At 42.5% G+C, this 144,179-nt stretch overlaps 3 protein-coding genes and 1 long non-coding RNA gene across 5 annotated transcripts; 2 read left to right on the top strand and 2 right to left on the bottom strand.

Moving 5' to 3' along the window:
• The first annotated feature begins 60,116 nt into the window (after positions 1–60,116).
• marcksa (myristoylated alanine-rich protein kinase C substrate a) lies at positions 60,117–62,737 on the top strand. The gene is made up of 2 exons (XM_035424290.1): positions 60,117–60,512; positions 61,765–62,737. Exons 1-2 carry the CDS (start codon positions 60,417–60,419, stop codon positions 62,473–62,475), a joined length of 807 nt encoding a protein of 268 aa, XP_035280181.1. The 5' UTR covers positions 60,117–60,416; the 3' UTR covers positions 62,476–62,737.
• Positions 62,738–67,406: 4,669 nt separating this feature from the next.
• LOC118230782 (histone deacetylase 2) lies at positions 67,407–80,331 on the bottom strand. Its single transcript, XM_035424095.1, has 14 exons — positions 80,123–80,331; positions 78,136–78,248; positions 77,586–77,703; positions 77,204–77,278; positions 76,738–76,876; positions 76,344–76,485; positions 74,713–74,805; positions 74,005–74,113; positions 73,483–73,623; positions 71,939–72,047; positions 71,337–71,467; positions 70,729–70,884; positions 69,800–69,857; positions 67,407–67,855 (listed from the first exon to the last, which is right to left on the bottom strand). Exons 1-14 carry the CDS (start codon positions 80,175–80,177, stop codon positions 67,825–67,827), a joined length of 1,470 nt encoding a protein of 489 aa, XP_035279986.1. The 5' UTR covers positions 80,178–80,331; the 3' UTR covers positions 67,407–67,824.
• A 2,961-nt stretch (positions 80,332–83,292) lies between these two features.
• On the bottom strand, positions 83,293–135,199 carry LOC118230873 (heparan sulfate glucosamine 3-O-sulfotransferase 5). Its single transcript, XM_035424293.1, has 3 exons — positions 134,608–135,199; positions 85,913–86,054; positions 83,293–85,369 (listed from the first exon to the last, which is right to left on the bottom strand). The coding sequence occupies exons 2-3, from the start codon at positions 86,017–86,019 to the stop codon at positions 84,439–84,441; spliced, it is 1,038 nt and encodes a 345-aa protein (XP_035280184.1). The 5' UTR covers positions 86,020–86,054; positions 134,608–135,199; the 3' UTR covers positions 83,293–84,438.
• LOC118230874 lies at positions 123,815–131,685 on the top strand. 2 transcript variants are annotated; one of them, XR_004765935.1, is made up of 3 exons: positions 123,815–123,979; positions 126,587–126,732; positions 131,236–131,685. It is a non-coding gene; the product is annotated as an uncharacterized LOC118230874 (long non-coding RNA). The 2 variants fall into 2 exon arrangements; XR_004765936.1 differs by lacking the exon at positions 131,236–131,685 and adding an exon at positions 130,711–131,130.
• Positions 135,200–144,179: the final 8,980 nt, after the last annotated feature.

Genomic DNA, 144,179 nt, shown 5'->3' with positions numbered 1-144,179 from the left:
CTACTGAACCGATGTTCAGCTCTATAGCAGAGATAGATGAAGCAAAAATGTATAAATTGTAAGAACCATTGCTTTCCGAAAGGTTCACCATTTTGATTTCTTTGAGATTTCATGCATCCCCAATTCAACCAGGAGATGGTTTCTCACATACAAAAAACTATATTACACTAGTGATGACCATTGAACTGGAAGAGGAGAGGGTGAAAAACTGACCTTTAAACAATCAAGCAATTAATTTACAGAATAATAAGCAACGCAAGTCGGAATAGCTATTTCCAATTTTATTTTGTGAAATAGATAATTTAGCCTAGCATATTGATCCAAAAGTTGAAATACTCTGCCGATATTAGAAAATACTTTGCAGTTTTGTAATGAACAGAAAAAATGATGGTAACACAAAATAAAATTGGAAATTACCATTTAATTCATTGTTAATTAATTGCTTTATTGTCAATCCAGACAACTATATGGAAACAAGTTACAAGTTTCTTTTCAGAATTTAAAGATACCTTTTTTAGCCTCTACTGTCCCAGCTCTCCAGTCACTGGACTGCAGTACAGTCCTGGCACCATATATAACAAATTAAGGACTAATGATACATGACAAACCCCCAGGGCGGGATGGACAGAGAAAAACAAGGGAAGGGGTTCAATACTAATCCGCTTTCTCGTTCTCAACATCAACAGGTGTGCTGGGAGCGGTTCGATTTTTTGGAACCCTCCCCCTGAAGGCGGGTCAATGGAAACGGCTCACGGGGCGACCCGGGGCCGCTCTCTGCCCCGCCGTACCCGGAAAAAAAAAAACAGGCGGGCGGCAGCACATGTGAAGACGCCGCGCCGTTTGATGGCGGCGGCGACACCCCAGAGATCAATAGACCACCTGCTCCCAAGGGGGACCCCGGAGTGCGGCTACTCCGGACAACCAGGGAGAAAAGCGGAGCGGATGTCCAGCCCGCTCCTGACCCCTCTCTCTCTCTGCGGCGCGTCTCTGTTGGGCCCCGCTCCCCTCCCTGCGACCTGTTTTAACCTTGAGCCCGTCTGGCACGTAGGACACCACTGCGCGCACAACACACAACAGGGCCACTGAGATGATGTGGAGGTTGGACAGCCCTATTCTATCTACGGACACTAATTAGTTAGTTACTAAATACCTACACGTTTAGACTTCACCTCATTTGCTAGGTCTTTTAACCATCCTATGACTAACACACTGAGTCTGTTCACACAATTAAAATGTTTAATGCATTCTATAATTGAATTAATTAGTGCATTCATGTGTCAGTAATTTTTCTTTTCGAAATGTCTTGACATTAGGTGATATATCTATTTCTATACTACTGTAGAAAGAAAGCATTCTATATATTCCCAAGTTCATCAATTGATAAATTGCCAATTTAATTTCATGTAACTTTATTTTACCACATTAGGTTTTCCAGCACAGCTGATTTTTTGTTATTTTTATTTATTCCTCTTTCTATCATGCCCTCCTCCTTTCACCATACCCTCATACCGCAAGAAATTAAACATACATTTAATTATACAATTTTGCTTTTCCAAATAAGAGAATCATTTGTGTTAATCAGAATTAAATCATCCAAGAGTCGGTGAAACTGTCAAAACCATGACAGTAGCAACCCAATTCTGTTCCTTTAAATGCATGAATTACAGTGTGGTTCAACATCACACCAAGGAGTGAATGGATGTTGCCAGTCACATCCTCAAAACCAAATAATAGGTGGTTCATTATTTCCACATTATGTCTGTCACCCTCTTGCACACCCTCATCTATTGAGCGAGAGAGTTCAATTCGATACCACATATTTTCTGCACTGCTAATAACCTTCCTTTAGCAAAGGAAAAATACAGACTGTACATATCTTGAAAAATCTAATTGGATGTGGATTAGACTCTCGTGAAATAAGTAAATGGTCACAAACCCAAAGGACATTAACTCAGTTCTTCTTTTTTTTACAGAACTAGAACACAGTTCAATAACAGCACAAAGAAGCGGTAGTTACAAACAGAATAATCTTTAAAAACAAATAAACAAAATGACGATCTGTTCACTTAGAAATTAAGCGAACATTGTGAAAGAAGTGCCGATGAAAGAAAAAAATCATTTTAAATCTGCAACTCCATTGCTGCAAAGTATCACTCTGTCAATAGAGGCTCTCATAGAATTGCTGGGCCATTGCTGTGAATACTGTTGTTCCCTGCACAGAGCTGAATTGCCTTCATTGTCAGCTGGCTGGGCTGCTGAATGTGTCCATGAATGAGGGAGAAAGTGTACGAGCTATTAGCCATTGAATTACAGTGTGATGACTAAGGTCCTTTCATGGAGAAAAACACGCGGGCCTGTTACTGTACTTCTGTTAACAGGGGACCGTGATGGTGTTGGATGAATTGAAGAAGAATCTGACCATTGGCCAAGATTCAGTCATCTTGACCAAAGTCGAAATGACTCCAGACAGGATAGGGTGCTGATAAATCTTCCTCTTTCTGGTCTTGTCTAAATGTGTTTCGGTGTGGGGATAGAACATTGTATATGTGTACGTGTTTGTGTGTGCGTGTTTGTGTGTGTGTGTGCATGCATGCATTTGTGTGTATGTGCATGTATATGTGAGTGTGTATGTGTGTGTGTGTGTGTGTGTGTGTAAGTGTGTGTGTGTGTGACTGTGTGCCTGCGTGTGTGCGCCTGCATGTATGTGTGAGTGTGTATGTGTGTGTGTGTGTGTGTGTGTGTGTGTGTAAGTGTGTGTGTGTGTGTGCCTGTGTGCCTGCGTGTGTGCGCCTGCATGTGTGTGTGTGTGTGTGTGTGTTGGAGGGGTGGGGTTGCATGCTTTTGTATGCCTGTGGAGATTTATTCATTCTGAAACAGGACTACAGTGCAAAAGTTCACAAAGAACAGCAAGGCGCAACTTCGTAAATGGTTTGAGGGCTTTGGTTCAATCAAAGTGGTGGAGTATCCATTATCCTCTCCTGAGCCTTTCTCCATATGTTATCCACTTAATCCTGCATTCCCCCCTTCCCTCTGCGGAGATTTCGTGAAGGGTGTCAACCTGTTTTTCCTCCTAGCTTCACAATGTAGAGGTATCACTGTTTTAACACTAGACCGGAGCTCTAATGTAAAATGCATATGTTTTTAACGTAAAATAACACAGAAATGATTTTTTTTTTCATTCTGTGGCCAAAACAGGAAGCGTTAAATGAGAATCGAAAATATCAATAAGCAAACACTGGGACTGCAAACACAATGAACTGTTTTCAGAAAGGAACTATATAAGTAACGTCGCCTATATTCATCATTGTGGGCTGTGTTAATCATAGCAGTAGTGCAGATGGTCAAATTACATTGAAGTGCAATTTCAAAGCCCCTGATGCCTAAACCTGCAGTAGCGGGAGAGTGGTAGGTCATGGTCTTGCATGGATGTTACGGAGGCAATAATTTATGTTTATTGCACCTGTAAGATCAATACAATACAATATCAAAATCCTTGGGGGTCATAAGGGGGGGTCCATGGTGGGGGACCATGACGAAGGTAGTTATTGACATGTCACTTAAATATCACAGTATTCAATTTCACAGAAAGTTACCATAGCATATCACTTCGTACAAGAATAGACTATTGTCTAAAAATGCAATGATAAAAAGAATGCCCGCAACAGAAATAGGAGAAATCTTTTGTGTCTTTCTACATTAAAGAATAACAGCCTTAAGAAACTGAAACGAGGAGATGCAAAAGTATCTCAACTTTAAAAAGGCAGTATCTTTGATATCCAGTATCAACACAGTGGAGATGATCTGGACATCATGCAAACACAGCCAATATCATCAGTAAACATTCAAATGAAATAATTGGACGGACTTATAACATTCAGATATTCCACGGTGAGAGACAGCAACTTTCCATTTTGAAAGGCCAAAAGTATTGCCATTTTCTCAGCTGAATTTGAAATATATTTATGTCTCAGCAAACTGGCAATTAATATGGACTAACTCAACCTAAGAGGTCAGAATAAGAAAATCAATAAAAAAACTGGGGAAATTTAGGAGTTCAAAACATCAAAATACATATCAGCAGATGCAGAAGTTTGGAGGCAATCCACATCATTATTTTTAATGGATACTCTGTCTCCATTTGCGAATGCCACTACTTGTCTGTCGAACGAATGCATTAGTTCCTGTTATATTGAGAAGCTTCAAGTATGTACAAACATAACATTGACAGTAATGGTTTTCTGTTTTCATATGTTTTTATGGTTTGAAAGGAAAATAGTTTCACTGTCGGAAACTTTTCTGAGATAATGTCTCATATCCTCGGTATCCGCCATACAAATGATCATATAATCCATGTCAAAAATAAAGAGTAACATACTTATCTGCATATGGGGAGTCATATAGTTTTTGTTCTTCACTGGTTGGCATCCAGCCAAATCCACAACAATTAACTCTGCAATGTTTTACAATAGCTTTGGCCTATTACTCAATGCGATTGTAAATGGTCTACCAGAAATGACATTCAATAGGCCTTTAACGATGGGCAAGTAATCATCGCAATGGCTTGGCGGCTTGAGACCGGGGCGTGACGTGTGTGGGACGGCGAGGTGGCGGCGGTTGACAATGGAACCCAAAAGGGCGCCAGTTGCCCGGCAGCCCTGCGAGTGTGACTCATCAGCGGAGGTGCCTCCTCTCCGAAAAGTTCATTAGCTTAATGTCCACAGACATCTGTTTAACAGTCGCGCCCCTGCCACATCTTACCTAATCACAGCGGTCCCCGGGGAAATTATCCGGGAGAGGTAGATGGCATCTAACAGTAGTGTCCCATGAACCCACGGGGCACGGCTACCATCCATCCAATTAGAGACCTCGTGAAAAGGAGGCAGCTGTTTCCGCCGTTCACAGCTAATATCTTTTTTTTGCAGGAGCGGCCTAGGAACCGATGCGGTTCGTGACACCGGACCGCGGGCCGACGGTGCGATGCTGGAAGAAACACGACGGCAAATCAATGGCGTGGCGGAGAATACGAGCGCAGTAGACCGCAGGTAACGTGTTGAAACATTCAGTGCCTGACTAACCGGCGACGGTCTTAGGAGGACTACAAACTCATCAGGATAAACACAAGCCTTTCCAAAGTTTCTGCTTTATGCGCCTGCCGGGAAAGCCATTAAAAAACGATGCACAAAACAAAGCCATGTGTAAAATTAAAAATACAAAGCTGCGCTTGCTCTAATCAATATTTAAGTAGTGTGTAAAGCTAGAAATGAGAAGAGGAAGCAGAGACATTCTGAAAGTCTGTGAACTGTAAAATTATCATTTAAAAAACATTACATTGCAATACCAGGTGGTCTTAAATCACTGCAGACAACTTAAGAGTGCTAAATATATTATAATATCATATCGTGCCAACAATGGCAATTCAGGGAATATATATATATATATATATATATATATATATATATATATATTAATAAAACGGGTAGCTCAAGTCAAGCAATCTGATTGGTTCATAGCCGTGGTATATTAACCATATACCATGTCTATGAGGTTTAATTCCTTTGCACAATTCAGTATCGGTCTGCGTCTGAGAAAAAAAAAAAAAACGTTAGCCTAAACTATTTAAATTGGAGTGTGTCTATTACTTTCATATTGCCATACTTGGTGACCGTTTTATAAAAGCAATAGCTCACTTCAGGCCATGGTATATGGTTATTATATCACAGCTAAGGAGCTGTCGATATAATAACTGATATAATATACATCGGTATATAATATCGATATAATATCCGCTTTGTGTCGGGCCGAACAACGCCCCTTAGCTGTGATATAATAACCATATACCACAGCCTGTCGTGAGCTATTGCATATATATATATATATATATATATATATATATACACACGCACATATATGAGTCTCGTGATTCCTTAACCTCCCATTGTCAGTAAGATGTACAACATAATGACAAAACCAAGTGCATGTTTTGAGCTGCGCACCTCTTAAATTTGCGTTTTGGAACTGGAAAATGAGACGTGCATCAATGCAATGGACATGCTGTTGAGGTATGCTAACATTTATATCCCTCCTCCCTGCGTGGAATGGGCACAGAGATAATCCCTCGAGCACAACTTGCGGTGAGGGTTCTAGTTCAATTCTTCTCATGCAGGGGAGCAACCGTTCCAGCCGTTCTCTGGAGGAGGTTTAACTGGCTCGGCTCAGATCGTAAATCCTGGGGACCTTTTCGGCTTTTGTCCAATGGAAAATGCTTGTAGCACGCGCGCAGGGGACACTGTTCATTAAGTTACTTCACTGCCATCAAATACTTCAGACGTAAGGTAATGGGGGCTATAGCAGAGAAATGCCAGCTCTTTTCCTGAAGACTATGTGAGCATGTTGAGCAGAAAGAATACAAGAATACATATAATGTATAGACATATTGTTCTCAAGTTGCATCAGCTTTGCCTTACTGCAGATTGCCGATGTTTGCGGATGAAAATAGTCATAAATGTTCATGGTTTTCCTCTGCTACAGTCTAAGTTGTTCTGTGCGAGAGCATCTGCGTAATGAATGTCATGTCATATTGCATCGTAATTGTCTTTTCCCATGTCCACAATTTGGTCTGTCAAGAATAAAAAGGTTTTCCATAATGGAAAATGAAAATAAAAGAACTGCAGGAGAGTCATTCTGAAGGAATGACATATTTAATCATTTCACGGTTACCGTGAAGTGGCCTTTTTCATTACTTCTTGCCAAATTTCTCCTCTCTATTCTGGAAAGCAAGTACCTAAATTATGGACTGTAGAATTGTTGTTTCTCTTTGCAAAAATAACAAGTACTACTCACACTGACAACTTAAGTTGGCAGCCATTTTTAATGTACTGCTGTGTACAGTATTTGATAACCACCTGACGCCCTAGGCTGGTGGGATAGTTATAATCAACACAGATGTGGGATTCAGTTCTCCCTGTACTATGCTCTACCAAAGTCAATCTAAATAATCCAAAACAAGACAGACCCCTGTAGCAACTGCCAATGGAATTCACTCACTTCTTTGTCTGTACTGTTGGGAAACATGAATTAATTATTGCAGCTCCCAAAAGAGATTCAATGCTTAGATGTGTCCTGTATGAGATTACAAGTGACTGCACATCTCTCATAGACAATGCATACTGGCAGGATTGTGCTGTCCTGTTTTCAGTAACAGAGGAAGACATGGCGAGGATCAAAATGTATGGAACCGGTTAGAGAGCACACATGGAAAAAGACCGGTGAAAATGGCTGAGGTATGCATAATTCTTATTCAGTGCAGTCCTCAGAGAGCTGTAATGGCAAAAGCATTATTGACCTGTGGTCACACATGCTACAATGTCATTGTAAAACAATGCATAATTGATTCAGGATTATTTTTAAAAGGTAATTTACTTCCTGCCACAGCAATCATTTAATAACGTTCAAATATTTAATGACATTCACGTCCGCCACATTTCTTCTTTTCAATTGGGAAATGGGCTATAAATGCACCATACGGTTCAAATGAAAACACTGATGCAAACAAATGTCATTTTCAAAACTCCATGTATGCACAAGCCCTTGTCATTCTTCAAAATGTTGTTAAAGAAAGATTTAGCTCTCAGAGGGAAAGTGTGCCTATGAAACTTCAATCAAAGGATTTCAGTCCCCAGGGGAAATAAACACACTGTTTTTTTTCATTTAATGTTTTGATTAGAATTTAGGCAGAGGCAGAGGAGCTAATGGTGATGGAACAGAAATGGGCTTTAAAAAAAAAATGTCCCACAGAATCTCTGAAAAGCTTGCTCTGCTTTTTCAGGCCTGAAAAACTGGATTGACAAAAAACAGAGAGAAGTAAGGGCTTTAGATGCCCAACTCATAAGACTGTTGTTTTTTTTTTTTTTTTAATTTTCCCTGCGACCACCACAACAGAGAATCCCAAACTTTCCTCCCACAGTCTGCACATCCACCATATTACAGGAAGTGACTGTTTTCTATAGGGATTGTTGGAATGCAACAGAAAAATAAAACCCCAACTTAAAAGGCAAATACCAGGACAACTGGGGAAAAATGTGGCTGGCCCTGCCAAAAATATATTTTTCTAGGCTGAATGCATAAAAGAGGGTTAATCTGTCGGGCAATAGCACCCCTCTCTCTGCTGGAAAGGAATGAGTCTTTTCAAAAAGCTGAAAAGACGGATAGATTGGCACTGGCATAAAGGAGGAAGAGGTACTTCGCTTTCTCATACATTTCGAGTTAAAACTTAGTAAGCACACTTTTATGAGCATCTGATTGAAACTCAAGCTCCGCCTGTCTTCTCCCATTTCCCGGGGAAATAGCAAACTTTGCCACCCCTGCGGATAATTATCCAAGTTTTAGACTTCATCTTGCACGGCACTCGCATGACTCTTCTGCACAGCTCGCTGCTTTTATTTACAAAATGCATTTATCCCGAAAATACAAGGCGGTTTCTGTAAACTGCGGACAGTTTCTGAACTCACAATTTAAAAGACAGCTGTCTCATGTGCGCTTGCAGCGGCGGCACATATACTCATCTGTTGCGCTCACCTGGAATTCAGAAACTATTTTCTTCACCACGGGCTAAATTGTACTACAGGAGGGCTAGCACCAACAGGAAGACAGACTCATCTCTGCTGATGACAAAACTGGTAGACTGGGAGCCAGACACAATATTAATGACCTTAATACTGTAAGTGAATGACAAACACTGGCTCACAACTCAGCCCCGCAGTCTAGCTTGCAATGATGGCCTGTTGACTCAGAAACATTTCGACATATTTGTGCAATGAGTCTGCGTGTGTCTCAGCTGATTTTTGCTGGTATCATGAAAGTGACAACAGTCATCGAGTCAGTGGCTAGAAATATATATTCCTGCCATTACATATCTACATTCATGCCGCTTTCTCGATTGCCATAGAATAGATGAATGTTGATGTAAATATACAGCAGAATTAATTGGGGAAAGGACTGCTGGACAATGTGTCCGCTTTGCTGAAGAAGACAAAGCGGTCCCTCGACGTGTAACTGTTTTGTGTAGCCGTTAATCCTCTTATAGCTCAATTATTCCGTATGAAATTCTTCTGGGCACCTTAATGGTGTAAGACAAAAAAAGCTTTTTTTCATATAGTGGGAAATGTTTCAATCTGCATTCATCAAACAGTGTTTCATGGCTTCGCGAGCCCTTTCAGCTGCGGACGGCGCAGAACATGCCTGCCTGTTGCACGGCGGAACCTGGCAACACCAGAGCCCTGCGTTGGCAGAGGGGGTGACGGGAGGAAGAAAAAAAAAGAGGAAAGCAACGCGGAGCGCTCTTCCACATGCTCTAATTGGGCACCATAATTACAGCCTCCCGTCCTGATGGGAAGCAGACGTGCAGCGGGAGCTTTTAATAGCTCCCCGAAAAAAAAACCCCGGGCGCGAGGAGCGTTCGGCTCCCGGCTTGCCGAATGTGCGGTTCCCCCCGCGCTCGCCCCGACGTTCAGCGTGCGGCGGGCCCTTTCGTGGCCGAACCCCTGTCCCTCCGGAGCCCGGGGACGGTGAGGCCCCCGCGTGGCAGGGGAGGGGGGGAGGCGGGTGGAATTTCGGACGGGTTCCCACACTGGCAGAGGCCCCTGAGAAGGTATGAGCTCCGGAGAGCTGGGCTTGTCAGTTCTGGGAGTGACTTTGTGATTTGCGGGGTCTAAGGAAAGGAAATGAAAAAGGACAGAGTGCTACCGTTGCGTTCAGGCTGTTGTAAACACATCCATAGCGCTCACAGCATTCAAATGTTTTCATACATTTACCTCCAATCACATAACTGAAATTAATGCATAAATAAAGGGGTAATTTATAACACTCTACAGATTTTCCCCCAAAAAAAACATTTGAATAATTGTCATATGTGTGCCAAAGCTGACCATTCATGTTGTGAGAGCTGACATGATTAGCATCAAAGTCTCTCTGATGATCTTTACCACCATCATACCAAACTGACCTTCAGACACCTTTTTGTAACTTTTAAATATATTGCGAGAGAAAGGCTGGCTTCCGAAGTCAAGTGCAGGGCATTTACATATGAGTCCTGTCACATGAAGGAAACTTGCGTTGTTCTTGTTTTTATTTTAGGAACATCACGGGTGCCAGGGCATCACAGCCATAGCTGCAAGACCATCTCTGCCATTAGCAGGGAAACGAAAAGAGGAGCAAGAGAAAACAGCAACGCAAAGTTCTGTTTTCCTTGCACAAACCGTAATAACAGTCGCTGGAGTCATAAGCATGAATATAATTATTTTTTTGTTCATCCTGTAGGGAAAGTTCCTTCGTAATTACAGAGGTAGCAACACAATTTTCCTTTGCTGTTTGTCCGAATGAATTATTCCAGTCGTTCTATGAATAGAGAACATGGAAACTACTTGAGGAATCTCTTTATGTGGTATCTTTTAGCGATTTGTTTTTCCAGGGCAAGACTCGCTGACCAGTTTTGACAGTGCATCATTATGCTGATATTAGAGTCTGTTTCCTGAGAGCACTATTTAGAGTCACTTTGGAGTGAAGTAGAGACCAAAGGTCTTTGCCATAACTGTTTTACATTAAGCTGACATTTTGTGAACCATACTTATGTGAACAAGCGCGCAAAGGTGTAATCATCTGAAAGCCGATGCATGAGTCAATGCCACGTGATACACGGAAGCATCCTTTGTTTGCAAATTGGTAAATTTAGCAACCTTTTTATGTTGTGCTGCTATCATACAGAATTACATAGCTCTCAACAAAGAAGACACAGAACAGAGTAGGTAGCTCAAATGTGTGTGTGTGTGTGTGTGCGAGCGTGAGCATGTGTGCGTGCTTGTGTGTGTGTGTGTGTGTGTGTGTGTGCGCGCGTATGTGTGGTGTGCACATGTATGCACATAAAATCTGTGTGTGTATGTGCCTGAGTGTTCATGTATGCACGCATGTGAGTGTGTTTATACCTTATTTACAGCATCCAGACAATATCTACAGTGGAACGAAGTATGTGCGTGGAAGGGCTAGTAGATGCATTGTTGATTCTTATTTCATGGGCAGCTGTGGGCAGAGCCAGTGTCTAGAACATAGCACGCCAGTCTAATAGATAACATACAGCACTCATCACATGACATCTGTATGCCAGGGAAAGTTGCAGCAGTCCAGGTAAAGGAGACATTAACTTCGATGGAAGGAATCTGCACACCTGGCAGAACTGATTGCAGACGTGTGCAAAAGGTCGACTGACATCTCCCACGCACATGCATCTCGCTGGATGTGCTCTTCATTTAGGCAATCGGTTGACCTCTCCCTGCCCTTTTGTCTTCTTTAGCAAAGCATGCAGGAGCGATGCTTCTAAGGAGCCATCACTTTAGTTCCATGATCACTCGCGTTGCAATCAGAAGAAAATATATTTCAGCAGCGGTTTAATAAACACGAGAGCATTTATATTCAAATGTGAAATGTTTATTATGCACTTGGAAACCAATATGTGATGGTAATGTAGACATACAGCTTCATTGTTATTCTTCCCATTATGCATTTCAACAAGCTGTCCAGACACATGTTGCATTCATTAAAATAACGGACACATAATACTGCATCAAATATAGCGCCACAGATCACCTAACTGCTGTGAGGCTTTCTTTTCTGTTTTCACAGCTGGTTGTTCATGTTTGAGGATTAAGGATGTTTTGAGTAACTCTGGACTTCAGTGTCGCGGTTCTGAAGCCAAAACAAAGTACCTGCTGTTTTTTCTTCTTTCTTCCTTACTTCCGTTTACTTCCATTGATCTCCCTCTGTTCTTCCTGCCATTGGCCTGGATGATGCTTGCCACATATGGGTTCATATCCACAGAGTGAGTAAAATCCCAAGTGTTGAAATTTGCATGGATTCTTAAAAAGGAACGCGGCATTTCTAGGGTTAATAAAGTGCCGTTAAGGTGGATCGTGACGCGTCCGTTTATTGGGGCCATTACATTACATTCCATTACAGGCATTTGGCAGACGCTCTTATCCAGAGCGACGTACAACAAAGTGTATAACCATAACCTGGAACATGTATGACGAAACCCCTAGAGAGAAGTACCGGGCCAAACCGGAAGTAATCTTGCCATGTAAACAGAGGGAGCCACACTGTTCCGTGCTGGCAGTATTAGTCCTGACACAGCACAGCCTGACTTTACTCAGTTCTATTAGCCATTGGGCCTTTTTGCCATGGGAGAAACACGAGGAGACAAAGGGAATTTATCATAAAAAATGATATGTTGTTTCTTGCCACAAGAACAGTGGTTGGAGTTCTGTTAAGTGACAAATCAAATGCTGCAACTATAGTTTTCCCACTGATTTCTTGCTGTGGTCATAGTGAAGTTTGGTACTTTCCTGGATCAGTCAATAAAAAGTATGTCGGTTACACACATCCAGTTCTGCTGTTGTCCAAAGTGCACCTGATACCTGCATGGCTCCATACTGGATAACAGTCCAACTGATTGTGAGAGAAATTGTTGGTGTGGGCTTTCACAATCCTAGGGCAGCGAGAAGGATGTGACTACAGTATGTCAGGCCAAGGCACAGGATGTGACCTCACCATCCCAGCCAGGAAAAAGGCTATGGCCTGTCTGTCTAAGGTCGGTGAACAAGAAGCATTGCATGTGCAGGTCGAGACTGTTTCCTCCCACCCTACTAGCTCCTAATGCCTCTAGCAGAATTAAAGTCATTTTGCTTTAAACAGCAATGGTGTGGTCAGACCCTCTTGTGTATCGGAGCATCACATCATATAAAGACAGAAAACACAGGGGAGAGCACGACAGGATTCAGGGTTTATGCAAATCCAACTTCCTGTGACTGATTACAAGAATGCCATAGAGGGAAACACAGCAAATGTAAAAAAAAAATATTCTTTTTAGAGATCTTGCAAAGTGGGACCTATGAACTAGTAAACAATTCAAAATTAAACAGGAATTGTGCAATGGTGGCTTTTCTTCTTCTGCAGGGAAATCACCTCAGAAGTTGTGCAGAACTGAAAGTTTGGCCTCAGCTGATTTCAAGCACTTCCTGTTGGCATAACCACAACAATGCTACAAATCAGAGACCATTCTTTTGCTCCAGTGCTCAGTTTATCAGTCTTTAAAATCTTTGAGCATGAGTACTTACCCCTGGTACTGATGTCTTTATTGTCTTCTACTGTTCTGTTAATATTCTGGGCAGATACCAATGTCGTAAATCACTATGAGTGACAGTTTCTACCCTTGACATTATGAAAGGGAAAGAGTAACCTGCCAACAAGACTATCATGACATTTTGCTTTTATAAAGGACTATTATTTGAGTTAAAAATAGATTTCCACCAGGAGTTGTAGATGACAGAGTGTAATTAAGTTTTGTTGTAATTCAGATGCTGATTCGCAGACATTCCAACAAACAGGGATTGATTGAAGTTGCAAGTTTATTCAGAGCTAATGGAAACTTAGAAAATAGAGACCAAAGATAATGCAAATTTGTTGCATTACCTTCAATTCTCCTTTAGCTGTTTGTACAGAAAGAATGGCAAACGTTTGCTTTTCTGATGTCCTCAGCAAGAATTTATAGAGTGAGAAAGATCCTGTAATTTCCGAACTTCAAGTGTATACACAAGGACACAAGTATACACACGCACCATATCAGTTATCTCTTTCTCTGAAGTTTACATATATCTTTGAAATCAGCTGACCCAGAGCCCAACTGGTTCTACTAGTTATTGGTATGCATTTCTCTGTGCCTGCATTGGTGAATCACCATGCTAACATTTTGTTATGGTAAATTGCACTTCAATCGACTTCACTGGAAATTACCTAACTTTTCTCTGGACATCTTTAAAAAACTCCATGACATTCCACAATCAATTTCAACTACCATATTATAGGATTTAACCTGTACATTAATATGAGACTATGAACTATCAAGGATTAAACCCGGTTCAACCTTATTGTGCCAGAACACTACGTTTTGAGTTTTAAAAGTGAAGATAATCAAATTTGGAGAATATGCCCAATGCAGCTGTTTCCATGCCACAAACTCTCTTGATATTTATTTTGATTTCCCCTCCTGCTGGTTTTAAATATCTTGCCAGCAATTCCTCTTTGCATGGATAGACCAAATGTAACCCTGAAACTGCTAAGATGGCACTTTAAAGCATTTATCTTTTCCCAACTTCTCATTTCCTCACTCTCTCATTTCTCCTTAGATAGTTTTTGTGGTTGGAAATAAGTTAGAAATAACTTGGAAATAACTCTTGGGCAAGAGATTCAGATATATAGCCAGACTGATTTGCAGGTCAGCGTACCCCATGACAAAAAACGTGGGAGGTGTTCATGTTTTGGTTAAAGAAATTTAAGTATTCATTGGTAGCTGACCCTGCCTACATATCTCAGCCATTCTTGGTGGGTTGATCCAGTCCCTCAGCATAAGGTCAGCAGTATGGTTTGTCACCGTGGAAGGAGGTTGCTGGGATCAGATCACGGAAGCCAGTGGAAGTCACAGATGTGCAGATAAGTGCCCTGACACACATGGGGTTTTGGGGAAAACAAGCTCACACAGCTGACCTCTGTGCTTCTGGGAGCAGGGATGTCTGTAGATTGACCATTCCACAGAGATGACCAAGGGTAGCCAGGGACCAGTGTCAATGAGGTTTTTGCAGGCATAATTTTTTCTCCACATAATTTTTTACCAATCAGTCTCTATACTTTAACCGCTAAACAAAGTTTGATTATATATTTAGGCAGGACCAGTTCTAAGCACAGGCGATGTAGGTGGTTGACTAGGGTGCCATCCGTATCACGGTGGGTTTGCTAACAATTCTGAGGGGAGGGGGAGCACCAAAGGAATGAAAAATATTGTAAAAATAGGGAAATGGAACGTTGCATTGCATTCTTGATCCCCCCGCCCCCCGCGGTCTGTGATCGCTACTGACCCCACCGCGTAAAAACAACCAAAAGATCTGACCGCAAAATGCCGAACATAAAAGTCCACAATGTAAGCTTCCCAAATCAAACTATTCAAAGGTCATTGCAGACTCCCATAGGTTTCTGAAAGAAGCAGTAAAGGCACATAAAGTGAAAGTATGCAGCAGGACGCTGGGAAGTACCGTGCTTACCTGGGACGACCGATCCACGTCAGTCACCAATCAGCATAACAAATCATTTGGCACTCATGTCATTAACTGTCAGAGTTCACTGCCTGCCTGTATTCATACCAATGCTTTCGCTGTCTGTTTTTAAATTGGTTCATTTTCTAGCACTCAATACTGTACACTTTCACACTGTACGCTTAGTTTATTTTACTAAATACATGTTTTAGATAACCCTGACCAGGAATATGCGGATATAGATAAGGTATGTTTTTTGTACCCATTGATCAAAGGGACCAAAGATTTTGGATGGTTTAATCTATAAACACTAATAAACCAAATAAAAATACAAGTACAAGTCAGTATTGCACAACAATTTTCTATTAAAAATTTCTATTAAAATATTGCTGTGCTGCCAGTGGAGCAGCTGGTTGTTGCTTTAAGCTATGATTCTACGTTGTACTCTCAATTATCGGGCTAAGTTGTGACTTCTCCCTCTGAAACTATTGGAACTAAAAATCCTATTATATGAGTAGAGACTTAAACACTTGTCGTGATTGAAGTGCTAATATGTGGTAAAAAGGCTTTAAAGAAACACCTTAATTAGATTTTACAGGATGGATTGGCTGTAACAAAAATCCGACTGAATTGTTCCTTAACAGCTGCAACAGAAAACAAATTCATTTGTAAAACAAATAAAACATTTATTTGAAACAAAAACACAATTGATTGTTTTGTTTGAATTTATATTTGCTTAATTACAGCACAGTTATGTATATTCGTTTATACATAAAAGGCAGAAAACAAAAGCACCACTTCAGTGCTTTCTTACATTATTTGTATCAAGCTTTTTCAACAGCTAATTGCTTTGCTATTACTCGGATGCCTTGTGTACTTATGTTCAGCATGGATTAAAAATTCTTTATTGTGAGCTGGTAATAGATAAACAAAATCATATCTGTGAACAAATGAAACAATATCCCAGAGGGCTATTGTTCTGTAATTAGCAATCCATTAAAGAATTTCTGCAACTATTACAAGAGTTTTGTCATTGCAGATGATCCATGTGAAATCTAAAGATCCATAGCTCTGTGACATGTGAGGACTACTGTTATGAGTCAAATCAATACTCCTGTGAACCTGTGACTAAAGCACCTATATTTAGATTTCAACACTGCAAGTGCTTATGGATGTGACCCTGGGGTTTGCTCCATGAAATATGTCACATTAATGGGTAAGCACCAAGGCCCTTCTTTTCTCCTCACCTGCCCATCACTGCCCAACATTTAATTAGCCGATCAATGAATTAGTTATGTCCAGGGCCTCTCACGGAGCCCAAGGTGTGAATTCGAAAGAGCAGACTTTGGGAAGGGTCAGGCTGAGAAAAAAAAGGAGGGCTGAAGGAAAGCAGGTAACTGGTATAACCAGGCACTTCCATTATTCCCATCATTTCCTTCAGTGTCTAACCATTAAGGACTTTTCATTTCATTTACACAGTTTAATGTCCACTGTTAATTCAACTCGAACAGAGTATGTATGTCTACAATTAAAATTAAACATTTTACTGTGTACCTTTGTTTCAAGAACTTAGTGTCATAACACGTCATGTTTTCTACAAAATATAAAACTGATACATTTGGTCTAATTTATTATCTAAATGGCTGTGGCCAAACAATGATTAACACTGTTGGAGTAAAACCTGCATTTGAAAAGATACATTTTTTCTGATGATGAGACAACCAGAATGCTAAGCTCAGTATCTCTCAGTTTTGAGGACCTTGAATTTAACATGCATCCCGCCCACCCCAAGCCCCCCCCCCCCCCCCCCAACATTTATTTTTTAGTGTTATTCTCAATATGTATCTTAAACCAATAAAACCCTAGTTTGGTTACATTGCTGAAACAGAGGGATCACCAGACCTCCTCCAGTCAAGGTGTGCGTGTTCCCAGCTCTGCCCTGTTTTTGCATGTCGGCGAAAAAAAGCAGCGGCACTAATTAGAGAGCGAAATGAATGACATCATTATCCCAGCATCCCAATTCTGACGCACTTGCATGCTGGTAGATCAAAGTGCTGCCCGGGACGCCGCCCACTCCATCAAAGGCAACTGGGTCTCTCATTGTACGAACCCAGCTCTGGATAAAGGGCCTGCAAAATTACAGCTATTTTTACTAAACGCAGCCCATAAATCTGCGTGATGTATTAAGCTCAGGCCCACGGTTCCATAACCAACTGACCCACTTTGTGGAAAAATTGGTCCGTAAAGGTAAAAGAAGCCACCGCAGAAATGATTACACGTTTTCATGCGTTTAGAGGTGTATGGCGGTTGATATGTCACAGGAGTACCAATATAGCTACCCTGTAAAAAGTCATTTTTACGTCCTCCTACTTTCGCGTAGAGCAGCACACTTGTACTTTTCCATGGCTAGATCATGGCCATCATAGAGCCAGCAGTACCAGGACAAGACCCTCCCTAATATACAATCAATTTATTCTGGGAAACAGTCTGTGAGCTGTTGTAGTGAAAACAATGTGTTATTGGAATCATAATCTCCTGTTGCATTTGTGATGACTCCCAGCTTATAATATTTGACATATACATCATGCATCTGCAAATGATTGTCTTCATTCTCAGCCCCACACTTTAGCGTATTAATTAAAAAAAAAAAAAAAGGAAAGTGGGGAGCGCTTGGATGTCATCGTACATAGCTGCTGGGTTCACCATCTACAGGCGGACCGTACGCCAGCTTCGTCTGTTGCCACCGCTGCTTTTGGGGTCCTCGGGAGGAGAGTGGCAGGGGCAACGAGCACCCTTATCTGCAACCTTTCAAGAGGACAACAGAGCCAGCTGTCTGACGCATGCCTGCACGCAGACTCTGTCCCATTGAAAGCATGGATAATGCAGGGGAAAGCGACACAATGCGAGAGTCAGATCTACATCCCGTCTCAATGTCAAGTGTTGGCATCGTTTTATTCACCTAATCCCTTTCTGAATATTTGTCCTTTTTGGTGGGGTTGGGGTGGTGTGGGTGAGGGTGGATGGGGGTGGGTGGATGATCCCAGCCAGGGTGGAGGGCTGTTGAGGGATTAAAGGGCTAAATACTTCTTTTTAAATCATTGAGGCAAAATGAAAGAGAGAATAAAAAGAATTGGAAGAGTGAAGAATTAAATGGTTTTGGGGGAAGTACTTTATAGTTCAACTGGATATACAGATTATCCTGGTGTGCACTTGCATGTCATTTGGAAACTTGTGCTTCACATTTCTGTGGTACAATCACAGCACAGTGGCTTATGTGCCTTCCTGTATGCAGAGATGCTTGATGATGACAAAAGCATGAACATGTTCTTTGAAATGCAGACAGGTGCACAAATAATTCATGAGCCAAGCTCAAAATAACCCTCTATTCAATGTTTTAATACAGCCTTCTGCGCAGTCAGGCTGTGGTCCAGCCTGACAATGTCCTATTTAGTTAAAATCAAGAAAAAAAAGAAAAAAAGAAAAAAAAACTCATGCGCAGCCAAAAAAACAAACAGCGAGCTCATCTATTTGCACCCAATGTCTATTAATTCTGTTTGTTTGAGCAGTGCAACTGGTCCCTTCACACCAATACATATACTACCTCGAAAGGCGACAGCTTGCTCGGACAAAGAATGGCGAGGCTTCACAGAATGCCTCCTACCGACACTCTGCCTCCTTGCATTGTGCGGTCTTCTGGGCACAGGCCGCTGTGGCAGTAAGGTTAGTCCGTCAAACCTGTTTGGTGGGAATTCAATACCGCCGGCGCCAAAGAGCGGCGGAATAAAAAGAAACGTTTGCTCGCTTGCCAAAGAGGAGCGACTGCTTTCTGCTTTAAAACAAAACAAAACAAAACAAAATTGCAAAGGCAAAGCGCCCACATGTTGGACAGGGCTAACGGAAACTCTGGGAGATGTTGGGGGAGCAATGGGGCTGAGAACCCATGACCTTAAAGAGAAGCTCCGAGTCTCTCAGGGTGTCGGTGTAGAAGAGGCCCCTTAGCAGGAAAGCGGCTATTGGGAGGTGGCGGAGGGGTAGTGTGGGTTGGAGCCGATTGGGGGTAGGGGGTGGCAGGCGTGGTGGCTGAGATCACCTCACAGGGAGAGGATTACGATTAAAAAAGGTGAATAAGTCTAAACAAACAGAGGAGTGGTCGCCCCCGGGCCCTCCAAGTTTGGGGTCAAGGGTTCAACCTCAGGCTGTGCTCAGCTCAGCCGACCCATCACTCGAAATTGTTTTCAAGGGAGGGGCCTGGCACTGGGCAATGAGGGAGGGGACAGGCGAATGACAATACAGGTCGGGGGGGGGGGGGGGTAGCAGGGGGAGCTGCTCCCTCTTATTGAACTCACTAGGGGAAGAGAGAAGTTTCTCAGGGTGCACACCAGCAAGACAGTAGCAGAAGACTTGCATGGTCTGCAGACTCACATCGTACATCAGGCCTTTAAAACTATGGTGACTCCAGCCTGTGCTCTAGCATGTGTGGCTGCCGTGTGAAAGTGGTAAAAGTTCGGTAGCTGTCAGCACCTTGCGCCTCTGGCTAGTAAGCTCGTTTATACGAATTACCATGAGAGGGGGATGACATGCTGGCAGGTGCACAGAGACACCCCTGCAACGAGTCTTTGGCCAGGGAGTAACAGTCTGCTAGAGAGGCGAATGACGGGCATCACCTGCCTGTATGTATGTCAGACTGGTATCTCTTATCAGGGATCCCATTGGAAGATTCAGCACAAATGCGAGACTTACTGTGACTCTGGAGTGTAAACCTTTCATTTACTTGCCCAGGGATATTTACATGTGCGATGCATTCACAGGTGTTCACTGACTCTAGCCCCTACTGATAGACCTGGGATAGGGGAAAGAGCTGACTCAGCTGTCAAAACCTATTCATCATGGCCATTCCTCGGTAACTGACAAAGTCATGTACCCAATAGTCACTGTTCCTGATTCCTCTATGTTCCCCCTTTTGTGCTTCCTTCACTGACAATCAGTAATTCAGTGAGGAAATCAGATCTTTCAAGGCATGCTGAGGCTCATATATAAGTTTGAATATATATATATATATATTCAGTTGCTATGAAAAGAGAATCAGTGCCATGCCTATTACAGTAATTTTATTTCCTTTTCTCATGAGGCGGCAAGATGGATCATTTGACACTTGAGAAGACTATGCAGGAGTGTGGTAAATGGGAATGATAAATGGATTCACTGATTCTTTTCTTAGTTGCCCTTTAAGATTAATCATTGGTCTATAATACAAGTCATTGGCCTATAATACAAATGACAGTTATCCCAATGCTGTTCTGTACTTTTTGCTGAAGTGATTAACAATCATGAGCGAGCTCTTTATAGCAGCATGGTCCTAACAATATAGAGCATTGTTACACTTTGACTAGATGAGTTCTATAATTAGGAAAGCTGACAAGCATCAACAATAGGAGATACTGAGCTATTGTTTGTCACACTTGCCAGAAATTTTGTCTGACAAATCTGATTTGATTCGATTTGATATCAGTTATGTCGCTTAAAATGTCTCTGGAGAAATAAAGGATCTCATTAAAAAATTAATGTAAAATAAAATCTTCCATAGACAAATTAATTTATTTATATTGAATATCAGAGCTACCCTGTTGAATGTGGTATAAATAAAATTAAGACAAAATTCTGGGTTTGAAAAATGTTCAAATCAGTAGTATATGAATGTAAATAGCCACAAAAGACTTCAGACGATTAACCTTGATAGTCACTGTAAATAATCATAACACATGAAAAGGCAGTCTAAACATCACTGTTCATACATGCTTGCATGCTTTGAATGCTATGCTGTACAAATCTCTTGGGTAAGACTAAACCTTTATTATGGCATGTCAAGAAAAGTAAAGTCATCTAAAGGAAAGTAGTATTTGTGTGTGTGTGTTTATATGGGAGTATCAAGATCTCTGTGCTTCATATTTAAAGCATATTTAGAAACTCTGAACATTTCCTTGCATTGAATCATAAGAGATGTCTATGTTTTTAATATACTAATATTAATATTATTGCCATGGTATGAATCCATTAGCATGGACAAGCCTGTTGAAGGACAAAATAATGGCAGAAACAAGATATCAGGAAGTTAACACCCGGAGAAGGCCAGAAGAAACTTAGAACAGGCTCGTTGTAAATCTTGGTCGTATTTCCACACCAGCTGAACTACGACAGAGGTGTGAAAGCATAACAAAAGTAATATTTCAACAGAAGTGTGAATCATGCATTCATAATTGGTGAAAGACACAAGAAACTTCCAGATCTTCCTTTTACTGTGACTGCTATACAAAACACTGTTCCATTAATCTTATAATCCTGTGTGATAATTATCACTATTTCTCCATAATGCAAAAATAACAGCAGTAACAGCGTGATGAATACATCTAAATAACTCTAACAGACACAAAAACACAATCACAAAACACTTTAACAAACCAACGAGGTTGAGGTCGATGTACCTAATAAAGCATTTTGAAACAAAGTTGTCCTGGCAGCGGAACTCATCAGAATGGGGCGAATGGCAGCAGCACTGTTCATTACTCAGAGCGGCTCGCTGTGCTCTGTTCCCATAACGCCCTGCGTTTCTGAAGGTCTGGGTTCAGTGACTTTTTACACGGAGGCCCCGCTCATTTCTGAAACTCGTCTCCATGGCGAGAAGCACTTTATTAATAGCCATGGTTACTGGAAAAACCGGGATCTTGCCGCCCGGGTTTCTCCTGGGGGGCCCAGCTCAGGGGCGTCTGCCCGGCAAAGGTGTTGGCGGCCCAGAGGCCGTTAGCCGCGCCACGGACTGGCACGGCGGGTTATTCTGGAGCGGGCACGGGCAAGACGGAGCTTGTTGGCCATGTCATCTGACCCCGGCAGTGGCAGTTGGCGGGATTATTTTCAGCCCGTGTAAACATCCAGTGACAGTGTGGGATTGTGATAAAAGTGAGACCGGGCAGTTTAATTCAGCGGCTGGGCTGGCAGCGAAGGAGCACTTGGACAGCGTGGGCCAGCCCTGTAATGAGAGCTCAGCCTCTGGACTGTCCTCTCTGGTTTGAGCAAACAATGAGAAACGGCAGCGGTCGGGTGAATTTGTGTCCTTTCTCAGAACTTACCGCATCGCTGCCAATAAATAGCTCCCATTACAAAGGCTTTTCAAGATGTTTCTTTTCTCGTCAAATAGTCCTTACACATGATATCACATAATAACTCTCTTGGGCTATTTCTGGCAAAGACAAATGTAAACATGGTGATGAGATGCAGTTTCTCTGAAAGATGTTTAATTGATTTCTGGGAAATTGTTACTTCGTGTCTGTCTAACTAAAACGAATCATTAAATGAAATAATTTTCATTAACACATGGTGAAACTCCCAACAGTTTTGAATGTAATAAACACAAGTGTGTTTTTTTTTGCTGGTGGAGGTGGCAGTGATATTCATATTCAGAATGAATCATCGGTAGCTGACACCGTTCACGTTAAAAAAGATATTTTAAAGGATTGTCTTTTTTTTCCTCCAGCAATTTAACGTATGGTTCAGCATAGAAGGTGGAGACTTCAGCCTTAAAGCTGCTAGCATAATTCAACATGTGAGGGAAAGGAGAGAGAAGAGAGAAATGAAAACAGTAAACATGGCTGGCAGAGCAGCACAGGAGCATATGGCACGGGAGGAGGAGGGAGGGGAGGCGAGGCGGGGGGGTGATCCGCGGGTGATCTGCTTAAGAGCGGAATGAGAATTCAGGACGAGGGAAAGGCTGAGCCTGCCACGCTGTCGCTTCGGAGGACACCGGAGCCCGTCTCCCGTTCACACGGGTCCGACTGGTCTCGGCAGCCGCTACGCCATATTGGAAACGCGTCCGAAGACACGTTTTAATTATTTTCAAAACAAAATGGAGGATGCCGGGCGAATGAGAGAGAGAGAGAGAGAGAGCGAGGGAAAATGAGAGAGTGTGGGGGGGGGGGGGGGGGCAATGCAGGAGGGGAGGGGCCAACCATTTGGTGCTCTACAGGTCGGGAGATGCGTCCCCTCTCCCCTCCTGTCGCCCGCCGCCAGTGCATCGCTGGGGCATTGTGGAGCGGTTGCCATGGAGATGTGGGTCAGAGCACTGATGTGAAAGCACCCTGTGGATCTCAGGCTGAAAACAGCCCAGGCTGGAGCCGGCAGTAAACTCTGGTAGAATCTAGGTCACTGGGATTCTCAGCAGAGGCAGCAGCCCGAGTTGTGCGGAACTTGGTGGGGGGTGGGGATGATGGGTAGGTGGAGTGCAAGGGTGCTGCTAAATCACTTAAATATATACTGAGGCAAATGATACGTGTTAAATCTTTCTTTCAGCATTCAGCCATTTCTCTAACCTGGGGTTATTTGAAGTTTATCGGTTACCGAAGGACGAAGGTGTTTCTCAAAGAGGCAGATGCTTGCGACGAGAGTCACCGTTAATGCCAGAACGTAAATGGTGCCCCAGACATTCACATGAGTCATCCTCACTTTTTTTTTTTTTTTTTTGCTTTCAGCAGTTCACGGCTGTATCTGTGAGCTGTGTCCCTTGACACAGCTCATAGCTACTAGTTCTTCCTTGAATCAGCCAACTACCGAGGCTTGATTTCACTACGATGTTTGTTGTCAAATAGTCCTTTTTTGAAAAACTTTTTAACTTTAAAAAGATGCATTAAATAGTAAATAACTTAAGATATTTTTTTAATTGAATTTAAAAATCTCTACAATTTAAATTTTAATTGCACTGGTGTGTTTCCAACCCTGTCCACGTCAAATTTTGGGGGAAAATGCATCAGGGCAAATTTAACAGACTTTAAGCAAGCAATGAGACCACAAGTCTGTTTTTATTGTTTTTGTGACATATTCTTTAAATATTTGGCTAAATGCCTCCCATATGTTCATATGTTCTAAATCACTGACCTAAACTGAATTAGTAAAGAAAGCCTCTTTTTACTATTATAATACACTGTCGACTGTGTTTGTAAATTAAATTAAATATTTAAATCACTATAGTCGTCATTAACAGAGGGTGGGGGGTCACACAGATAATGACAATAATTTATATAAGTTACTTCAGCAGGTTTTTTTTAACTAAAACCCTTCATTTCATAACTGAAGACTGAACAAATTTAGCATCATTACGGGGGAAACATGGGTGCTGTACTGTCATAGTCAAGTGCACCTGGCCTGTATTGGGTCGGAAGGCTTTGAGCCTTTCAAAAATGGTTGTTTCAATTTCCACAGGTACCACAGATCCAAGACCTATAAAGGTCAGTAGTCAACTGCTACTTTCTCTAGTCCTACACAGCAGAATGGTTAAAGTAGTGTGATAGGGTCCACGGTGTCTTATATAAACACTATAGAGTTGAATTAATACTGAACATGTTATTGTGTGCATACTTTCCTTTTTAAATTTTGTAAGATCTGCTGTAGGAACAGAGCAGAGCAAAATTCAAGTGTTGTCATCTAGGGTTGCACTGCATATGGAAGGAATACACTGCAGTGCTCAAACAAAAACATCCTAATCCTTCTCTTCATAGTGTGACAGTGTCACAACAAACAGACGCCTGGTTCTACTACTGATACTACAATTACTACTTCTACTTCTGTTTTTTTACAAAGACAAGAAACAGAAAGTAATGAGGTAACACAATAAATCTGGCAGAACCCTTGAACTATAGCTGTAAAAACTGCCTGTGTAGGAAAAGTAGGCAAAAAGGTAAATGGACTTCAAATCCTGCTGAGCTGTTCCATCAATCACAATACATAACCTGAATTTTATGAGTAAGTAAGCTGCGAAAGTAATCTGCAGAACTGCAAGTGAGACATTTTATGTAGATTTTATTTTATTTTTATAGCTGGATTAGCATTTTGCCTGTAGAATCACAGATTAACGAGCTGGTGATGGGTTCTCGGTAAATGGCCCAAACAGGCCTTCATTTAGAAAGAGTGTTTTAATTTAAAAACAGGGGCATGTGTCTGCTCATGGATAAATTACTAGTTACAATGAGTTCTTACTGTGTTCTTACTGTGTATTGGTGCATAGTGTTTGCAGTCATGGCTCAGTAGAGAGTATAGGTCAGGGTTTCTACAAGAGTTTATCAGCGTCTTCATGACGTTTTCATTGTGATTGTCTCTTCATTGTATATATTTTCAGAAATGGCAGAGGAACAGTGAGCACTCGGAGAGAAACATTTTATCCCTAATTTAGTCGTTATGAAAATAAACAGCTAATGGAAATATGTGTACGGGTCTAAAACTCCTATGTTGCACAACCCTACATAGGCATAGGCTAAACACGACTGAAATTGCAAGAACATAATAAGGCTGTGCCACAAAAGTGGAAATAAGGCAGAAAATATTGCATAATGTACCTGCAGAGACTGTTGACAGGACAACTAAAACACTCAATATCTTGCCATTTGGAGATTTGGGGGAATTCACATTGCAGAGACTTTCATTCTTCTTCTCTGTGCAGATTTAAAAAAAAACTCAGGAGACTTCCTCTCACCAAAAGGTCAACTAAACCCAAGAAGCCTGGTCTAATTCCAGCACAGATTGAAATGATATGCCGGCTTAATTCCTGCTTTTATGTCTAAATGTTAATGTAGGACATCAATTACTCCTTTATGGGGAGAAACGTGATCACTTAAAAAGATCCCAAACATGAATCTATCCTGTGAAATCCCCCCTATAAACTGGTGCCCTGGTACAAGGGATGAGGTCATGATTCAATATCTGTGTCTAACTGAATTGGTTGAGCATAAATGAAAAGTGGCACAAAGTTTAATCAGTACTCCATTATACCTCCAGCATGGGACTCAGAGTTTGCTTTTTTAAACAACTTGGCTTCACATTTCAATGAACGACAAAGGCATGCATTTTTTCCTGTTTCCTGAATGACAAGAATGATTTTGCTGTTGTTGTTGCTTTATTTCAATAAATAACATGTGTACGTGATGTGGTGTGATGCAAAACAGTGAAAATCCCCGAAAATCTCATTTTTCATAATATCACATAGAATTTTCACCCCCCGCGCTTCAGTTAGCAAGCTAATTTGAAATAATTTCACTCCAAATGTGTTGTCATTCTTTAAAAAACACACCCGATTGCTACCTAAAATATACTCTGAAATCCAAGCTGTAGATATCACAAACACTTTGCATGCTGATTTGCTTTATTGTGGAATTTGCATCCATTTTAGCAAATCCCCAGACAAGCCCAAACAGCCAGAAGAGATGCTTCACAGTGTTTTCTGGGGCTCAGTGGACAAGAATGAAGTGAGCCGGCTTATATTAGATTTATGTAACCACTTCCTTGTTTTTCAGTGTTCTTGCATACTAAGCAGAATTGTAATGCATGATATATTACAGTTTGGGGATTTTGGGAGGTTCCCTTCTAAACTAGTTCTTGAAAGTTAATGGTAAACAGCATGGTTCATTGATTGGGTCTCCACCTTAACTGACCTAAGTCTCTATGAAGTGGTTATTCATTCATTTATCTTCCTTCTTTCTATCAGCTCATCCCTCTTTCCACCAAGGTTACTCTCTGACACTTTAGCCAATTGGAAATAATTGACTTTATTTTTCTCCACTAAACATCACAAAAAGAAGGTTGCATAACAAATGAATAGGCCAGTGTCATGGACGGCTTTTAAGTATGCCCCCTTTCCAAAAGAAAGAGCACATCTGTGAAAGAGCAGTCCAGGAGCTGGGCTGGACGAGGCATTGTCATGCTGATGTGCCACCATGAACACGAGGCTAATTGAGTAACTTCTTCCAAAAACTGGTCATTTGAAAGAAAAAGAAGCACACTGCCATTTATTATTAGTCTCCTCCTGAGTGGCTGTTGTTTGTGGTGTAAGTTAATTTGCCTTGGAAATTTTGATTGCAACTGCACCCTTCAACTTGTACACAGGGGCACATATTAATTTGGATAAAACATAACTTGGTCTTTAGGCATTAGAGCACTGCTTTAATGATATATACTTAAGTGTCAGATATATAGATGTGGATGGATATATAGATAGATATATCAGATATAAAGTGTTTAGTTTGGCCCTTGGTTTGTTTTGTGATCTGTATAACAAAGTAAATTATATCCTGATGGTTTATTTTATAGTTAATGTGGTTTTTTCAGAAATCATTTAAATGAAATTCAGGCTTGAATCATATAAAACAGCTGTGTATTTAAGTTATAGAACAGCTGTGTGATGAACTTGTGATCATTTAACAGCCATACACGCTCTTTCAAATGTAGTAGAAATGAAAAATCACAAAGAAGATATATACTAAATGGGAGATACAAAATGATTAGTCCAAAAAAAGCTATGTAGAATTTGGCGCTCAAACAGCTCAGGATTTGCATGTTATTGCTGGGAGAAAGAGAGCCAACCATAGTTTGAATGTGCACAACACAATGCAAAATACATGCGGAAAAGCTCAGATCATTCTAAAGCATTGCTTTCACCTTTGACTCAGTCTGTAGTAAACAAGGTATTGAGTGTTGTCTCAGAAAGCCTGTGTCGTCCTAAAAATAAGCACAAGATCAATCATCTCTTTGGTCTCTGAACAGCACAGACTGAGGAACCAGCATTAGCAAATGTTTGCAGATACTAGTGTTTGCTTTTTTCATGTTTTCAAATTTCCTCTCAACCAACATTATTTTTCCTCATTCGCAGAGAATATGGAGTACAGTAGTCCCTCTTCAAGAGTGGGATAAAACAAAAATCCTATGAAATAAGTTAGCTGTCTACACTACACTACACTACACTACACTACATTAAATAAAAATGTTTATAAAATGTTACACGTACAGACTAATGCAAGTATTGTGCTGAAAAGATAACAACTAATAGCAATAATATTATTTTCAACAGTTTATTTGGCTAGCAATGCTAATAACCTTGCCCTCTAAACCAACACTGGTGGAACCTTCTACATGGTGCATCTGGACCTGAACAATTAGCAGACGATGAGTGGTCCCTCTTGATTGGTGCCTGTTCTTCTCCACAAATGAAAACACAGTGGCAAACATGTCAGTGATAGAAATGTTAGCATGCAGATTTGGACCATGCATTTCGAACAACAGACAGCATACCATTACTACAATGTGTATAAAGTGATTTAAAGCCCATATTGCATGTAGGACTGCTGCACAAAATTGCAGACAGATTTACACCCAGATTCTGTCTGTCCTTGACCTGATCAAGTGTAGCTTTCTTCACTCCATAATTCAACATTTTATTTCACTTCTGTGACTCTCAAAAGCATAACTTAATCTAAGGAATGAAAAAATGTATTTGGTATTCTTCACTTCATAGACGACTGAAGCCTAGAACACAAAACATTTTTTACAAGTCATCTATCTATATTTTCCCCTGATTCTTGTAAGACACAGCCACAGGAGCATTGTGCTGCTGAATGGTTGTTTTTGATGGATTGATGCCAGTCATTCCTTGCAACTCAGCTTGTGAAAACAGGCAATAAACATAAAAAAAGAACCTGCCACATGGCCATAGTTGCTCACAAGAGCTATTGTCATAGCTCATTGGCAACTGGCACACATCGATCTATGCCCTGTTTTGCTGATGTTGGCAAACACAACAATAAAAGCAGCTGTCATGGCTTTTATGAGAGTAAAATCACATTTTTGATTTATACAGTTGTTTGTCATTCAACTATAATGTAAACATTGTTGAAATCCAAATCTTATCTTAGTATTAATATTTTACTGGTAGTACTCTTATAACCGTCTTCCAGGAATTATTATAGTGTGTAGTTTCATGATGCCTGATATATATTATATATATACAGAAATAATACAGCACATTCATTCTCCAAAGGATCCTCACTAATGTCTTAACTTGTAATACACTGCTAATAAGCCTAATCACTGAGAGGACCTGACAGTCATATCCTCTGTGGTACATTAAATGTTGCCAGCTGCCACATTTAGTTATTATTCATTTTCATTTCAGAATAAAAACAAAAGGATTTACATAAGCACAATGTCAACATCCTTGTAAGAACAGATTCAGCATCTCAAAATATCTTCACCATGGAAACTCACTGTTCTCCAAAGAAATAATAGTAATCATAGTTAATATGTGTAATGTCTACCAAGATTCTTAAGTTGCCTAGTAACTGGAATGGTATGGTTTCATGATAGCTTTTGGAAGAGAATACTGTAAGATATTGGTTTCAGAAATAGAATTCAAATTCAAATTAGAACGAAGATTGCTGAATAAAACATGATTTTTGTCAATAGGATGCCAATATTTGGTCACTACTGGCTGATGCTAATATTTTTAAATCTCTCTCTCTCTCTCTCTCTCTCAGAGCAAACACAAGCAATCATGTACACCTCACCCAACAATCCAACAATTTCTTTCCTCGAAGGACTCACATCAGATAACTGTTAAGAGAGGTCAAATTCAGATCAGAATTCAAATTAACAGCTCAATCAAAACTAATTAATTAGACAGACTGGGTGAAACCCAGCAGACACAGTGGGCCCCCCAGGACCAGGATTGGACGAGGGAAGCAGTGTTCAAGAAAAAATGACATCATTTTGCCTGAGAGGAATAATCTCAGGAAAATGTATACCTAAGCACAGCACGTTTACAGTCTTAACATAAACTAAATAAGCACAAACGTACAGTATGCATGCATATTTGCCCCCACTCTACAAATCTGTGCTCTTGGGTCTGCAAGTTTTCAACTTAAAATCAGCACCCATTTCAAACCCATGTTACCAGCTGAAGTTAGTTGTGAGGTCAACTGCTTTATTTGATTAATGAAGTTCAAAGTGACAACAAAAACCAGCAGAGCCTGTGGCTCTCCAGGACCAGGGTTGCAGACCCCTGTTATAGCTGTTACCGCAAACTCATTGTCATTCTACTGGTCCACAAGCCCATTTAAACCCAGCTGTTCCGCATTTCCTTTTTTGCAGACAGTAAATAATTAAATTAAATTAAGCAATGTCCATCTGTTGCTACAAGCGTATACATCATTTAGAATGGGACCTTTGCTCTCAATTTTTAATCTTTAATATCAAACTAATAGTTAAGGTGTAAATTGATCATTGACCAAGAATATTGTTATTGCTTTTTATTTTTTTTTATTTTTTTTGATTTACTGCCAGTGATGTTTTATGTTTGGTCATGTTGTAAACCAACTGTCTGGCGTCACCCAAGCTTGACCTTTGCTTCAACTTTGCAGCCCATTCAGTGAACCTGAGTAAATCTACACCTTCACGAGAATACACAGCGCGTCAGGCGAAGAACAAGCGCTCTAAGTGTTCTCACATTAGTGTGTACTTGAAGAGAGTGGCGTGTCACTTTGTAACTGATCCGCTGACGGTGTGGGGAGGTGTACCGGTTTCACCCAAACAGCCAGCAGGTGGTGAGGAACAGCAGTCATTCCAGAGAGCGCGAGCCGTTCCTCTGGGCGCTTTGATAGCTCGCTGTTTTCAGGTCAGGTAGCACATCTGGTGGCAAACGTGCTCCTGCGCTATAACCTTATATAATGTGTCCTCGAGGGCAATGCAGTTGAAGCCAGCAGGCCTATCACCTGTTCTTTCATTACACAGGTTGAATTTCTTTTTATTATTTCTGAATTTGATCCAGACCATAAGAAAAAGTCTTGAGACTTTTTTTTTCATGGTTGCCTTGAACAGTAAGCTCCTGCACTTCTCCGATTCATTTAATGAGGTTGATCCAAGCAGCGCGTCTGTGGACTCATACACGCGGTCCCGTGTTCCCGAAAGAAACAGATAAAGTTATTGAAGTGGTATCTCAATGACCACTGAGATTAAAGGTGGTTTTGGCAATGGATGACAAAGCAGACCAGAGCACCTTGCCTGCACAAAAATAGAACATGTTCAAGTGGCATATGAGCACATGGAAGCATCATATGTGTGCACGTGTGCCAGATTGGAATGTACCCACATCTTCACATCATTTTTCCTTTTAATTCTCTGTATGGCCATTAATGAGAACTCCTGGCTTTCTGTTTGAACAATGAACCCTATTTTCATAGGTATAAAAAACAAAGTTGGCTTGTGTAAACGCTGGGGTTTTAGAGCTCTTGCACTTTGGAGTTTGCTATTCACATGCGTTTTATAGCAGTTGCACTCGGTTGGTGTTATGGGAGCTGGGTCAGCCATTTAAAGTTATACACAGTAAAATTTAATTATCACTGGACATTTTACTTTGTAGTTTGGTGGAACAGTCTTTTTAACTGAACCCACATTATTTTCACATTCATTCAGGTAAAGGAGGTTTGCTATAAGATAATATGTATACGGGTAAACTAACAGTTTTAGATAAAGCATATGAACAACACAAATTATTAATTACTAATGTATGTTGTGTTATGTTGTGTTGTGGTATACAGTGAAATTTCTACAACTGTTTGTAACCTTATATGTCAGTGTGAATGTCAACTACTGGAGTGGCGACACACTACATGATTCGCAATTTAAAAACTTTTTTGGTTGTCACACTGACAACCCTGATCCTGCTGTTTTGGTTAATTTGCGCCTGACACCCTAATTCTCTGTCAACTCGCTAGCAAATTACAAAACTCATGTAGTACTTTACATTACATGAAGTCCACACAGGCACATCATGTAGTCATCATCTTGTAGTCAAGGCAGCTCCCACAGAAAACATTTGAAGAAAATGTACCCAGAACACCTTCTAAAAGTGGACCTGGTAGAGGTCATAATTTATCTGCCATCTTAAAATAACAGCACACACCCAGCCTAACACAAATCAGTGCAATATATTCTGACAGAACAAAGGCACAGCAGAGAATGGTTTCAGACAAATTGTCCAAAGCACCACCTACAGCTGTAAATACAACTTGTTCTTTGATCTAAAACATTCTGCTCATGCAGAATTTAGATATTTAAGTCTTTGTGCCGATAGTTCTGTCACTTACAACTAAATTTCCCTTTCAAGAATTCAGTATCTAGTGACGGGCCTATCACAGGAGAAACCAGGAGTCTTCTCATTCTGTTGGGCTACAAAATCTCTTCAGGAAAAACAACCCATAAACCTTGATACAAAAGGTGATGGTCAGCGATGAAAATTAATCCAGATACCTTTTTAGGACACACACAGCCCTAGAGGGATATTTAGGATAAAGAAACTTCAAATGAATGCTGTTTTTTCCATTGCTTGTTATTTGTAAGGGTACTATGCACAGTGCTTTAAACCTTAATCAGACCCTTTTTTGTTCAGTAGCACCTTGCAGGTGTGTTATATGGGCATTACATACATTACAGGTTAAAATGACACAGCATGGCCATATTATCACACAAATAATGTCAGGGTCTGCTCTGTCATTGTGGGCAACTGAAAAAATAACCCTGACTATGAAAAACGACAACAACAACAGCGACAACAAAAATGCTATTTTGACCAAGCAACAGTGTAACAGTAGTGGGACAATTATAGACGAGCACCTGTGAACTTCAAAGAATACTCCGCCTGCTGCCAGCTGCTACCTCTTTTCATTCTGCAGTCCACCAGCTGAGCTGCGCAGAAATAGCATCAGGACGAGTACACTTTATGCGTAGCTGGCACAGGCAGCCTGGAGAGGCCTAACTGACCAGTGGAGTCACTTGTGTGTGATGAAGCGAGGACCCTGCCTCCTTGTGCGACTCTATGGTAATTATGTACCACCCTGTGGGCCAGCTGGCTTCAGCTGACGCTGAATTCAATGCCAGGATTGAATGCTAGACCACAGCACGAGCCACTGCAATGAGAAACAGTGCCTAAGCAGGTCACGTCACACAACAACCTCAGTTAGCATTGTGATGATAATTATTTCATTAACACTTTTTATAGAGGGTCTTGTGCAAATAAAACCGGAGTCTGACCAGACTTGAAAAGTACAAACGTATATAAATATTAGTATTTCTAATTATACACAAGTCTAAAATAATGCCACTTGAGAGGCAAAATTGCATAACCATAACAGTTAACACTCAAAAATAATATACGCTACAAACCTAAGAGGCATATGATTAAAGGTGTGAATTAATCAGAACTTATCCTTAAACCAGACATGAATCACAGGCCTGTTTCTCCCCACGGATTCCCTGTAGGACAGAACCTACATTTCAATTTGTTTTCAGTTCGGGTCCATGTTTTTCAATTCTGTTAAAAGCACCATCCATTAAAACGGGTGGTACTTTTTAAACAAAATTTCATGCACCAGTTTTTCTACTATGTTACCCCTTGTCCAATCTGACACTGTTTGGCCCACTGATGACTTTATTCCTTCAGGGACTCAAAGAAGCTTTGATTGGAGCATTGCTATTCTTCCCATTGATGCATGGCCAGGGCAATTAGTCAGCTGTCAAAGACCAAATGCGGAGGACCTGGGGAGATTTGACTCGGGCCCCTTGCTGGACCCTTTTCGAAAAACCGTTGAACAATCGGCATTTGAAATTCCGAGGATGTGTATGTACTTGCGCCTATGGCGATTAACAGTGTTAGCATTCCTCTGCGTGAACAATACAAACCAGTCTCTGACAGGCAAAGAGTGGACAATCGGCCCTGATGTAGTATAAGAGAGTCCCAGCCGCTGTCTGGAGGGGAAATGGTCTAATTGGGATTGGGCCTTTATTCACAGGCCATTGAAAGAAAGCACTTCATGTGTATAAAACATGTATTATATTGGCAGGGTCCATGAGAGGTTTCCCATAAGGTGTTGGGCTGTGGGTTCTACCATGAGACTTACCCTGGCTTATGTAAGTGTGTGTGTGTGTGTGTGTGTGTGTGTGCGTGCATACATGAGTGTGTGTGTGTGTGTGTGTGTGTGTGTGCGCGTGCATACATGAGTGTGTGTATGTGTGCGTGTGCGCACGGGCGTGGGTGTGTGCGTGCGTGTGTGTGTGTGTGTGTGTGTGTGTGCGCATGAGCGTGGGTGTGTGCATGCGTGTATGTGTGTGTGCACATACGTGTGTGAGTGTGTGTATGTGTTTGTGTGTGTGTAGTCCTTCCCTCCCTTCAAAATGAATCATGAGCGTGGCAAAACATAATGCGATCAACCAGGCAGAGCTTCAAATATAATCTCAATGAGCGTGTTCGAAGTTTGACCCCCATAACTCCACCTGTGATACGACAATGATTGTGTTCACAATCACTATTTAACTCGACCAACAAGCAGAGAGAAGCTTTTATTCCTCTGTGCCTGTACCCATAAGAGCAGTACATACTGCATAGGGAATGGATCAGGCTAGTGGGAACATTTAGTGCCTTACTGCCTTAGTCAGGTGGTATCACAGTGAGCACTGACAGGATGAAAACACCACTAACTAACCAATGGTTGAGGGACAATTTTGAGGACGCAATTCGTGGATCAACATTAAGGCACGTTTTGTAATTGCCAGGAAGCAAATGCCTATTACATATCATCCATGGGGCCTCTCCCACACATTGCTTAATTGATACATAATTTCTTTATAATTCATTCAGCACAATGAAAACTAATCAGGCAGTGACTTAATTACGCGTGCCAGTTTGCAGAGGCAGCTGGAGTGTTATAGAGTGAAAGTTGTGTTTTTTTTCCACTTCTTCAAAACAAAATATGGATAGCAAATGACCTGTGAATAACTGTGTGAAATATGGGCTCTGATACGGCATGTGCTGTGGTGCAATGAAAACTCCCAGTCATGGTCCAGGGGATCCCGTGGAACTGCACCTGTGGCCTGTTGCTCTCTCACACATACCCTCTGCCTCAAGGTGGATGCACATTCTCATTACATAACCACCTTGAGGACGGAAAAAAACCTTAAACCGAAGCTTCCGTGATTGGAGGGAAAGAAGCTGGGCGTGCCGTGATTGGATGAAGGACATTCTCCTCTCAAAGCCGTTTTCTTTCGGAATAAAGAAATGTGAATGCTGCACGTGATGTCTTAAAATACACACAACAGTCAGTGGGCGAAGAGATTTAGCAATGCAGCCACTTCTGCTGCTGCTCCTTTGTGGCTGATCTTCCTGCAACTGCAATACCATTTAGTTACATTTTGCTGTTCAGACATCTGCAGAGATTCATAAAAATCATTTATGCGAAGCGTGCATAAAATTAATCTTCGGTTTTATTGATACACTTTTCATTCGAGGTTTTTCCTCCTTTTCGTCCTTGGATTACGACGGCCTTGATGCAGCGTACACAATTTACAGCTTAGTCATTTGGCAGACACCAAAACGATGTAAAAAAAAAAAAAGGTGCCTTTAATATGGTAAGCAAACACCGCTAGTCAGACACAGGCAATGCTACAATCAAATCAGTGCCACTGTCGAGTTGCATGTCTCAAGACCTCCAAAACAAAAGGAACAAAAAGGGGGGGGGGGGGGGGGGGGGGTTCATTTTCATCCCAATTTGCATTCTATGCAGCACCTTGAAGAGCGAGACGAGTCCCTTTCTCCAGAGAGGATGCCAGGCAGTCACGGTGGTGGTTGCACACGGCGCCCTGGGTATCATGAGCTGGCGCCGCCCGCCTGGTTTCGTGGCAAAGCCCAGACTCACGGGGCGGACAGTCTCATAGGTAGACTCGGCACCGAATCTTCAGGGACAGGGAGACGACAGGCCGGCACTGCGTCTTCAGGGACAGGGAGACGACAGGCCGGCAGACGGCTCGCCGGTGTCTTCCGGTGGAGCTGATTAGACGGTTTTGTCTCGTTATTAAACCCGTTCCCCTCCGCGGTGCCTCGTGCCGCACTGACAAGGCTATGCAACTTGACTCCTTAATTCGAGAGGCTGGCACCTCACCTCCAGCTCATTAAAGTGCACCGCGAGCAGGCTCGCTGTGGATATCTTGTCATAATTTAAAGGTTATCTTCAACCTCCTTGTCTCTGTATTTTCTGGAGGAGAGAGAAAGTCTTATCGCATCCTGTCTGCCAATGGGAGAATTAACACTGAGTAATTCAGGAAAGTTATATGTGTTTGTTTATGAGGGTAAACACATATGGAAAATTACAAAGGAGACAGTGTGCCATGAAGCATTGAAGGCGATGGCATTTTTGGTAGAGGAATCCCCACTGGTAAAAAAAAGAACCATATTACACAAGATTGCATCATGAGGGTTTTATTCTCTAATCTTTCCATGGTGAGCTCACACAGTCCTGTGGCACTCAATTCCTGTCCTGCCAGCACGGACGTCGACTGCTCATCTATCTCTTGCCATCTCTTCATCCCTCCGGGGCCACCCGCGGCTTTTTAGCTCTGGTGTCAGCTTAGTATTGTATAAGTAACTGCCACAGAATGCAATGCCTATAGTAAGGCAGCAGTGAATAATGCACCAGCCCCCCCCCCCCCCCTTGTTCCGTGCACCCCAGCCTGTGATGAGATACATTTCCTTGTAGCTTTCACACCTGGGATGGTGTGAAAGCTACAACCCCACCCTTTTCCCCATGGTGGAGTGGGTCATTCGAGGTGAGTGTTTTATTTCAGCGCACTTTTTCAGCAGTGACTATAGAAATAATTAATGGCTCTTCCTGCCTTAAACAAAACATCAGGTCATCACATGTCCTCAGATGCGCTGTTGGTATTAATCTGATGGAAAGTGAATTTTAATAGGTATGGTATTATTCTTCTTGGGAAGATAAACTTAAGACCCTTATATCATGTGAGGCTAAACATAAAGCGCTTTCCATTCAGTTGTGGCAAATGGGGAAATTAGTAGATGTGGTCTATCCTGTATTTCAGAGAAGACATTCACAATTGAATAGCCATTCACAATTGAATAAATATTTCAGATTATGAAATACATTTATGAAATTTATATTCCTTTGGAATTTATTTGGTTACATATATCTGTCAAAGCCTGTAACAAAAATGTAACTTCCAGAACAGGGGAGGGGGGGTCTTTCAGTTTTTTCTGAAGTGTAATATATTTCTTTCAGTGCTGTGAATGATTTTAAATTCCCTTTAATCTTTGCAGGGTCTATTATTCATTATTTATACCGTCTATAGGCTTTATCATGAGGAAGCATAGCGTGTAGCATTGGGCTTTCCCAGGCTGCCTTTATGATTGACTCATTAAAATCCTGAGCTTTCTGGCTTTAAAAAGCTTGAGAAAGAATCATCTTCTTGAGCAGGATTCATGTGCTGATATCTATCTTTATTCTTAGATCACACGAGGCTCAGTACAGTGTAGAGGAAGGCATGATTGCTGCCATTGCGTGAAGGTCGCCTTTTGAAACAAGTCCGTCGTCTTAAAGTTGTCAGCAGGAGGTGCGTTTGCAGCAGGCCCATTTTGACACATCTCTTGAAAGTCAAGGGCATCCAACCCAGCAGTTAGACCAAAGTATCGCTGGCCAAATCCATTAAACAGATCTTCTGAGAATAAGATTTTAGGGGCACAGTAAGCCTTACGCTGAACCACATGACTGCGCCCTTTGAGTACAGACTCAAATGTAGCTCTCGGATTCAGTCCCAAAAAGGAAGGTTCGCTGACTTCTACATTCCGCTCAGCGAAGTCTACACGATGGACATCACTAACAGTAACCAGCACATGCCAGTCAAAGTGCTGTAATTCCATCTGCAAATAATGGGAAAGGCTTCCGTTTGTCTCAGCGTCGTCAATCGTGTGACGACCAAGTCACTTTCGATTGGGTCAGCAATGAGCAACCGAGCTGCGATTGGCAGTTTTTATAAATTTAATGAGCGCTGCGGTGAGATGGTCGACTGTAACGCGGCCTAAGATTCTACTCCACATCGGGTGGCCACCTGGACCCTGAACGACGGCTGCGGAGCGACAGGGCGAGATTCTATCTGCCCCTTGATCGGGAGAAAGATGAATGAACGGCGAGATCAGAGCTGACGCTGATGGCAATTAACCAGAGTGTTCTCTCGTGCCCTCTCATCTGTCTGCCTGTGACGCATGGCCAATAAAAGGAAACATCTGTAATTGATGTAAGAAGCTCTAAAAATGTGGAAAGCACCACTTACTCATTAAACTGCTTCGACAAACCGTGGCCGCGTCAGTGTAAACTATGTGATATATGCACTAATTCAAATTCCTCTGTAGGCCTCTGGGACACATTATTCTCTGTAATCACTTTTATCTCACATCTACAATAAACAGTCATGGAGATTGAAATAAATGCATTATTTCCTGACCTTTTTAATAGTAAAGCTGATTTATTGCTTTCCTCTATGAGGCTAATTGATTCGCTCGGTGGACAATGATTTTGTACCACGTCAGAAGTTTCAAACAGAAGGCAACGGGCGTTTTGAGGGGGAGGGTGCTCGGCAAACGCCGTTGCCTTGACAAACGCACGGACACTCTCTGTTCTAACTGCCTGACGGGGGAGAAAAGAAAAACGGTACGAGTGAAGACCTGGGAAAAAGTCCGTGTCCTTGAGCAGTCCACGGCAAATTGCACTCCAAAGCTCTTCTGCAGACAGCAGATCCGGCGGTATAAAGAGGTGCTTGACCAGCCGAACAGAAACAGATGTTAAACGAGCGAAAGATGTGCCTTCCGAGCTCTTATCCGGTAAACTCCGATGAGGTATAAGCTCGCTACTCTCGGCTTCGCTGCCCCACGCTAATCTACTCGTGATAACAGAAAATCCACTGAACCTTCCTCCGGTTAGTTTGAAATGCTCTTGTTTGCTTACCCCAACGCTACGGCCTGTTTGATTATTCCTCGGATGAAACTGGCCGTATGTACACACTGTATGTGATACAGGGATGTTTATCCTCATCTATAACACAAGCCTCACAGGATGAGCCAGCTCACCATGATACCCCATGGTAAACTGATCAAAATCCTCTTTGACAGGATAGTTCTGCAAATATAATAAGGGATGAGGGTAACAAACTCTCTCTCTCTCTGTATCTCTCCTCTCTCTCTCTCGCTCTCGCTGTCACACTCTTGTCTTTTTCTCTCTGTCTATCCGACATACCCACCCTCCCACAAACAAACACACACACATGCACACACGCACAGACGCACACACACACACGCGCACACACACAGACACACACACACACACACACACACACACACACACACACACAGACACACACACGCACACACACACACACACACACACACACGTTCTCACCAGCCTGGCGTCTTACGCGCAGATTCAGTCGCAGAGCTGGACTAATTGCAGGGGTAATCTGGGATGATCTGTGCTGTCGGCAGTGAGGAAGGTATTGATCCAGCCTGGCAGGCGAGTCCCTGGGAGACTCATCCTGCATGACGGGCCTGTGAGAGACACTGTGTGCAGGGTGACACACGGGCTCATTGTGTAGCATTACTCAATCACGTTTATTTGCTTAGGTTACTTCCCTGAGATCCGCGAGCATTCATTAGTTTGACTCATCTGTCTCCATTAATCGTATCAGGAAAGACTGACTCCTCTTAAGAAGTTTCAGTTACGAAACGTACAGGTGTGCCAGGCCTTGAAGCACATTTTGGATTCATACACTGACAAATCCATAACAGTGAGCTCTGTCTGGGATTATATTTGCCCCTGTTTAGATAATTTACTACAGCAATTAGAGCGGTTAATTAACCATTAGCGTAAGTTGATGATTTTTGAAATACAGTTAAATGCAAAAGAATTGGGACAGTAGCACAGTTTTTTTTTTGTTTTGGCTCGGTGCTCCAGCACATTGGATTTGAGGAAGCCAAAGGAGGCTATTTTGAGGAAAGTCTTATTATTATTTTTAAGTCTAAGATTATTTTTAAAGAAGTCATGTTTTTGTGTTATTGTAGGAAGAAATTGAAAAAAAGTCTGAACTTTAGTTTCTTATTCATGAAATGTGCATATATTAAGTGAATTCTTCTCTATCTAAAGTTTTAAAAGAAACTACAGGCAGCCAAATATTATGGCCTGTACTATATACAGCATATGTGCAAAAGCAATAGAATGATCTATTTAGAATGATCAGTCTTAAACATCATAAACAGTTAAACATGCCATATTAGAGGCTGGCAAGGCAATAGTTACAAACCTCTTAAAGGGAATGTACAGTACATATTGACTTTGGTTTTATGGTTGACGCAGAAGGCAACGTGAGAAAAAAATAAATGAAGCCTACTGTTCACATTGTTAGCAGAGCTTAGTGTCTTATAAGAGCAGTGTATCCAGAGTGAGTTATAATCTACGATCTAAGCAATTGTTTGCTATCGCTAGCAGGCAGGCTTTTCTGTCGTCACAGTTTTAGATTTCAATAACGACATGGATTTTCCTGAACAATTAAATGTTTTATTCAATATTGAATCCAGCTGTGTAATAATTCACCAATCTAATAAGACCAAACACTTGGCTAAGTGTTGGCATAAAAAGACGACATGAATACATACAGTATGTATATGCCTTCCTCTTTTCAGCCTATGGTTTGTGTTTATTTACTCCTTTTGACATCTCTGACATTACAGCTGACCCATTACAGTGATATATTTCAAGTGATCTGAATGTGTTATTGTGTTCGGATGTATTAATATCATGCAACCTGAAAGTCATCATGAAATCCATCCATCCCAATTGCAACAGAGATGATGTCATCCCTGCTTGTCTAAGAGGGTGACATCATTTGCTTTTTTTCTAATCATTCCTGTTTTGAGACACAATTCTGCTCAGTTTACACACCTGACAATCAATCCTTTATGAAATATGGATAGCTGAACAAACAAACAGGAAACAATTCAATATATTACGAAACTTACTGGTCAGAATGGAAATCTAATTTAATGGATGGAATAGCAAATGTTTATGTTAGCGCTGTTACAAGCTTTAATTGTTGTACAACAGCATCGCTGTGGTGTTTGCACATTGTCTAGTGCAGAAGATTAACGGCCTTGTCTCTAGCTTAAACATGAAATCCCATTAACAGAAGCACATTGGAATCAGATCTCAATTACCTGTGAGTAAACCAAGACAGGGATCTAATGCTGATCTGGATTTTTTCATTACGTGTCATAATTCACCGTGCACTAATGGCATTTATGTCCCTTTTGATATTCAACCCTTTCATGCTTGATCGAATCGGTTCCACCGCACGTCGACTAGTTGATATTCTTGTGATATTCAACCTGTCATAAAGCAAGAGACTCATGTGTGCTAATATAAAAGGAAAGATCCTTTTGGTTTATTGTGCAATGTCGCTGTTTAATATTCCTATCTTAGGTAGCCTAATCTGATGGCTGGAACATAATGTTTTGCCACTAACAATGTGACATATTATTGTACGTGTGAACTGCACTCACCAACTATTTGGTGTGATTGCTCAGTAACTTTATTTTACATCAGTACCTCGGTGTGTGAGTTGTTAATATGTTGTGGATAACATTCAAAGCTGTTGTAAGATACGTAGAGCTAACTGTGATTATTTCTTAGTGGATCTACGCAAGAAGTTACATGTTAAGATAGCTCCTTCCCATTTAAAAAAAACCCAAAACTAAACAACTGTATCAGGCCCTGGAAACTAACTCTCCTTGCTGCCTCACTCCAACCCTGTACTGTACAGGATGAGAGCCAGCTTTACAGCATTACAGTGAAAAAGTGAAACAGTCGACTGGGTCCAATTTTCACGGCTGCTGGTCACTGCAGGCAACTTGAGTGGGGGTGGGGCGGGGGGAGTGGAGGTGGGGAAGGGGGTGGGAGGGTGGGGGGGGGGGGGTGAACAACCTAAACAATCACTCTAGTTATAAAAACAACAGGTGCTCCAGAGCAGCACAGGGCCTAGCACTGCTATCCAGACAGTTGCCTCCACCACCCAAAACAATCTCTCCAAGGTGAATTCGGTGCCAATTTGAATGACTGCCAGTAAGTCTTTCCTTCCCTCCAGGCCACCCCCCCGCCACCCCCCTTCCCCCAGCTGGGCCTCGGCAACAGCTGAAGCCGGGTGAAGGCTGACCTGATAGCAGAGTCCCTCAGCCCTGGCCTCCTGGAGTCCGCCCCCCCACCCCCCCTCTCCCCCCGCGTCCCGTCCCCCCCGCATACCCCCGTCTCCTCCCATTCCCTCCCCTCCCCCACATCCACACTCCTCCTTCCATACCATCCGCTGCTGGGACAGGCGCCTCCCGTCCCCAGAGGTGCCAGCGGGCCGGACAGAGGTCCCGGGCCACGTTGGGGTCACTGACCCAGTGGGCCGGGATAGGGCCAGGCCCAGCTGAAGGAAGCGGAGGGGGGATGCACATGTCAGTTTGTTTCTTTTTTTTTCGGGGGGATTAGCGGATTTAGCGCCACAGCACAAATGACAGGTTTAATGGGCAAAGGAATTAGGGGCCTAACTTGTATCTAAATGGATTGCAAAGTGCTACAACACACCGCTTTAATGCTTTTTGGTTTGTTTGTTTTTTTTTCGGCCAACCGTCAAAAGGAACAGGAGGCGGAAAATGCTTCAAGCCTCCTGACAGAATTCTGGAAAGTGTTTTTCTCAGTCGTAAATCGGCTTTGCGGCGATATAGCCCATATGCAATGCAGGTTTGCCTCCGCAGTCAGAGAGAAGACTCACAGTGTATTTAAAGCAGTGTGGAAAGTGACATGTTGGTTAGATCACTGGACCCATAACCAAAGTGCAGGGTGCAAGGGTCGGCTAGCATATGGAACCTTGTGGTGGAACTTCAGACGGAATATACCTGTAAATACCCATGGCCAATATAACACACACACACACACACACACATACATACATATTCAGTTCACCATAAAATGTAAATCCACGCACAGCCTTCTAGGTCTTTTTAGGTTCTCGAGTGCGTCTTGCGCATCTTGGAAACGGCGAGGATGAGACCCAGACTCGCAGAGGTCAGTGTGACAAAACTTCTTGTCAAATAAGGTTTTTTTTTTTTCTTTCTTCTCCTCCCTCATAAATAAAGGGAGGAATGCGGTGGGAGAGATGCGGCGGCGCTCCAGAGACCGCGGGGTCAGACCGGCTGCAGCTGAGGAGACTTCCTCATGTCTGATATCAGGGGCTGGAGCGCATTCGGTCCAACAACAAAAAAACCCGCCTGCTGCACGACTTCCTATGGGATTCTCCCGTGAGGCCGCATTGGCATCGCTGCTCGCCAAACGCGCGCTGCTCTTGGCAAGCGACGCCAACGACAGAAATAATCACAATAGATGGTCATAAATGTGTATCGTTTGAGAAAACAATGGCGCCTGATGCTTTTCTGCACGGAAGGAAGGCTTTCAGAGGGAGGCTTTTTTAAAATGACGTAGGATGCGTCGTACGTGCAGCCGAAACGTAGGCGTGCAGATGAAGCGTAAAGCGGTGAAATCACGAAAAGGGTTCTGCTCGTAATCACTGAGGCTGCGGCTCAATCAAAGCTCGTCGAGAGCTCTCCTCTGTCAGAGGGAGACAGTCGTGCGCATTTTAATCAAAAGGCTGAGGCAAACAGGATTGTTTTGAGATGAACTTTGCGACTGCAGCCACTTCCTGTTTATGGAGAAGGAGGAACTCCTTTCACATCATGTTTGGCTGTTTTGAAAAGCAGCCTTCCTACCAGATAGGCAAGGGAAGTAGGAAGGAACAAAACATTTGGTTGAGCCTTCTTTTTTTTTTTTTTTCCAGCTGTCGCTATCACCGCTCCAACCGATGTCACCGTTGTCATTGTCACCCTGCATTTGCGTTGAAGTGTACAGTCATAAAAAGGGGACAGAGACAGACCACGCACTGCTTACGAATCGCCTTCGCAATTGAGACGCGACCTTTGAAAACAAGGGGGGAAAAGATGGAGGCTGTAGAATTCCGTGCGCTGTCATGGAAGCTGCGTATGTTCTCTCCAGCTGAGTTTATATGGCTCCAATAAAAACCGATACAAGGAACTCTTTCGCCAGGAAAGCCATATAAAACATGCCCGAAATACCCCATCATTGCTTTGACTGAGGGAGGCCATAAAGGCCAAAGATTGTAATGGCGGTGTTCTGACTTTTGTCTTGTCATATATCTTTAATTAACTCGGTGTTTACAGACATCGCTGATGAGGTGGGTGCCGCATCACTGCCGGGGAGTTACTACCTGACAGTTGCTGCCTCACCGAGCTTTGCGAGCTTTTCTTTATATAAACGGTGCTAAAATATATTAATAAAAGTCAATATAGCGGCACGTGTGTTCAGCTCTCAATGTATACATTTTCCAGGTGGATACTTGCGATTTTTTTTCCGATCTACTTATATTTTCCCTCTTAAATGACTAAAGCACAAAGATCAGGTTCTGGTTGGCTGATGTGCAGTTGGTATAAAAATCCTCGCCTGTGTCATTCTGCTGAGAAGGTGTAACTGTTACTGTTTAGACTACACTGAAAAGAGAAATTGCTGTTGATCAGAATGTTCTGGACAAGGCCATCTATTCCTGTTTAAAATGTGTAACCGCAAATAAATAGTTCATCACCATCACGTGACGACGTTTTAAACAAACCGTTGTAAAGCAAAGCGTCTCACTTCCCCAAGCTTCGCCGGTATTTGCTTTTTATTGTTTCGGTTCGTGTTGCCAATGTGAAAAGATTGCGGAATTCAAGCTGTCGTTGGTAATGCGCCTTCGGGGGGGAGGGGGGGGGGGGCGGGTGGGATGCCCGGGGCGACACGGCACTGACAGACGAGGATGGATTGCGAACGCGACGGCTCCCTCCGCGCTCGTTGTGATGTAACGGCTTTCGCTCGGCGGCCAGGCGGCGAGGGCGGGGCTGAGGGCAGCTGAGGGGCTGCGACGGGCGCGCGCATCTGCATGCACAGCTGCAGCTCTAACGTCCCCGCTCGCTGCCCTGTCACAGACCCCGCGTAAATCAGGGTGACTAGGACAGGCCAATGAGCGCAGCTGCGCTACTTAATCGACTTCGCTGGCTCACAGCACCTTTTTCTTTTACTTATTTATTTATTTGAGCTAAAAATGGACAATGGACACCATTTAACACGTTGCCTGAAGGCATATAATGCCAGAGGTGACAGGACGGCCTATCAATTATGTTGCTGTTTCTCTATTTGCCCCAATTTGAAAACATTGCGGTAAAACAAAATCAAAACAAAAATTACCAGGTGCTTCTCTGCTCTTAATGAATTTGCATTCAGTACGACAACATCAGTTGAATAGAATGAGTTTATGTTTTACCCAGGAGGCAACTCTCAAATGAATGGAAAGTAGCTGCCACAATAACAGCCAGTGACATGTACAGAATTTTCACACGAGACTGTGTAAACAGAGCAGTTAAATAAGCATACGTGACACAATAAAGGAACAATCGACCTGGCTTGTATTTGTGAAAAGCAGGCCCTTTGGACCTCTCCTAATGACATAAATATGTGTCTGAATTTTCACTTGTGAATCCGACATGGCTGCAGGGCTGGAATGCCTTGTAGTTCGAGGGAACGGAGGGTCACACACTGAGCACTTTGTTCACGTTCCTGCGCCCCCCGAATTCCAGCTTTAAACGCCGCCGATCCCACGCATCACACGCAGCGGCAGTCCTGTTTACAGAGGTCGAAGGTCGGGGATCCTCAACACGTGTCGGCCTTTAATTGAGAGCGACCGCGGGCGATGAGCAGGGGCAGGGGAGAGTCGCCGCACCGCGTAAACAGACCCCGCCCCCCACCCCCCCGGGAGCCACCGACGAGGTGGCCGGATCCGGAATGTCGGCACGCGGGAGTGGCGGGGGTGTCGCCGCCGGGCCCTTTGAACGGAGCCACGTCGGCGGGCGCGGCCTTTTCATCTGCGGCTTGCACGCCGACCTGAAGATCTTGCACAACACGGCTCCGCGCTAAGGAGAGGAGCTCTCATTAAAAACGCATGCAAATGCTCACGGCTTTAGACGAATCCATCATTAATGCGGGCGCTGGGGCTATGAGCGGGGGGGGGGGGGGGGGGGGGGGGGGGGGGGGGGGAATAAGCCCCCAATGCAAAGAGGAAGAAAATCAGAAGCTTCAAGCGGAATTCCAAAAAAAAAAAGAGCTCGCGCTACACCCGTCTTGCGAAAAAGCCTATGAGGTTCACTGCCCCGTTTGTGAAAGGGGAGCATATGAGGATTGATGAAAAAGAACACAGTGTTCATCCAGGTAATTTCCATTCTCTGAAAATTAGACTAAGTAGTGCTGATTTTACATCAGAACTTATAAATATGCTACAGGACAAAAAAGAACAGCACTGCGTCAATGCAAACACAGTACAGAGAGCGCCAACCAACATGGGGTGGACACAGTATTATTTATTGTCTTACTTATGCGTGCAGGTAAAAGAAGGATTACGGAACGATACTGACAAAATTATGTGAAAGGTGAACGCAATAGCAAAAGGTAAAAAAAGATAAGACACAAAAGTGCACACGTAATTGAAAACAACCCTATAGTCCTTCAACTAACCCCGTGGGGCTTAAGAGTGCTTCCTGTGGATATTAGCAGACATGACCTGCGGAGTATGTATCCCAGATGATGTCTACTGATATCCACAGGGCCCTGACTTATGGGGATCTGCCCACAAAATAAGATGACAGAGAGGCTACATAAAATGATTTGAAGGACACCCTCCTATTTACGATATCAGTCATAAACTGTGGGAAAATATTTTTTATGGAGTTTCCAACTTCAAGCCAAGTTCATGTCAAGAGAACACTTTGAAATCTGCGCACCTCCAGCATAAAATAAAAGCAGTGAAAGGAGAGAGAGACCCCCACCCAGACTCACCCGGGAACACTAAAACCCAGATGAAATGCACTCAGTGCACCAGGGCTATACTTTAAGGAGAAGCTATGGCCTGACCGGTCACCAATGGGCCTGTAAAATGGACAGGCACATTCCCACATATGTTCATTCATTCATGGCGTACAATCTTATTTCCTGAACGAGAGTACCTGATCATTCACCGGCGCGGATATTTATGTTAGGGATGACGGGCGAAGAATCCGAAACACGCGAGAATGAGTGGAAGAACAGAGAAACAGCTCCCAAAACTCCCACACGGACACTGTAACCACTGTAACAGGTAATCCATTTGTAAGAGATACGCCTGCCTACTGATTGGCGCTAGCTGTCCTGTAGTTCACAGTGTGACTTTTAGCACACTAAAAAATATGAACTGACTCAAGAGCAGCTGTATTTTAAACATGGGCCTGAGCTGCAGTGCTACACCATGCGGGTGTGTGGTATTGCGCTAAAGACCACAGCACAAGGGTGGCCAGCCCTGGTCCTGGAGAGTTATGCTGGCTTTTGTTACAAATCAGCATTTAACCGACGAATTAACTCTGCATTATGGTGATTGATTAAAGCAGCTGATTACGCAGTCAACTCGGCTCACCTGGTTTCTCGGGTCTGCACTGGCAACTGATTTCGAGTGACAGCGATTACCAGCAGACCCCAAGCCGTCGTTCTCCAGGACCAGGGATGGCCACCCACGATGGTACAGCACAAATGGCAAATCCAAGTGGGAGAATGGAGGGGAGGAAAACCATAACACTCGACAAACTGTAGCAGCGGCCCCTGCGGCGGCGAAGGCACGCGCGAAAACACGACGATCTCACAGCGAGCGGGAAGACGGACGGCGGCGTCTGGCAGCAGCCGGGCGGCCGCGTAAATCACGCTGCTTTCAGACGGACGGCTTCGGCGGGTGCGTCGCGGCCGTGGCGACGGCCGACCTGCGCGGCGGCGCTCCACGTGGCGCGGAGGAGACGAGCCCGGTGCCTGGCGCGCTAAAGCGATTACTCAGCGGAAAAAAAAACACATGCCGGTTCTGTTCCGGCGCATCTGTCCGCCGGTGGCGTTCCTGCGGCCGGAACCCGTGCTGAGGCAGCGGTCCGCGCAGACGAACGTCTGATCGACGCGGCGCGCGGACGACCCAGCCAATCCCCGGGAGGGCCTGCTTTTAATCAATCGCGCCTCTTCGCGAGGGTGGCACCCTGAGTAGCACAGAGGCATGAGGCAGTCGTGGTTAAGCACACATATTGAGCTCCACATATTTCTGTTGCATAATTATATCGCTCTGCTGGATAGCTTCTAAATGCTTTTTCTTTTTTTTTTTTGCTCGCTTTGAATGACAAGTTTGAATCTTAGGACATAAAGAGTGAGTCACAGTGTAATGAAAAGAGACAGGAGAGATAGCATGGAGTCGGTAATCATAAAAATATTGATAAGTTCACGTAGTAAACATATAAACTTTTTGTACTTTGGAATTTTGTGCTTACGCTTGAAAACGCGGCTTGCTTTTAAAGGCTTTTCCTGCGTTCCCTAATGAGTCACACCTCACGCCATCGACTTCGGAATGTGTGGCTATTGCTTCCAGCTGCAAGGCATGCACACGAGCGCGCACACACAACCGTTACTGAATTTTAATACTATGAATTCATATTTGCCTTAAGGAGGTATGGAATTATAATGCACGTGTTTTATAATGCTTTTTAAAGTAAGAAGGATTTAATTGAATAAATATTTTTTAAAAATATTTATGGAACGATACTACATTTGTTACAGCCTATAACACATACTTTTTCAGTATGGAGTGCTATGTACCCTGAGATACGACTGACCTTTAAATACTCTACCAGGGAATAATTTTATACAGACCATACATGATTAAATATGTAAACATTTATTTGAGGTTATAGTTCACATTACTGTATTTTTTTTCCCAACTGTGCATCGGATCAGAAATCGGCATGGGAGAATAACGATTTTCCATAATTATTATCACAAAGCCTTGAGCATAAATGAGCAGTGAGGTGGTTCCGTCTGAATTTCAGAGGAACTGAACGCAGTTATTCCCTGTGCTGCTGCGCTCCCACGCGCAGATGTGGAAAGGGCTGCAGCTGGCTCAAATGGTCTTTAATAGGACCCTGCATGTGAATATAATCGCCGCATGTTAACTGCTGGGGTCCAGAGGGAAGGGAGTGTGGGAGTGTGCATTCTGTTGCACATCCAGATCCCCCCATGTACCCACCCCCCCCCCCCCCCCAAACCCCACACCCATGCTCAGTCCTTCTCAAAACCAGCACCACACACTGTAGCTTTCCAGATCACATTGCTGCACGTACATACACCTGTAGCATTAAAAAGGTGTTCACAGAGGCATGTATGCCACACGTTCCTGAAAAAAATGGATCCATCACAAATTATTGATATCAAAATGAGTGAATACTAAGCTGTCGCCACAAAGTTTCAGTCAATCTGACGAAGCACTTCTCCTGAGAAATGTGACACATTGTTTTGCTACAACACAGGGTCACGCGATTCGACCCTTTGTTTCTTTGTCTAACCAAATACATTCCTGTGAGAAAGCTTGAAATGTGCAAACACTTTGTGCTATATAGGTATGGGGTATGCCCTGCCAACCCTGGCAGCTGATACACCAACCACAGCAATGAATGGTAATACCATTTGGAGACGTGTAGAAAGTCTATGCCAGAGGCAAATCAGGAATTGTGTGTTACTGTTTGGACCTTAATCAACATTTGGGCTGGAATAGAGGCACACCCAAAACAGGAGATTCTCCCCTCAATGGCCCAAAGAAGGTGGGGTGGTGCCCAGAGGAAGAAACAAAGTGATGAGAACAAAAATTAAATAAAAAGAAAAATCAGGGCTCGACCAACAGAGGGGACTGAAGGCCTGCAATTATACAGGAAAGCAGAAGCCGTTCCTCTCCCCCGACACACAAAACCGAGGCTTATAAAACACATATCATATTTCCCCATCCTTTGTGCTGTGGTCAGTATTCAGTTCCCCCCGCCTTTTGTTCCAGTAGGCGTGCGTACAAATCTCATTTTATAAACCCGCGGCATTCGCGTTGGCCTTCCCACAAAACGCAACGCGGCACAATTAATAGGATTCCCGAGAAGGGACGAGAAGCTGTGAGCCAAACATGTATGATCGAGGAAAGACTGAGCCTTAAAAAGGCTCCATTTACCGTCTGTCCTGAGCCATTTAGCCCGGCCACTGAGTGCCTCCCTGCTGTTTTCTGTGAAGCCTTTCACAGCACACAATCACTCAACCCCTCTACTTATCTCCTTCACTTGTTACTCTGCCTCCGTTTTGTTTAATTACCCAACGTTGACCCTGAACAAATGTACTCTGGCGTTCCTTAACACTGGAAACAAAAACTTGAAGTTCATTGGCCAGTTGATTTCTTTTTCCCCCCTGCCACAGCAGAACAACAAGCAATGAGTTCACAGGCGAAATGAAAAAAGGTATATTGTCATTCACAGAGCTATCCACGCTTCTATGTATTTGACAACAAGTGAGAAAATACTGAGTCTTATCAGTTAGTAAATATGGACTCCAGTCCCTTATCAGCTCATACCCAATATGGTGCATGTTCTGACTCATTCTGAACACGACTGTACTAACATCGATTCCAGTTTAACACACCTGTACACAAAGCTACTGACAGACAAAGCATGACGGACAGTCACTTTGAGAAGGAAAACACCCTAAGCCAGGAAGAAGGGCAACTAACACCACCACAATGATGAGTGCCTTACACACATGCATGCTTTTCCTTAACCTCGCTTGTGCTTCACCTGTACTCTCCCTGATTATCCACACTGACTCTGCTGTTGCTTGCCTGAACTTGAAAGTAAAATGAACGGTCAATGCACCTGTCTCGGTTTTCCACAAAACCGGTTTACATGTTACATGTATGGCTCGCTTGGCTTACTTTAATTCAATGGGAAGAACACACACATACACACAAGAACATATTCCCAAAATGAACGTAACTACCCACAATTTGCTTAAAGCTTGCTGGAATCATATAAATAATAGAAATGACTAAGGGGATTGAATTCTGCTGGTTTTCTGTCTGTCTTTTTGCATTTTTATTTTAAATGTAGATTTTTGGAGTTCTGTCTAAAACAAGAATGAACATACAAGAATATACAAAAAAAAAGCATCAGTTAAGTAAGTCATTTAGGACTGGTGGGTCTTTTCCAGAGTGTGTGTTGCCATCGTCATGTTCAGAAGATGCAGATCTGACTGGGCTCTGTCCCTCTGTGAACCAGGTGTCATGGAAACATCATATGCCCCCTCCCCCCACAAACTTTGACAGAGCTTTGTGGTGAGCTGTGAGCTTAGGTCATGTCATTCAACCACCCTCCCCCCCCCCCCCCCCCCCAACCCCTGACAACTGCTACACTGACGACACTGATTTGCATAATTCCAGAACAAAAGAGCTCCTTGTAATAGACTGCTGAACCGTTGGCACTTACCGCTGTGAAACAATTACCTTGGCTCACCTGTACAGTAAAATGTCAAGTTTTCTGAGGCTTCTGCAGACAAAAATTCACAATTCTTAGATTTAAGTTTGAACAGTCCTGTTCTGGCATCCTGGCTATAAGGCATTTGGTATATCAGATCCAACAAGTAAACATGTTTTGTTTTAATGGGTTGGCTGTTATTCAAGCTTTTGTTTACATATTACCAAAATTTTTGAGAACCATGGGATTGTTACGGAATGCTGAGCAACACCGCAATCAAAATCAACGACAGATAAATGTTGTGCAGTGAACCAGCAACAATTTTTTCAGCAAATTCCAAACCCTGGAGTATCATGAATCACGACTCACATGAAACATTTCAAATGTGCCGGACGAAATGTACAACAGTGAGGCTTCCTCTAACCGCTTAGAATAATAAAGCTGCTGTTGATTCATATAGTTGTGTTAATGGCTGCACTGACTGTAGTTCCCACTTATCTGCCGGTTGAATACTCGCTGTAACTCTAACCAGCTAGGAGTTGATGTGCAGTGCCATTTTCCCATGGACTGGGGTAAATAGTGGCTTTGTTAGTGCAGATAAGGATTTGAAAAGGTTTTTCAGTTGTGGTGACTTTTCAAGGAGGAGAACAAACTGGATCAGCAAGACCCGGGGTAAAATCACATCAGAAGCCAAACGAAAATTTTGAATGACACAAAAAACAACACATCTTCTCATCACATTGGTTAAAAAAGGTAGCTACAACTCAGCAGAGATAATAATCTAAAGTATGTAATGTAAACTGGAATAACAGTAAACTTGGATAAGCTCTGTTTACACAATGGAAACATATATATACTCTTCCAAGATATGGCTGGAAATGAAAACATTTGATACTGCATATCTCTTATTCTCAGCACGCCTTTCCGATGTATTTATTTATTCATTTTTATTTTGGGAAATTTGATGCTTAATGGGATTAAAAATCAACTGTATCACTATAGTTGGTGTATTACAATATATTAAAATTAAGGTTGGTGACAAACCATAGGGTGCATGTATATACCCAACAAAAATTGATTACTATTCAGATATCAGATAACATCAGATAGCCTGTCCATCTTATAACAAAATGATACAATGTAGTGCTCACTTTGGAATGCAAAAAAAATGAACTGTAACAGTGCAACAGGAAAACATTTCCGTCCATTATTCCAGCCAATTAACCCTTTATGTATATCACACCAATGTATCCAATCCTGCAAACAAACCTATCTACAACCACAGTTCCAACCGGTCCTCTCACTGAGAGCTATACAAGAAAACCTGCCATGTCAGCGGCAGTGGTGAAGTTGTTATTCAAGTTTTACAAGCTGCTATTGAGCAAGACTCATTAATAAGAAGACACACAACTGACAGACAAAAAGAAGTCAGTCATTTTCAATAGAATTGCTAATTAAGTAACTTTTTTTAAAGTAGCCTGAAAAACAAGGACTTTGACAAAAGGCTTTTGTGAACTGAATGGGAAACTATCTTGCTAATGTGTGCTCTGTCTATTTACTTCCTGCAGAAGCTAAAATGATCCACTTCCCACAGAAGTTGAAACGGAGTCCTTCAATATATCCACCCAACAGAAGGCGTTACAGTTACCTTTTACATTGTTGCTGTAAGGCAGTGTAAGATTGTTGTGAATATGCACGTTATACCAGTGTTTTAGCAGTGTAATTTTTTTTTACTTGACCCACACAACTACTCCTGCACCGGGTCCAGACAGCTGACATTAGGAATCCTTGCGTCGGTGGTTTCGCTAGGCATAACTCATAAAGAAATATAACTCTGCATGGAAGACGATTCATTTTGCATGGTGCAATTATGAATTCTTGGGAAGGTTTTCTGAGCTTTGCATTGAGCTTGGGCACATCGCATATTCTTTGCATGTGGCAGCTGAAAGCTGCTGGGTGTTTGGTTAACATGATCCATTGTGGCAGATCCACAATCAGCACACCTCCAGAGTTAATGTCAGTTACTCAAATTTGATTTCATGCAAATTGAGACTTGAAGGTTTCTCCACAATACTTATCTCTGCACATATGAAACTCGCCTCAGTAGCTATCGTACCAGAATGGTTATGATTTGATTGCTCGCAAATATGTAAAAAGAAGCGCTGAGTATTTGATACATATCAACATGACCTGACATTTCCTGTCTTGCATGAACCTGTAGAACGCAACTGTAAATTCAATTTGATAAACATCATTATCAAATATACCCAGTCTTGCTAGTATACAATGGTAATAATACAAACACACAAGCGTTTTACTGGAGATTTGGTCAACAGCAATGACAAGAACAACATAAAACATTGCACTAAAAATTCCAAACAAGTTTGGAGTTCTCAAGACACTGGCACTATATGATATAAAATTAATGCCACACATTGTTCTTGTTTATTCAAAATAAACAAGATTTGGTTAACTTTTGATCAAACTACATAGATATCAGTAATTCTCAACTAATCCATAAATGTAAATCGAATTGGCAGTCTCTTGAATACCCAGAGTAACATACAAAGTATATGTATTTATGTTCCCTGGCCAAAATAAAATAAGCAACGAAAAAGAAACACAAGGAAATGCATCAACTAGGCCTTGTATCCAAAGAGAATCTTGGTGTTTTTCATCCTTTATCTTTTGCACGTAGTGCAACGGAACACTGCTCATTCTGTTTTTGATGGATTTGCATTGCAAACTTCGTACCCGCTTCCCCCTGGGCGAATCGCTTAAACGTGTCAACAGGCTCGCACATCACGCTGAGGCCTCTGAGAGACCATTTCCTGTGTTTGGCTCTGGTTCCCGCTGCCCTGTGGCTGCAGATCGGTGGTGGCTATGCTGGCGATGTGGGTCTGAGTGAATGATGTGCGTCTGACTGAATGTTGTGGTTCTGAGGGAATGCTGTGGGTCTGAGTGAATGATGTGCGTCTGACTGAATGTTGTGGTTCTGATTGAATGCTGTGTGTCTGAGAGAATGCTGTGGGTCTGAGTGAATGCTGGGTGTCTGAGGGAATGCTGTGTGTCTGAGGGAATGATGTTTGTGTGAGGGAATGCTGTGCGTCTGAGAGAATGCTGTGTGTCTGAGGGAATGCTTTGTGTCTGAGTGAATGCTGTGTGTCTGAGAGAATGCTGTGTGTCTGAGGGAATGCTGTGCGTCTGAGTGAATGCTGTGTGTCTGAGGGAATGCTGTGTGTGTGAGGGAATGCTGTGAGTCTGAGTGAATGCTGTGTGTCTGAGGGAATGCTGTGTGTCTGAGTGAATGCTGTGCGTCTGAGTGAATGCTGTGTGTCTGAGGGAATGCTGTGTGTGTGAGGGAATGCTGTGCGTCTGAGTGAATGCTGTGTGTCTGAGGGAATGCTGTGTGTCTGAGTGAATGCTGTGTGTCTGAGGGAATGCTGTGCGTCTGAGTGAATGCTGTGTGTCTGAGGGAATGCTGTGTGTGTGAGGGAATGCTGTGCGTCTGAGTGAATGCTGTGTGTCTGAGGGAATGCTGTGTGTCTGAGTGAATGCTGTGTGTCTGAGGGAATGCTGTGTGTGTGAGGGAATGCTGTGCATCTGAGAGAATGCTGTGTGTCTGAGGGAATGCTGTGCGTCTGAGTGAATGCTGTGTGTCTGAGGGAATTCTGTGTGTGTGAGGGAATGCTGTGCGTCTGAGTGAATGCTGTGTGTCTGAGGGAATGCTGTGTGTCTGAGTGAATGCTGTGTGTCTGAGGGAATGCTGTGTGTGTGAGGGAATGCTGTGCATCTGAGAGAATGCTGTGTGTCTGAGGGAATGCTGTGCGTCTGAGTGAATGCTGTGTATCTGAGGGAATGTTGTGGTTCTGATTGAATGCTGTGTGTCTGAGGGAATGCTGTGGGTCTGAGTGAATGCTGTGTATTTGAGGGAACACCGAGCTGTGGGAACACTGTGCGTGTGGAGATGGGAATTTGAAGGGCCCTCTGGCAGCTCTATCCTTGGGCTCTGCGGCTCTGTTTCGACAGGTCTCGTCACCCACCACCTGCTCTGCCCTTTGTGACAGAAGCAATACGAAAACAGCCAGTATTGGTACTATCACCAGCCCTTAAAACATGCCATCCTTCCCCATCTCTAAACAGGCCCGGGAGGGCATAAGGGAATCAGCACCACTCATCATCTGAATGTGTCTGTTCCCCATTACCCATTTTTATAGAACGGGTTATGAATCACCAGTGCATACGATATTTAACCTTGGTGAAATTGTTTGAATGAAATCGTATTTGAAGCATGAATGTTTCTGTTGTTTGAACTTTTGTTTGAAGGCATTCATATCTGGTCATATTACAGATGCCATTGTTCTGTGCTTTCCTGGAGTTCGGTGGTATCGAGCCACTCTTATCGACCTGTGGAGCCTATTGGTATTGATTTTCTCGGCTCTGTTAGAGTGTGCACGACCATCTTAATCATGAGAAATGTACCGTACAAAAAAGGAGGCAAGAGACCGGACTCCGACAAAGTGAAGCTCAGTCGTAAATCCTTAAAAATGATGTTTCCTACAAACCCGTTTCTTCCACAGTGGACGAAATTGGGTTTTGTCACCCAGTACCAGCCCAGCAACATTCGTTCCCATTTGGGAAATTAGGCCAGGCAAGGCTCTTGAGGTGACAATCATTGCCTCCCCTTTGACAGTGATACGTGAGCTGAAATCACTCAGCTGGCGTGGGACAAAGAGGAATTAGGCTTATCCTCAAAAAGACAAATTAATAGAACATTTTCGAATGAGCATTACATCTTGACAAATGGGTCAGATGACATGATTAGGATGATGTCAGCTGTGTAGTCTCACAAATCTCTGTATGCTGCCATCAAGAGCACTGCACAACTGCCAAGAATGTTGCTTGGCAGTACCGAAAAAAGAAAACCTTCTTGGGAGGAAAACCCCTTCTATTTGAAAGGAAACCCCTTTTAAGATACTACATGTGTACAGGGTGGCAGCGAATTCCTTTGAAAAGGTAAAGGCAAAAAACAACTTTTACGAGAAGGCATGCATTTTCTACCAATATTGTTGATTAAAAAAGGTTTAAGGGTGATAAAAGATACAAAAAAGTGCGAAGGGATTTTTCCTGCATTTATGAAACCTCTGTGATAATTTCTAAGATCAGGGAGACTGCATGCAATATGATTCGGAAACCATCCATCCCACCAGAAAAGAGCTGGTGAGATCATTCTCGAGTTACCAGGTTCACCACTCAAGTAAAACATCTTTCCAGTTCAGCCTGAAAAGTTGCCCTCTGGGCAGAAAAACGGCTTGACTACTCGTGCTCTCAATTTTCACCCCTGGCCTCATTAATCCAACCTAGCATTACATTACGCAATTTAAGGAGCCCATTAAATTTATATTCACTGTCAATGTCAATGGCACACCCTTTGCCTAATCTTTTTCAAAACTTTATATCCTGCATGACAAAAAAGAATGATGAAATAAACTGCAGTATCCCTGTGCTATATTTCGATTGCACCACTGCAGGAGTTTTAAAACATTTCTGCCCGAATTTTCCTATAACTTGCATGGTTTTTATAAATATTCAGGCCACTAATATTAAGGGCCATTATTGTCATTTTCAATGTCCTTTACTTTTGTAAAAACACACCACTGTGAATCAAGGAAATGCCTTGCTTGTTATCAAGCAAGTCAGTGGCCAGAACACAGTGGCAGTGTATCATAGTAACCGGAAAGTCGGGACCAATCATCCAACAGACATGTTGCAGTATTACGTGAGGTACTACTTTTTCTTATTTTTTTATTTATAAATTTGACTTAAATATCTAGCTGTATAAATTGATTACATTTATATTTTATGATATGCAAAATACTACATGCAGGATTTACTACTAAAGCAGGATTTTTTAAAATTGTACATTTTTATGAAAATCTCTGCACTGGTTTATTATAAAATGATAGAAATAGGACTAATGTCTGCAGACAGATGGTGTTGTCTCAAAATGATTTAGGCAATATTTTGATCTGTTAAAGAGATGGAAGGCTGCTTTAGCTCTTATTCCGTTTTTCACTCTCAGAACAATTCGGTAATTAGGTATAACCTCGCCACACATATGAAGTGTATTCTCTCTCTCTCTCTCTCTCTCTCTCTCTCACACACACACACACACATCACGCACACACATATCTTTTTCTAGTCCCAGATTTTGCAGAAGCAGACTCACTGGCCAAAAAGGGAAGTGCAAGGTGGATTTGGCTAAACATACATTCTGTTTTGCATCTTTTAATGGGCAAGCTATTATTTCGCATTAAGCTCGGAAAAAGAAGAAATAAACCTGTCCCAGAAACAACGTTAAAACTGTGCAACATTTCACATTTAGAAAAATTCTCTGATAATTTAAAATCACAATAAATTACGTATAATACTGAGGATAAAAGAGGAAACTGAGGCGATAAAATGATGTACGGCGGTTTCAAAATTCTGCTTAAGGCTTTAACGTTACGTAAAAGATACTGATAAAGGTGGACTGGTTTAACCAGTTTTTGTAACAGTAACCGTGTGTTTACACGAAACATGCACTTCATATCTACTGGCTACTTAGGTGAAACCAGAGCTTCTTTTTTTTTTTTTTTTACTAATACTGCTTCGGGCAACAGCTATTTGATTAACAGTCCTTTCCAAGCTTTGAGTGCTTAATGTATTGGCCTTTTAATTTATGGGAAATGTTCAACAAATCAGTATACAAACATCTATGACATGATCAGAAAGGAAAAGCTGGAAAAAATCACGGAGATTTTAAGGTTCAATTCTTCACTAAGTGTGGTTAAAATAGGTATTGTACACAAAAAAATCTGTAAAACAACCAGTATTTTTATTCGTTTTGAATAAATGTTACTATTTGGGCAAAGAGCCTACTCATTATCCTTGGTCTTAACGCAATAATGATTTTTTTTTTTTTTTTTTTTTTTTTTAATGTAGAGACCCATCGAAATAAAGACATCCAGAAATTCCGGAAACGTAAAATCCCATTGGCATCGTAGCTAGACAACTAACAACATGACCCAACAGGGCCCCCAGAAAAGTTTGAAATGCAGATTCGGTTTGGATGATCCCGCCACGCCATTTATCCAGGAGGAACTTTCATTTACCTAACATACCATACTGAATGTCTGTTAAGGCTGTAAGTTTCTAGTTTCGTTTATCTGCTCTTTCTCTTCTCTTTCCATCCAGACTCATATCCCTTTTCTCGACTGCATCGTTTTCCTGCAGCCCACTGGCCTCCTACTTCCTTCCCCTCAGTAAGTCACAACCACTCGCACTAAACACATAGCCCATATGCAAAACGCTTTCTTCTCCCTCTCTAGCGTTTTCACCATCCCACAGACCCCTTTACATTCTCTTCGTTCCTTTGTTAGCCTTGCTTTTAGCAGTTGTTGCGCCCTGTCGGCGCGAGGAGATCTGCTTTGTGCACGTCACTCCTCTCCTTACTCGCGCTCCAGCCTTGGCTTCACTTCTGCCAGTGAAATCACCATGGAAACCACATGATTCCCAGCGACAAGAACAGAGAAAACGAAATAGCGTCTCTACTGAGGAAAGTAAATACTCCTACACATAGTCGTTTTCTGTAAATATATTCCGAAATTTCAATTCTATAGTATACATCACATCGCGCAAACATCACATACAAGAGGGCTTAAACCTGTCCTTCAAGCCTTAGAAATGAACGTTTTTATTCCGTATTCCATTTTTATATAGGCTTGATTTGGGCTCATCGCCCCTCCCTCTCTCGTTCCCTTTGGTAGAAATAACGGGTCAATATTATTCGTTCAATCTATTTATTACGTAGTTTACATAGCTTATGTTTTAGATTCGAGGCAAAACTAGCACTCAAGTGTGAATCTTTACAGCGCCATTTTCCCCAACCAATAACTTTTCATTTTAATTGGCTACAATCACCAAGCTGTCAATTGATGGGAATGATTTTTAATGCACTTGTCATTATGGGGTATGATGGTTGGTGTTTCTTCAAATGGTGCACAGATATGATAGTCCCTTTTTTCAAAATGGTGGGCTAAACGGTATGGGTATCGGTGTCTCTTTACCACGCCACGTTTAAATTCTTAATCCCCATTTTCATTATCTCAACAGACAATCGGCCTACTCAATTTAGATTAAAGACGAGTGAAATACATATCTGGATAGAAAGAGTAAACAGACATGTATGCAAAAGTGGCAGATGTGTAAAATATGTTCCTCTCAACAATTAAAGTCATTTGGATAGGATCTGAAATCAAAACAGATTCCACAGTTCACACCATAGAACGGTTTACGCCTATATCCTACGCAAATTAGCCTACAGTTTGGCACTTTATATAGAAAACCGTTCTCCAAAAAAATCTTTGATTACCACACATATTTGTCTCTGCTGTGAATCCTTCACCAATTGGTTTTTCATCGAAACAACCTCCCATAAGCATCCAATCACTTGTAATTAAGAAATTACAAGGGGAAACATATCATGCAATTAAAACAATAGGTTAAATGACGAGTCAATAAAAACTGAAGAATTACAAAATGTGTAAAATAAAGCTTTTTCGTATATCAGATAAATCCAGATTTGTACGATAATTGCGTAATTATTTGCATTGATCAACTCTGTTGCGTTTAACTGGTCGTTTAATTGAGGAAAAAATGTTGCTGGGTCTAGTTGATTTTTTCAGGTTTGTAACAATCTGCTCAGCCCCATTGTTCACTCGCTTTCTAAGCCTCGCCCTCTTTCTGTCTGGGATTTTTGATTGGCTAGATCCGAGTGCAGATGCCGTCATCGTTCGGAATGCCCATTCATGTGTGCACTTGGGCGTTGGACTCCGCATCTTATTAGCAACAAGGGAGATTTCTCCATTTTCCACCCTGTCTACGGCGGCACAGCCACAAATCTGGGATTTTTTATTACTTCTCTTAACTTGGCAGGCTTTTTGCGATTTACCCATTTTGTTCACTGCGACTGGACTTCGATTTCTTCTAGTGTAAACTTTTCAAAGGGGGGCCAATTATACTGATCTTGCGCATAAGAAAGAAGCTTGTGGTCTTTGTTCGTTTTTGGATAGGCTGAGTTTCTTTGTTGGACAGAAAGCATGGGAGCGCAATTCTCCAAATCCGCTGCAAAAGGCGAAACCGCAACTGAAAAGCCAGGAGAGGCGGCTGCTTCACCGTCCAAGACAAATGGCCAGGTAAAAACAGTTTAATAACATTTTGTATCATTTTTTCGTTAATTGTTTTCATTTCGATGTTTTGCGCCATGGTGCGCTCCCAGCGCGTTATTGTCGGATACCTTACCAAAGCGCACGCCGGTCTCTCCTTACTTCGCTTGGATTAATGTAGCATTTTCTTTTTGAAACCGAACACGTTGGTGATTAGATTTTGACTGAAACTGTCGACATTTGTCCCATTTAACAATTTATTTACCGAGTTTGTTTTATTAAGTTTCAAGTTTTAAATTATTTGAAACTTGCACCTTAAACTAGGTACTCAAGTCAACGATTTTGGACAGTTTGTGTTATCAACACATCGTGTCAATAGTACGGGGGTCTAACGCCTCCAGGCTGCTTTGTTCAGGGCAAGATGAATGGATGTTAATCCCCGATTGAAACATTCGGAATTATTGATGGATATTGGTTATCCCCTAGCATATGTAATTGATTTATGGTAAAGGAACATTCGGATGGTAATTTTACCCGGCAGGTTATTTTTTGCCTCCAACTAACGTTTTTGTGGGGCAACTTCAGATGTAGCGTGGATGAGAATCTCTTTGCGCGGCTGCAACAATGGCTTGCTACTATTGAGTTTACCACGCCTTTTGTTGGAGGCTAGGGTGAGATGCTTACTACAACGACGGACAGTCACTCGGACCTATCCGTTTGTCTCACCTGTTCTGTTAAAAAGCCTGAGTATGGAAAATTCACATTTAAAAAAATCTTTAAGTAAATGAGGGTCACAACTTGGGTCTGCGACTGAACGCTGCTCTGCGTGATCGGTTGTATTAATGAGCATCTGCTGTTTTAATGAGCATCTGGTCTGAGTTGGCGCTATACAGTTCACCAGTAGCCGTGGTAGCTGCGTATCGCCTCCTAGTGGGGTATCTGAATATTACCCGGTGAATTGGTTTTGCAGATGTCCGAAAAGGGATTTCCACATTCCGCCTGGGTTATCTTTATATCTGATTAATATCATAATATTGGCGAGCGCTGAACACGAAGACCCCCCCGATCAGTTCACTCGCTAATCCACCCCGCTTAGGAGGGAGGGTTGTAGATGTTGAAAATGATGAAAATTGAAAATGGGGGGTGTAATCGGAGCCATTTTCCTCCGATTTTGTGGTGTCTGCTGCCCCCTGTGTTACGTAGTGGTAGTATTACGTGTAGAATCTTTAATTCATGAGCCGTTATTTTGCTGCGATATTAAGCGCTTTATGTTTTCCTGCAGGAGAACGGCCACGTGAAAGTGAATGGGGATGCCTCTCCTGCTGCAGCAGAGGCTGGTAAGGAGGAGGTGCAGGCCAATGGTAGCGCCACCGCCGAGGAGAGTCCAAAAGAGGAGGTTGAGAAGGCAGAGGCAGCTCCGGCAGAAAAAGAGGTAGCAGAGGGAGACAAGGAGGATGCAGAGGCTGCCTCTCCTGCCGCTGAAGGGGAGGCTTCTGCGAAGGCAGAAGAAGGCGCCACGCCCTCCACCAGCAACGAGACCCCCAAAAAGAAAAAGAAGCGCTTCTCCTTCAAGAAGTCGTTCAAGCTCAGCGGCTTCTCCTTCAAGAAGACCAAAAAGGAGACGGGCGAGGGCGGAGAGGGCGAGGAGGCCAAGGCTGAGGCCGCGGAGGCGCCCGAGGCCGCGGAGGCCAAGCCCGCTGAGGAGGAGGCCGCACCCGCCGCGGCCGCCGAAGAGACAAAGGAGGAGGTGAGCTCCTCACAGGAGGCCAAGCCCGAGGAGACGCCAGCGGAGAAACCGGCGGCGGCGGCGGAGGAGGCCGCCCCCGCCCCGGAGGCGGAGGAGCCCAAGGAGGCCGCGGCGGAGGAGAAGCCGGCCGAGCCCGCCGCCGAGGAGGCCAAGCAGGAGGTGGCCCCGAAGGAGGAGGAGCAGGCACCCGCGACACAGGAGGCCGCCTCCAGTCCGGAGGCCCCGGCGGCCGAGGCCGCTGAGTAAACGCCCCCCCTCCCCCCGACGTCGCCAGAGAGAAAGAAAACGAAGAAAAAGGAGGAAAAAAAAGATAATCAAAGACCTTTTTTCCCTGTTTGTATGTTGGAGAGGTGCCAGGTCCTGGCTTTTGGAGAACTTGTCTACAACCAGGGATATTTTAAAGCTTTTCTCTTTTTTTGTTTTCCCTACCCCCCCTCCACAAAACCCATCTCGGTCCATTGTTACTACCATTCCAAGGGGCAGAGAGGTGGGTGGCTTAGATAAGTAATATGGGAAAAAAATGCATCCAAACTCTGCCATATACCTTTTTTTTTGCATCAGTATTAAATGTTCTGTTTTTTTTTTTTTTTTGCATATTTTGCATTTTTATACAAAATGTAAACTTGTCAAATGTATGGACATGCCCATGGTATGAAGGAGGAGGGTGGTCAAAGTTAAGATGTAAATGAAGGGTTGAGGGGTGGTGGGGGGGGGGGGGGGGGGGGGGGGGGGGGGGGGGGGGGGGGTGGGGGGTGGGAGGGAACAAGGGGGCGCGGCACCAGTTGTGGCACTTTTGTTCCGGGGAGACATGCCACAGCTTATGATGTAAAGGGTAGTCTTTTAAAAAAAGAGAAACAAAAACGATGAAATTACAAATGTCTTTTGTGTACCATAAGCGTACCATGCGGTTTACAACACTAAGTCATTTTTACGATGAGAAGACAAAGTTAAAATTCCCAGAACTAGGTTTAGGAGGTCATTTTTTTTTAAAAAAAAGAAGAAAAAAAACCATAGGAGCTTTTCACTTCTCATTAGCTGTACCAGTCAGTGATTCAGTAGAAATACAAGTTGTATAGGCTTTCTTGTTTATTGCTGGTTTTATGACCTTAATAAAGTGTAAGTATGTATAGGCGGGGTGTTTTTAACTGTGATTATTGTACAAATGAAATCTTGATCTTAAAGAAGCACATGAAGGTTGCCGCTCTTTCCACCCTGCTCATTTTTGTAAGATAACAAAAAAAAGTCATCCTGGAAGACCTTTTAAGCAATTTTGAACTCAAAACCAAGCTGTGATAAGTGGAATGGTTACTGTTTATATACTGTGGTATGTTTTGATGACAGCAGACAATGCTTTTCTTTCAGTGGTCTTTGACAAATTAAGGAATCTTTCAGATGCAATGTTTGTGTAGCATCTTGTCTCTTTTTTTTTTCTTTTCTTTTGTAAATACTGGAGAAGCTTTGACCAATTTGACTTAGAGATGGAATGTAACTTTGCTTACAAAAATTGATATTAAACTCCTCTGCTGAAGGTGTTCTAATTTTCTGTGAGCACACTAAAAGCAAAAATAAATGTGAATAAAATTTGAAGATTTGTCTTTTGTCTTGTCCTAAGGAGGAATGGTGTGCCTGGACGATGAGGTTAATATGAATGATGGGATGATTTGCCAACTGCTTTAGGTGTGTGTGGAGGGCGTGGGGGTGTTGGTGGGGGCTGGCTGTCAAGCAATTACTTGCTCTGCAGAATCCAGCCAAAATGGTATGCTGAATAAACCAGTAAACTGCCACATCTCAAGACTTTGCATGCTTATTTTCCCTCAGTAAGGTTCACAAAACAATTTTCAAAGGGTGGTGGTGGTGGGGGGCAGTGACAGTAACTGACGATCGTACTTTCTAGAGAATAAATTATACTTATTTCACTTGTAATCTGTCATAACTCAAACTGCCAACTAATTCATACTGTGTTTTTGTACATTTGGTACATAGCTACAAGAGTCCTTGGCACCTGTGTGTGATGAACAGGCAATAGGGATTGTCAAGGCCCATCCTCGTTTGGCTGCTCCGGTTAATATTTTCCTAATATTTGAATTTGCAGCAAAATAATCTTTGTTCTCAAATAATTGTACAAAAATTTTGATCTGTTTCTGCAGTGCAGTTCCAAGTTTTAAGAAGAATATTTAGCTTCACTGACAGTGGCCTTAGGAAGCTGCAGCACAGTAGGCTGTCTGTATGCTGGATCAGGCCCAACATCGAGTTTAATAGCCGCAGTGGGCACGTGTATCCTACTGGGTAATGACCAAGAAAGACTCCACATCCACCCCTCATTGAGTCTGTCGATGAGCACTTGCCCAGCTGAACCTGAGTAATTACAGTAACAATTACTCACCTTTACAATTTACATCTGCGATCAATAGCTGTGAACGCACAGAAAAGCCTTTAAAATGAAAAAAATAAATAAAATAAAAACATGAAGCAAAGAAAACAACTACAATGTAACAGAATGATCAAATGTACTTCCTTTCATCTATAAACTGTAAGTTTTTTATGCAACTGACAACCTCGGAAATCGATTTTGGAGCTGCAAGTTTTCGCGATTCACAGCCACCGGTAATAAGCAAATGTTCCTTGCAGCTCAGTAGCGACAGGTTGAGCAGCATCCAAAAAGATCATGTGCTGTTTTCCTGTTCCGATTCAAACTAAGTGGTTCTACAGAGGCTGGAGAGGGGATACTGGAGCCCACTCTCCACAATGTGTGAGGCCCAACAGGCATTCACAACAGCGTAACATTGATCATCGTGTCACGAGCAGTTCTGTCTCAACACCCCCTAGACATACCTGGTCAAACGGTTCCTCACAAACCAGACTGGCAACCTTAGCACCTGCAGGGTCAATGTAAATTAACATTCAGGTAATGAATATGATGATCATCCGATTAGAATGGGAAATTTTCAAAGTTGGAGCCCAACCAATGAGCAGGAGTTGACCATCTGTGAATATCACGGGCACTTTGACGTGTTTTGCTCTGTGGATAATTTTGTAAGATTTACATGCACCTGCTACTATTAAAGGTAAGGAACATCATGTCAAATTATGACTTCATGAATTTTCCCCTTTGGGCCACAAACAACTTTGAACTTGAAATGCCCAGGGCTTTTAGAAAGAAAAACAATTCATGGACAAAACAAAGGAGGTTTTTGCCTTCATGCCAATTGCCTTGGCGGACAACTAAACGATTGCTCCAAGCTACTTCACAAAGAATAAATACTTAAAAATAATTTAAGGCTAGGCCCCAATGTCATCATGCATGGTATACGCAATGACCGTGGGTCCTCTACATTGCTTGCCATTTAGCAAAGGTTCGACAGTCAAAATTTCCAATTCATCATAATAACGATGTTGCTTAGTCAACATTCCTCCTCGGCACTTCAAATGCGAAGCGCTATTTTATCGCTAGCCTGAATGAAAGCCAACGTCTAGCAGCTATTACAGGTGGAGTTTACACCAGAGGCACCGCCATCTTCAAGGCCCCTCAAACAGGCGGGGCTTCCAGCGGTGGAACCTGCTTCCATTAAATAATGCCACTTTTAAGGGAACATTTGAAGTATTGCAGCCAATTGGCTGAGTTTTATTGATTTAGGTGTGAATCGTTTTCTCGAAAAAAACGCCCTGTTGAAATGCACAGATGAAAAAGATTGCATCAGAACACACCGTGCGCTACGATATTTGCGCTCGTTAAAATTCACCAGGCTTGTCCGCGGCCATTTCACCCTTTAAAAGTCATCCTATAATGTGCTTTAAAAACGAAAACTGTTAAAATCCAGGTCAACAACCTCAAGAGGACTGAAGTAATGAGCCTTGAATACACAATCGCTGGAACGTCTTTGCTCACAGGCCTCGTGGCATTCGATTTCGGCTTCTGCGGACCACTGGGTCAGAACCCACTACTGGGTGTCGGTATGCAAATCAAGGTATTCAATGTCTATCGGAATAATACAATCATAGCAAGTCACTGTCTGCAGCGAGGCCCTCCTACGGTCCTAAGGCACAATACTCATAACTGTGCAACAGACCACACCATTCCATAAGAACGCCAGCTTGATAACCCTCAGCAATTCTTCTGATCCAAACTACTGTCGATTAATACGTTTCCCGTCATAAAGCAACTCTTCTGAAAATTCTGCAGCAGAGAATATGAATGCAATTGGGCAAACTTAAATAGCATAGAAACAGGTAACTAAATCCATATCAGAACAGCCTAGTTTTAGTATTTTTGTCCAATTATAATTTTGCATATCAAGTGGGTCATACTTCGTTATTGCAGCATAAGGTGACTTGCATATTATCCATTTGCACAGCTGGATGTTCCACAGAAGCAACTGTTCATTAGCACAGAGTGGCAGTTGCTGCACCTGGTCTTCAAACCAGCAACATTTAGGTTGCTCGTCAGAAAAACCTAAATACAGCTCTTCTGAGGTATGAAGCTGCGTAATTATGTAGCGATATTCATCAGTCAAGATGAAAAAGGAATTATTCAGACATGGGTGAGTACAGAAATGCTACTGAACGTCACATCAGGACTACGAATCGCATCGTATTCATTATTGCCACCGAAGTTGCTTCTGGTTGGTTGTTTTAAAATGTAAATGACTCAACCTGGCTAATTAGCTGCAGTTGCTATTCAAATGGTTGGGTTTATATAGAGGGGTCCGGTCTACAATGCATGGACAGTGCATTTAACAGACTATCAAACAGATGAATCTTATACAGTGTCTTCGTTGAAATCTAAGAGAAAAACATACGCAGCCTTTGTAAGCAATTTCATCCTAAAAATAATTAATGAAGTTAAAAAATTTTCATGGGGGAAGGGGATTATCGCCAAAATGTATATTATATAAATTATTATGGGGCAGAATACTTTCTGAAAAATTGCAATGGTGCAGTTTCTTGCATTCTGAATGGTAAACATTGATATTAAGTCAAAGTAATACATATTTAAAAAATATCACATAACACAATCATAAAGTACACGACTTTCCCAGGCAACCCATGGATTACAATTCCACTGATGTGTAGCACCCTCTTGAGGCAGAAACTATGCAGCAAAATTTACAAGCCAGTCAACCTAGTAAATGGTTCATTAAAAAACAAATAAATATAACCTATAAATAAATAACATCCTGCCTTTGTATAAAAACAATTTTAATACGTAAATGCAAAATACCACATTTTAAACATATGAAGTCATTGTAGGTTGTCATAGTCCTAAGGAACATACATAATTTTTTTCTAAAATAAACATTTAATTATAAATGGATATAAAATGTAAAAAAACAAAAATCCCTTGCAGTACAAATGTTTTCGTACAGGGTATCCAAAGGAAACAGCAAACACTTTCTGGGGACAAAAAAACTGACACTATTACAAAACACCTGGGAGGAAAACTAATTGTGTAATAAACTTACACCACAAAAACATCACATCTACATCACAGACTCAAAATAAATATGTCTTAAGGTGTGGAAGTCCAATTTCTTGAGAAGCCGCTCTCTCTCTCTCTCTGGCCTGCCACATCCAGAAGTGCTCCCCCTTGTGGTAACATCAGGCACTGCCCGTCTGCTCTGCCTTCACACTGTCAAGTCAACAGAAAAGAACATGAGCTTGAAACGGCAGAAAATACTCACAAGTGAACGTTTGGGAACATTTGCCTTTAATGGATTTCTTCCCAGCACTGCATATTAATAACAGCTGAGCTAACAGGATGAAAATATTTCTGAATCTTTCAATTATTAACTACTTGTTAATATTTAAAATGCGTCTAAGCCTAAAGAGAGCAGATTTCACATTTCTAGTCCTTAAGCAGGAAGCAAAAGAGAGCCTTCTACAAAGGAATCTACAGCCATAATGAGCCAAAGATGCAAGCTAATTGATTAAAAATGTTTGTTCACTCCTACAGAATGTAATCATTTTAAATTCAAATATTCTAAAATCATTCGATCCTATATGCAGTTTTCTACCAACTGACAAAAACACCATACAACTAGCACATGAGAAATATGACCTGCTGTTGCCACTGTGTAGGAGTAAGGCCGCAGGAGAATCTCTGAGTTGCTCGGTGTAATTCTGCACTCAAGGGTTGGGGCAGGTATCCCAACACCTACACGAATAACCAGGATGCTAACAGTCCCACGCCTCAAATCGCATTCCTCTGTAGCAGAGCCTCAAACATAGAAAGTCTAATTGCCTGTGTCAACAGTGCTCTCTAGTGGGGGAAAAAAAGATGACAGATGACATTTTGCCTCGTGAGATTTGCAGCAAAGATTAGAGCACGGCAGAGATGCGTTTGGTCTCATGGAGCGCTTATCTTGCGAGTCTTGGTCACTATCTTGAGACCTCGCGTACGAACTAGCATGAAAAAAAGAAGCTGACGGTTAAAACCACCTGTGAGATGATTTAAGGTTTGGATATTTCCCCCCTTTCATAGTTTGTGAGCGCAGTCAAGCAAACAGATAAGCTGTTATCCCAAATTTTATACCAGAGTACAAATCTTATAATATAATCCCACTGCATTATACTTGTCATTGTGACTTAAACTCCATTATAGCTTTCTCTCTTGATACACTGAGTAGCATTAAATTTAATCCCTGTCCAATCACCTCTGCATGCATATGCTATAAGAGGTCTTCAGGATCACTTCACCACTAGTAGTTACCGTAGTGGCAAGAGTCGTTGGCTTACTCTCACACCTTTCTGTATTTAAAGAGCATGAGAGTCTCGCAGCTGCCATTTTAAAGTTTTTGCTCTGGATCCGGCCATTACTGGCCTCATTTAAGCTGTGTGGGGGAGATCTGAGCAAACTGGTCATGGAAGAGGCGGTCGGCCACGGTCAACCCCTTTGCAGAGTTTTCGTCTTGATGTTTTTAAAGGGACAATATTTAAGTTTTCAAATGGAAATTTAGGAAATAAAAGAAAAAAAGATTCCAGGTCACAGGGACAGCACTTAAAAATTTTATAAACTGTATACCAAGTAAACAATTCCACAGCAGGTGAGTGTTTTATGTTCTCCCGTCAAACCACAGAAGCAGAATATTCCCTGTTCTCTACTAGCGATTCATATTTCAGAACTAAACTAAAATCTACTGCAACTGTAGAAAAATGTGTTGCTTCTCCTCTCAGCGTCTCTGGAAACATACAGATTTAGTGGCTCATGCTCTAAAATGAGGTCTCCATACATTTGGCTGGTGCTCATTTCTACTGCTGGCACAAAACTACTTGGAAAAACAATTTACTTAGAAAAATTTGATCATTTTTGTCTTTCCTGATTTCCCTTGTTTTCATACCGCTGCCCGACGCAGAAACACAGAGAAAAGGAAATGCACCCCATCGGCTTTTAAAAAAGGCATTTCTTTAGCTGAAATAGCTTTTTGATTTGAAACTGCGAAACCTTCAGCTCTGTCCTAAGGGCCGGTACTAACGGGTGCAAACTACTCCGCAGTCGTTACACAATTAACAACAAAAGTAAAACGCGGCCCGCACACACACTGCTTGGACGGGGTCGCACCGGGCTGGCCCTCACCTTTTCGTGTCCATCTTTTCTGAGCTGCTTTCCTTCGATTTTTCTTCCTCTTTCACCTCTGTGGAGTCATTTCAAAAAGATCGCGTTATTTCGTGACCAGAGTTCAAAGGTCTCCTCTTTTAATGAAGCACACGCATCACTTCTCGTTTAATCACCTCAAAACAAATTACTTCCACAGACAAAAGCCGATTCAACTGGTTGACTGGTTGGTGGCCATGTCCTTCATTACATTACATTAGAGGCATTTAGCAGACGCTCTTATCCAGAGCGACTTACACAGCTTTTTTTACATAGCACTTTACATTGTATCCATTTATACAGCTGGATATATACTGAAGCAATGCAGGTTAAGTACCTTGCTCAAGGGTACAACGGCAGTGTCCTTACCCAGGAATCGAACCTGCGACCTTTCGGTTACAAGCGCAGTTCCTTACCCACTGTGCCACACTCCGTCCTCAAAATGATGGTATGTGACAAATGCATTTTATTGCATGTGAAGGGGAACCCAACAATTACAGTATCATGCCAAAACATTAATAAATGTGAAAACCAGCTGTAATATCTCTAAAGAACACTGATCAGAAAGCAAAATTAATTGCAGAGCACAGTAAATGGTGCTTCAAGGTTAACTGAGATCTCATCAACCAGAGACAGGTTATATCCCCAGTAGTGGACAGAGAAATGCCCTTGTTATTCACCATCTGTTGCAAATGCATTCACTTAGTAATGCACTTCAAAATGTAAAGCCCCTTCACAAACATTTTGAAAAACATTGCTTTCAGATTGCTAAACCATTGTTGTTGACACAACCAACCTCTCATGACTTCATGTCTTCTACAGATTGTATTGAGAGATTTTTTAACACGTGCTGCTTCTGCTAAATCCAACAGACGGGACCCCGAGCTCCCATGGCCCACAGTGCTGCTCACCAGTTTTCTTCTCCTCCGTCTCCTTCTTCTCTTCCTCCACTCTGGCCCTCTTCGTGCTCTTCTTGTGATTGGCCACGTTCCTTCTTCCGCCCTCTCCCTCGTCCTCCGAGTCGGAGAACTCTTCATCGCAGGCTATCCTCTTGTCAGAGGCCCGGACTGAGGTGAAGGGGGACACGAACAGTTATCAATCCCAAAAAAACTTTCTTACGAAGCTTGAAAACTGCAGACCGTAGGACTGGTAACTGCTTACAAATTTCGCCAAAATAAAAAAAAAGGTTTTGCAATGCACAGGGCCCTACGCTAACATTTCTGCCCAAGGAACAAATGTGTTCCTAGGATTTTGGAGCACAGTAACACATTCCTACATGTGCTCCAAATTTTTTTTCCCCAGTTAGCCCAAATCAATTTTCAGCAGCAATTCCTCCTGAAGGTGGAGCACAGGTGAGTCCTGATTATGAACGTGGGGGAAGCTGTAAACACAAGCGAGTGAATGGGATGCCCGATTCCACAGACGCGATAGTGAGCCGCGGGGAAAGGACAGCGGGAGAGGAGACCGGCAGGGAATGAACCGCAGACGAGGGGGGGGGGGGGGGGGGAGGGTTCCTTACTGGACATGCGCTTGTCCGGGTCCTCCACGTCCTCATCCATGGTGTCGTCCGGAATGCTGTCCTCGGGAATGGCCTGCATCTGTACCCCGGGGGCGTGGGGGAGCATGCGCAGGTTCTCAAACAGGCGCTGCCTGCGGGAAACACGCACGACTGTGAGTAATGCGCACACGCGCGCACACACATGCATGCACGCACACCAAGACCAACTGCAGACAATTCTGGTTTAAAAGCTAAAGTATGTTCAGCACCTAAGGTTCTCCAGTAAATCTACCTCATCTTGGTGACACTAAATTGAGACTGACAGTAGCTACAAGAATCCTTTCCTTAAATAAAAAGAATTATGTGAATTTTTTATTATATTTTTTAAACTTTCTGTTCAAAACTGTCTGACCAGGGTCATACAAAAAGGATGGTGGAAACTCAAGCATGCATGCACACACTTGTATATTACTAACGACCAGCATGGACATGAAATGCTGAAGCATGCTGAATATGAAAATACACGATTATGTGCACTCCTACACCATCTCACATTCAACCACATACACTGTAATAGATTTGTATCATTCATTGTGTAATGCAACACAAGGCTGCGACCTTACTTTATCTTATCCATGTACTCCTGCGTGTTCTGGTTGGTCATGTTGGACGGACTGATGTGCAGCTTGAAGTCGGGCCCGAAGTACTCAAAGTAATCGTTGTAGGGCAGCTCTGCGAGAACAAGGACGACGGGTCAGTCTACAAGCGCGAATAAGCCCCTAGCAACGAGGCTCCAGACACAGAGGGCAACGGAGTGCTCAGCGGCAGTGGACGGGAGCGGGGGATTCTGTGCGCCGTGTTAGCCGCGCGCGCTGTGCGGTGGTAATACCCTCTCAGATTCAGGGGCGTGCTGACAGGCTAGCTCTGTTCGCCACAGAGAAAAAGTAATCACTGGGCTCTCTCCGACGGCCAGATTTTTCTTTTCTCGCCGACAGCCTCTGCTCTCATGGGTCAGCTTGAGGGTAAACTACAAAGCAGCAAGCTGACTTTATTGGTTTCCCAAGGTGTGATGCTCTAAACCGGTAACTCCAGGCAATGGGAGGCCGCTGACTGCCGAGACACAGATATTATAGAGAGACCAGACGGTCAGCTCCTACGCTCTGGTTAGTAAGCTGCCAGTAAATTTGAACATGCACTTATTGTACTGCTTCATCGCAACTTTTCAGAAGATGCGTAATATTTCCATGTTGCCGGAAGGGAGAGGGAACTTTTGGCTTTAAGAATGCAGAGTCAACCATCTGGTTAATCTATAGAGTAATATCTGTGGCTGAGTAGTGCCACTGGGGCCTTTTTTTCCCATCTACTGCAACTGCCACAACCACATTTCGATGGATGATTTTAAGTCTATGGTGCTACTTTCTAACTTTTAAATCTAATGTCTTAGATACGGACATTACCAATGGCTGGTTTGCCATCTATATGCGTAATGATAAAGGTGGTAATGGTGATGCACTGAAAGACAGCTAAATGCGAGCCAGTGGCATATGAGAACAGCCAAGATTTGGGAGTTTCTCATTCAAGCAGGTATCCCTGAACATCAGCTGCCAACTGATTCTGTTTCATAAGCCAATTCTCTCACTGCTAATACACTTAGAGGTCTCATCTTTCTCAATCAGCCGCGGTCAATTATGTGAGCACATTAGCACTGCGCAAACGCTCCCATCTTTGTGCAGGAGACTGGTCGGGCATTAAATTACTGCGGCTTAAACGCCGTGTGGTTTTAGAAGAGGAGCGTGACTCCGATGTTCATCCCACCCTTTTGAGAGAACCGGCAAATAGACTAACATAATTCCCCGTCCGTCAGAATGCACAACCACTATAATCTTTTGAAATATATACTGTATTTATATTTTTGCTTTTTTTCTCGTTTTCTAGCAAGGTTTCTGTACAACATTTTGGACTTTTTTTCCTCTTTGGAGTACAGCTAAATCCTTTCCCCGCCGGGAACAGCAGCAGCACACACAAATTTCTCATTTCAGCAGCTGCTGAGCTCATAATGTCGAGCACGTCGTTAATCACATTATCAAACGGTAAAATCGAAATTCGTGCCGGTCGCGCTGGACCTGGGCCCAGGGCTCCCGGGAGGGCGCGGCCGGGCCGCCCGTACCGTCGGGGATTTCGGTGTCCAGCGCCACGGCCGTCTCGTAGGTCCAGCAGCGGGCCACGTTTCGGATGGTGTAGCCCCCTCCCCCCAGCATCAGCAGCGGCAGGTTGAAGGACTTCATGTACTCCACGCACTTGGCGTGGCCTTGCGGAGCGCGGCGGGGGGCGGGGGGCGGGGGAGGGGAACAAAAGGCAAAGCCAAAAATTCAGGGGGTGCGCTGCGGGGCGCTCGGAACAGCTGACAGTTTACTAATGTTTTTTGTGACACTTTCAAGGAGACATTTTTGGCACCTCCTCCTTGGCACTGCGGAACGCTGCCAAGTAACATTTGAGCACGCTCACAAACATAAAAACAACCAGCGTTCTGATAACAGTGTCCTGTACGAGCACAGTGGAAAGACAAATACAGGATAGGTGCGGGGTCTTCACATGTTCTCATGCTCTCACAAGCGTGTGGGGTGGACGGCTCTGTAAAATGTGCGGTCCGGCCTTACGGGACAGGGCGAGAGTTCGGCGCCCCGTTTACCTCGGATGGTGAGGTTGAAGCAGCCTAGCCGGTCTCCGGACAGCGAGTCCGCCCCACACTGCAGAACCACCGCGCTGGGCTGGTACATCTCCATCACCTTGGACATCACCTGCCAACGACCACACGGGGAGGTGGGGGGGGGGTTCACAACCGAACACGACCGCGGGGAGCAGGACGGAATGCGTTCCAAACCGTCAGAGCAGAGCTGAGCAGAGTCTGCCAGCCTTAAAGGAATAAAACACCCCCGTGCACTGTTTAAAAATAATGAGGCGTTGTTTTCCCCTGGAATTTCGAAGGTGAGAGCAATGGGGATTGTTCAGCTGAAAATAATTATCGACTTGCTTGTGCTATTTGACCATTAACATGCCTGGCTAACCTGCGTAGCCAGCCTACCTGGGAATCGTGTGCACAAAAACCCCTAAAATGTGCCTCCGTGCACCTGCGCCAGGGGCTCAAATTAACTCCCGACCCCGTTCGAGACGCTTACCTGGTTGATCCAGCCAGCCGCATATATTTGTCCCAGTGATTAACCACGCATCAGTACGCAGAGCCAGAACTGTCAACCGACAGTCTTTCACAGTCGGGCCATTGCGCAAACTTTATGCTAATTAAGCCCCTGCTCCCGAAACGCACCGGAGGTTTTTCTGCATTCCTTCCCATGATCCCTTGAGCTACCGATAAGCCGGCGGCGCTGGCGCACGAGCTTACCGGCTTGAATATCTGCTCGTAGGACTCGTCATCAATCCCGTCCCTCAGGGGGAAGTTGACGGCGTAGTACTTGCCTTTGCCGGCGCCGATATCCTAAGAGGGAGAGAGTTGATGTTAATAGGCTTATTAAGGCGGGCGCGCCCACACCGCCACGCGGCCGTTTATCTCCTCTGCTGCGGCAAAACATTTTAATCATAGTTTACTGCTCCTCAGGAGGAATGCCTACTGCAGCCCTGCAAGGCGAATTAAACAATGCATTAAGAAGTCATATAAAAACTTTATATTTACAATTCTGAAACAAGCCGCTGAGTTCTAAAGTGCTCCTCCCCTAACATATCCAGGAGATAAATATAAACATCAAAGCGCCTGTGATTAAAGGTCTGAAAATACTTAATTCTGTATGTATTAGCAAGCAGACATATGACTCGTTATCCATACTATTAAAGCGCTGTGGTATTCGGTCTGGCAGTGAACCGGACTGATCTTGGCAACACCAGCTGTTGGAGAAGGCACATGCACCTGGGTTGTGTCACCTAATCAGCCCAGGTGCTTAAAGGTGTGTTCCTCTCCAGATTTCAGGGCTGAGATCGGGAGAACACACCAGAACACGCTGAGAAAGTAAACCGCCACTGAAAAACAGAAGGAGCTGCTCATCTGAAAAGCTGGTCAGCTACGAGCAGCGAGCTGAAAAGTTGCCGCTTAGTTTTCCTTTCTTTTGCCTTTATTATTTTAGTTTGTTGTTTTAGCTTATTGCTTTCACCCGGAACCGTGAGGGGGAAGGGTGAAGGTGTTTGTTTATCTGTTTTTGTGTTGGTGTGGGCGCGCTCTCTCACTCTCTCCATGCGGCACACATCCGGAACTGCCGCACCTCCCTCCCAAAGGTGTCACACCAGCGTGTGACAAGCACACATTGGGAGCTTAGCATCAGACATAGAGCCTATTTGTCCTGAAAGTGCTTCTGAATTATGAATTCCGCAAAGAATTATGAAGCGTGGGCTAGGAATCAATCAACAATTATAAGCAAGAAGTATTTTTGTTTTCCTTTTACAAACAGTTTGGCGACTTCATCAAAACTAGCCAGACTGAGCATGTGAAGAAAAAGTGCAACACTTCCATTTAATTATAAGTTAAATTTAGGAGTAAATGTAGCCTGAATCTGTATTAGTTACCTATAATGAGACTAATTTTCTCTCCTTGTCTTTTTCCACATATTTATTTGAATGCGGAGCACCGAACGGCAACTGTATGCCTGTCCACTGCTGACACTAGAGTGCACAAGATTATATTCCAGACTGTGGAGCTCGTCAGAGCACAGAGAACCGCTAGGAGTAATGTAAACACCCCAGACCACTGAGAGTAATGCAGACACTCTAGAAACATAGCCATACAACGATTTAGCTAAAGCAGAGTTTGCGTGAACGTGCCACTGGTGTTCAAATAGAAATGCAAAGACAGGAGAAGTAACAGAGAAATAACAGGATCAACACAGCCACGCGAGCCGAACAGATTTATGATTTCTCACGACGGTCCGCGTTCAGCCTATGAGGTCTCTAAGCCCCCAGGAGTTCATACTCCACTCTTAAATAAACCATCACCGTGCTCAGTGAGGGCAGCAGAAGAGCCGGACTCACTCTGAGGTCTCCAGTCCCAGGGAAGTACTCTCCGTACTTGTGGAAGGAAACGGTCATGACACGGTCAGTCGTGTAGAACGCCTCCTCCACGCCGTCGCCATGGTGAATGTCAATATCGATGTAGAGCACCCTCTGGTGGTACCTGAGGGCAATGTATAAACAATATATGGTCAGTTTAACAAAAGCATAATTTACATGACCTTTCATAATTTACATGACTTCGAACAACAGATCAAATTTCAGTAAAAGATGTCGTAAGAATTGGATGCTAAAAACATGAAACACAGAGATATCACATTTATCTAGCAACACACCATCATCGCAATAGAAATTTCTCTTTCTTTTCATATCGAGATGCCCGACTCCTCTGCATGACAGCAACAGACAGACGTACTTGAGCAGCTCGAGGATAGCGAGGACGATGTCGTTGACATAGCAGAACCCGGAGGCCTCGGACTTCTTGGCGTGGTGGAGCCCGCCAGCCCAGTTCACAGCGATATCAGTCTGCTGCCTGTTGAGCTTCACTGATCCAGCTACATTATTGGCAGAAAAAAAGCTGACTGCATTTATCTTTAAGCCAAAACAAGTACACGTATTCCTTTTTAAAAAATTATCCCTCAACCAGGACCTTGCGTGTCATTTAATGTACTTTGACCCATTTGTTAATCTTTGTTCAAAACAACTCTAAAACAACGCTAGTATGTTTAATTGTGTCCTCGCTCATAGACCAAAGCATATGTGTAATTAAGAACAAAGCTCGCAAAGGAACGTTATGTTCCATAGTTGAATGAGTCCATGGCATCATGTAACTTCAGACGTTATATTTCAATGAAAATATTAACATTTCTTTCTGCACTCACCAGCCGAGCCTCCAGTTGACAACTGACAGAACTCGAATAAGCCATCAAACACTGGACAGTCTTCACCAACGTTAACTATGAGGGGGAGGGGGGGTTAAAATTAATTTAAACACCAAACATGCATATTGTTGTCCACAGTTAATATTTCCCCATTATGTTATACATTTCAATGAAGCTGAGGCTTGCTGTCAAACAGACATCTCCTTCAGTCTTTCAGTCTACCCATACTGTATATATGATGGCCCTCCTACTAGGAGGGTTCTCATTGATCACCCTACTGGTAGTTTAGGCAGTTTGTGAATCCCTATGTAAATTCCATTTACATATCAGCAGTCAACATCTTCTGCACAGACTGCCACATCTTACAGCCGACTGCACTTACATCTTTGCATTTGCTTGCTGAACTCTGACATGTTGTCTGGGCGTATGGACCGTAGGAACTTGATGTAATCATCACTGTGGTACTTTGTCATTTCCTCTGCTGTGGCTTTATGTGGCCGCTACGGAAAGGAAAAAAAAAAAAAACACACATTTAATAGCAAACGTGACATTCACATGGCTGCTTCAACAAACTGCATTTCCAAGTATCCTCTTGAATCTAATGCAGTTTCACCAGATCAGAGATTCTGCCTAGGTTCAAAGAGTTCCAACAGCTTTTTAATAAATAAACACTGATGGACAAATTAATGATTCTTTTTCAACAAGGCTGAGGCATTTTAATCTTCATAAACTAATGTTGTTACCAGTTGAGTTTCGAAGTTTCACATTTTATACTTCTGTCTTTTCTGATTCTTTTTTTTAACAAAAAGACTAAACTGAATGGCTAGGCCTGCCACCAGACACCAAAAAGAACTACTTAACAGAGAAGTCAAGAAAGAATTGTACTGTGGGATGTCCTGCTGGTTTAATATTTCTCAATGTTATTCACTTACATATATTTCCATTTTCCTGTAAAGTCCATAGTTTAATAGCAGGTTATGAGTCATGCGGATTCTGTGAGGTTTCATAGGGTGTCCTTGTCCATAGTAATAGTTACCAATGTCACCTGAAAAAAAAAGAAATGCTATGTCACGCAAAATTAAATTTTAAAAAAGTTAATAAAAATTAGAGCTCATTAAATTGTTATTGCCAATCTTCAGAAAAATGTAACATGCACATACTGTACACCCATAACTATGTAAAAATAGAGAAATTGTTCTTTCTCTCTGTTCATGCTTAATTCCTCCATCTGTAGTTTAACTCAAAAGGGCCACAGACAATTTAGGACAATATCTTGAAAACATTCTCAAATAATTTTCTCCTTTATCTTTTCAACAGAACAAAAGTTCGGCCTGTTGCTTTAGATTCGCTTTGAACAGTTAATTTTCAACAAATAATTTAGTTTCTGTGAGCAGGTGTCCACAGTTTTAGCAGCCAGGACTCCACTGATTTCATTTGTCCATCTATACTTTAATCAATTAAAATAGTTGATTATTTTTTTATTGTTATAGCAGATTTCAGAATTATTTCATACGACTGATGTAGGCTAAATCCTTGGATATAAACGCAGGGCATTTATTCATGAAATGCATAGTAACTTCTTAAATGATGTGGCCTTTTTTGTGTCCAATTAATAAAAATGATCAGCTTGTTACAATTGTGTGGTTGCACGTGTGGCCGGAATGAAAACAAGCATGCACAGTAGGCCCCGGGATTTATTTTGAGAACACCTGCCATAGACAGTAGGCTGGGTTTCTGATGAAGGCTATTTGTTGATAAGTAATTTCATCACAGATCCGCCCGCCATGATCACACTTGGTGATGTAAAGATTACTCATACTGAATTATCCAAAAAGCATTGATAGGTCACCTTTGGTAAAATCATAGCTTAATCAAACCACCCAGTTCTGTGTTCAAATAACGTCAGCCAGGGACACGTATTGTTACCAGACATAATCAGCGATTATACAAGATCCCAATTTATCGTTATTTAACGATAATTATGTAAGGAGAATATCTGAGTTTATATGATTATTTGTTTGCACGGTGCAGCTACTGCTTGGAATTTTGAATTATCGATAAATTAGTTTGCACAAGTATTTGTGACTTTAAAACAACAAGGAATAACAGTTCAATTAATCTCAATTAAGCAACTGTTAGCTATTGCTAACCAGCTGTGAACTACCGTTTTCTAAATTATTTGCTATACAGCTACATACATTAGTTTCCCCCAGATTTGCCAGCTAACAGATTAAGCTAATGGGACGGTTTTCATCCTCAAACGGACGATTACTGTCGGGTGAGATTGGTGATCATGCGCATTTATGCACAGTTCCTTTTTATCTCCATTGTGGGCCTCGGCGGCAACTATTAGCTAGCCTGCTAACATCTACCCGAGTTCCAATTTCTGCAAGCATTAGCGGGTTAAGTAGGCAGCTTTGAATCCCATTCGATGGGCACTAGGTATTTCAAAAGCTTATTAATCAATCTACATTTGAAGTACTAAAACCTCAAATGGAAAAAAGAAACTGAAATGTCGAACACCGATGCGCTAAATATGGCTATTAGCTCTATCTAGTTAGATGCCCTGCTAGCAATAATTTATACATCCAGAGCTGCCGTTTATTGTGATAGAACCTGAAAAGCCCATGTGCACCACCAATTGTTTTGCATCTCCAAAGTGAAAATTTTTGTTGTACCTTTCATTTTAGATGTGCATAAATTTGGATTTTGGTAATCTGAACTAAACACGGTTATATTTCAACCAATTGCCCGGTTAGCTACCTAGCTAACTAGCGCGTGTCCCTTCGCTCGCCTAGCCACAACAAAACTAGCTGCTAACCTTGTCGGCACGTTTCTAAAAATCGCCTTGTAAAACTCAACCCAAGTCAGTTTTACACTGACATCTAGCACTGCTTAACGGAATATGTAACTTCATACCGTCATAATAGTAGCAAACCTTCTTCTTTGTACCGCCTTGAAGAGTGTATGCCATGGCTGCTTTAGGCTGCCAAGCGGGTCGGCTGGATGAAACGACGGACAGACCAGCCGGTGAATGAAGAAAGAAAAGACGTGGAGCGGAGAAGTGGGAGGCGCACGCAGCTAACTACATGAAAAGAAAGGGGGATGATTCCCAATTGAGCGATATTAGTAAACGAACTGTGAATTATTTTGTGGAGAAAAATCATAAATAAATAAAAATACATCATAGATTAGCTTGCACAGCATGCCGTGCAGTAGCAGTAAAGAGAGAACTCAGTTCGTGAACTGTTCAGTCCAACAAATACTGTTACTAGTTTGGTGCATTGGAATAAACGAGATTGTAGGTTTATCGTGACATTCACTCGTTTGATGTATCTAACGGTAATGTATTATTTTTACACTTCCTTATAGGTATGTACTGTAGCCTATGTTGTGAAGGTAGGCTACTGTACAGTTTTGGAGAGGTGTTGGATGGACTGCGAAGGTTTAAGATGTGCATTGGCAGCATAATGTTGTCTCCTTGGAATCCATCCATTCCATTATCTATACCTGATTGTCATGGGCATTTAGCAGGGTCACAGGAGGGTGCTGAAGCCCAACCCAGCATGCATTGGATGAGAGGCAGGAATACACCCTGGGCAGGCTGTCAATCTATCGCAGGGCACACACCATTCACTCTCACACTCATACCTATGGGAAATTTAGAGTTTTCAGTTGACCTACCTGCATGTCTTTGGACTGTGGGAGGAAACTGGAGTACCTGGAGGAAACCCACACAGACACGGGAAGAACAGCTCAGCAGAAGTTGAGCTGGGCAATGATTTGTTTAGCCTGCCAAACTGATACTACCTACACATACCCCCAATCAGCTTCAGCTGTTTTTCAAAAGAAAGCAAAGGGTTGGCAATGATGCATCCATTATGGTTATACTTTTAGAAGATTAGTTAGGCATGTAAGGTTAATTGAGACAAGGTGGTTTCACATGATGCAGATGGCACCTTTCAAATTATATATACAATGAACTACTTTTATAATGTGTCCTGACACCTTTTCTTGTGATTTATGGTTTGTTTACTTGGTAGTCTTTTTTGGGCTGGCCGGTAAGTCTTGTTGAAGACAGTGCCAATTCAAACTGTAAATTTGTCTTACTTAAGCACCTATGGTCATTAGCAGTTTGGATGATTATTAATCAACAGGTGATCTACAGTAAATGCCCTGCTGTCTAATTGTTTTCTCAGTATAGTATGATTAATTATACTTTCATTTGTATTCATTACAAATTATTAGGGTATTTAGCTTGTTTTGTCTGCTTTTCTGCATTCTGGAATTATTTTAGAAAATAAAGCTCTTAAAAGTTATATGCATGATAAAATATCAGCCATATTCATTTTTCTATCATAATTTAACTCGAGGGTGCACATCAAAACTGGCCATTACTTCAGCAATTTAAAGAAATGTATTAAGTGTGATGGATTAAAAATCCTCATCAAACATAAAAACCTTTGCCGTGAGATTCATTTCTTTAATACCTGGTGTAATTACCTAACATTGTGGCTTTTGTTTGCATCTGCTTTAAATTAGGCAACAGAGACAGATTATTATATTTACTAATGCAATGCATTCTTGTTTTTTGTTTTTTTTGACAGTTTAGCAGTAATGTGAGCAATTACATATAATTGCTTTTTAATGTGAGCCATGCATTTGCGGGCATTGCACAACTGATGCAAGTCTTCAGTCAGTCTGTTTTAATATTATTTGCAAATAATATTTTAATGATTTGCAGCACCGATTGAAAACGTGTTAAAGGAGAATGATGTTAAGCATTTAAATAGGAATGGGGAATTTTAGGGATGAACAATATGGAAATTCTCAGGCCGATATGAAGAACCCATATTTGTCTGGCTTCATTGTCCAATGCCAGTTGCTTACTAAGGAGTGCCAAGTCGTGCCATAGAAATATTTAACAAAGATCCCTTTTGACTGCCCAGTTTCAATTGTATGGTCAGTATCAATGGCTCCACAAAGTCGAGGCTGATTTAACAGCACGTAACCTACGGTTATGGATTGGCTCAGACAAGTGCATAATGTGGGTAACATTTACAGAATTTAGATTTACTGTTTTAATTGTTCATTCTATTTGGTTAAAAAGCTATGGAAATTATGTCAGCATAGATTATGTGCTATTTTTTTGTCAGTTTGAATCTGTCATTTTTGGAATGATATATCAGACTGATGGCCTGACTGTGAAGAGCGGAGGATTCCCCTGTGTCTTTGCCACATTTTAATTCTGGCTCTCTGAACCTGGCCATGTTATCATATCCTAGTTTTACCAGGTGTCTCTCTTTATTTTAGCTGATATTTGGTGAACCATCTGGTGCAAAATGGCTGCTGTGTGTCACACGTGGGTGCTACACACCGGTAATGGTTTACGGTGAGTCAGCCCTCCGTGTGCAGTGCTCTGAGAGTGAAAATCATTCATAAGCTCACACACAGTACTGGGGAAAATTTATTTTTCTGTTGGAGCCCATATTTTCTCAACAGTTTGGATTGCACTTTGGAGCCATCGCTGTGCCCTGTGCACCTTGCACAGAGAGCACTGCAGCCGAAGTGTGTGGATTCATCCAGTGTACTCTGACCAACTTGCTGATTGTATCTTGCCACTGTGAACACCAGGCGTAGTTGCCTGCAGGCATAGCTAAGGCATTGTATCTGCAGTGTCTGTGATGTAAACCTCAGTCTGTAATGGTGACAAACATATTAAGCGACTTAGTCACTTGAAAAGCTTGCCTTTAGCGTAGCTGAGTGCATGTGTGGATCTAATGTCAGTGTCCAGGGAGAAATGGTACCCCTTACCACAAAAGGTACATATACTGTGTGTGTGTGTGTGTGTGTGTGTGTGTGTGTGTGTGTATCCCTCACACCTGTACTAGCAAGATGAATGATGGCTCCACTGCACATGCTTTCAAGCCTGAAATTGAACTGTATGCCAGAAAAGAAATATGAGGTATTGTTGGCTATAAAAGAAATTATATTAACCCCTTTATTTGCTAAAATGAGAACACACAGTACTGCTTTATGCAAGGGCTTTGAAATGAAAGTAAGAAATAATGACTCAACACGTTTAGTGCTTAAATGTGTTATCTTTTTTATATTTTATTTGTAGCCTTTTCTTCAAAAATGTTTATGACACAGAGAAGGACTATTGGTACATATCTTCCATTTGCTTCAGTTTGTTCATTGTAAAAGAAAACCTGGGTTAAAATGAGAGATGCTCAGGATTTTTGGCCGGGGGTAGACACAAAACAGTACAAAGAAATCATGAAAGAAAGTAACCCTGTCATTCCCTTAGTAGTACTGTACATTTTCGATGTTTTGATTTTCTGAAGGCGTAAATAATCATTTTCAGATTCTAAGAGTCAACACACTGCATTGATATGTTGCCCTTACTTTTAACACCCTTTTGCAACTTCTACACATAGTTTGTAATCAAGGGCACCTTCTCTTGATGGAATTATTAAAAAGAAAATAAATAAAAGAAACAGGGTTCTATAAACACATTATATATTATTGGTTGTCACTGCTGAATAAACCAAATTCACCTTAGTTAAAAAAAGTTTTGAACTCATTGGTTCACAACACAGTAACTTCAGAGTACAAGTACTTTGGGATCAAGAGGCAGTGATTTCCTTCATGAGTCATACAGTACATAAAGAAAATAGCATGAGGTGATCACATCTGTTTGGGATGCATTTCTGTGTACCACAATCAAACCGCAAAAACAGAAGAGTGCAGAACACTTCAATCTAACGGGCCTGACGTGAAGATGCTTTTACTCAGATGATATGATAGGTTTCACGTACCCTGAACAAGCCATCGTTAAAAACCAAAATCTATCAATTTACATTTCTCAATGCCTTCAACTCGCACTGGAGGAATGTTCCTTTGATACTTGTTATGGATAAACATGGCTCATGATAATGAGAATGTCAAATTCATTTTTTTCTACCTGTCACCATAAACAGGCAATGCATTACATAGAAAGAATGGGCACTTTCAAGTTGTTGCGAAAGACAGCTCACAAACCACTCTGTCCTTCACTTCTACGAATAAAACATTGATCCCATTTCATATTTGGTCACTTTGTGATACTCTAGAGTCTTAAACGTCAGTCAAAGTGCTTCTAAATATTTTCCAAAGGGGCATTTTTATGAAAGAACAGAAAGCTGACCGTGGTGACAACTCCAAGAGTTTGTAAATGTTTCTCTTTGTTTCCTTCAAGGCCAGTTGAATGTCCTCCCAGTGATCTGGTAAAACTTCTGATTGAAAGGGTGGAAGAACCTGCGCAACTTGGCCACCACCGCGGGGTCCACCTCCGGGTGGGTGCGCCCCTTGCTGCCTGCCAGGCACTTGTTGAAGACGATGTTGAATCTCAGGCAGTAGAACCCGCGGGTGGCGTTGAAGTACAGGTTGTACTGGCTGATGCGGGACGGGAGGTTGAGGAAGCGCTCCACCAGCTGGAGCTCCGGCAGGGGATCCGAAATCAGCCGGTCCCCATCCACGATGTGGAACTGCTCCACGGGGAAGTACTTGAGCCAGCGCTCCAGGTGTTTGGTGTAAATGCTGGTCCGTACCGCCTTGTACTTTGTGTTCACCTCGCAGGTGTTGCCGTCGATGGCCAGCTTCTCGAACTTGTGGTAGGTCTTGTTCTTCCTCTCCTTGCCCTCCAGCACCTGGGTGTAGTCGGAGACGGCGCGGGTGGTGGGCTCCCGGACGATGATCAGGAGCTTGATGGACGAGTTCATCTTGAAGATGCGCTCGGGCACCTCCTCCGTGATGAAGTAGGCCGGGCTCTTCTCGATGGTGATCTGGTGGGGGAAGGAGAAGGGCATCTTCTCGCGGTACCAGTCGATGCCCCGGGCGTAGTTCTGGTCGTTGTCGAAGAAGTGTATCTCCTGCGAGGCCTTGACCACGGCTGGGTGCAGGTTGAGCATCTCCAGCAGGGCGCGGGTGCCCCCCTTGCGGACGCCGATGATGATGGCGCGGGGCAGCTGCTGCACCAGGCTGTGCAGGCGGATCTGCTCCTTGGTGGCGTTGCCCTTGCGGAGCTCGTGCAGGACGCCGCGCTTGTACTGCAACGTCCTCAGGGGGAACGGCCCGGGCAGGTGAGGAGCCACTCTGCTCTCTATGGGGCAAATAGGCTGCAGCCTGAGGACCAGAGCACCACAAAGAGAGGGGGAAAGACTTTAGCATTCTGTGTTAGCGTTACCTTACTTAACTTTCAGGATACTTCATATTCTGAAGGCAATTTCTTTCCCCATAATACTGTTACTTGTACAAATCAATTATTTAATTTTTGGAAGCCAGAAAACAGTTTGGAAAAGAATGCGCCCACACTGGTCCAAATATGACAGCATATACAATGAATATGGATAATGGAATCATAACTAATGGAGCCATAACTAAGAAAACTGTCAGAGTAAGCTTTTATTACGAACCATTTGTAGGCACTAAAACATTTTTTCAATTTATATATTCAAATATAAATGTACTATATAAATATATCGGTGCTTTTAGGAATAATCTTAATTAATGCTAAGAAACCACTTACTTATGCAAGCAAAGCAAACAAAGCAGCTCATTGACATTGACAGCTCAACCCGTTATGACATATTACTAGTAACTGATATTTCATAAGACACATTTGACAATTTCGTGCACTTCATTTGTCCTTCAGCACATGACACTCACCTATCCAAACTCCCAACTCTGGCCACTAGATAAAGGAGACTCCCGATAGCGAGGCTGCCCAACACGAAGAGCTTCTGTCTCAGCAACGCCTGCTGTTTGAATGGCATGACCCTCCATCAATCTTCAGGACTGCATCTTCAGCCTAGAGAGACAGAGAGGAGAGAGAGAGAGAGAGAGCCCAGCACATAAACCACTAATCACTGTGAGGAGGAGATGGAGACAGCCTAATGTTTATTAACACACACTCCATCAAGCCTTACAAGTGATTAAGCCACGCTCGCCAGGAACTTGCTAAGTGCCGCAGAGCCATTATAGGAGGGATGGCAGCTTTACGCAGCTTTTATTTAATTATTTATCTATAATTTATTCATCTATGTCCTGTGTTTATACGTGTTCCTGGATCTGATTTGACTGAAATGATGGGGGCAGAATGACTATTGGACGGCATTGTTTCTTTATTTTTATTTTTTAATTTCCAGCTCATGAAGCCAGCACTCTTGTGTTTTACTTCTGTCTAAACGAGCCTGTTGTTGAAACTTGATGGTCTGGTCTGGTCTGGTCCAAATCGCACATCAATAAGGTTTGGCTGCTAACCAGTCTGAGGAATTACACCAAGAAATATGATGTTCTAGAATGAAATTAATCCATTAGAATGTGGATTTGGATGTAATGAAAAGAAACAATTCAAGGACGTGTTGAAGCGGCAACACTGATTTTTCAGCACTGACAGTTTAAAATGAGAGAGATGCAGTTGCGTTAATACCGCTCACTTCAAAGGGCATTCGATTCCCCAAGCAGACAGTGAATTCAATGGCACGACTAAATGCTGTAAGCCTATTATTTCACATCCGACTCTAATACCCAGCAGTTTTCGCTTCCAAGAACCCAGTGAGACGGTCGTATTTCTGAAATTAAAATGTCACTGTAAAAAGCTGCTTAATGGGAACAAAATAAGTGATCAAAGCAAACTGAGCCGTGCATTTTTCAACCTAATCTCTTGTTTTTTTTCCTCCCAAAAACCATCTTTTCAGGGGGTTGGGATGTTGTTTTTCTGTCCTTGTAAGCACTCTTCTCTTTCACATACAAAGAAATACAAGTGTTTTTTCTTCACAAACACAATTTGGAATGTTATAGTAACCACTGACTTGTTTTTGGATGGGAAACAACAAAACCTCTACTTTTATTGTGAATAGACACATGTTGGCTGAATCCAGGCCAAGTACTTTTACAAATTACTCTGTGTTCTTGCAGCGAGGGACAGTATAATAAATATGTCATTGCCATATCAGATTAAATTGCTATATATGATATATGGTTTACTTCAGTCTCAACAGACATGAAGCAAAAAAATAAAAAATAAATAAACATACATGCTGGAGCTGAGAAGGAAGCTCATGGTGTATAGTTTGCACATAGCACCTAAGATCTCTTCAAAAGAAAAGCAAATGTATAAACCTCGCCAGCTGGGGGCAGTATCTCCCTGCTTTACCGGTGGCGACCAAAACACTCTTTTGGCAATGAACGAAACATGCACGTCTTGTTTCTCTGTGAGTCATCTTTCCTTGAGTGAGAAGCAAAAAAAAAAAAAAATCAAATCTTACAAACGTGAATTTTTGTCAACATAAGGCCTAAAGCTCTTTCAGGGCAATGTGAAGTCAACCAGGATAAAAAGAGCCAGGATAAAAAAGACACAAGATCGAAGCCCTAAGGGCCTTGTTTACATGTAGAGCCACGATCCTGTAGGTCAAACCCGAGCGTGTCCTGCTGCGGTCTCCACCACGGGGGGCCACCTTCTGAGCTCGTGCGCTCCGGGAGCCCGTCGGTGTTCCCTGCCCGCCGCGACGCCTCGCGGGGCTAATTCAGTGAAGTAGAAACAGACGGCGTAACACTGATCTCGTGAGCAGGAGCTGTTTCGCAACACCGCCGTGCCCACTTTCCCCTTGCCTTGAATGGTGACCAGACTCTTCAGGATGGCACGGCTGAATCCTAATTGAGCCCCTGCCCCGGATCGCACGCGGCGATTAATCCACCGTTTCCTTCTACACGGCCACTTGTGCTTTAACACTCCGGAACTATCTTTTTAAAAAGTCAACCGCACATAGCTAATATCATATCTGCTGTAATGTATTCCGCTTAATATACTGTATAATAGGCATGTAGAGAGGGGTTTGACTCCAGCAGTTATTGAAAAAGTAAGCAATTTGGCTCGCCTTGGCTTTTGAAAGGGGGACTGCAATTTTATCAGTATAACAATACATTCAAATAAATCCATTTAGCCTGGGGCAAGTCCCTTATTTTGTAGGCTCCAATTTTGAAAAGGAATGTTTTTCATTACACGGTCTGTCTATAAAAGGCTTGTGACTGACTCAAAGGTTTCAGAGACGCAATTTCTATGCCCATATTGCACTCTTTGGCTGAGGAATGGCGTCATCGAATAATACAAATATTTAGTAGAAGCGACACAGGTTTTTGGATTGTGCAGAATGTCAACAGTACTGTAAAATCCCTGTGTAATCCCTATGTAAACCTGGTTTTAATCAATACACGTTTGTAAAAAACATACTCTGGTCCTGTAAACCACTAAGCCAGCTTTTAACTATGGGAATTCCTTAGTCCTTGCAGTAAGACCTCTTCAACTCATAGCAGGTAGCCAGCAATGCGGGCCTTCCTGAAAGTGTCAACGGTGAAAGAGACTGGTTGGAATTTTTGAGGAATTAAAAAAATCACCTTTTCTGGCACCTGTACTTCTAAAAGCTCTCTCCCTGCCAGCGTAAGCACTTTTTTTCACCTTACTTTCACCTTTATTTTTGCTGCTGCAAGTGAATTCCTGCTGATGTGCCAGAGGGGGGGTACTTACTGGGCGTATAATATGCACACGATTCATGCTAATATTATCAGCACACCGTCAGACTCCTTTATCTCCTGGCCCATGTCTCATTCTCACATCGAGCAGCCCATTGGCAGCTCCGCTGTGCTCTAAAGCATTGCTCAAGTGTAGATACAAACAATATTTTCATGCTATCTATTTCACGTTGGGGAGCTATAGAAGGGTTTTTCTTTGGGAAGGTGGGGGGGGGGAGGAGGGTTGCTTTCTCTACCCTTGCTAATTCTCTTATCCAGGGGTGGTCAGCGAGCTACAAATAGGGCATGCAAGGTAATTGACTTTGACCTCATAATGGTTCTAGCCATACTTTTTCATGATTACCAAGCAGGCCAATTCTAGTAAGGGTCACCTACAAGCAGAGGATTCCTTTTCACTTAGCAGTGTCTAGTACGGTGGCATGGCCACTGCCATTGTGTTATTTATATGACATCAGAAAAGATATGGATTCAATTTAATAATTCTGATAAAAGAAAAGTCTGGAGATTGCTCTATAACTTATCACACATGTTCATGTGTGCACGTGCATGTGCGTGTGTGTATATGTGTGTGTGCGATATATGAGATGATTTCATGCGGAGTGCTCAAAGGCAAAAGTATCATATTAGATGCAATCTAATGGAATGAATAACATAATGACAATTCTCACTTAAACTGCCGTGCTTGTTATTCATGCATAATAATCCAGAGCAGGTACAGTCATTATCAGTTTAAGTTCTCCATCTTCCTGCTTTGTTGCTGACAGACCAATGCTCCCGTAATACATCATGTTGAATAGCCTGTGACCCGTCCTGCCTGTCCAAGAAACAGGGTAAAAACCTCTGCGTATGGATATTTCAAAGAGTGGCACATGAATATTGCTGAAGTGCATTTTTCAGTGCCGCATAGCCCTTGTAATACAAATTTTGAAAATGAACTAGTATATCTCAATATTGTATACAACATTGTAATTATGGTCCTATAGCACTTTTTATGTTTCAGATAAGACTGTCGGCATACACTTATTCTGCAACTTCAATCACCATTTATAAAACCCATCTTCACCTTCAAAAGGCAAAATGGCAGAGTAAATGAGCAGACAAAAGTTTCAGAAGTTTTAGGATTTGGATTGGTTTTTTACAAATGATAGCTCTGTTTTCCAACTTTGGAGGTAATAAAGTGAAGACAGTTTTCAGGCAAATTTAACAGCCAACCACAGCAGCCAAATCTGAGAAAACAATCACATTCCCTAAAAGTTTTTAGTCTTTGTAAAGTTTAACTTTGTAAAGAGTAAAAAAGTGCAGCTTTCTCTTTGACTCAAAACTGGATCCAACTGAACACACAGCTACATAAGGAACAGAGGTTTTTTTTAAATGAATCCAGCACACATTTACATTACACAGTAGCTTTTACATCAAAGACTGCATATCCATTCTAATTAATTTGGCTATTTAAATTCCTCGCTGTGAAGTATTTTAGTCATTGACACCCCACTCACTGAACTGAAATCCAGATCTGCTTCTGTTCCTCACTGCTGCTAGGTGTTTGGATTTTTTCCATACAGAGTTTAAGTATATTTTGTATGTAAAATAGCGTGCTGAACTGAGAGCTCAGTGTCATTAGAAAGACAGGCATGACAAAGTGTGAGAGGTGAGAAGAAGACTCATTGAGGTCACAGTGTGAGGTAGTGATCAGGGAGCTGGGAACAGGATATTGCAGGTTCAGATCCGGACCATGCCACAAAGTGCTTCAGTAAATATCCGGCTGTATGAAATGGCTGTATGCGAAATGGGAGCTGTTTAAAGGCATTCTGGATGAGGCAATCCATGAAGCAAATGAGTAAGGCCATGCAACACAACAGACACAAACAATGCAGCCTGATGTAGGATTATACCAAACCAAGAAGCCTATAACTAAACCCTTGCATGATAGACTTTATACCTACCTATTGCAGTCTACAATTTTAAAATTCATGCCGGAATGGTCTGTCCACTCCAAACCACAGACAAATACATTAAATCAGCTCATTTTACATTTCTTTCAACAACACATTACTCACCAAGTAAGGTTAATCAAATTTAAGCATGGCATTTTAGAATTTACAATATCCAATATATGACATCCTGCCCAAAGCACTTCATTTCAGGGTCTCCAGCATCTTCATCAAACATTGTCCTTGATGCTACTGATGAAAACGTGATATTTTATCCCATCCCAGGCAAATGAGAATTTAGCCGTTTGCCTCTGCAATGTCAAACTCTACATTGACTAGTCTCCCATTTAATGTAGCATATCATAACACAGCATGTCTATATCCATATTTAGCACAACGGGGAACGTGGAGCTAAGCTTGCATTTTGCTGATTCCAGTCTCCTACTGTAACGCACAATGATGCTGCATAATACAGTTCTTGCTTGCTGAGGCGTGTGCTGCGCTCAGCTAATTACGGGGCCTTGTGCCGTTCTAATGCTCGGAACGTCACGCTGTGGTCGCCGTAAAAATAGATCCGCGCAGCTGCTCTCCGCGGACCCCGAGTCGCCGAGAATGCGCCATCGAACACCTGGGCGCCGCTGTTCTACAGGAGTCAGAGAGAACGTCCCCGAGCAGGCCCCGTGACCTACGGAGCAGGGCGGAGATGAATGAGCGGGCACTGCGGAGTGCACTGGCACCGATGCCGGCGTCTCTCAGTCTCAGAGGGCTACGCAACATCGGCGTGCCCACGGAAACCCGTGGCAATTTAACAACCTCTGAGAAAATCTACAAAGTCATCGCAGGCAACCTGAGAACTGCGTACAAGTATTCCCGTTTGCACATCAGATCCATCAGCTGTTAATTTATCCACTGTAATATGTGCTTTCTACACCCTCTAACCTGATTCACTGCTTATACAGTACTTACTCATGGCTATGACAGGAAGTTAAAACACCAAATAAGGGAAGAAAATGAAAATGACATTGTTCACCATATTGAGCTGACATACTGTATTTGTTAAATTACTTTATTCCTCTTTCCCACAAGCTATTTTCTCTCAGCCAACAGACTTCATGGAAAATGCAGTAAAGCAGAATTTCCCTTCTCATATCCCACATCTATTCAGTTTTGTCTTACAGTGCATATTGCTGTTTGCATATTTTATGCCATGTGGTTGCTAATTGAGAATTAAAAAAGATCCTTGGTGACCGTCTGAAATGTGCTCATTTCCGATGCAAATGTGCATCTCAGGTGTGAAATTTTCTTGTGTATAAAAGCTACTGGTTTTGTGTTCAGGTCCTACATCCATTACATGCAGTTGTCAAATGCAGTATGAGAGACTAAAACACAAATTTAACAATTCTTTATATCTTCAAACAAAATGGAACCTTTCTAAAGATTTAAATGCCTGGACGGCGGTCGTCTTGTCCAGCAATCTCCAGCCGTGTCAGCTGCGGTCAACAGGAGGGACGAGCGAGGGGAGATAAAAAAGAGAGAGAGCTAATGAATAATGCAGCGCCGCACAGTTTATTATTATTATTGATCTATGCTTTAAGCGCCAAGGAACGATTTTGACTTTCCAGAGAATGCCCCCGCGGCTGCCTCCCTTTAGCGCCTCCATTTTGTGATATTACACCTACATAATTTATCACCCGGTGCGACGGTGCCTGTGTCCCGAGCAGCTCATCTGGCTCCGCTGTGTCTGTGTGTCCAGCCACACGGCTGTGCCTCTCACCGGTGGGACGACAATGCTGTGATCAGTAGGCTACCGTATTCACGTGCACTACGCATGAACACCCTGTTACACACACACTGCTCATTACATGGACAATCAGCAAATGATGTAGTTTGTGACGTTTACCCGCACAATTATTTTTGACAGGTCTTAACATATATTATAAAGCTACATAGGTGTACATTAAACATCAAGGCTATGATAAAATAAGCACTCGCGACACTGCGCATACATAATTCTAGCATAGTGTTTGTATAGTTAGCTACTTTTGGTGTAACTACTGCTCGTCCGCTCTGTGCCTCTGGCTTAATTTCTATCTGAAAGGTCCCTAACAATGCTGAGCAGGGTCTGGAAGGTCCAGCGTGGCGCTACGTCCAGCTGCATAGGCTCTTGGCCCTTCATAAAAAGCCGACAAGAGCGTGTTCACACAAGGGGCAGATTTATCAAAGAGCATATTTGTAGCTGCTAATTGTGGTAGTCGACGCGCGCGGCCATTTCGGCGACGGCGGCATATTTATCAATAACGCTTATGTTAATGACGGCAGCGGAAGACGAGCAATTTAAATATCCCTCATCGTAATTCAATTAGACAACCCCCGCGGTGAAGCACGCGATTTGCATGTGCCACGGGCAGGTGAATGAAGCACAGCCCCACCACAAGTGGTGAATGCATGAATGTCAAAGGAAATTAATAGAAAAATTCCACCCTCTGGAACTGAAGGTCACAACTGATGGGATAAACACTCGTGTTTTCTACGAGAGCGCAAAACAAATTAAACATGGGACGAGAGGGGAGAGAGAATTCATTAAGCTGGAAGCACGAGAGGGACTTTCAAAAGACGCAAGGACATAATAAGGCGTAGACAGAAGGAAACCACTTTTAATGAAGCAGGAAGGAGAGGTGCGGATCCTGCCGTTCGTTAAGTTCTCGCCGCTAAACCATTAGCTCAAACAGTGTCCCCTAGGTGAGGAGCAGGAGGCAGGTTGAGTTTCGCATGGTTGTGTAGCAGCTTTCTAGGCCTACAGCAGGTGTAGCATAGAAGCATATTCAGCACATTTGTTCATGGACCATCTGCACTCAAAGTTTTTCAGGCAGAATAAGGCTAAAGATTCAAACGTCTCAGCACACCGTCTTCACCTGTGAAATGGCATATATGCTGATGCCAGTCTTTCTTACATGCTGAAATTGTCACCACAGGTGTACAAGATAGTAGGAGAAGAAGTACCGATCGGAGCCTTGTTTCAGGTAGGCTTAGGTAGAAATATAAATACAAATTATTTCATTTTGATAATGTGACTTCTCCAGTGGATTAAAGAGAGAATCAAATGCGCAGCATCTTTAGCACTCTTTAAACATATTGTGACATATTAAACAGCTGAACTGACGATGCTGCCATACCACACCAGACCATACCATACCATACCATACCATACCATACCATACCATACCATACCATACCATACAATACCATACCATGCCATACCATACCATACCATGTTAAATGTTTACACATGAAGCTGAGCTGAGAAACTTCTTCCTGGACAAAACTCAAGATTACATCAGATTTACTTCATTCATTCACTGAGATTTTGCATCCCTTTTAGAAACAGAAGTTAATTAAACTGCTTAATCAATGACCAAGCATAGAGAACATAATTAACAAGGTTTTTAAAAGCCATTTGCGTATTTGAGTACAGACAATGATGCCTTTATTAGAAAATAAATTGTGGTCTATTTCAGTATTTTTCAATAACCATTCCAAAATGTGTTGTTCAGGGGCATTAGCAATATGCAGTCTCCTATTACGTCTGTTACTGTTGTTGTCTCCGATAAAACGATTCGCGTCCAATAGAAGCAAGGGACGTAGTCTTTCTGTAGATAACAGCATTAGGGCCTCTGAGATCCACGCAACAAATGCAACAATAGCAACAACAGCAGCAGTCACCTACAGTAAACACTTAAGGTCACATGATCTCTAAGGCATGAGAGGACCTGACGTGTATTGCACGTGGACTCACTGGTGATGATGTCATATCTGAAATAAACACAGGACCATTGTTCATCAGTTAAAAATAATTCTTTGATCAGCCTGAACCACTTCATTCACCCAGAGATGTGCAACAAATTGGCACAAATAATGCATTCTAAAATTCATTACCTGATCAAAATGAATGCTGACAACCTCAGCGGATGCCCGCATGAAGAGCCTCACGCCCACGCCTGATGTGAGAATGCTTTACAGAATGCTTGTGTATGGACAAATTTTCTATTCCAAACATTCTGGCATGGAAAATCAATCCAGGGTAACGTGTTTGAACTCATGCAAGTCCTCAATCTACCAAAAGAGTAGCTCTTAAAATGCTGCCCTTGGACAACCAAAACATAAACAGAGACATGGATGCATGTCAGATTATCACACTGCAAAAACATCTGAGACCAATGCGAAATGCAGTTCTGGGTGAACATCTTTCTGGTAGTGAACAGTGAGCCTGCTGAACAGAGAGCATACTTGAATATGAGCTTTTTTCAGTAGACTGACACACAACCGTCCTGTATCTATTAAGACTGGGCCTGAGAAACATAAATAAATAAACACAGCCTGAGAAGCCAGTCATCATTTCCGCGAGCATTGATGCATGCCCCTTATTTTGGCTCAGACAGTGCCTCAGACATCGTGCGGGTGATCACAGATTGATGTAAAAACACACTTTGTGTGACTCAGCCGGGCGGGGGAACAGGGGAGCGAACATTTGGGAAGGCCCACCGAGTATCCGAGCGCTCCGAGGGGCTTGTTTAACGGAAACCAGCAGCCCCCCCCCACCCCCCGGAGGGGGCCATCATTACCGCCGCGCGCATCTAATTGCAGACACGGCGCTTCTCCCCCTCTCCTCATTGACTTCCAATGCCTCGCAGGGGAGGAGGCAGGTAATTACAGAGGAGAGATCGGAGAATCCCCGTCTCCAATTAAAATTTTGAAGAAGCCTATCTGAATGCCCTCAATGCTCAAGGGTTTAGTGAAAGTGGCCCACCCTTGTTTCAAACCCACCCCCCCACCCTCCCCTTCCCCCATCGCTTCACAAGGCTTCTCTTCTCTGAACAATTTCATGCAATGTTGCCCACAGGTTTCGCCAATGGAAATACGAATCCCGTTTGACTGAGCCTATGGATCTGTGCAGCGGTAGGTAAGAAGGCTCATGTGATATCGGTACTGCGTACAGCGTAACCCCCCCCCCCCCCCCCCCAGCTGAGCTCATTCCCTCCCTTTCATACCCCAGTTTCTGCCCTGCTTGGCCCCTGTACCCCAGGGAGAGCCTGGGCCACAACGGGCACACACACCTGGTTGAAGAGAGGACCCTGAAGCAGATGCTTTTCTCTAACAGATGTGCCCACCTCCCTCCTCTCCACCCCCCAGGGGAGTCTGCTGTCCTAACAACCCACACACCGCCCCCTCCCTCCCGGATCCCACTTGCTTACACCCCAGCAGATAGACAGCCGTGTGAGGGCACAGCTGGGACACGCCCTGCCTTTCAGGTTGTGTGCTGTGGTTAGTGACGCTACAGCCTGCTGGCATCGAGGCACCAGCAGAGCAGAAGAGCTTACACACACACCCACACACACAAACACACATGCACACACACACAAGCATGCACGCACACACACAATATAATCTGAAACTAAGCACAACTCAGTACAGTATAGTACAGGGTAGTGCCAGCATGTAAAGTAGGCGTGGTTACAAAGCATCTACCTGTGTTTTTGGTGGGAAACCTTGCTCAAGATCCCTACTCGTTAACAATGAACTACAGAAGATGCAAAAGGACCTGATTGAAAACATCACACAAGTAGTTCAGGCTTTTTCCAACCAAGGATGTAGATCTCATTGAATTTGAGGGGGGACAACAAGCAGGAAATTTCCTTGTGGAGACACTAACAGTGCCACCTAACACAACATGATAATAAATTGGGGTGATGTGTCTCTCCTTGTCCCCTCCTGTACCTCCTGAATCTAAGTTCACGTTTCCGACTGAATACAACTACACAAACACACACTCACCATGACCTGATTCAGCTAATAAAAATAACGCACAAAGGCCTAACAGCTTTAAAATCGGGCGTTGCAAGGTCTTCTGGGATTGCAGGAAAGAAGGTGTTCCTGGAGGTCAATGCTGACTAATCTGTGGGAGATAAGAATCGGTGTCACATGATACCCTCTCGAGGGAGGGCGGAACTGTCCCACGCACACAGAGATCCGAGAGATCGCAGCATTACGGGTCAGCACTTCTCCTAACGTCTTCCGCTCGTCCTCTTTCGTCTTTGCCCCTCCTGTGATCTCTAATGCCCGTTAAACTGGAAGAGGATACACCTTATGAAGCGTCATTCGGCAATATGAGACGCAAAGAAATGACCAAAATGGTGGACGGGGGGCATTTAGGCTGCTTGCCATTCAGCCATTTTGACAAACTTTGTCTTCTTCAGGCATCAATATATCAAAGAAAAACAGACTCACCAGAATGGCAGCAGAAGACCAGCACGCACTAAGACATGACACATACAGTCTCCCTCTTCTACAATTGCATTTTAAAACATACAACATTGGCAACCACAAATGAGGTTTCCAGTCTCTGTGCAATTACCCTGAACTGTTTGAGATAATGAACTAATATTCAATTTATGGACAATATCACTTCAGTAGAAAATTGGCCTTTGACTACACTGTATTATGCTGATCCATGTTCAACACGCAATTGATAAAAATATCAATACTAACCATATTACAAGGCACTAACGGGAGAGTGGGAGGTCTTTATTTTCTAGTTCTTAAGAAGGTTGACATTATTATAAGTACCGTACATAATACGGCAGTTGATTGTAGTATATCAAACACCTCCGAGGTTGCAGTTCTGTCGCAGTAATGGAGGAGATGAGGAGTGCTGGAACACGCGGCTAATTGACCACGTCCCTCGGCCGACGGTGCCAATTCCGCCTGTCCCAGCCCCCCCCCCCCCCCCGCGCGTTCGCCAGGCTAATTAATCCAGGGCGTCCCGTGCGGCCTTCCCGCCCCTTCCAGTCGAGTGCTTCATACTCCTTCTGCCGCGTGCTGTGCTCTACCACGCATACAGAATGGACGGCAACTAAGTAGCGTCCCTCTCCCTCTCTTCCGTAGACGGTTCCTTTACTTCCTGCCCGTCAGCATACGCGTCCCAGCAGGCTGCGCTCCATTACCGCGGCTAACCCTTCCGCTGAAGGTTCGCGGCCTGGACGCGGCCAGACGGGCTCACCTTTGCTCGGGAGACGCCCGCGTCCCCACGGACCACGACGATGGACTGGCCTCAATGAGAAATCCATAGCAGCAATCGGAACTCCTCCCATTTGCATCGAAGTCGATCATATCTAATCTGGCACAAATCAATAAGACTCGCCCTATAGACTAGTGCAGCGGTTCGTCCCTCACAGGAAGCGGGAACCTTTACGGCCTTGTCTGAGCCTCTTGCATTTATGGTACGTCTTGCCGAGTCGCGACCGGCCGCCTCGGCAACCAGGCTGCCGTGCATTGATCGCGATTTGCGCTCGGTCGACTTCCTCTGCAGACGCACTCCAGCGCTTTGCTGACTCAATGTTGTGCAAGCAGGAAGAAAAGAATAATAATCGATGTGAAGAGGCAGCCCGCAGATGCCAATGATATCTCCGATCCACAGTTACTTCAACTGTCGGGAAGGATTTCCAAGCAGCCTGACTTGCGATGGTTTGATCAGGCAAATTGCGCATCAAAACTATTTTACCCTGTTTTCAAACATTGCAAATGACTCAACAGCCGAGCTGTGCACATCCACGGGGGAAGGTGGTGGAAGTGCAATTGCTGATTTTCAAGTTTTGCTCAATGGAAAAAAAAAATACATCTGAGAAAAACAGAAAATGCATCCCTGGTCTTTCCTCGAACTGAGAAAACAGAACAGAATGCACATTCTGTTTATGCTGCACATTACATTTAAACGTTTACCATTTCACCATTACAATTAGGTACAAATGAAGATAAAACACATATTATAAAACTGAATTTTAAAAAATCATTATCAGCCTATAAATGCAGATCAGAAAACTCCTTTACGATGTGCTTAGTTTTTAACCATTTCCTGTCACTTCTTATGAATGTTTCTACTGCATGAGCCCAAAAGTACCATATCAGCAATATCCTTGACAGACACAAAAAACGAAATAACCATTTATTCATACCACCCCCACTGCTTGAGTTGATAACAGTGTTTTGTCGCGATGATTGTCAGTAATGTTTACATGATGTATCCTGACTCATAACAATCCATTCTTGTTAGACCCCCTGGTGTCCTGCGATCACACTCCATCAAATCATGTCAATGTCTCCAGTCAATCACAAGCCGGACTGTCTGAGCATCGGCTGTGCTGATTGGTGGACCTGTCACTTGCTCCTGGACCCCCACTGTGGAGGAGAAGAGCCCTTCCCCTTCTCCCAGAGGGGCAAATGAGCACCGGAGAGACATAAAAATTGACCAAAAGTGCTTATGCTGAGGCAGACATTTTAAATGGACTGAATGCACACAGATTCGGAAGGATTTGGATCATCTTGTTTCCAAACAAAGCTTGTCTCAGCCATCACTCCAGTTTAAAGGTGTACCATGACAAAAATAAGAAACCAACAAAAGCCAAATGTTGATGCCCTCAGCTCGTCCCAGGCATATTTCCTTGGGCATATAACAATGGCATGGATTTGTGCTTAACTTGCACTTAACTTTGTCAACCATGTTTTCTTTATTTCTGTCAAAAACAGCCTATCGATTGATTTTGCTGATGAACTTGGGATGGTGAAGAAAAATGTCAGCCTTAATACTTGCATTTAATTATGGGTAAATGCTGTCAGAATCCAACCTGGTGACACATGTATACACCCCCTGTAATTGCAGGGGCGAGTGCTGATTGGATGGACTGGGTGTCCATGCCGTAGTTGCTCCGCCCACCCTTCTGCGCATGGGGCAGGGGAGCCAAACTGTGGGCTCACGAGCAAATCCCTTTCCACCGCATCACAATAACCCCGTTTCTGCGGTAACCTGGGTCTCCAGATCCCCTGACCCTACAAAGCAGGCACCTCATCCGAGGAACTCCATAGGAAAGTCACAGAATCAGCCACTCAGAATACTAATGCAATCAATTCTGATGCCTCATTAATAATTTATATGGCATATACGTATATGCAGTTTATTTATTTATTTATTGCTCTTACAATGTCACCTCTGTGCAACAAATTAAATATTTATTAGATCCCTAGGGTACTCAGTATTTTTCAGCATTCTTATAAAAAAAATCTGCATTTTAGTTCAGAATGAGTCCTGCAGGTATCGGCACACCTTTTCTGGTTGCTTGTTCTACTACTCCTAAACACTGGCATTTATTTCTCCTCCGCATAAAAATAATAACAATACATTTTCCTTCCATTGAATAGCTTTCAAAGAAATGCTGTGTCTGTACCGTGGAAAGGAAGCTTAAGCTTCAGCATCTTCTGACACGTGACAGCATCTATTCTCCTACTGTTAACAAAACCTGGGCGGATAAAATCTGTTATTCAGTTGACAGGGATAGCAGGAACTGCTATCATGCAGAATGAAGGCATTGAGACCACAGGTAATATGGGCCACACGCTTTTAAATTAAGTTTGTATTTATTGGTTAACTGCATGCGATTTTTGGACCTGCATTTGTGCCCTTTGTTTGCGCATATCAAATTCATGATAAGAAAATATCTATTGCTTAATTATTTTGTGTTTGCAATACTTCACAGCAATTGTCACCTATCCCACACATTTTCTTTCAACCTTACTATGAAACATGAAATTAACCTCCTGTGGCTATTTGTAATAATGACAGGATTTTATGATAAATCTAAGCTAATGACTGAGCACCAATTATTCAAAATTTGTAATATTGTCTTTCCATTGTGCAAACCATTTTCATTGGTCTTGCTTTCAGTTTTATTACATATGGTTAGCTGAAATTGTCACCATCCCTCCTGGGCCAATTTTATTTATTTTTTTTTGTTCACCGATTAAAAGCGTATCCCTACCTGCATATAAAAGAGCCAAAATGGCAGGTCAAGTATGCCTGCAATAACTCAGTCAGTGAACACATTGACTACATTGTCTTTTCTCAGAGCCCAGCTCTTAAGCAGCAGCACTTGTCCTTTGCCCTTAGAATTTGCTATAGAAATTTGTTATGAAAATAATCAATCACTTCTGCATGGAAAATAAAATGATTTTAAAAAGGCAGAAGGAGAGTGCGTCTGAAACCAATTTTTCAAACGTAGAGAATATGGATTTAATTCATGCAATGAAAAAACCATTTACATTTCTCCTTGATGCCATGTAGCACAGATAAGTCGGTGAAATATCACTTGTGCTCATGGAGAGGAGATTCTCTGGGATTCTTGTTGAACAATTACCAGGTATTGAGTAAGCAGACCCAACATACAGTATTTCACCTGAGTAATTTATAAAGGTAGCCCACTTCTATATGATTGATTTGCCTTATAGCACATTGAATAAAGCATCAGCTAGTCTGACTACATTACAAATTCTGGAAAGAGAATATGGAACATTTATTCTTCATAGTATGCATAGCATTTCTGACATAATGTGACTCAAGGGGGTAAATCTTACGAAGACACAAAATTCCTAATTTCTTCATTAAATTGTTATAATTAAGAACAATTCAGTGCTCACTCCATTTCAGGGGTTGCAACTGTGGAAGATAAAAATAATAAAGGGGTTCTAAGAAGTTTGCGAACCCATGTTTGGGAACCCATGACTTAGGGCAGGGGTCCTCAATCTTATCCAGAAAGGGCCGGTGTGGGTGCAGGCTTTTGTTCCATCAAAGCAGTTACACACCTGATTCTACTGATCAACCACTAGAGCCTTTGCTAAGAACCTTGATTAGTGGAATCAGGTGTGTAACTGCTTGGTTGGGATGAAAGCCTGCACCCACACCGGCCCTTTCTGGATAAGACTGAGGATCCCTCATGCTTCTCTGCCCTCAATGAACCGTATTCACAATACAAGGCGCATTTCAGTGCTGGACAGACTTGCAGTGTGTTCTTTTGACACCAAAGCGTTGTTGAAAAGCAAATCCAATATGGTCCAATGTGGTCTCAAGTACAACACCAATACTGTCTTCATCTGCACTCATACAGTATTTAACTGTCAGTTATATTTTTTTCTGCTCCTCCTTATTGAAACGATCATTGTTGTTTACACTGAATAATCGCCTGATGAAAAAAACATCAGTGCACGAGGCAACACACTGCATTTTCAACAAAGACAGGCCAGATCTAAAGTGGCCCGATCTCCAGATAACCTCAAAACCTCGCCACAGATGCGTTCAGCCCCTCTCAGACACATCAGCCATTTCTGTAACGTCAGGGAGCGCTGCGGAAGGAGAGAGGCCATAAAAAATGAAGCCGGGGACGCTCCGCTTATTACGATTAATTATTTATACGGCCACATTAGCGAGGCAAAACCCGGCGACTGCGCCGGGAGGGTATGTGGCCACTGAACCAGAGACAGATGGATTCAAAAAGCCATGTAACACGAAATGAAGACCGCGCCGAGCACACAGCGCATAAATAATGGATCTGGCGTGGAGCTGCCGGGCAATAAAGTTCCCGCGACGCGCCTGGTGGGATGCGCGTACCAAACGCGCTCAAACCGTGCGTTCTCCGTAGGTGTAGTCTGAAGGGGCGTCACCGAAAATCGAATCAGTCAAGTGCGACAATGATACACCTGCTCTTTCCGCTTTGAAGAGTTTTGACAGATGCATTTGCGACTGGTAAATAACGTGAATTTTAAATGAAAACCCGGGAGAAGTAGCGTCTTGCTTATATTTCAAATTGAACTGTACGGTGATCGATGTTCATGAGCTTCAGCTCTGACCTACGGAATGATGAATCCATACTTCATGGACGTCAGCCTGAGCATTAAGGACAATACAATTTAGAAACAAGAAACCTAACCTTTTAAATCATCATACTGGGGATAGTTTAGTTTCCCCTGACAATTTCTGAAACTCATCACTAGGCTCAAAAAGGTCAAACTAGTTAATGGAAAAATAGTCTATGGAAATGAAAATGCTAGATTGTAAGATATGCACTTCAGTGTTTGAAAATGTGTAAACAAAATTCTTCAGAATTCACTGAAAAGGAATAAAACTGGGGTTTTGTTCAATCGACTGTTCATGAATTTTAATTCTAATGAATCTAAAACGTGATTATACCCTGAATTTTAAGGGTGGTCATTCTTCTTTTAACTTGTCAGGCAGAACAAATCAATTTCCCGCAGAGCTAATTTAGTAAGAACACATCAGACGCTAGCTACACACATCAAGTTCTGGGTCGGATACAGCTTCATGTGTGAATTCTTAATCAAATACATCTTTCACATGCTATGAATAAAGGCTTGGGAACTGCAGATCTATTTTAAAGCATTTCTATTATTATAACAAATTAATGCATGATGCGATTGGACAAGGATATCTCTCATCCCACCATTTTCCTGGTGAAGATAACCAGGGCATTTTATCATTCAGACAAATTGTATTCAACGTCTTTTTGATGAAAATGGGACTGGGGGTTAGCACCCTTCATTTCTGTCCCTAATACAGTTTCCTTCTGATGGTACAATAATGACATATTCAGCTACCGTGTTTGCAGATTGTGGTCATATGCAGCCACTGTATGTTCCCTAACCAAGGATCTATACTAATGTTGAGAGACACTGCATCAGTGCAAAATCAGGCTGAATTTCTTTCTAAAAAGAAGAGGCAAAAATTCTGAAGAACTTAAAAAATAAAACAACAACAAAGGCATTTATTAAAATATATATATGCACAATAGTGCGTCATTTCACATCTAGTGTGTAATTATTTGTTAGCGTTCTGAATATAAATGAACGGTAATTATGGTAAAGCACTGGGTCTCCAAGCTGATGCAATCCAGAAGAACTGTTGGCAGTGACATTCCCTACTGTCTGGAACTGAATATTGACCATGTCTGTGGACAGGGGTCCCAATGCTTAAGACTTTTTTGTTTAGTTTTTTGTTCTTGTTATTATATTTTTTATTTATATGAAAGAATGTATAGCATACTGTATGTTGTTAATTGTATTTTGAAGTTTCAGAATTCCTTCATCTCTTTGCAGCAATAGCCTGCATGCGTGTTAGAACTGTTCCAACGCACTGTAGACAAAGCATTGGTGGAAGGTCAATAGTCTGTGTATCCATTTTGTTTCTGTGTACGCTGCTGGTCGCACTTCATCATGTGTACAGTAAAGGTGAGAGCGGGTGCGCGGCCGTGCCACTTGGCCATGCACCGGACGCGCTCCACGGATGACCTTTTCCCGTTCCTCTCATGACTTACACATTGCGCCTGTCTTTTAATATCAACTTCAATTAGGGGATAACACATTGAAATTGCCCGCCAGCCAGCGGCGACACTATAAAAGCACGTCGCCCAGAGCGACTCCCATGAATACGGGCTCCGTGCCGGCTTGAATGCCACTGTTTGAATTTATGATGCCACAATAATAATGAAAATATGGACAAAACTCCCAACTGAGAGCATGACTGGAAACTGGTCCAACTGGACTTATATATATAACAGTTTCCTTTTTTCCATGGAACTCTCAGTACTTTAATTATCTCACATTGTGGATTAACGTAACATACAAATTGTGTGTTGCAACGGACGCTGGAGTGGTGGTTTCTGCACTCTCCTCTTTGGGTGGTTTACAACCATTGGACACTTCTGCTGCACCCCATAATGCACTACCACTTTCTGGTGATTATACTGAATTCAGTAACATGAGCAAAAATTCATGTCACGTTGCTGAGAATTGTAACAAAGAACAAACTGGGTTCATCTGTTACAGTTTTGGTTCCAAGAAAAATGTTCAGTATTAATTCAACTCAGAGTTTATGTGAGGTCAAATGGGATCAAATGTGCTCTTTCATTGTATTCTAACAATGTATGTTATTTTGTGAAGGTTTATTCAATAGGTTTATTTATTGTTTATTTTATGAAAGACATTTTTTGAACCCCTCGTTCAAAGTATTCTTCCTCAATCAACCACAATTCACCAAAAATACAGTTGAAGAGAGGGATACAACGCGGTTAGGCTTGGTCTAATGCTTTAAATTGCAAGGCATTGGGAAAACGTCAAGAACAGACAAAACTCACCGATAACCTGGAACCAATAAGAGCAAAGAAGACAAGTTGCGTGTAATTGTGCCAGCAGAGCCACCATTTAAAAACATTATAAAGTGTTGTAATTTAGCCTCGGATTCAGGAACAGGAAGATCGAATTCTGCACCATTTTGCGCCACGAATACAACCTGTATTTAACTAGTATCCAAAGAGTAATTTTCCACCTTTTTCGACCTTTAACCAGCCTGCTGTTATACATTTCTAACTGCATTTAATTACCAGGAGTCCGCGATACTGCTGTTCCCATCGCAGGCCCAGAGACCGGCTATTGATTTCGACTTGTCTTCTGCCTCATTAGAGCGTGGCAGCGCGCTGCCCTGCAAGCTAAGAGGGAACCCGCCGATCCATAAATAAGGCGGCTCCGCGATATGAAATATCACAGGGCCCGGAGGTGAGAGGCAATCAAGGGCGCAGGTGTCAGAAGGTCCCTGGAAATATTTAGAACTCAACAGCGAGATTCTTCAAACGCGAATCTCTAATCGTTTCGGGACCGAGGTGAGGGAGTCACGCGTTAGGTAAACGGAAGCGGTTTGGCCGTACGTGCAACGTGTGCGAAACGGCCTATTCAAATTTGAAAACAGTTTAATGAGAGAATGCAGGGATAAATGTGTAAAACTGCAGGGAAAAGTTTAGTGTTATATAATGCTCACTGACTATGACTTTTAATGATCGCCTGTTATACAGTTAGCAGGTACATGGAGAGGTCATCTGCACTAGCTATCCTTTGAGCGGATGATAGAAGAGGAGCAGTTGTGTCTCTCCCAATTAATTCAGCCGTATAAAAGCAGGTGGCAAATGGAAGAACAGAGATGACAAAGCCATCAGTGGCCCATTGTCCTTCACTTAGCCTGCTTTCAGTATCAGTTCATGCAAATATTGTAATTGGTGTAAATAACGTTTTTCTGTCAATATAATTAGAAGCAAGCTGTTATCACACTTCACTCAAGACCAGTCATTCTCTTCATTTTCAAGGTCGGGGTTTGTTAAAAAGTGATTGTACATCTGCTTCGATTTGAGAAGCCCTTATCAGTGTTTGCACCCGCAAACAATATTCTCACTGCTTAAATTCTCTTTTTTTTCCCCGTTTTGTTCTTAGCTATTCCATATATTAATATGAATACCTGCTTTCAAAGGGAATCGCTAATGTTGATAGGCAGGCCTACATTTCAGACGACTGTATTGCGCACAGAAGATGAAAAGGTGAGCGTTCCAGTGGAGGGTCTGTGAATTTAAATTGCAGCCTCCTGAAACGTGGCTAAATCCAGGCTGACAGGTGATAAGTCAGTAAGGCCTCAGCAGCTGTTTAGTAAAAGGCTGAAGCACGACGGGGTTTATCCGACTCTCCTTCAGTGGGATCCGCACTTATAAAATTAACTTCATGCATATTCAGGTAACTTAGAAGTCATCCAGTAAGCAGTTTTTTTTCTCTCTCTCTCTATCGCTCTCTCTCTCTCTCTCCACGCTTTCACATGTGCAACACTAAACTTTCCCCCCACTGAGACCCCCACAGCAGGACCGCCTTGCTCAGCGTCAGATAAGATTCCACTGGGAAATTCAGCTCGCCCGTCCTTCCATCTCAATGTGGTGCTTCTCTAAAGTTGCTACAGCTCTTCTGGTTGTGAGCTGTCAAGTATCGCTGCACGGTAAAGTCTTCAACCAAATGAAAACTCCAAGCATAATTTCGGCATTTCAGTACTGTGCGTTCCCTTCAAAATGGCGGTCGTGCACACCGTTCATAAACAAATGAGGACTGTAACCAATATTCGCTCGATGCTGTTCTACTCTCCATGCTGTTTTATGCCGTAGGGGTCCTCGTAGTACATCTTTGACTATTTAAGATCCTTTTTTTTTTCAGAAGTAAGCAATACCATTTTCATTTGGAGAAGACTAAAACGCCATTATCACATTAGTATAATAATACTGCACACTACACAATATTATTTGATTACTTGATTGCCACTGAGACAACAGCCAACCAATAAATGATTCACGATCAACGAGGAAGGAGATTTGTATTTTGCTTTTATTTTCCAGTAAACATTTTTGTTATTTATGCACATCCTCCGTCTTAATTTGGTCGATATTTTAGAGGAAAGTGTCACTTCATTTTAAAATGAGTCCATAAAGCAGGAGATTTGCTGACACATCAGTGGAGATATGAGAGGGAGGATTAATCGCGTACTTGAGGAATTGTGTAAACAGGGACGTTTCTCAGCCTGTCTTTATGAGAGAGAGAGAGAGAGAGAGAGAGAGAGACAGAGCGAGTGAGAGAGAGAGAGAGAGAGAGAGAGAGAGCGACTGATAGATGCATGTGGGTAAGATTTAGTGCAATGACACACCCAGCTAAGTCTGGTACCCCAGCCTATCTCAGCCAGGGCAAGAGAGTTCAGAGGCATTTTTTCACAGCTCAGCCATTGACAAGCAAAGGCACAAAGTCACCATCAAGGACAGGCATGAGAGATTGTACCCTGCCATAAAAAGGAATGTGCATCAGCCAAATGGGAAAGGCTGCCCCTGTTCTTGTTTTGCGCAATAATTCAGCCCAATACACTGTGTTATATGCATACGAAACATGAGATCCATCCGAACCTAATATCGATATATGAGCTTTTATAATTGTATTCTATCTTCAATTTTTTTGTTGTTGGATAATGCACAAAACTGAGCTATTCTGTCATTATTCTGTCAATATAAGTCATTTTTATCACTAGTGGAAATTTGGCTCTAAACACTTAGATACTGACACATGTACAGCGGACCTACAGAAGAATATACTTTGCGGTCATACCCTTGAACAGGATCCTTTGCCTAGTTCACTCCAGTATTCATCCAGCTCTGTAAATGTGTTACTGATTGAGCATGATGCACAATTTCAAGTTGCCTTCGCTAAAGGCTACACAAACAAATCATCTAATGTTTGTGGAAATCGTGGAAGCACTTCCCACACCAACCGAATTTAAATGAATTGGGTTTTTTTTCTCCCCACTGAGCATTAGCTGAAAAATTAATGGACCTGTTGAATGAACATTGGAATTGTGAACAGTTGCAGAACCAGATTCCCTGCATTAAATTAAAACCCAGACCGCTTTAACGCTTTTTTTCCCCTGCTCTACCAAAACAATCACAGATACTCAACGTGGCAACACGGCACTCAGGAAATAAAGGGGGTTTTAAACGTAATGAAAATTTGATGTTCAAAACCAATTAAGTAAATAAATGGGTTTTGGGTGGTTTCAACCATGGGCGTACGGCCTAGCAATTACCGTCCCCATCACACTGAGCTCAAATGACCTTCGTACAGGCAAAACGCTGAAAACGAAAACCGTTGTGCGCATTCCTTCAGACTAAAGCGAGAAGCCTCAGCACAAAAAACACCTCATTATTACCAGGATGGAATGACCAAAATTTAAATAAAACACTTTTTCCCCCCCCTCTGTTCAGTTTAGATATGTGCACTTGTGAAACAGCCACTGCATTACAGCCTGTTGTGGCTGGTTTGATAAGTGAGTAAAACTTGAACCGTTTAATTAAGGTGGTGATCCTCAAGCCCAAGGTGACCATTTCAGGAGGCCTCGAGATTAAAATGTTTTGGAAGCCCCCCGCCCTTGTGCACGGTACTTACTTAAAAAAGCGCTGCTTGTGCAGAAATTGTAAGTGGCACCGAGGACCCATTTTAGCATACAGTAAGCGTTGCCGCTAAGAAAGTACAGTGCCGCTATGAAACTGGTGCACACTGCGAGCTACAGATCTGTGGTGGGAAAAATGTGTTTGCTTAGCAGCGCAGAACAAATATTCATTTAACTTATGCAAATGTAGACACGAGCAGATCCATTCTGATAATCCAAACAACGCTGCATGCAACAGATTGTCATGCCTGGGTGCTTACTGTAGCCCAGACCTCCCTAATTAGGGACTGCTGCAATGAACTTTTGTTCAGCCAGAATGCAAAATGCAAAAGACTGGATAGGCTATACATCAAATGTACTGAAGTATTGAAAAGAAAAGATCCTGCATAGAAGGATAGAAGCATTGCATCCAAAATGCCATCATATGTTATGATTCATTCAATATATACGCTAAACGGATTTGTATAAACTGCAATATATGATATTTACGCATTTCAACTTTTGACAGATAATTGGTAATGAAGAGTTTGTGGTTCACACTTTTGATTCCTGTATAAACAGAGAGCATTCAGATAGCCTTCGTTAACAATAGCTTCCAAGAAGCTCAACAGCCGTTGGGTACAGGACGACCCCCATTGCCTAGATGTCGCGAGCTCAAACTTGCACAAGTGTTGGTAGTTGGCTGCGTCTGGGAGTGGAGCATTACGCTTTGTCAGAGGAAGGTTGGGTTTAAGCCAGCTAGATTTTGTTGATTCCCTTGTACGTTCATTTTCATAAAACACAGCAGATGCCCGTAAGCTATATGTACCAGCTGTTGTCAGTGAATCAATTCATCCAGGAGATATGTTGTCAGTGTCAGAGAGATCTACACTGTCCTCTGATGTCCTGTAGTGCTTTGTATTTGTATTTCATCTCCTGTAGTGCTTTTGTGGCCTCTACTCACTGATTTTAAGGTCAGCACAATGTTCCATGCATGGGCCCAATTGGTTATTCTAAAGTGGGGAGAAATAAAATGTAAAGAATAAAAAATGACACAAGCGCCCTTTGACCAGTGAATGAAAAACTTGATACGTTGACCTTCCTTGTTTGCATTTGTCTCGTCTATCCTTCTAGTTAATTGAGTACGGTCCTTCAGCTCCTAAAACAATCCCCACCTGCTTTGAAGTTTTAAATCAGCTCCTTGTACGGAAGTTTGTTTTCTCATTCGTCTAATTGCTTTCTTGCCGTTGTGCCACGCAAATAATTAAGAATAACAGATGGAAGTACTGTCTCATTAGTCTTTATCTGCCTGTCCACCTGGGAGGGCATCTAGCGGGCTGCACAGATATGGCCAGTAGACTAACAAAACCGGGAGAGCAAATGCTAATCCTTTTAATTTATACGGCGACCTGGCAGCGGGCCAGTTCACCGGCAGAGAGGGATTGGGTGAGTAACTGCAGTGCCATTTTGCGAGTCCACTTTTAGCCCCCCTGCATGAAGTTACAGTATTTATGTGCTGACACAGCCCAAGGAAACATTCTTGAGCGGTGGTCTCTAATTATTAATGGGCAAAAAAGTTAACACACGGTTTATCCTAGCCTGCTTTATGGCTCAAATATGTGTCTTGACCACTTGGTGCTGCAAGGAGGTCAGCTTCGAGTCAAAGAAGCGCAAAGCAAACTGAGTTAAAAGTGATCCGCTCTCTCCCTCCTGCCTGCGATTGAGTCAGGAGGAGCTAGCAGACAGAGGAGAGGGGCTGTGTTCAGGAAGATTATCCTCTTCAAACCCTGAATGAACCTCTGACATAAGGTGCGAAGACCATTGATCACTCCATGAAGGCCCGTCTCTGGGGCAGAACGTGACAATGCAGAGCACTCTTTCAAACCTGTTTTCAGAAGACTGATGTATCCTTTCTGCAATATAAAAAAAGAGAAATTGATTTAAAAAAATGGACACACCTGAAAACAATACTTTCATAAGCACTGCTGTACAACCTTGGTTTCCCTTATTTCATAAATATATCTTGAGCATGCATACAGCATCTGATACGTAACCTTAATTCTGGCAGCAGCACAGCATAATGGGATATTACCAAGCTGAAATAGGAAGTGGCCATTGAAAATTAAATATCTTTTATTGCCGCGAATATTGTGAATATGAGCCGCATCAATGAGCAAGTAATGCAGCTCAATCTTGCAAAGAGCTGACACAGAATCTAACGATGTCATAAGCCAATAGATCATAATGCGGCCAGGAAACTGCTAGAATAAATTGCAATAACCTTTCAAAAACTAGCAGCTTTTAAAAGTATTAATTTCTACTCCAGATAATTGGATAGGACACCTTGGTGGCCGGGCAGTATTTTTTATGGGATTGCCCTGTCAGTAGTGTAGATTGTCTTTTGAGGCAGAGTGATCGTTTAGTGCGAAATGACAGTGAATCTTGGAAATGGGTCTCCTTAGAACATTATTTGCCATAAATTACCGGGCGGAACTCTCTTCAAGGTCAGCTGTAAAACTGACAGCTCTCACGCGGAGGAAAAGTAAAGTCCGTGACTGGTCCCCGGGGGCCCCGCGGCGGTGACCGTTGTTTATCGGCGAGTCCTGGCGTAGCGCTGGTGCCGCGGGAAGCGAGCGGGTAAGGATCGAGTCTAACATCACGGCCTTTAAAGGTGGCGCACAGGTTGGCGGTGTGGGAAAGTGGTCCCTCCGCTGAGACTCGTTAGGAGAGGCAATTACACGCTGTACGCCGTAAAGGACTTTACGGCCGGCGTTTGATCGAGTGTTAGCCTGACTCGCTTGCCTCGTATTTTAAGGCGCTTTAAAATATGGCTATTGTATGCACACCCATACGTACAGTATAATGACAGTGGAATGTTGGGGATTAACACAAACGACTTGGAGCCCATTGTTAATTCTAAAAAGAGTTAAGGATCAAACAGGGCTGTTTTATGAAGAATGTTCAGTTTGTAGTACAGTGATCACTTAGCATGCTCACCGTGCTCATGTTCATGCTTTGAAGGTTTATAATTGGATGTAAACAATGGACAAGGTCTTGACAGCTAGTCAGCTGTCTTTATGGGACTGGGTTGATTTAAAATTTCTTCTTACTTGATGGTTAAAGACAGATTTGCTGAAATGAAATCACCTGAATGAATTGATTCCAAACTCATGTTTCTAGTTTAACTAACCCTTGGTAGCGAAATGTACAGCCAAACCCCTCATACTATTACCCAAACATGCTAAATGGATCTCGTTTACGAGAATCAGTTCTTTCTCTCAAATGTCCCTCACCTATTCTCCACCTTACTTTCTAGTGTTTGGTTTCCGCGTATTTCATTTTAGAGTGCTGGGGGTGGGGGTGGGAGGGATGGTACTCATAGCCTTGTCCTTATAGCCAGTCCCATCAAACTCTGAGCCCACATTCCAACATACCAAATGCATAAGATTCACTGTGTGGAAATTGTCACAAAAGCTTCATTTTGTCAGGAAGTTGTGTACACTAGTGCTAACTTTACATTCACGATCGACAGAGGTGATAATAATACCACTAGAGGCTGTTGGCCACTTCATCCACAGCTACATATTCAATAGTACCGCCATATTCCATATTCACAGCAAATCTTTTAGAGAAAGATTATATCTGGTGTGCAGTTTGGGTAGAACCCACAGCGAGGCTGAAAGCTAAAAACCACAGAGCTAAATGTTTACGTATTAGCCTGAAAGAGGATGGCTACACAGCAGAAAGGATTCTGTCAGGATCAGACAGCTGAATGGCACACATCAAGCTAATCCACAGGCGGCTACAGGCAGGCAGCGTGCTTTTCTTATTTAAAAAAATATATACAAAAACTGTTGGCCCTCAGTGATCATTTCCACCGGCCGCGGGCTCGGTCACGCTACAGCGAGCCCGTCACCGGCCCTGTCACGGCCAGAGCGGCGGGTCCGTGGGGCCCGTCACTTCTATCTGACAGCCCGGCCGCCTCCGCCGTCGAGCCCAAACGCGGGCCCCCGTCCTCCCGCCTTCGGGCTGCAGTTCCTGCACGTCTGTCCCGCACACCGCGCCGCTGCTGCTGCTGTCTGCCGGTCAGAGATAGCCTCTCCCCGAAAACCCATAATCATTCCATTTCCAAACTCCATTTGCCCTTTTACTTTGCTGCGCCGGGCTCGCGTGTGCCACAACCTGATTTCTGCTAAAGCTATTTTTCTATTTTTTATTTGACAAATTTGTGTAAATTAAATGTGGAGAACTGGCAGATTGCACAGCTAGGTGTTTCAATGTTAATCAATCTATAATAGTAAATGTGAAAAATAACTAGTTACCTGAACATGGTGTTTCTAAATGTTTTCTAAAGCAATTCCTTGGCAGTACAGGACACAAATAATTGTTATCATTTTTCTTCAGTGCTAATTCAATGGTGATACTGAACATAGCAAATTCCTTTATTCCTTTGGTTTGGAAAACAAAATCAAATTTGGTCCTATTCTTACATGGAAGTAATTCAGTACACAAACAATGGTTCACAAACAGCAAAGAGTATATACATCCACACACAATGCTCACATGTGCACTTACAAACACACAAACACAAATGCGCATGCACATACACACACATGCACACAGTCACAGTCTCTCTCTCTCTCTCTCTCTCTCACACACACACACACACACACACTGCATCAGCAATGTTTAGTTTCATGGAGAGGCAGTTTTAAGTCCCCACCAAATTTCTGGTCCCCAGCATGTGAGTGTGTTGACTGGTCTTTGTCCTCAGCATGATATAAAAACAAGTGCGCACACACACACACACATAAACAGGACTGCCCTTGCTGATAGAAGGAGAAATAAAGATTGCTTGCTGGATGAGGAGAATTGTTCAATCCACAGAGGAATGGAGACATTGTGAGTGACAGTGAACTCCAGAGAATAGGATCAATATCAGCGTGAGATGTGACTGATAAAAGCTCTCAGGCAGGCCCTTAGTGTCATCACACTAATTACTTGTAAATAGAGCTGATCTCTGTAATCGCTCTCATCATTTGCTCTCTTTACCCCCAAAGCATCCCTTTTTTTGGCACATGCAACACTAATAACACAGAGGCTCGATCTGATACCTGAGGAACCTTTCAGATGGATCGAGCCATTTAAGTGTGCCAGTGCCAGGTTTATGTTTGCGTTTGGCTAAACTAATATATATAGGCCAGTGTTAACATGGGTACCGTATACTTACACCTGTTGCGCCTCGGCAAAGCTGTCGCAACTTGTTTGCTTCCTCGATCCTTTCTTTCCATCGTACACGGAACGCCTCGCCCTTCGCGGGTAAAAATCATCGGCCCTAAGCCCGAGTCACTTGAGTGACTTTTGCTGATCTTCATGAACAAATCAGCTGTTTACCGACAAAGACGGCGAAACCGCGAAGAGGACGCAGGGACGCTCGAGCGTTGGCGCGGACAAAAACATGGACGATGGCGGGAGTGGCAGAAAGCAAAACACCAGCTTGCCGCGTTCCTCCCGGGCCGGCTCGAAAGGTTTTAGAGCAGCAGCGAGTGTTCATTAGAGATAAGGCAGGACTGTCTGCCCACATAATTACCCCGCTTCAGTGGCAAGCCGCACGTGCCAGTCAACCATTACCGCCCTGACAGGAAGCCATGAGTGTCTAATGGCGGCTCCCGTTCTCCGACATTTGTATCTTTTTCACTCATTAACTCATCGCTTCTATCGCATCAGATGTTTTGACGCAGATGGTAAAAAGAGCAACCGGCAGCCATCATTAAATTCTCATAAATTCCTGCTTCCATAGAGTAAATGCTATTGCATGCATACACACAAACGAGTGCGTAGCCTACATCTAGTCCCCTATAGAGTCCCTTGCAACCCCAAAGTCTCATCTGCTCCAGGATGTTACATCACAGTCATAATCATGAAGAATCACAGGGCAACAAATCAATTTTATCCTAGACTGTACAAGGCTTAACAGGACATTCAAATTTATATTTATATTTTAAATTTTACACATCTCAAGGCATTATAAGGTAAATTATGGCATGAACCAAAACTAATATTTCTTGTAAATTGTTTTTCAAGGCTAACATACATATGCAACTGTGAGAAGAAACAGTCGTAATTACATTATTCCACAATTTGTCATGGGTTTCCATAATGTCATACAATCACAGGCAAGGTGTCTGTTACTTTGAGGCTTTAACTTCCTTAACCATTACCTCAACATTTTTGTACTTTTTAACTGGGAAATGGTTTCTTTCTACAGACCAAATGACACATAACCTTGGTGTGTTCTCTAACCAGTTTTCAGTGGTGTATCATTACCTGAAATCCACCCGAACAAAACATTCATCCCAGGCGATGTTCAGGGAAGACATGGAAGGACAGCTTTTTTCCCCCACTGCACATGCTCCGTGGGCCCCATATTCCTCCGTGGCCTGTGGGCTCAGTGTCTGGGCCAGCTGGAGTGTCACAGACCCTCTGTGTCATTTTCAAAGAGCACGCTTTTTTTTTTGTTAATTACCTCCCTCTGTTTTCCAAGGCTTTGTGTAGAAAAAGCCCTGCGTCAATTCTCCAGAGACTTCCAATTCACCTGTTTTTTCTCTGTCCTTGATGACTTAAGTAGTGATATAACAGGATTATGTCACACATTATGTCAGACATTTTATGTCTGTCTGATTTGAAAGTTAAACAACAGATCAACCGGCACAGTGGGACAGTATACGAACGTTACAGTGGTATGCAAAATCCTTTATGCTTATGTGTCTTACATTCAGCAAATAAAATTTAAAAAATTGGCTGCTTGGATGGATTTGCTATTGGATTTTATTCTGTTGTACAAATCTCAAAATGTAACATTTTCCCAATGTAAAAATTTTTTTTTTATTTTCCTGTGTTACTGTAATACTTAGAATGAGTACAGAAACATTTTGTGTTTCAGTTTGTTTCCTGTACAGTTTGTATTAACTTTGTTTTACTTAGAAAATCAACAAAACATGCAATTCAACCAGGGCTGCATATACACCCCTGTAGGTTATCCAGCTTTTAAACACACAATTCACATTTATATTTATGTATATCCTCACATGTGTTTTTGGTAAGTGAAGTCAAACATTTTACTTTGATAAACATTTGCAAGCGGTAAAAATTAACTGGCACACTTGTTCAGCTAGTAGCCATGTGCGGCACAGCATTTGCGGCTTCCGTCTTCAGTGTCCAAGCCCCGCTTCGTGCGCCATAATGGCTGACAGATTTCAAATGCAGATGAAGCCATGAGCGGTTTCTGCTTGGGGGGGTGGGGGGGAGGTGGAAGCCAGCCTAGGCGCTGGCAGAGTCGCCGCGACAGACCCCGGGCCATGTGTGTTTGGCCTGGCTGGAGCGGGATTGGGAACAGGGGGCATCGGGCAAGCTTAACTCTGACCGCGGCACCAGGTTTTAAAATAGAAATATGGGGGGGGGGGGGGGGGTCTCCATAGGACATCTCAGGCCAGACATTACTCTATGGTTGAGGAGCAAGTGACATTCATCAAGCTGACAGCAGACCCGGGAGCCGGGGGTGGAAAGGGAGGGCACACGCCGGCCAAGCCCTGCCAAAAATAACTCGCTCCTTGCTTATGGTGGCTCCTCCTGATCAAAGGTGCCGGGGGAAGAGGTGAGCGGTGCGTTTCGTTTCACTGGCTCCGGGGCTGCTTTGGCATCGGCGGCGTTGCTGCTGAGAAAATGATAACCGGAGATGGCAGGCTCGCTAAGGGGGGGAGGAGCCATAGCTGCGGAATTGGGGGACTGACGGACAGGAAGGGCGAAGCTAGCTCGACGCGGCGCAGGGGTGCGACCCGCTCCCGGCGGGGAAGGACGCCATCTGTTTCGGGCAACAGCGAGCCCCTCGAGTGCGCTTTGTTGTGACTCTGGTTGCCAGGGCTGGGGGGATGCAGAGAACTTCTTTCCGCCCCCCCCCCCAAAACCCCTGCAATGAAGTGTTTTGACAGAGGGCTTAATAAACCATACAGAGCCCGTTAATAAGTAACGCTCGCGCCGTGTTGACAAATAACGAGGGTGGAGCGTCAGCTGGAGACGGGGGGAAATCCAATCACACGCTCCGCGAAACGTCCCCGTCGGATAGAGAGCTGCGGCGGCTCGCTCGGGGAAAGCGGCTTCCTGCGCGGGAGACTGTCACGCGCGGCGGCGCGTCGCAAACAAGAACCGCGCGGAACGCGGAAACCAAGCCGAAGAAACTCGACGGCGACGCGTGAACGTCTCTTGTCTTTGTCGTATCTCAGATCAGGTGCACTCTCCCAACTACTCTCTCTCAGAGGATTTATGCACAAAACACTCCTTTACATTTCAACAGCAGGATGATGTCCTTCGGTTAAAAAGTTGGAAGGGAAGCCACTGTTGTTGAGAGAGATTTCAAAGGAAGTAAAAGTAAATCCCCGCTTAGATGAAAAGTTTATTGAAAGCTAACGTCTGCAGGGAAAGTTATCTTTTATTTGTAACTGCGCTCTGCAACACTACTTCAAATGACATTCTACCAGTTAATCCCAATGCCGATGCAGTGAACCTTGGAAATATTGAGAGGAGTTGGCTTCATAAAATGTGCCCTCTTTTATGAAAAATTAATAGGACATCACATTTTTTTATGAAGGCCCATCTACCCACAACTGCTCTTGTCTTGTATTTACTACTGAGCATAAAAGCTCATTCTTATCATCGGAGCTCATATAAAAGCCTGTCTTATAATAAGATTCATGATAGCAATATATTTGCTTTTAACAGCAGTCTAACAATGGGTTGTCTGCAGATTTCTAAAAACAGATCTGGGTAACATGTTTTGGATAAGACACAGTGATAAAGAGGCATTCTGCAACTGTTATACAACAGTGTGTTATGTATGTCCCGAGGGTCTTCCCTCAGATAAATCTATGGGGATTCTGCTCAGAAAAATGTATTTACGCTCCCAGTGTGGCTGAGATCAATCTTAACACAAGTACGACGTTCACTTCCGAATTGCAGCGAAACACGTCGGGTATTTACATCTTCAGCATGTTATCGATAATCTTCCATTTTGTGAAAACGGTTTAAGAGGCTGTTACCTGTCACACAATTCATAATTCATATCCATTTGGCTGCTTGGATGGATTTGCTATTGGATTTTATTCAGTTGAACAAATATCAAAATGTAACATTTTCCCAGTGTAAGAAAAAAAAACGGATTTATTTTACAGTGTTACTGTAATACTCAGAATGAGATTCTTGGAAGCTATCATTAACTGCAATATCTGTCAAAACCACGCCTGACCCTGATTTATGTGGATCTAAACATCATTACAGCAAAATTCAATTGCCATGCAATAGTCTCTATGGGATATGCACAACTCAGGGCCTTAGTATCTTTAATGAAATAAATAACTCTATTTCTAAATGAAATCACTTTCATTTCCTTCTTGGCTGTGGTTTTATTGTCTTAACACTTCTCACATTTTACTGGACTGCAATTCTGCAATTTCTACTCTTCTGGCAGAACATCATCACCATGGACAGCGCCTATGTGGACTCTTTTGTATCTCCCTCATTGTATCTCCTATGGGATACAATCTCCCTCATTATATCTCCTACGAGATGTATTTTACATGGATTCATTCTGCAGACATGAATTCAAGGCGTAAAGGTTATATAACAGTCTGGATGAATAATACATAAATCATCTGTAATTAGACTGAAGCAATCTTATTCCACAAACTTGCTACAATAAACATCACATGACAGAAAGGGAATAACTGAAACTGAAAGCTGTCAATGTTTCTACAGCCTCCACTACTGCTACTACTTCTGCTGTGTGTGTGTGTGTGTGTGTGTGTGAGAGAGAGAGAGAGAGAGAGAGAGAGAGAGGCAGTGTGAGGGTCTTATGAACTCATAAAATACTATGCTTGAATATATGTGTATAAATAATATATAGGAAACACTGTAGCATGTATTATTCATATGCACATGTATACACACACATACACACACACACAAACATATTACACAAACAATATTCCTTATTTAAATTTCTTATTTACGCAAAACTGTCATAATATGCCAGGCAGCATTTATGTTTCTGTAACATACAGTATCACAGATTGTCTTGTTTTGAAAGGTGCTTTTGTCATAATACTGCAGTTTAATAGCCCCCTAATATTTGTTACCTAATCCTGTTACTCATTAAGTTATAATGGATCCAGCAGTGTTCTGTTGAAAGAGACAGCAACATAATATGATGCAATTAAATTTTCAAGTGCACTGTAGATGACGTCGATGTGTGAGCTACAACCAAAGGTGCTAATGATGTCACAGGTGGATTAATTAAAACAGGCGTAAAGGTGGTGCTTCCATTAAGCATGAGTCTGATCAGCCAAGCGGAAAATGATTAAACCTCAGGGACAATCTGTTTGTAAAGGGAGCATATTGTTCATACAAAAACACGTTTCAGTGTCAGGAAATAAAAAGAGAGATAAGACAGATCGCCTCCATTTCTGCCATTTTAAAGTAGAGAAGCACAGCGAACGCCTCAAGGTTAGATACGAGTGCTAGTTACTGTCTTCACATACACAGGTTGAGTTCATTTTGATGATTGCTACAGAACTCTTGCACTTTTAAACATTTCCATTTAATTGAGAGGGTTGGTTGACTGAATCCTCAGTCAGATCCTGCCTGTATGAATTTACCAAGGCAGAGCTTTATTGTTAATTTACGTTGATTTATTTCCTGTACAAACATACTGAAAGACCACAATTTCACAGTCAGTAATTCTTACTGGGGTTACACAGGTGACAACTTTCACGTGAACCGAAAATGCTGAAGATTTATGGGCGGAAATTATGCTCCATTATAGCCTTTACAAGCAAAAGCCAAATGAGAAATGCAATGCCAGTACAACAGCATTGTCTGCATATGAATTAATACTTGCTTATAAGTAGAGGGCCATGCCACTCATGGTTGTGTCTGAGGGGGAAAGGGAAGTCAAGAGTCTTCCGAGATGAGTAGCTGCATAGGCCATTTTAAAACCCCATAAATGATCATTAGATAAGAACTCAGGAAAGTGTAAGAACAAGAAATTTGGGTAATCTAAGCTTGCCATTGTGTCAGTACAACAAAATAGTAGCCTATCCTGGTCTTTAACAATTCAAGGGTCCTTAGGGCAGGTCACATGCTTCCTTGGCCCCAGCTGGTCCTCCCCCTTGAGGCCACCAGTAGTCTGGCCCCCAACTCCTCAGCTGTCACTGCCACCTTGCCCTCTGCTCTTCCAGAGGCCATCCTGGCAGGGGCTGCCCTTGCTTGCCAGATCGTGTGGAAGAGGTGGAGACCCCAGGGGAACTCCAGGCATGATGTGGTGCTAGATGCTGCAACACGCATAGAGAAGCCCCAGCTGGGTACTGGGCACCACTAGACAGGGCAGCCTGGCACCCCCTGGCAGGCTCACTGTTCCACACATTGATAACTTACCGTGTGAAGAAATACATCCTGATATTTGAGCATGATATATTTTTGCTCATTTCTACCAATGCATCCTTGTTCTGCTGACAGAACTCAACCTGAAAAATCTATTATAGTTTACTCAGCTATCCCTTAATTAAAAAAATTCTCAATGAAATTCCCACTTAAATCAAAGTAAGACTGCCCATATGGGCAGAAATTAGTGCCAGCAGAAATTAAATTTGAATTGCATATCTTGAATTTGTATTTCACTGAATCCAATTGAATGTAATGGTTTGAAATTGAATTTGGCCTGAAGGCACTCATTTCTTCCCATACGCCTGCCCATGCTGTACAATCTTGAATATTTATGTGCCCAGATATTGCTGGAGTTCCAAAAATCGATTTCCCTCCACCGTGGACGTACCCTCTACCCCCCAACCCGCTGTCTCCGTTGCGTGCGTGAGGTGCAGAGGTCACCCCTAATCACAGGAGAGTCGTTCGGCTGTTTGAGCCGGAATGGATGCCGTCGACACAGAAGCAATGCTCCGGTGACCTATAAAAGCATTTGGTAACCCTTCGGTCACCATATGCTCTGCTCAAGACAAACGGTTACTCTAAAGGCTTTTCCCCGGCCTTCACCAACAGAGCCATGGGAAATGGTTGAATATGGCCACGTGAATAATACATAGATCTGCCAGTAGGTGCACTTATGTGCTCAGCACATGTGATTTCAGCGGGAGAGCCCTGAATAGCCTCCCATATTTATTCACCGCAAATCTTAAATTTCAAATATGTTATGAGCCGCTGTTTCATTTTTATTTGAACATTCTAGTTGCTTATACTGAGTTTTTTGCATTTGTTTTTTCCAAATTTTGGATCGATGCACATTTGCATAGGTTCGTTTGTTTTGCTTATTGGCGTGAAATACAGTATACGTTCCATGTGTAAACCACTGAATTAAATCTTAACCAAATACATACTTATTTATAATTTATCAAGCAACCTGAAAACAATACATTATGGCCTAATTATGTTTAACCCAGCAGCTTATGCAATACTGGACGCCATAAACAGAAAAGAAGAACTCAGCAGTTTGATTCTGTAGGCTGAAAACACAAATCCCACGACACCTCCTTTCAACCTTGATAATTGAGACCTCTGAGATTTCAAAGATCTCAGAGAAATGCTGCAAAGAAAAAAAATAAAGACAAACCACCTACTGAGAATGTCCTCCAGTCCACAACTGAGAGGAATGCCTATGCTAGCATATTTACTCAGGGAAAGTCTAGGATCATACAACTTCAAACTGACTGTATCCCACTGTACACAAATATCTAATAATAACTTCAAAATGGCTACCATGAAGATGCAATAAAGAAGCACTGGAAAATAAATACAAATAGACTGTTTTGGGTTTATTTCTGAACAAACAGCATTTCATGAAATTTGTGAAGAATTCAACCTTTACTTCCTATTTATGAAACAATAAAAAGACCCTATGTGATAACAGTGCAGTATATATACATCTAAATGTGTGAATCTGTGTGAGTGCTTGCGAGTGGAAAGGAAGGACAACAGTGAATTTCAAGCAGCAATCTATACTAATATACTATGCTTGCCACACATTAAAAAAAACTGCTGCTGTTGTTTTGGTATGCTGACTGCATCTTTCCTGTCAGGAGTCTGTTATTGTCTTAGTCCTGGCATCTGTGTAAGCTGGATTGCTTCATTAAGTAAAGCAATAACACTGTCTGTTTTAAGTTGGGGGTTGTAAAGTTTTCTTCCTGAGAGAGAGAAGAAACTCTCTCCCTGAACATTACACACATCCCTGTGTTCATATTCACAGAGTGTAATAAATCAGGGAGGGCCTTTGATTATATCTCAGCTTGCAGCTATAAGCTAAAGCTTTATGAACTTTGTAAGCCAAAAGTGACAGTTTTTTGCTTTCAGGATCATTTTGATATTTAGGAAATAGGACATGATGTCAGAATGATTTCATTTGCGGCTGTAAAAACTGGCTCTGGGGTTATTACAAATTGCTGTTAATCTCTTCTCATTTATCTAAATTTAAAGAATTTCTATTCAAATCATAGAGTTGTATGTGTGAAAGTTTGAATAATTTCTTTAACAAGAATTACTCCCTGAAGTGCTCTAATGAAGTATTATATTTGCTGTTGCTATACACCTTTATTGAAGAAAAAACCTGTGAATAATTTAATGATGCCCTACATGCTAATTTTATATATTTTTTTAATCAGTTCAAGCGGAAAGAATTGTACAGGCATTCTCAGTCACTGTGACAAATAAAACAATTAAAAAAATTCTCAAAAAGATCCATTGTGTCTCATTTCATTTTGTATGCATGTTATCATATAAAGTTGGAAGTTACATGATATATATATAGTGGTGCTTCTTTATCATAGATGCAAGATGTTGTTGATTGCAAGCATGAGTTTATTGCAAACATTTAATAGTATTGATAAAAACTGCAATGGATGCTATCCTCCTTGACTCACAAGGCAGCTAGGCCTTCAAAAGGCCTCACCTCCGTTACACTAATTTTATAATGTCTAAATGAAATACATATGAGAACATCATGAGCAATGAGTTACGTTTCTTTTCATAACTTAGTTGTGCTTCAAGATGGCTTACAGTTGTACGTTAATTAAAAATAAAAAATAAAATGCACAATATCACTCTGCATCAGCTGTCATATGCGCACCAAAATTGTTCATGAATGCAAAACAAAGCAGTAAAGCTAAGCTCACTAAAGTGCTATGTGTATGTATTATGAATACCTTATGAAGCTTCAAATAAAGTCAAATATGACCCCCAAAATAATTAGGTTTTTAGAAACCAGAGAACACTTTTCTTTACTGTGTAGCCTAATATTCCGTGAGTATCATCATTTATGCAGTTGGAGAGACAGGTACTGTAGCGGTGGAACGGGGGTTTGTGATTAATTGACACTGCAGTTTTCGATGTTGTTTTTCGTGCTGATGTAATCGTCGGTTCTGTCACTCGATCCGACTGCTCTTCGCTGTGGGATAATTGATGACTATTGCAGCCTGGATCTGCTGTGGGAGGGAAAATTGAATATTAATGGGATTTTTTGGTATTTTGACTGCAGAAACTTTCTAGTTTTTCACCCTTTGTGGCCTCTGACACGTCCCTTATTACACCTCTTCGGGCTATTCGAAGATGACCTGAATACGGTATCGGTGCGGACTCGCTGTCCTGTGAGAGTAATAAACTTAGAAGGTAAAAGTCTGCCCCCTTCCTGCTCCGAGAATGTGCTATGCAGGCAATCCATTTAGAAAGTGGCCAGTCTAAAAAATTGTCTGTTCATAAATATGTATAGGGTTCAATATATCATACGCAAAATGCAAATATGACCACGCCATTATCCAGAGATCAAATCCTATGCTAAATGCCCACCGCTATTTGCGATTGTAAAATATTCTCCCTTCACAATCTTACGTGAATTGTGATTTCTTGAAATGAGTAGGTAGAACATTTGTGTACAAATAACTTGTAAAACTGTGTGTACTGTTAATGAATTTTACGAGTCTGTCCTCCGGAGCGGCTCAGTTGGTTAATGTGTCAGTTAATGTGCTCCCTACAAACACAGGCTGAGCCCATTACCTGGACATCACTGTGAAAAGTCAGTGTTCTTTGTCATATGTTATATGTCACAGTGGTATATGCCATATGTTATATGTCACAGTGATATATGCCATATGTTATATGTCATATGTTATATGTCACAGTGGTATATGTCCGCCTACTACGGCAAGGCCCAGGAACTGAGAATGAAGCAAGACCCAGTAAAGTAATTGACAATCTTACAAAACCTAAGAAAATAAGAAAGGCTTTATTTGCTAATCGTCACACAATCTTAAAATGTAGGGTTACATAAGCAGGGGATCATGCTGATCCAGGAATTTACAATACATGTTCATAGGCCAGGATTTTGGTGTCTTTGGTAAATGGCAACATGGTTTTCACAGAAGGAGATATGCCAAATATATCTGGACTTTGATATTACTTAATGTTTACTCTGTGTGCCTGCTATTATTAGACACTGCGTATACCTTTACAAAAGTGTTATTCATTTTCTGCAGTTTGAACAACCCGGATCACCAGCCTCTATTACTCAAGGTAAAGTCACTAAAGTCTATTTAATAGCTCCAGATATGCGTGCTAATTTCCCTTTTGTCATGGTTTAATCAGCCTGTGAATTTGTTTACACGCAATCAGGAAGTTGACAGCACAGTCGTCAAGGGGACGTTAGATACCAGTGTGTCAAGGTCAAGGTTCTGAACAGTGTCAGCAAAGATCCCTTCTCTGGTGGTCATTTGTTCAGTCTGAAGCCTACACCAGTGTTGTATCACAGGTGTCTGCTGCATCTAGCTTGCTATGCTAACGTGGGAGGCTGTTAGCCAATGAAGCTGACATACAATGTTACCATTATTAATGTCTGTTATTTGTACAGATCTGTAGGTCTGTATACTTTTGTTGTCTTTGTACTCCTATGTCCTCTATGCACCTTTGAATGTGTACGAAAGGCATCTGTAAATATGCTCTGTCTGCACTTGCGGCATTATGTGGAGTTCACTCAATGGTTTAGGTTAGAATATATCAAAATACACATTGATAGAAATCCCCCTTATTTGGTTTGTATTACAGTAGTGGAGAAAGTCTAACCACAAATAGCGCTAAATCACCATGAGATGTCTCGACATCTTTATTTGTGTTGATTTTTTTTCCTGCGCATGATCTGATCAAAGGTTACAGAGAAAAACAAACAAAATCTGAAGCGGACGGCAGTTCCAGTCCCCGTGCTGTCAGAACAGCAGCTACCAGGGAGACACGTCTCATCAGCGCATCTCTCCAAAAAATCTTACTCTGCTTTCCGCTGCCACGTGAATTATTCAGCCCCCCCCCCCCCCCTCCCCCAACTCCCCCCCCCCACCCCATTATCAGACTGTCAGGCAGCTTCTCTTCACCGAGAGCTGAGTGTGAGCGCTAGGCACCAGAGGAGCACGGCGCAGTCGAAGGCAGACCTGGAGGTGACCGGCTCCCGAGCACTCACTCTCCTCCTCACAAAACACTTCAATTCTGCTGGCCGGGCACTGTTAAAGTTACAAGAGTGGGCGCTCATCGAAAAAGGCACTCAGGGTCTTTCTCTGAATAGCTACCAAACCGTTTTTTTTTGTGATTATGATTTACACTATGATTTACATTTATGATGAACACATTTCCGTTTTTGATATTTAATCTGCCCCGCGACCCTGCCCAGGATAAGCGGGTACAGACAATGGATGGATGGACGGATGGGCATTGAATCTGGACGTTAATTTTGAGCTCTGTATACAAAGACAATAAAGTCAGTGCCTGAAAGGTGTTCATCTGAACGTACTGTGCCAAGGGCAGGCCAATAACAGGATGCGCTCATTGAGCATATTTCATGAACCTTTGGTACAGCCAACTGGAGTTCTTCCACAGGTTCGTTTTTTTTATGGACCCAGTCCAGATGCCCTTTAACTAAGTCACATTGCAAGTTCTATCCAAAAGTGAATCCATGGCACTAAGGTGCCAGGAAAACATCACTACCCTTGTCATTACCCGTTTTTACTGACTACTTAATTACCTTATTTACATTTTTACGAGTTTACCCATTTGGCCAATTAACTATTTAGTTAACACCCCCATCATGTCAAAATGACTTACATCCAAGACATTTATAGAATTTCAGTATTTTTACAAGACCAATTAGCTCCAGAATCTCAGTCATGTCTGAAGTCATATTTCCATGGAAACACAGCTAAATATTATAGACACACTTTTAAAAAAGGCCCAACATGTCACAGTCATAGGCGTAGGTTTCATTTCAACTTTGGGGGAGTCACAGTGCCGGACCACCCAGCCTCACGTCAAACGTCAAGTCTCAGAAGCATACTAGCTAGTCTAGCAATTAATTCATATGAAAAAAACGGGGGTGGCCTGTCTCCCTGTCTCCCCCCAAACCTACGTGTACGGTCACAGTCAATGCAGAACGGTTTTGCAATGCAGAGCCGAGCTGAGCCAACAGCGAGAGACAAATAAATGTGAGCAATGCAAATTAAAAAGGGATGTACTCTCCCCATTAATTTCTGTAAATGATTATCCTGTCAGTTTCACACCAGTGTTTTATTTCAGCAGTTTCCTAAAACCATTAATCTCCCTTAGCAAGGCAAACTGATAAAAAATGAGAACTATAAGCTTGTTTGCTTCGTTCAGGTCGTGTAGCCCCCCCCCCCCCCCCCAATACTTATCTGTGTGCAGGCAATCTCTAATTATGTTCTGCCTCTTGTTTTTTCTTTATTTTAAGTGTGTCTGTTAAACCTTAATTACAAGGGCCATCTCTTTGAGAAAGGGAGGTAATTGAATACGGTTCGGGTCATCGCATTTAATAGTATGACTCATCATTAACACTCCTCTATAGAGATCAATACGACGTAAGTGCAAGGAATACTCTAAAACAAAGCACAACCAACAACTAAGTGCTGCATCAGATAAATGTCGCCAATAACTCACATTAGGCAGGGAAGAGAGCATTTTTCTCAGTACGAGGCTGGCTCAGATTACTCTTAATCGGCAATGCTGGAGCCAGACGGACCGACAGCCAGCATTCCTGGCCCAAACTGGACCCGGTCCAGGAGAAGAGGGCACGACTTGTTAAACAAAGGTCGCCATTTTGGGACAATATTCTCTTATTTCTCCAAGGCACTGGCAGCCAGATGCACACCGGGCCGCACAGGGACAAATGTGTGGCCAAAACCTTGGGGACTGAACAGAGAAGAGCTGGACTGATCTAATCAACTCAGCCATCGCCGATGCCCAGCTGTAACATGGATACCCAACACCTTAAGGTGCTCGCTTCAATTTAGAAATCCGAAATTTGATAGCAGTTATCTTTCCAATGTGGGATTCTGAAAAGTCACCCAATCTACAGTCACTTGCAGAATATCTTGCAGATTTGCTCATATTTAGAAACAGGACAAATGCAACTATTCCAATCCCTGGGATTGGCTAAACAATAGGGACCACCCTATTCTCCGGACGCTAGTCACTATCTCACACATCCACCAGCCATCAGTGGCGTAGCTTGAACCAGTAAAAAGTAATTTATAATTTAACAATGTGCGGGAAACATATGGCGCTTTCTGTCACCTTGCAAATCACCAGCCACTACCTCTCTGAGAATATCCTCTATAAGTAGCATTAAGCTGAAGGTTGCCAAGTGGAGACAGAACTAAGCCGGCATACTGTAGCACGGCCAGACCAACCCGAGCATTTTCCTCTCATTGTTTCCATCCCTGGGTGCATAGCATTTAGAATGTCCTAAATCAGATGCGTACAATAGTGTACTTGCAGCATTCCAGCCAGTAACCTGCAGGGTGAATGCACGGTACTGTTGGATACCCGTTGCCATGGTAACGCTCCCAGCTCCGCCTATAAACTGCTAATTGATAGCAGCAAAGAATTAATCTCATTCTTGCCATAGCTTTTTGTCAGACTGGGTTCACATTCTCTTCTCTAATACTGGCAAGCAGATATCCCGCGAGTAAAGTCCACAGCTTTATTCGTTTTTGTTCTTTATAGGCTGTGTAGCTGTGAGGGAAAACATCTTGGCAAGTCTTGCAAAATAGTAATTTTAAGAAATCATAAATGAAATGGTAATAATAAGAAATCCTTGCATTTATATAGCACTGTTCTCACACTGAAAGCGCTTTACAGTGATGGGGGGGAGACTCACCTCAATCACCACCAATGTTTAGCATCAACCTGGGTGGTGCATGGCAGCCATTTTGTACCAGAATGCTCACCACACATCAGCTGGTGGAGAGGGACAGAACAATTTTTTTCGCTAATTCAATCGGGGGATTATTAGGTGGCAGGTTGAGAGAGCCTGGTTGGGAATTTGGCCAGGACACTAGGGAAGCTCCTACACTCTGCCATGGGTGTCATGGGATCTTTAATGACCACAGAGAGTCAGGACCTGCTCTCATCTGAAAGATGGCAACTCCTACAGCACAGTGTCCTCATCACTGCACTCGCCGTTTATTTGACCACAAGAGAAGTTAACCCCCTACTTGCCTACCAACATAACTCCCAGCAGCAACTTTGTTTTCCCAGGTCTCCCGTCCAAGTACTAACAGAGCCAACGATTGCTTATCTTCAGCTATTCAGCAGGAGCAGGGTGCATGGCGGTATGGATGCGAGCAAGATGGTGCATTCATTTCCCTAAATCTTCCTAACCAATAAACTACAACAGATTGATCTCCCCAAATACTCTTATCCGCTAAATGTTTTCTCTATCAGGCAATTACATTTTCACAGGAAAAATTCTATGAATTGCAATGCGTGCTACACAGAGATCAAGGATCGAATTGGGAATTTTTAAAATGCATTTGATCAACATGCAAACAGTGAGAAATGGCCGCCTTCAAAAGCCTTTTTCCCCCTCATTCCGAAAGCCCAGGGGGGAAGGTGCTCTACAATTGATGAACCTGACTCTCGTTTAGTTATGCCTGCCATTACTCTGCACAGCAGTCAGGGAAAATGACTTAAGTAAATCAGCTTTTCTGTTGAAAATATAATTAGAAATGATTTTTGTATTTAGTACCGTGGCATTATGTCCGAGCACATCAATAACGCCTCAGCAGTTTATCTTTTTTATAGTCAGTTTCAGCAGGCTGTGTGTGAAGACTGAAAACACACAGCCCCGACGTGGCATTCTCTTTCTCTCTCTCTCTTTCGCTCTCCCTCTCCCTCTCTCTCCACTCCAGCCCTCTCCACTCTATCGCTCTCCAGCTCTCTGAGGTAATGAATGTCGGCAGTGATACAGAGCAGACAACAAACAGACACTGGTCCGATCATCATTTCTGTCAACAAAGGGTCAGCCTGGCCACCAGCACACTAAACAGTGTGCTTAGCAGAAGAAAAGAGAACAGCCAGAATTGGGTTTTTATCAAGTGATTTACAATAACAAGAAAATAACTCCCAGACCATTTTTTCGGGCAATCAGACTGACAGACAGCCAAAACCTCCCAGTCTTTCACTATTTGAAAAAATTTCTTTCTAAATCAGCGAGAAACAGCAGGATGTTTGGGTGTAAGCTAGGATAACCAAAATAATACCGAAACATCCGAAGAGTAAGCTTCTAGGCCAACAAGATAGCAAAGGAAAAATGGCCTAGCCAATGACATAGCCCATCCATTAAATTTATAACACTGGGAGCTTAATATCATTTTTTATTTTCTTTTTATTATTACCAATGAATGCTAGGATAACCAATAGCTACACAGCAGAAAGATTCTCATGTCTGAGTGGGCAGTTTACAATCTCTGCAGGCAAGGTAACTCGTTGTAGTTTGCCCCTAAAATCCCCCTGCATCCTATAAATGTATAGTATAATATAATGAATCACTGAGATGGCTGGTGGGCTGTTTAAGTGAAAGCACTGTAGGTTACTCCACGAATGCTCTCAGGAACAAGTTCATTTATATTGTATTTTACAGAGCAATTTAATGCACTGCCCTATTATTCGGACTAGGATGAGAAAGCAGGCCTCGTTTTTTCTAATGACTTTGACCCAATTTAGGCCTTCGGCACATGGATACTTTACTTGTATTTAGCAGATACTTTTATCCCAAGCAACTTGCCATGCAAACACAAGTCTGCGATATATCCTGGAAACATGGTGGGCTTCTGCTAATAACGATGAAGAAACCATTTTCATTCAGAAGTCACCAAATACACCATCCAATATAAACCCATAATGAGGAACCAAGTCAATCGCACAAACCGTTCAATAGGCATTGATTATTCATGATCAGCTTATCCAACACATATTTCCTGCAAAACAGAGGCATTATACTATAGATCAAGACTTTCACTGAACTTTCAATCACCTGGAAGAATGTTGTTTAGGCTCTAAATTAGAGTAGTTATATTACAACTTTACAAATGTCATTTTAGCAACCTTGATATTAATAATCAAACAGAAAGGTCTGCTTTTAGTTTTTAGTCTGTGCAGTCTTACAAAAGAAGATTTGATCTGCTTTCAGATTATCTTCTGAATTATTCATGTACAAATCTGTAAACATATTTTGAGTTAGCACCTAGCGAGGGGCATCGGTGGTTTCTTCCCCCAAAACGTAGTTCCACTTCCTTCTCCAGTTTACATGCAATAGTAAATCCATTTTATATACTGTATGAGAGATAGACACTCCACTTGGTATGCTTCCCAGCGCATTTCAGTACCGCAGTTCAGAAACATGAGTGAGCATGTCTACTACAGAAGGTAACATCACCCTCCAGAGCCTAAGAATGTGTGATGTATGTATGATTAATTCCTTATGTGGTAGACCTTGGTGTCTTGACCACAGCAAGGTAATCATATTTCTTGTTGTGCCTTACAAACATGGTTCAAAACCTAAATCAGACACATTCTATGCTTTGAGAATAGAAAAAAAGGTTCTCTTGTGATAATAAGCACATGACTGTCTCCAGCCAGCTGTAGGCTTTTATTACTGTTTAGCGTCATGCTCCGTCACATCCTAATTACCGCTCTGCAACCAGGACCCCGTTCTTGTAACTCTTATGACATTGCTGGTATGTCTTGGTGTGTTGGTCCTGAAAGTTGCTCTGGACAGCATATTCTATCAGGTGATGCTGACGATTATTAATATTGACTTTTTTTGTAGTAGTAGTAGCAGTAGTAGTGACAGACTTGTTTACACTGAAAGGACCACGCATGATTCATACTTACCAACAAATACATAATGCTACTTTAGTGTGAGTAAGGCTGACCCAGCATATGAGCTCAGAACCGTGTGTCTGCAGGCCTGCCAGATGGGATGACTCACTCATTCTTCAGATTAAGCCCATAATGGATGCAGCACCATTCAGGATACATACCCTCCATGCAAGCTATTGTAATATTCCCCTGTTCTTTATCATCAAATGCTGCTACCACAGGCAAGGATTAAAGCACTGGACAGAAGGAACACTTAGCTTACATTTGAGAAGAAGGAAAAGAAATGGAAGCTAAGCCATATACGTGCATTCCACAAAAAATCACTAAGAACGGGACACTGTTTTCCATTCACTTGCAAAGAACCATCTTTATCTTGCTATTTGTTCTCTCGTTTTAAGGAGATGAGCACCAAGCTTATGTGTTAGAATCCAGAGACACAGACTCAAACTACCAATCATAAAACACTCTGATAGTCTCATGGGCCAACTTATTATGCCATCAGACCAAGATGCTATTTATAATGTGCAATAAATGTGCAATAAAATGTTAAATGTATTGCTTTAGGTTCTTTTTCACTTGTCATGAGCGAAATCTACTGAAATTATTTCCAGGAAGGATAACAGAAGGTACTTGAGTCGACACAAGAGGAAGCCAATGTCTGCAGAACAAGAAAAACAGCTCATCGGTCCGTGAAGAATGATCACGGTCACCTTCGCAATACATCACAGGCGACAGGCAGATTACTTAGATATGGATGTCAGCCGAGAGGACTGACACTTTTCTGAGTAAAGAGCCCGTACATCCAGCACTAGAGAACATATCCTTGCCCTGTGTGCAGAGTAAGCAAGCAATTAGCTAAGAGTTGAGTTTATTACTCCAGCTGGTCTGTTCACCCTTCAAGTGTTGTTTGCAACAGGCAGAAAGTTTACTACAGATAAGCGTCATTCAGGATTGACTGCAAACACCTTCTTTTGGAATACATTTCACCGGAGGGCTGTACATTAACACTTTGGTTTTGGAAATGTTGTTGGCGGTTCATTTCTCCTGTTAAAACACCCAGCAATGATGCAGACAATGACAACACTGTGATAATGTGGACAATCTCTGATATGACATTTCTCAAATACAATATTCCAACACAGTTTACATTATTTAAGCTGTACAGGCTTTCAAAAGATGAAACAAACATCTTAACAAAAGCTGTTATATCGTCATAAGTGTTATGATGAAAATTGATCATAGCACAAAGCAGAGGAACACTCACTGGCTAAATGCTAAGTACATATCAGTCAACACAGTCTAGATAATTGATGTTCCTTGCAGAAACACAAATAATTAATGCTCATTTTTAAATTGTGTGTTAAACATGAAAAATTATTGCCCACTACAACAGTAAAAAAATTTTTAAACTGCACACCAGGGCAAACCAATAGCAACTCAAAATCTTTAAGTGCTAGACGATGGCAAAAGACAAAGCCGCTGTTTTTTTTCTTTCCTGAATTATAAGATCAACTGCGAGTTTTTGAACTGTGATGAGCAGGTCAAGGCCCTAATTTGCTCCCAATCCAGGTTTCAGATGGTGTGAAGTTCCGATGTACAGATTTTATTTTCTTCTTCTTTTCTCAAGAGTTTTGCAGTGCCTGGCACCCCTGCCATGGCTCGGCTGCCTTCCTCAGGGCATTCCATTTTTAACTCTGTCCCCAAAGGTCAGCCCACACTGCCATGCTTCCAGAACTTTCTTTTGACCACAGTGCAGCCTACCCCACAGTGTCATCACGACTAATAGAACGCCACGGGACTTAGCTTTTTTGCTTGGTACGTCGCTATCATATAAAACGATGACATTTACCACCACTGCTGTTAACCTATGGAATTAGACCATCGACAAAATACCAACTTCCTGTTTAACCCCCAGTCCCGTTGTGGAGAGCTATGGTGATGGTGTGGGAGTAGGGCTTCGTTCCTATCTATAATTAATCACATGAAAGCTAGGATTGAGCTTGCCCAAGTTTTACACAGGCGACATGGGGCGGCTCTTTAGTGAAATCTAGTGGTGGAAAGGGAGGGCGAGGAGGCAGAGAGAGAGAGAGAGTTTCCAGATGTCTCTGTCTGTTTTTCAGGATAAAAAACATTCAGTGCAGTCTACTGCCATGTGTAGGTTTGACTAATCTGCATAATTCCAACATTTATCATTATTTCAGCATTGATCGACATTTTATTTATTTATTTTTGGGGGTTTAATAAATGAGGTTAGGGACTCACTAATTACAAAAACTCTTATTAGAAAGTAAATTCAGAGTAATGGTGACAGCTGGATGCTCACTACAAATCGCATTTGTAGAAAGTAATGAAAGTAAATGATCTCTCTTACAAACACGCGCGCGCGCGCGCGCACACACACAAACACATACACATCATTCGGTAGTTTGACACAAACCTGCTTGTATATGTTTCATGGTACGTTTGCTTTAATTTAATTGAACCTTTTTTAATGTTCTAAAGCAACACAAGCGAAAAGATCACATCACATCGTCAAACTAAAACAAAACCCAAATCTTGTTATGCCCGATATCGAATCTGAATAACAACAGTTACTCCAAAAAATAACCCCTGCTCACAGCATTCCTTCAAACAATACAAAGACATGTCCTTTACACAAAGCGACCACTCCTCTTGTCCTCTGGATCATGTTATATACCCACTCCCATTAAAACATCGTGTTAAAGATCATCGCATGCCTTAAAGTGAAACAACTCACTTTGCAGCGGAGTGACACGAACAGAATACTGAACGATACAGCGCCCCGCTTTAAACATCAAAGATATTCTAAAAGATGTCAGGGATCCTTGTGATTCTATTGATTTTTCTTTAGCACGGATGAAGATAAATGCTGCGAAAAACAGCTGGATCTTCGTGCAGCTGCTCACCCGCAGCGCGTCCAGAGAACTTGAACAAAACATGAACAAACGATTCTTGTCGGAAACTGTAGGAAAGACAGCAAAGCTAGTTTCGATCTTTATCCGTTATCAGCAATATTTCGTACATTTATTTAATAGATTATGTTGCCGATTCACGAAAGCTCGTGAACAATGCACATTATTATTATTATTATTATTATTATTATTATTATTACTAGGCTATTACTATTATATTTGTTGTTGTTGTTGTTGTTGTTGTTGTTGTTGTTGTTGTGATTAGGCTACTTGCTGTAGTTTAATTTTCTATTAAGCATATACACTAGGCTATAAAGAAATTGGACTTAAAAATTGTTTCCCATTTGTTATTTATTTCCCTTGTAATTCAGCTGTAAACTGCTGAATTGTACAAGCTTCATGTGAAACACTCGGGTAGCCTACACTGAATCCGACACATATCTGTAATTGCTGCAAATTGGCTGAAAATAGCACGCAGCTGCAACTGGTTTGCTTATTTCAACCCCTCTAGATATCATGACATTTAAAATCTTGACGGGAAATGCAAATAAACCTACATTAATCCATATCCTGAAAAAGAACAAAACTAGATAGGCTGTCCTACGCAGGAGAAATGTTTAGTGATATTGTATATGAGTTAATGTGTTGTGTGCCTCTTTTCCTATCACGAGAAGATTGTTCTCCCCTTTTTGATGTCTGGCCATTAAGAATGCGATCTCAATAAAGAAATGTGACTTTAGGAGAAAAAATAAGTGGATTTAAATTTGAGTGGAATATATCTACTTTAAAATGTCCTGAACAGACATTAAGTTATGACTGCTGATGGACAGAAATACTGAGCATAATACACACGCATACACACAGTTACATAACGTACTTATACCTAACTTCAAAACATAGGCTACTCCTATATCCAGATGAATAACAGTCTTGTCATTCAGAACTCTCAAATGCCCCTTATAGGTTGCCGTTAATCACCGTCATTCCGTAGTCCTCTGCGACACTGTGTCAAGAAATAGATGGCTACTGAAAAGAAAAATTAAATCTTACCAGTTCGGCATCCTCCACGGGACACGGATATCCTCTCACCGACGAAATGCGCAAAATAAATGCGGGATACAGCAGGTCAGTAAGCTTTCCCCCATATCCTCGTGCGGGCTGTCACCAGGTGTTTCTCTCACACTCAAACGCACACAGACGCACAGTAACCAACGTACGCGCCAGCATTACAACTCGCTCCACTGTATTTTACTAAGATGTTTCTTTTTTCAAACTCTCACCGCCAAAAGAATGTCCTCCTTTTTTCGTCCAGCACGCACCCACACTTCTGCTACTCCACCAAGACAGGTATTCTACTGCGATAGTGGTGGAAGCTGCCTGCGAAGCTGTCGCATCACGTGCATCTCTGAGGGAGAATGGTGGCAAAGGTGAGGATAAAACTGCTGTCCTGGGAATTTGTTCGTCGGTTGTACCCGTCTCATTGCTTTCTTTGGAATCTGTTGGAATAACAGTGATGCGACCACATACTCTATCAACTGGGCATACTCTCATAAACGGTCAGATAGACTCTTATGCACGGGCATAGAAGACTACGGTCAGACCAGTCAGGCGACTGATGTTGAGTGCTGGGCGTGTTTCTTGGAAGGGGGCGCGCGGGAACAGCAACGTCGTACACAAATGGTAGTGACACAAATACAAGGACGGTTAATTACACTGATCGAAATCGTGGGTCTTAGCAAGTTGTTTGTCATACAACGTCTTGCCCCCTCCCAGAACGGTTCAGGACACAAACTACTGTAGCACAATAAAACTATGACATCTTAAGTTTGAGAAATGCTGTAAGCTCTTTGTACTGCACATATGCGCCAAATTTTCTAAAGGATAGCGCAACCATAAAAACACTCTTATGAGCGTACCGTGCCAACACTTTGGGAGCATTTGACCCTCTGTCACTTGGGAACATAACTATAACACCTGAAAAGTGCTAAAAACATTACATATCGACTTTTTCTTCAATATGCACTATATTGGGATTAATGAACAGCATTATGGCCGATGGTCAGAAAAGCAAAAATCCTTTCCTGGTGCCACAAACACATTGCCAGCCATTGTCTTTACCCTCGCCCATCTGCTTTATCTTAAGAGGGCATGTGGGTTTCTGTGAGTAGGCAAAGAGAGTCTAGTTGGTAATTTGTCAACTCATGTGAAATGAAAACTTGTATTTCCAAAGACAAAGCTCAGTTTATCAGGTCTTATTATAACACCAATTAGCTGATATTTATAGAAAGCTGTAGAGTATGATTTGGCTCTGTGCACATGATTAAATATAAATGTACTGGTGGAAAGATCAAATAACAAGGTATGTTTGTCAAATAGCAGCATATCAAGTAATTAGCATGTGGGCAGGAGATATCAAATTTATTTGTGGGATACTGATAGCTTGGTTTCTCTGTTGATACTCTGGGCTGTAACAGCTATCAGAAGAAGTGTGGATCTTCCTGTGGCCTTCACAGCTGCCAGATGGTACTGTGCTAGAACTTTCAATTATTCAGTCATCCTGAGAACAGATTGAATCTGTCAAGCGAGAGGCAACTTGGCTGGCTTCTTCCTGTGCACGAGAAGCCTGTGCAATCTCAACTAGAAATTGTTTTTGATGGGGATAAATTAGTCTAGAACTAAATTAGACAAATAGATGTAATGTCCTCAAGTTTTACTTTTCATTGGCGACCCTGTTTTACTTCTTTTTTGGTATTTGTTTGATGTTAAACAATGGAACTTAGCTGACAGTATCTGCCTGTTTTCCTCAAAACACTTGTTGGCTTTAATTGATTCATATCATAGTATTTTGAGTACCTTCACGAGACATGTTCTTCTTATCACTTTAATTGCTGGTCATTGCTGTTTGTTCCATTTCTTGATGCATCATACAAAAGTCAGAACATGTCAAATGCAATTATGGAAATGACTTCATGTTGGGCAAGAATGTGTAAAATACTATTAAACAAAACATCATGCACTCCTGCAGACATTTAATGGGCCACAATTACCATATGAGCCATTAGCTATATTAGATCGAAATGTTTATTGATCTGGCTGTATGATGACCATATCCATATATTCACAAGAAATCATGTCATATTAATGTTGCCATATTGCCCATTTTGACAAGGTGAATAGAAACAGGTTATATTTACAGTATAATATGACTACCCATCTTTTGGTTGAAATAACATTTCCCCTAAATTTCTCACATTTCCCCAAACTAAAAAAATGAATCTCTGGTAGCTTGTGCTAATTGGTCTTTCATTCTTCCTTTTTCTCTTTCATAGTAGAGCTCTAAAAGAATAGAAACTATTCTCTTTGGTTCACAATGACTCAATAATTAACTTAAATTAATTACAATTATGATGAAAGATGAATGAATGGTATAATTTTACCAAAGCTGAGTGTCAATCTCTTTTGACAGGGATATGAAGAAACTTTTTAACAGAAGTGAAAATCCGAGCTACATTTTCTCTTTGTCACTGTGCGATTTTGAATCTTTTTTATTAGAATGAAACACTTCTCTGGCATTGATGTTGTTCTGATTTTTACACTTTTGCCTGTGATGGTGTAATCCCGGGAGTGTTGTAGTAATCCAATTTAGGTTGCTAACGGTGATGGCTGTGTGTTGTCTTGGCTTTCAAACTCAAGCATTTTTTTTTTTTAATCTTAAGAGAGAGTCATCTAAGTGGGGCGATTACACATCTTGAATTACGAGGTAATCAGACCACAGGCTGCACTTGATATTCATATAAGTGGATATTAAACGGGGCATTTCTGAATGCAACCTAAAAGTCCTTCAGAGCTTAAGCTCTATTATCTTAATGGCATGGGGACACTGCTTGAAGTGGGTGTCACAAGGCATCTTTGGACCGGCTCCATGCCTGTAGGATTTATATCACATGAACAGCACTTTAGTTCTTCTGAAACCCATATGGATCTGGAAGTCAGCGACTGGGCATTCTTCATACTTTCACTCCTTAATACCAGAGAACGCTACTGTACAAATGCAAAGTTCCGATATGGACACAGTAGCATGAAGCGGACACAGAGGGATGTGCATGTTTCCAGGGAAACTAATGAGGGAAGATGCTGCATCTTTTGTATACAGGAACAGTATCAGCATGTAGGCAGCTGTCTGTGCTGCATGTATATAGTCGCGCACATGCCGACTCCACAATTCAGCGAGGACGGTGCCTGTGGTTGATCCCACCGCAGAAGGAGACTTTCTGCGTAAATATTCATGAGTAGCTGTCATCCCTCCTCTTCTGGAGGAGGCCCTGTCAGACCATTGATTTTTTTTTTTTCGCTCGCAGCATATCCAGGCTTGACTGGCTCGGCGATAACCATGGCGACCCGCAGCCCTGTCGGGGGGCACCCTTCCTCACACATACCCCGTCATCCCCGTGGCCTGCCCCGGCGTCAAACCCATCTGCTGCCCCACAGTCCTTCTGAGAGTCTGTTTCAGTGGTGGGCAATGGGACAGGGGCCAACACGGCGGTCATTTTAAACAAATATACTGAATGATACTCTCCAAGAATTCTGTGATTGTGTCTGGCATATTTGCACGGTTGGAACAGTAGCCCAGTATGGACTCTGCATTGTGTATCTCAAGGGCAGCAAATGGATGCCACTTAAGCAACGTGAACACACACACGTGTATCATGTCTTTTTTCATACGTACATCGGGAGGTGGTGGTTGGAAAGAATTTGATTTCCATACGTGAAAGGCCTCTTAGAGGATGAAATCAGCCAGAGACGGCACTGTGTTTTCCTTAAAAGGCTGCAGTGGGACTGGACTGCCGGCTATCCAATTTGATTACGCCCTCGTTCGTTCTCTACCTCAGAGTACAGGGTATGCGCGCATCACGTCTGCAGTACCATAAGATGGGCTCGAACAACTGAGGAGGTCATTTCGGACAATGAACGGTGCAGTCAAAGGTTTTTTTTTTCTTTTTTGTAAAATTTGCCATGACATTCTTTTGACTCGCCAGAATTCCGAGTGATTATTGTCATTGATGTTGCTGCATGTTTAATAACATTGGAGTCTTATTAAAATCAATGTATTTAAGGCCTCGTGAGCTAGGCTTTACATTCTTGGTTCTGAGGTGTGACTTCTGTCCACAAAAAGAATGACGGTGGAGTGCATCCTGTGATTTGTATGAGGCCAGTATTGCCACTGAGTTGTTTACGTACTTTAATTTAAAAAAATATTGTGTTAAGTAATTAGAATTTAGATTCAGATTACTTAATCAACACATGATTCATTCTAAAATGCATTGCCATTATTGAATGTGCCCTGAGCGAAAGGTCACATTTGAAGCCGTAACAACGTTGCAGTATTACGGTATGTAGCCTCCAAAGACGCTACTGGTGATAATTTTGTGCTGTTAAACCATTTCTTTGTCATTCCTGTTTTTAATCATGGTGAATTAATTCATTAGTCAAAGAATCTCAATATCGCATCAGTTTATTATCAGGGTTAAGACAAGAGTTTGGGAAAGGCAGTGAAAAAGGTTCAGCATTTATCCTACATAGAATTTTAATGAAACATTGCATAGGCTGAGCCTGACCATGGTGCGATTTTGAGTTTTTGAGAAAAATAAAGAGCACCTGCACACCAGCAATTGCTCCCTTTGTGGTTTATTCACAGTGCAACGTTTCGACCCCAGAGGTCTTTGTCAGGCACACAATCGCGTTTATTAACGTGAATGCTATTAAGTTCATCGTGCTCACGGTGTTAATGTATGCACACGTGTGTGTCTCTGTTCCTGTCTGCGTCTAAATATACTCCACGCTTCCTTCATGTGATCGTGTGCCTGACAAAGACGTCTGGGGTCGAAACGTTGCACTGTGAATAAATCACAAGGGAGCATTTGCTGGTGTTTTTTCTTTTTTCTTTGTCCCATTCTCAGTTGGGTGTGCGTATGCTATGTTCTTTTCCTGATTTAAAGTTTAAACGCAGTAATATTTGAGGTCCTTACCCCTTTGGGATCACTGAGAAGTCACTTTATACATGAGGACATATGGGTTATGAAATAATCAATGTGTGTGCGTATGAAGTAAATATGAAAAAGTTAATTTAAGCGGTGAAAAATACAGAGCGCACTCATCTCACCTCAAAGTCATTGTACTCACCTTCCTGTGATATTTCAGACTTCCTGTAATATTCCTCCCATGGCTCGGTGACATGCCCCAACACAAATTACCGTAATTATACTTCACAGTGACAAGTGCAAAATTACTCATGATTTTTCCGAATGACCACCCAACCATTATGCATCTCTTAATGTACAATGTGCAAATGAAACACAAAAAATAATTTGCGATATCAACTCCGCCCTCATTTGAGGTCACAGTAACCCGCAGCAAAACATGAGTCTAAATTAATTATATTTAAGAGTGCAACGAATTATAAACAAAATAGTTTTCTGGCAAACTACTGTGATGCCAGGGGATAACTCACATCAAACCGCTGAAACATTGAGCACACTTAAACACTTTTACCCACAGTCCCTTTGTCCCAGAATGTCTGCCCTCTAGCAACTTGATTCATATATTTTTTTTAAATACTGACCGTTAAACTTTAAAGCTTTTTTTAGTGCTTTGACAATGGTTACATGAAATATGCAGGTTCCTAACAGTCTTCCTTTGATTAAGCGTTCATTAAGTGGGGCTGGGGGGGGGGGTTAACAGACGGTTTAAAAACAAGTAAAATCCTGTGCTGTGCTGTGCTGTGCTGTGCTGTGCTGTGCTGCTCTGGTGTGCGAGGTGGGGTTTGGTCTCTGAGGCTGAATCAAACTGGTGTAACTCCATTTCATTCCAACAGAGGGAGTTCAGCATTTCAGCAATGTGAACAAGCAAATGTACCAATCTCAGTGCTTGCATATTAATGAGATATTAATAAGAGATAACTCCTCCTCCCAGTTTGGGGCAGCATAGACTTTTAGGCCAATAGGACAATAATTATCTCCCTAGAATTAGATGTATGGCTAGACATGTTAATGATTCACGCATTGTAGTTTAAACACCAGTTTCAACACCACCACAACTATTTTGCTACCAGCTAGATAGTGTCAAGCCACGTTATTACTTTGCATTGATTACAACATTCATTACATAACTGGTCACACCGTGTAACTCTTTATAGTTGAATTAATTCAAGTATGGTTGTCTTGCCAGTGCAGACATACAATGCAGTTTTATAACTGCAATATTAGGCGATTGCACAAGAACAAATCGTCTGAGAAAAGGTAGCTGTCAAAAAACACTGCCGAGACTGATGCGTCTCCACGTTGAGCACCCGTACAATACAAAATGCCTTAGCTGTTCTGCTGTAGCTGATTTGAAACACTCCAGGGTGCACTGGAATCCAACATTATACAGTAGATCAAATACTCATCTGTGGCCTCTGACCCATAATTTCTGCAAGCTAGTGGGGAAGGGTGTGGGGGGGCGGGTGAGCGTGTAGCCACATCTATTCTTTTATCCCCCCCACCCCCCACCCCCTCTGCAGTAGGTCAATGGCCTCATTGTGTTCCACCAGGCCCCATCATGCGTCTCGACCTCTGATGTACAGGTGTGCATTCGCCGCTGCGTCCTGGAGGCGAGGGGGGGGGGGGGGGGGGGGGTGGTGCAGGGGGCTGTTTGCGGAAAAGATGAGAAATGAGAGCCCTCGTCCTCATCCTCGCCGATGCATTCATCCCACGTCCCGCCAGACAGCTCTTAATTGCTTGGGAATGCATTAAAACCTCATCACACACAGACAGAGCACTGTGACGAGGCTGCGCGGGGGTTGCACTGAACTATCGATTAACGGACCCCGCGAAACTTTTTTTTTTTTTCCTGTGAATTGGTTTTGATAATGCAGATTTTATTCATTATGCCCATGAGTAGCTGTAATGAACAGAAAGGATTTCCATACCTTTATTTTCTCCCTACTGTGTCACCCAGCAATTCCTTTCAATAGGGAACTGAAGGCATGGCGTGTTTTCAGACATGGCGTCAAATTCTAAAAGTAAACTTTGCGAACTTCTCTAGCTGGAATGAATAATTGAAAAATGCCTTCTAGTATTTTTCCACAAAAGAAATGTGCTTTCCATCAGCACCGTTCTTGGTGGTGATTCTGTGGAGTGACAGTATGATTAATGGAGGTGGCAGCTAGATTCATAAAAAGTTGTATTTTAATCCATAGAACCGAGCAAGTTAAAGACGTAATTTTCCAAATCCCATCTATATCCCACACCCCGTATCTTTCAGCAGAGGATTTCGGTTCAACGGTTTTAATAACATGCATGGACGAAGAATCTTTCTTTTTCACTTACTGGAATAGTTGCAGAGCTTTTTCTTCTTCGTCCATGACATTAGCGAGCATTCAATGCCCAATTGCCTCTTTAATGCTTTCCGAAGAAATCAGTTGAAAGTCGGACATGTGTCAAGGTATACGTCTACACTTCCTCACACGCAACCTCTCAATTTTCTATTTAATGCCATCGAAAGTGTTCACAAAAAATAAAGACGGTGTTAGCTGAGTAATGATTTTCCATTTGCTCCTGTACTTGTACCGTGTTATTAGTTAGATCAGTATGGCGGCGAAAATTAATTTTCTTTTCACTTGGAAAGAACATTACCAAGATTAATTTTGCCAAGGAGTGGAGGAAACCGGAGTATTTCAGCAATTTAAGGAGTGAAATCAATTTGTCCCAGTGCGAAAAAAAGTGGGGTGGAGGTGGGGGGGAGGGTGGTTTTGGGGGGGGGGGGGGGGTCATATAAACAAGTAGGAAATTACTCTCTCTGTCTTCTCCTCTAATAGAAAAAGAGCAGCAATTGCTAAGGCCCTTTGTGCTGAAAATAAGAGCTCGTTTTATCCTTTGCCCATGAAAAGAGCATGAAATTTGAATTTACCCACTCTATTACCCATTACTTCTCTTCAACGCCTCGCCGGTGGTGGCAAGGTCAGTTTCTAAAATCAATTTAATACTGGGCATGGCAAAAAATGTAACTGCTTTATGCAGTCCTGGCTATGTAATTACTTGTTTTTTGTATTAATAAGAAGTCCTGTATTTTGAGAATAGCTCAATAAGTATACCATATTAACAACACAGAGGATGTATTGCATTGACCTGGCAGTTCGATAATGCTGTAGATTTATTTACTGAAGTGATGACTTGCCACGTACAGTATGGCCATTATTCTGACAGCGACACATTACTGTGTATTGTGGAAATTGGACAGCTGGCTTGAATTAAGTGAATTTTCATCATTAAAAGATCCCCTCTCGGCTGACTGGTCACAGCAAAAAACATCTATGTCATGTAAAACATATATGCACAGTGGTGGTTTGATTATTAGATCACAACGTGTGCAGAAATTAATATCCCAGCTGTAACTGAAGCAGATGCTGCCCAAGCCTTCAGTAAATGTTGGTTCTTTCCTCTACGACTATGTTTTCTCACTCCCCCTGCTGTCCACCCTCGGAATTGTCAGTATAATTCCATCTGCCAGACCGAGCACTTAGTGACTCATTGTGGACACTCCGTGATTAATATTCCACCATGTTGTCTTTTTCATTAAATAATATTTCATAATTTTGCTTGGATGATACAGTGACACATACAGACAAGACTCTGTTTTCATTATTTGTATGACTCACCATGCTCATTAAACCAGGTGAGAATTTATACCATTTTAAGGTACAGCATGAATGAAATGGCTTGTCAAGGGCTTTTCATTCAGTATTTTTTTTTTGTTTCACAGTCTTAAATCTGTATTTTAATCTCAGTTTGGATGGAGATTCAGATCACTTTCTATTTTAGAACTCTATTTTAGTTGGCTGCTGAACAGACCTGGGTCAAATATGTATTTGTTTTGGATTCAAATACTTTTCTATGCTTTACTGATCCTGTCTGGTGTAATGGAACCAATGAAATACTCTCAAAAAGTTCAAACCCCGCCTTCTGGTCATATTGGCAGGCTGAATTACACCAGGCAAGATCAACAGAGCACAGAAAATTATTTGAATCCAAAACAAATACGTATTTGACCCAGGTATGCTGCTGAATAAATGAATAAATGGCATCTGTTAAACCCATAGTGAAGTAAGCTCTGAGAATCACATCGCAGCTCTGACCCTCGTGGTACAAACCTAGCTGGTCCAAAAATTTCCGGGTTACACCCCCTGGAGTCACGATCACCTGTAACAGGATCAAGGCAAAGGGCGGGGTGCCAGTCCCCAGGGCGGGTGGAGATCTGTCCTCTGGAGAGACGTCTGTGATGATGATCGATTGGGGAAAATCCCGGTGACATTCAACTTCATCCCTTAAGGAAGGAGAGAAGGCCGTGAGTGGGTGGGGGTGGGGGGGAGGGTGGGGGGGTCAGCGCTGTCCTTGATCGGGCCAGACACCTGGTGTCCACCGACACCTGAGAGGGAATCAAGACAAATGGCGAGCGGTTCTCTCCATTTTGTCGAGTCGTAAAAGGCCTCTTCTGGCGCCTGATGAAGACTGATCCAGGCCCCGCCTGCATCATCCCTCAAATTTGCTGAAAGAAGACCACCTGTCAGGGTGGGTTTTGGGGGGGGG

Source organism: Anguilla anguilla, chromosome 6 (assembly GCF_013347855.1).
Source record: "Anguilla anguilla isolate fAngAng1 chromosome 6, fAngAng1.pri, whole genome shotgun sequence".
Taxonomy (NCBI): Eukaryota; Metazoa; Chordata; class Actinopteri; order Anguilliformes; family Anguillidae; genus Anguilla; species Anguilla anguilla.
This window is presented reverse-complemented; position numbering and strand designations above follow the sequence as displayed.

What these genes read in the sequence shown, in the direction of transcription:
- marcksa (XM_035424290.1), top strand. Translation starts at nt 60,417, where the DNA reads ATGGGAGCGCAATTCTCCAAATCCGCTGCAAAAGGCGAAACCGCAACT. An exon ending in CGTCCAAGACAAATGGCCAG is followed by an intron (nt 60,513 to 61,764) that starts GTAAAAACAGTT and finishes GTTTTCCTGCAG; the next exon opens with GAGAACGGCCACGTGAAAGT.
- LOC118230873 (XM_035424293.1), bottom strand. Translation starts at nt 86,019, where the DNA reads ATGCCATTCAAACAGCAGGCGTTGCTGAGACAGAAGCTCTTCGTGTTG. An exon ending in AGAGTTGGGAGTTTGGATAG is followed by an intron (nt 85,370 to 85,912) that starts GTGAGTGTCATG and finishes TCTGGTCCTCAG; the next exon opens with GCTGCAGCCTATTTGCCCCA.
- LOC118230782 (XM_035424095.1), bottom strand. Translation starts at nt 80,177, where the DNA reads ATGGCATACACTCTTCAAGGCGGTACAAAGAAGAAGGTTTGCTACTAT. An exon ending in CAGCAAGCAAATGCAAAGAT is followed by an intron (nt 77,279 to 77,585) that starts GTAAGTGCAGTC and finishes TCCCCCTCATAG; the next exon opens with TTAACGTTGGTGAAGACTGT. An exon ending in GTCAACTGGAGGCTCGGCTG is followed by an intron (nt 76,877 to 77,203) that starts GTGAGTGCAGAA and finishes CCAATAATGTAG; the next exon opens with CTGGATCAGTGAAGCTCAAC.